The 108,245-nt window shown below is 42.6% G+C and overlaps 2 protein-coding genes and 1 long non-coding RNA gene across 3 annotated transcripts; 2 read left to right on the forward strand and 1 right to left on the reverse strand.

Moving 5' to 3' along the window:
- Nucleotides 1-6,034: 6,034 nt before the first annotated feature.
- On the forward strand, nucleotides 6,035-38,308 carry clptm1l (CLPTM1 like). The gene is given in 18 exon segments (XM_055658010.1): nucleotides 6,035-6,363; nucleotides 11,281-11,381; nucleotides 12,585-12,774; nucleotides 17,409-17,545; nucleotides 20,110-20,188; nucleotides 20,707-20,824; nucleotides 21,745-21,839; nucleotides 25,007-25,091; nucleotides 26,497-26,549; nucleotides 26,551-26,601; nucleotides 26,737-26,802; nucleotides 32,757-32,807; nucleotides 33,168-33,250; nucleotides 33,339-33,373; nucleotides 33,490-33,545; nucleotides 35,275-35,319; nucleotides 36,999-37,114; nucleotides 37,989-38,308. Coding segments are annotated over 18 exon segments (1,620 nt in total). The 5' UTR covers nucleotides 6,035-6,192; the 3' UTR covers nucleotides 38,077-38,308.
- LOC129710778 (uncharacterized) lies at nucleotides 36,746-44,039 on the reverse strand. Its single transcript, XR_008725729.1, has 2 exons — nucleotides 43,905-44,039; nucleotides 36,746-37,100 (listed from the first exon to the last, which is right to left on the reverse strand). It is a non-coding gene; the product is annotated as an uncharacterized LOC129710778 (long non-coding RNA).
- On the forward strand, nucleotides 41,107-103,367 carry tert (telomerase reverse transcriptase). Its single transcript, XM_055657997.1, has 17 exons — nucleotides 41,107-43,959; nucleotides 56,643-58,899; nucleotides 61,510-61,705; nucleotides 70,372-70,561; nucleotides 70,904-71,077; nucleotides 73,818-73,979; nucleotides 76,043-76,138; nucleotides 76,445-76,530; nucleotides 78,463-78,576; nucleotides 78,731-78,802; nucleotides 80,189-80,377; nucleotides 83,993-84,119; nucleotides 88,010-88,071; nucleotides 90,294-90,418; nucleotides 91,041-91,178; nucleotides 99,512-99,625; nucleotides 101,979-103,367. The coding sequence occupies exons 1-16, from the start codon at nucleotides 43,681-43,683 to the stop codon at nucleotides 99,613-99,615; spliced, it is 4,371 nt and encodes a 1,456-aa protein (XP_055513972.1). The 5' UTR covers nucleotides 41,107-43,680; the 3' UTR covers nucleotides 99,616-99,625; nucleotides 101,979-103,367.
- The last annotated feature ends 4,878 nt before the right edge of the window (nucleotides 103,368-108,245 follow it).

A 108,245-nucleotide genomic window follows, 5' to 3' on the forward strand; every position in this document is an offset into this window, starting at 1 on the left:
TCACAGTGAGTGGTGAGTCTGTGGAATTCTCTGCCTCAGAGGGCGGTGAAGGCGGGTTCTCTGGATGCCTCCCCAGGCCGCGGAGCTGAACCGGCCCGTTCGCAGAGCTCGGATTCAGCCGCGGGACTGACATTACTTACCATCGCCCGGTGGGGTCACAACATCTGAAGCCTGGATCGCCTTGGCGCAGAGGGAGAATAAGAAGGGACGAGACAAAGACTTAAGACTTTTGCCTTCCATCACAGTGAGGAGGTGCCTGGTGAACTCACTGTGGTGGATGTTAATTTGTGTTTATTGTGTGTTTTTTGTCATTTTGTACTATATGTAGGACTGCAAGGCAACAACATTTTGTTCAGACCTGATTGACAATAAAGGCTACTTTGACTTTGACTTTGAGAGAGCTAGATAATTCTTAAAAATAGCGGCGTCAGGGGATATGGGGAGAAGGCAGGAACGGGGTACTGATTGGTGATGATCAGCCATGATCACATTGAATGGCGGTGCTGGCTCGAAGGGCCGAATGGTCTACTCCTGCACCTATTGTCTATTGTCTATTGTTACCTAATCATTTTCTCCAGAGATACTGCCTAACCCGCTAAGTTACTCCAGCTTCTTGTGTCTATCTTTGGATTGAGGAGGGGAGGGGATAAGGGGGCGTGGTTGGACCCCCATTTACAGGTGCCCTCCCCTCAATTCTTTTTATAGGTGCCCTCCCCTAAACCCCTATATTTACAGGTGCCCTCCTCTAAATACCATTTATAGGTGCCCTCCTCTAATTCACCATTTGCAGGTGCCCTCCTCTAAATCCCATTTACAGGTGCCCTCCCCTCAATTCTTTTTATAGGTGCCCTCCCCTAAACCCCTATATTTACAGGTGCCCTCCTCTAAATACCATTTATAGGTGCCCTCCTCTAAATCCCATTTACAGGTGCCCTTCCCTAATTCAACATTTAAAAGATGATCACAAAATATAAACTAGATAATATTACTTTATTGTGCTGATAATAATAATCTGATTAATAGAGATTCGGGTCGAGATCCTTCTTTAGACTGAAAGTCACGGGAGAGATATCGGTGATGATGTAAAGAACAATGAATAAAAGATATGCAAAAAAGTAACAATGATAAAGGAAACAGGTCATTGTTGGGTGAGAACGAGCTGGTTCAAGAGAGAGAATTCCCTCGCTCCCATAGATCAGGCCAAGTTGTGCCGAATAGAAACATAGAAATTAGGTGCAGGGGTAGGCCATTCGGCCCTTCGAGCCTGCACCGCCATTCAATATGATCATGGCTGATCATCCAACTCAGTATCCCGTACCTGCCTTCTCTCCATACCCCCTGATCCCCTTAGCCACAAGGGCCACATCTAACTCCCTCTTAAATATAGCCAATGAACTGGCCTCAACTACCCTCTGTGGCAGAGAGTTCCAGAGATTCACCACTCTCTGTGTGAAAAAAGTTCTTCTCATCTCAGTTTTAAAGGATTTCCCCCTTATCCTTAAGCTGTGACCCCTTGTCCTGGACTTCCCTAACATCGGGAACAATCTTCCTGCATCTAGCCTGTCCAACCCCTTAAGAATTTTGTAAGTTTCTATAAGATCCCCTCTCAATCTTCTAAATTCTAGAGTATAAACCAAGTCTATCCAGTCTTTCTTCATAAGACAGTCCTGACATCCCAGGAATCAGTCTGGTGAACCGTCTCTGCACTCCCTCTATGGCAATAATGTCCTTCCTCAGATTTGGAGACCAAAACTGTACGCAATACTCCAGGTGTGGTCTCACCAAGACCCTGTACAACTGCAGTAGAACCTCCCTGCTCCTATACTCAAATCCTTTTGCAATGAAAGCTAACATACCATTCGCTTTCTTTACTGCCTGCTGCACCTGCATGCCTACCTTCAATGACTGGTGTACCATGACACCCAGGTCTCGCTGCATCTCCCCCTTTCCCAATCGGCCACCATTTAGATAATAGTCTGCTTTCCCGTTTTTGACACCAAAATGGATAACCTCACATTTATCCACATTATACTGCATCTGCCAAACATTTGCCCACTCACCCAGCCTATCCAAGTCACCTTGCAGTCTCCTAGCATCCTCCTCACAGCTAACACTGCCCCCCAGCTTAGTGTGATCCGCAAACTTGGAGATATTGCTTTCAATTCCCTCATCCAGATCATTAATATATATTGTAAATAGCTGGGGTCCCAGCACTGAGCCTTGCGGTACCTCACTAGTCACTGCCTGCCATTGTGAAAAGGACCCGTTTACTCCTACTCTTTGCTTCCTGTTTGCCAGCCAGTTCTCTATCCACATTAATACTGAACCCCCAATGCCTTGTGCTTTACGTTTGTATACTAATCTCTTATGTGGGACCTTGTCGAAAGCCTTCTGGAAGTCCAGATACACCACATCCACTGGTTCTCCCCTATCCACGCTACTAGTTACATCCTCGAAAAATTCTATAAGATTCGTCAGGCATGATTTACCTTTCGTAAATCCATGCTGACTTTGTCCAATGATTTCACCACTTTCCAAATGTGCTGCTATCCCATCTTTAATAACTGACTCTAGCAGTTTCCCCACTACCGATGTTAGACTAACTGGTCTGTAATTCCCCATTTTCTCTCTCCCTCCCTTCTTAAAAAGTGGGGTTACGTTTGCTACCCGCCAATCTTCAGGAACTACTCCAGAATCTAAAGAGTTTTGAAAGATTATTACTAATGCATCCACTATTTCTGGAGCTACTTCCTTAAGTACTCTGGGATGCAGCCTATCTGGCCCTGGGGATTTATCGGCCTTTAATCCATTCAATTTACCCAACACCACTTCCCGGCTAACCTGGATTTCACTCAATTCCTCCAACTCCTTTGACCCGCGGTCCCCTGCTATTTCCGGCAAATTATTTATGTCTTCCTTAGTGAAGACGGAACCAAAGTAGTTATTCAATTGGTCCGCCATATCCTTGTTCCCCATGATCAACTCACCTGTTTCTGACTGCAAGGGACCTACATTTGTTTTAACTAATCGCTTTCTTTTCACATATCTATAAAAACTTTTGCAGTCAGTTTTTATGTTCCCTGCCAGTTTTCTTTCATAATCTATTTTTCCTTTCCTAATTAAGCCCTTTGTCCTCCTCTGCTGGTCTTTGAATTTCTCCCAGTCCTCTGGTATGCTGCTTTTTCTGGCTAATTTGTACGCATCATCCTTCGCTTTGATACTATCCCTGATTTCCCTTGTTATCCATGGATGTACTACCTTCCCCGATTTATTCTTTTGCCAAACTGGGATGAACAATTTTTGTAGTTCATCCATGCAGTCTTTAAATGTCTTCCATTGCATATCCACCGTCAACCCTTTTAGAATTAATTGCCAGTCAATCTTGGCCAATTCACGTCTCATACCCTCAAAGTTACCTTTCTTTAAGTTCAGAACCATTGTTTCTGAATTAACAATGTCACTCTCCATCCTAATGAAGAACTCAACCATATTATGGTCACTCTTGCCCAAGGGGGCAGGTACAACAAGATTGCTAACTAACCCTTCCTCATTACTCAATACCCAGTCTAAAATAGCCTGCTCTCTCGTTGGTTCCTCTACATGTTGATTTAGATAACTATCCCGCATACATTCCAAGAAATCCTCTTCCTCAGCACCCCTGCCAATTTGATTCACCCAATCTATATGTAGATTGAAGTCACCCATTATAACTGTTTTGCCTGTCGCACGCATTCCTAATTTCCTGTTTGATACCATCTCCAACTTCACTACTACTGTTAGGTGGCCTGTACACAACACCCACCAGCATTTTCTGCCCCTTAGTGTTTTAAATACTTAATGAATAAAACTGGCCGAAGATGTAGTCAATCCGTCAGCTGAAAAACCCCCCCGTAAAGTGCGTTCAGTTCAGTTTAGTTTATTGTCATGTGTACTGTGGTACAGTGATAAGCTTTTATTGCATGCTAACCCGCCAGCGGAAAGACAATACACGATTGCAATCTAGCCATTTAAAGTGTATTGATACAAGTTAAGGGAATAACGTTTAGTGCAAAGTGAAGCCAGCAAAGTTCGATCAAAGATAGTCCGAAGGTCACCAATGAGTTTGATAGTAGTTCAGCACTGCACTCTGGTTGTGGTAGGATGGTTCAGTTGCCTGATAACTGCACTGAAGAAACTGTCCCTGAATCTAGAAACATGCATTTTCACACTTCTATACCTTTTGCCTTGATGGGAGAGGGAGAAGAGGGAGTGGTCAGGGTAACTTGTGGTAAACTGTGGTAGAATTTAGAACATAGAACAGGCCCTTCGGCCCACCACGTCCGTGCTGATCATGATGCCAAGTTAAACTAATCTCCTCCCCCTGCACGTGATCCAGATCGCTCCATTTCCTGCATATCCATTAAACCCATGATTGAATGGCAGAGCAGAATCAATGGGCTGAATGGTCTAACTAACCTTTACATCCCCTCTCTCTCTGTCCCTCCACGCACCCTAGTCGTCTGACTAGTTTCACTGTCGTATCCACTCATTAGTTGCCCTGCTTAGTTTCACTGATTGCAAAATTAACATAATTAATTCACTCATTAACATCTTCCCCACGGCCATCAAAGGACCATTGTGGGCTCCACCTTTCCTTGATCATCCTTGCTGGCTTTAGAGTTATAGTCATAGTCATACAGTGTGGAAACACAGGGCTACCAACTCTCACGCATTGAGCAAAATTCTCACGCTGATCACAGAATTTCTCATGCTCAAAAATATGTAATATTTTTTGTAAATAAATACATAGTCACAAACCAATGAGAATAGTTTTCTGTCGGCGGGTTTCCCGTAAAGAACGAGCAATTTGATTGCCTTAAGCTCATCGCACACAATTTAAAATGGCAATGTAACTGCAGTTCTAATGATTCCATTTGACATTCATGGAACCAAAATCTGCAGGTGCTGGAAATTCAAACTAATGCAAGAATTGTTTTGGAGGTGAATAAAAGCCATGAGGGGAATATATAAGGTGAATGCATACTCTTTTTCATTGGATATGTGATTCAAGAACTAGAAGGCATTGGTTTAAAGCAGGGGTGTCTACCAGCCTGCGAAGGGGTCCAATTCGGCCCGCGGGATGATTTGGGGAAAAAAAAAGTAGTTTAGTTTAGAGCAAAGATCATAGATCTTTGGTTTAGTCTAAACTAAACTACACATTCCCGTGCAGATGGTGTGACAGGTGAGATACAGCGGTGGTCCCAGCACCGACCGCTGACGCACCGCTCACACCTCCCACCCTACCTCCGGTGGGTCTGTGTCCGTCGGCCGCTCTGTCCACACCCCATGGAGTTTTAACCCCGGCCTGGAGCCAGGAGCGGAGCGCGTGAGTGGGGGCGTCTATGCCGCCTCCGGAGCCGCGGGAATGAATCTGGGGCTAAGGCTCCGATGCCCAACCCCCGGGTCACTGTCCCTCAACTCACCCGTACCTCAGCTGGCCCTCATTCCCGGGGGGCGGTGGGGAAGTCATTCAATTAATTCATGTGCAATGTCATTCATGTGCTGCACCTGTTGATCAGAGCCTGGCTCTACTGTGAAATGTAATTAGGAATGTATTTTAGCCTCCTTATTTATACCTAATCCAATTTAAAGCATAAACGTTGCATTCAAGTATGTTAAAAGACTCGCTACAGTATGCACCAGATTGCACAATTTCAAGCTGAAAAATGCAAAAGCTCCATACCGTAAGAGGGGGGGTAACCTCTACGGTCCCCCTCCCCCTCCTCCTCCCCCCCTCCTCCCTCTCCTCCCCCCTCAGTCGCTATGCACCCTAGCAATTTTTCACTCTCAACTCTCACCCAATGTGGGCAGCCCTGGGATGATAGAGGAGGGAGGTGATTGACAGGATGACTTGAGGGGGAGGGAGGAGTAAAGCCACGTGACCAACAATGGTGTGATGAGGAGGAAGGCGGAACTACATTTCCCACAATACATTGCGGAGGGCTGGGCCACGTGGTGATTTTTGAACTGTTTCCGGCGGCTGGGTGACGTCACATCCAGGCGGAAGCGGTCCCCCCGGCACAGCTCCGGCCCCGGGCAGCGATGGACGTGGACGCTGATGGTCGCCGGGCTACACCGAGCCCCCGCTGCCTGCTCGTCTCTCTGCTGCTCTAATATGTTGCTGCGGTTGCCGCGGGCCTGAGTTGTGGCACAATGTTTGGGTTCAAGTCGAGCAACTTCACCACCTTAATCGTGGGCTTGTTCGTTGCCTACGTGTTGCACACATGTTGGGTGATGTACGGCATCGTTTACACCAAGCCCTGTGTCAGCCCCAAGACCCACAACTGCATCAAACCCTATCTAGCCGGCAACCCGAGAATCCAGGTCAGTGTCTTCGCTGCTTTCCCCTGCTACATCATTGATTATCTTATAATATTGATCAGTTCATAGTCATGGGAGCAGAATTAGGCCAATCGGCCCATCAAGTCTGCTCTGCCATTCTATCTTTCCCTCTCAACCCCATTCTCCTGCCTTCTCCCCCTATCCTTTGACACCTTACTAATCAATAACCTGTCAATCTCTGCTTTAAAAATACCCAAAGACTCGGCCTCCACAGTTGTCTATGGCAATCAATTCTACAGATTCGCCACCGTATGGCTGAAGCAATTCCTCCTCATCCCCTTTCTAAAGGTACATCCTTTTATTCTGAGGCTGTGCCCTCTAGTCCTGGATTCCCACTAGTGGAAACATCCTCTACATATCCACTCTATCCAGGCCTTTCAATATGTGGTAAGTTTCAATGAGATCCTTATTCTTCTAAACTCTAGCGAGTATAGGCCAGAGCCACCAAGTGCTCATTATATGTTAACTCATTCATCTCTGGGATCATTCTTGTAAACCTCCTCTGGACCTGCTCCAACGCCAGCACCCCTTTCCTCAGATATGGGCCCAAAACTGCTCACAATACTTTAAATCCAGTACCTTATATTCTAGTCCTCTTGAAATAAATGCCAATATTGTATTTTTTCCTTCCTTACCATTCAACACACAAGTTAACCTTTTGGGGATCCTGTACCAGTATTCCCAAGTCCCCTTGTACTGCAGATTTTTAAATCCTCCCCCCATTTAGAAAAATATTCTATGCCTTTATTCTACTACCAAAGTGCATGACCACACACTTTACTATGTTATATTCTTCTTGCTGCTTCTTTTCCCATTCTCCAAACCTATCCAAGACCTTCTGCAGACTCCCTGCTTCCTCTACACTACCTGCCCCTCCACCTTTATTCGTATCATCCGCAAAATTGGCCACAAAGCCATGAACTCCCTAGCTATCACTTGTTGCTATAGATACTGGTCTGCAATATTGTGAGAAGGAAACCTAGCCTGGAGCATATTTTCAATTTAATGAAATACTTCCCCAAGCTCCTATTTGTTCTTTTAAGTTTTCTGGCTATTTTCATGTTGCTAGTGTTTTCGAATGTTGAGGAAACATTGGATCCATGAGAAGAATGAGACCGAACGGTTGAGATTCTGGTTAAATGCAATTTGAAGCTACAAAATGCCTTTTAGTGAAAAGGAATACTAGGCCATTTACTAAGGAAGATTCTTCAGTTATTATGAGTTTAAGAAGTATTTCAAATGTGTGAGAACAGCTGCAGCTTTGTGGTGGGAAGCAGTAAACCAGTTTTGCCAAAACAAGAGGCTTCAAACAAACCAGTGCAAATTACTCCTTCCAAGCCAGTTACATTTCTTTCAAAAAATAAGCATCTGTTCCAAACCAAGAGTGTTAGAAATTATCCTTTCCAAACACCCAGGACTGCAAAATGCAATGATCACAATCAAGAAATGTGTTCTATTTTGGATGTGCCGTGAGAACATGATACAAGTAGGTAGACACAAAATACTGGAGTAACTCTTCAGAGCCTTCTCTCCAGAGATGCTGCCTGTCCCGCTGAGTTGCTCGAGCATTTTGTGTCTACCTTCTACTTGAATTGAATTGAATTGAATAACCTTTAATAATCCTTTACAGGAAATTACAGTGCCACAACAGCTTCAAGACAGACATACCACCACACATTTCCACAGATAGCTTCAATACTTAATAAGTTAAAATACAATGAATGAATACTAAAAAAAATCCAAAATTATTTTTGTGCATTATAAAACCTTATAGCAGCAGGTATACAAGACTTCCTATATCTCTCCGTTTTGCTGATACTTGTATCATGTTCTCACAGCACATCCAAAATAGAACACATTTCTAAGTGTTCGTTGTCTATTCCTTCTCTCCATAGATGCTGCCTCACCCGCTGACTTCCTCCAGCATTTTTTTCTACCATCTGCTCACTTAATTCAATCTTGAAATAGTGACTAAGCAGCGACCTTCTTTCGCTTAATTTCTGACAAGGCAAATTCCTCACCCTTGTATTTTGGTTCCTGGTTCTAATCTCTGATCATTTCCTAGTTGGCGGCATGGTGGTGCTGCTAAGAGAGCTGCTGCCTCACAGAGCAAGAGAACTGGGCTTGATCCTGACTCTGGGTACTCTCTGTGTGGAGTTTGCATATTTTCCCTGTGACCACGTGGGTTTCCTCCGGTTTCCCTTCTCATCCCAAAGACATGCGGGTTTAGAGGTTAATTGGAATCTGTCCAAAATTGCCCTGAATGTGAAGAGAGTGGATGAGAAAGTGGGTAACGGCACTAATTTGAACGGTTGATTGATGGTCTGTGTGGACTCGGAGGGCCAAAGGACCCGTTTCCATACTGATCAGAATCTTGTAGTTTTCAATGGGACAATCTCTTCAAATAAATTCCAGTTTAGTGTAAGTTTTTTCCCAATGTCTTTTCATCGGATAAAACCCACCCAGTGGATCAGTCTACTAACAGAGATCAATACTCTCTTCAGAGATCAATACTCTCTTTCAATACACTCAAGAGTAAACGCATTGCAGCCCTGTGCATTTGTGGAAAGACTTAAATACCTTTGTACTCCAAAATGTTTAAAAATAGAGGCCATTCACCTGCTGAATTCTTTGCCATGCACTCAGATCAACATCATTTTGTGAGTCGCGTTTTTTCTCCCAATCAATTTTTTTTTAATGAAAGTCAAGAAATTGTTCTGTTATTTTTCTTTCTTTAGTGTGAATCTTACTTCCCCCATGTTTTACTCCTTGCCCTCTCTCGTACTCCGTTCCAGTTCTTTTCTTGTAAGCATTCTCTTTTCCATCTGGCATTCTTACTGTCAGCAAACTGCAATACTGTTCTGTTTTTCATCAAAGGCATTAGTCTCTATTACAGAGACGAGTAATCGCAGAAGCTGGAATCTTGAGTAAGACACAAAATAGTGGAGTAACTCAGCAGGTCAGGCAGCATGTGTGAGGAGAGTGGATAGGTGATGTGTTGGTTTGTTCCTCTACAGACTGATTGTAGAGAGGAGAAAGCGGTGTGGGTAGGACAATGTCTAGCAGATAATAGGTAGATACATGAGAGAGGAGTTTAAATCTCCTCAAAATGATCTTATTTTGAAGAATTTCTCTTCCTCTCTCTGGGATATCTAAGAAATAAGACCCTTTCACTGCTTCCCCTCTGATTCCTGCCGATCAATAAACTCAGCTGACCTGTATACACTTGTTTGTTTTTTTGACCCACGCCAACCTCTTTTCCAGTTTCCCCCCCCCCCCTCCCCCGCCACGCCTACAATCAGGCCAAAGAAGGCTCCTGGCCCGAAACGTCACCATCTCTGTCCTCCAGGAATGTGGCCGGACTCACTGAGTTGCTTCAGCGCCTTGTGTTTTACTAAATATTAATGCTAGATCTGGCTGAGGCTGCAGTTGATCCATATCATGTTACCAACCGATCATGTTACCGAGTAATAACATGTAGCATAAAAATAGTCACCACTATCTCTTTCATTTTTTTCTTTTAGCTGGTCCTTTTTTATGTTGCCTCCATCCTTGTGGTCCCTTAGCTTTTGTAACAATATTTTCAATGTAACCCTATCTAATTCCTTTTGAAAATTCAAATAGACAGTACCCATTCAATTTATCTCCCCAGGCTGAAAGATCCTTAACGTTTTCCAGGGAACAAGATGTGTTTGTAAACAATTTCTCTGTCATCATCATGATTTGTGATACTAGTTTTTGTTCCAAGTTGCTTTATTAACATATTAATTTCCCTTGACGCCTGTGACCAGTGGAATTCCGCAGGGATAGACACAAAAAGCTGGAGTAACGCAGCGGGTCAGGCAGCATCTCTGGAGAAAAGGAATAGGTGACATTTCAGGTCGAGACCCATCTTCAGACAGCTTCATTTTCTCCAGAGATGCTGCCTGACCCGCTGAGTAACTCCAGCTTTTTGTGTCTATTTTCGGTGGAAACCAGCATCACCAGTTCCTTCCTACACAAGGTCCACAGGGATCAATACTGTGACCTCTGCTGTTGGTGATATATCAAAATGGCTTGGATGGAAACGTAGATGGATTGCTTATTCAGTTTGTAGCGTATGAACGCTGTCAAAGTACACAGCATCATGTACACAGCAGTCAAAACACACAGCAGGGTATAAATCAGCTACAAAAATCGGGATAGAAAAGGCAGATGAAGTATAATCCAAGCAATTGTGGAGTGTTGTACTTTGGGAGGTCAAATACGGTACGATAGCACTTTATGTAAGGGGAAAATATAATGGCATGATCCTTAACAGCATTGATATACAGCAGGATCTTGGTATCCAATTGCAAGCAGGTGGACTACCGTTGATTGGGCTTCTTGGTCAGCGTGAGCTAGTTGGGCTGAAAGGGCCTATTTCCATGCTGTATGACTCGATAATGATATGCAGCAAATGGGGGGATGTGGATTATGTGCTGATAAATAAGGGTTGGTCTTGGCATCGTGTTTGCCACAGACACAGTCAGGGCCTGTTCTTGTGTTGTACACTTTTATGTTTGAAGTTCATGTCCCTGGATTGAGGGGCCAGGGTGTCTCCAGAGTTTAATCCCCATCACTGCTACTTACACCAAATCCCAATCGATGTACAGTGTGAATGCAAATAACTAATTCCACCACCAAATGTTAAAGTTCTGATTTGTATCATCTGCAGTTGTACTGTGGATTTAAACGTGTTGCAGTGCTATGTTTTCACTCTAAAATGGCATGTAAACTGATACATTTCATCTGAAATTGATAACATTGAAATTCCATTCAAGGATTTTTTTTCAAATGCATTTGTCCTGCATTGCAGCCTTAAAGGTGCAAAGGTATATTTTTGTAAATTGTGCTAATGATCTTGATACTGTATTTCAGCTGAGCATTTATACTTCAACAAAAAGCAGTGTTACCGATGGGGCCAATCTAAACCTTATGCTTACTATCGACCACTTTGACGTCAACTTTAAATTTGAGAGGTAACCTTTTCGAGTTCTATCATTCATTTTTGGATATTTAGTATATGTTCAAAACCTGTAAATCCCATCTTACCAGCTGAGAGTACTTCACACTTGGCTTTGGTTAACAAAGTATAAAACACATTTTGCTCCAACTCACTTGGTCTTTCCTGTAAGTTATTGCAAATCAGAAATTAGATTTCAGTTGCTTTGGTAATTATTTCACAGAATTATGTTTATATGTTTACCTAAAGAGACTATGTTTACATATTCTGTTGTGCTGCTGGAAGTAAGAATTTCATTGTTCTATCTGGGACCAATGACAATAAAACACTTGTAATATATTTGTAAGGTTAAATGGAACAGTTTAAAAAAAATCTATATATGAAATCAGTATGAATATGGTGGGGCTGCAGAACGGATTCCGACCCAAATCTTTGTCCATTTTCCTCCACAAATGCTGCATGACCTACTGAGTTCTTCCAGGACTTTTTTGATTCTTCAGCAACTGCAGTCTCTTGTGTCTCCAGGAGTAGGTGGATGTTTAGTTCTGGTGAGGACAAGTGAATCAGGAGAAAAATTATCTTTGAATATATGTTTCTTTAAACACCCATTCTTAATTTTCATCTTTTTGTTATTTTTAGTCTGTTTAAAATGTACGTTTTGGAGGTTTCTTAGTCTTTTTATGTGGGGGAGGTGGGGAGGGTAAGGGGGAAACCATTTCTCAGTCACTTCCTGGCGAGGATGCGACTATTCTCCGAGTCTCCGACATGTCTTCGAGCTCTAGATTAACTGGGAATTAGCTAAAAAATCTTCCGCTCTTTGAGAAAGTGTTAATAATGAGACAGGTTCAGGAAAACATTTTGAGCATCTTGTACACTGCTTTAAAATTTGTTTTTGCACAGATATCAATGTCTGCTAGTGTAAGATGATCCAATAAATGTAATCACTTTTTCAACTTTAACAACAACTGTTGATATCATTATAGTTAATTAAGTGGAATGAATTGTCATTCAGATTGAATTATATTTTAGCAATATCCTGTGTTTATTTTGAATTCTATATTTGAAAGGGATGGTTGCAATTGTTTATTAATGTTCTTACAACATAGGTAATGTGCATTAAAATATGCAGACCACATGCATGCTATATAAACATATGCATATATGAACTGTTATTTCTTAAATTACTCATTCTAACATGTTGATATTTATATTTTTAAAGGGATGTCAATGTTTCATTACCAAAGAAAACCCGTAGTAATGGGACACTGTATACTCATATGTTTCTCCACCATGTTGGTATGCTACCTTGGCATGACAGCAAACACGTGTATGCCATTGGACACCTTACAACATACATGATTCCTAAGCCTGAGGAAATTAACTTAATTACAGGAGAGACCAGCAGCCAAGTAAGTGTTGTTTTAAGTAAGATAGAATGGAATTATTATGGTTGCTTTTTATAAAGTTAAATTCAAATTTGGCAGCTATTGTTTCGGAAACTGGTAACAACCTGACTTTTATCTAACACCAACAGGCAATATACCTTATGAATTTAGAACTGGTGTTTGTTGAGAAAATTGAAGGAAAGGTGGTTATTTTTTGAGGTTGATGGGTCGAGCAACTGAATTGATTAAAACTGTGTAATGCCATTCATCACAGTAGTTGTAATCGCTTATTCCCAATTGGAGATGCTAGCTGCCCTGTCATTGGCAAACGAGTGCTGTTCCTAACCTTTTTATAGTGACCTGAATAATTTTTCAACATACTTAAGCACATTTGGTCATTTGAACCAAAACTGGCTCAGATGCACAATATATGATTAAATTAAATCAGTGGAATCAAATTTTAAAAGTGAGACGCTTCACATAGATTGTACTGCATCATATTTTCAGTAGCATGATTCCAATGACATGTTTTCTCCCACATACTTTTTTTAGTTAACTGCCAAAGCTAATGTTATTTCTTTCTGTTTTTTGAGAAGGTTTTAAAATCCTGTTATAATAAAAGTAATGTATGTGCATCGGTAAGGTTTAGAGGGATACTAGACTAAGTGGGACCCGTTGGGTCCCATGTTCACACGGGAGGGCTGGTCCCCCGACGCAATATTCCACCTCTCCACCAATTCCAATATTAATGGTCAGTGGGGGGGCTTTCTGAAGCGCTGGTATGGGTTCTTGGGGTGGCAGCTCAGTCCCTCAAGCCTGATCTGCTGGCAGCTCACTCATGGCTGGTGGGCTGGCAGTTGACTCATGGCTATTCCTTGAAATTCCATTTCAAGCAGGGTGCAAGGCCACCAAATTCAAATCCATTTTCCTACCATTTCAAACAGGGTGCAAGGCCACCAAATTCAAGTGCAGTTTTTTTACCACTTTGAGCAAGGTGCAAGGCCACCAAATTCGTGTAGTTTCCTACCACTTCAAGCAGGGTGCAAGGCCACCGAATTCAAGTGCAGTTTCCAACCACTTCAAGTAGGGTGCAAGGCCACCAAATTCAAGTGTAGTTTCATTCCATTTCAAGCAGGGTGCAAGGCCACCAAATTCAAATGCAGCTTCATACCATTTCATGCAGGGTGAAACCACCATAAAACCACACAAAACACCAAACTCACAGTTCAGTAGACATTCAGTGTGTTCAGTTGATTCACAGCTCAGACAGAGTCGTGACCTCTCCCTCCCCCATCATGCAGAGACTGAGCCTCACCCACACTTCCGGGTCCTATTACCCCTCCCCCTGGAAATGGTGTGGCCTTCATGGCGTGATTGACAGGAGAGAGATTCTCACCATTTTTTAAACACTAATAACACTTTTATTTTTCATTGATGGGAAGAATTCTCTGCACCTGCTGAGCAGAGGGGGACTGAGTAAGATGGCCAAAGTTCACAGCCGTAAGTGCTGTGATTATCTAAAGTGCGTTTTATCTAAAATCAATATACAGCACAAACAGGAAGTAAGTGCATTTGCAGTAATGCCTTTTAACTTCAAGCCAAAGTACCCAAGCCACCATTTGCAGTAAGTAGTGCCTTTCAACTTCAAGCCAATGCACCCAAGCCGCCATTTGCAGTAAGTAGTGCCTTTGAACTTCAAGCCAAAGCACCCAAACAACCATTTGAAGGCAGTGCCTTTTTTACTTCAAACAAACCATGTTTTCATTTTCAAACCACATTAAGGGGACTCACAGTTGAGTAGACATGTGTTCAGTGTTATTCAGAGCTCAGATAGACGTGACCCTTTGGCTTCATCCATCTTGCAGAGACTGAGTGAGGCACACCACTTCCTGGTTTTATAATCCCTCTCCCTCCCTCCAGCAGGGGCAGCAGAGAGAATAGTAATTATTTTTTTAAACATTAATATCTCTCTGATTTGTCATCGATGGGAAAAATCCTCCGGTCCAGGAAGACGGAGGGGGGCTCTGAGCGAGGTGGCCAAAAATAACGGCCGTAGGTTGCGGCGTTCTCTCGGAAATCACCGCACAGTGGGCCAAAAGCGATCAAGATCAGACTTTTAGTAATATACTAGACCAAGTGCAGACCGGTTGGGTCTGTTCCCCCAACATGCGGTGGGGGTGGGGGGGGGGGGGGGCGGCATGCAGCATCACACGCACTAACTATCCCCCCCCCCGCTGCACTCACGCTAATTACCCCCCTTGATATTATATTAATATTATTAATTTGCTCCTTTTACCCCGTAACCACCCTATCTACTGACGCATAGCCCCCAACTTGCAGTCACATCTAGAGAGGGGGGGGGGGTAGAGAGTGAGGGCAGAGAGAGAAGGGGCAGAGAGAGAAGGGGCAGAGACACAGAGAGAGGGGGGGGCGGGGAGGAGGAGAAGAGGGAGGGTGGGTGAGAGGGGAAAGGTGGGGGGGAGAGGGGGGGGGGAGAAGAGAGAGGGGGGAGAAGAGAGAGGGGGGAGAAGAGAGGGGGGGGGAGGGGGGGAGGGGGAGAGAGGGGGAGAGGGAGAGAGAGGGAGAGAGAGAGAGGGAGAGAGAGAGACAGAGCGCGTTTGTGTAGGGAGAAAGGAGGGGGAGAGAGAGAAGGGGGAGTGGAGAGGAGAAGGGGAGAGAGGAGAGGGGGGAGAGAGTGGAGAGACTTGGGGGGTGAGGTGAGGGGAGGTGGGGAGCAGGGAAGGGGGTTTAGGGGAGGGACGGTGGGGAGGGGAGGAGGGGGGAGAGAGAGAGAGGTGGCGAGTGGAGAGGGGGGGTGAGGAGGGGGGGGGAGAGGAGAGGAGGGGAGGGGAGGGGAGAGGAGAGGAGGGGGAGAGGAGAGGGGGGGAGGGAGAGGGAGGGGGGAGGAGTGGGGGGGGTGTGGGGGGGGGGGGGGGGGGGGAGAGAGGAGAGAGAGTGCCTTTTATTTCAACCCAAACCCCCCAAACAACCATTTGCAGGCAGTGCTTTTTTACTTTAACCATATTTTCATTTTCAAACCACATTAAGGGTACTTACTCACAGTTGTGTGGACATGTGTTCAGTGTTATTCACAGCTCAGATAAATGTGACCCTCTGCCTTCCTCCAGCTTGCAGACTAGTTGAGGCACACCACTTCCTGGTTTTATAGTCCATCCCCCCCTGCCGCCAGCAGGGGCAGCAGAGAGAATGGGGAATTTTGTAAAATCATTAATATCTCTGTCATTTTTCGTCGACGAAAAATCCTCGGCACACATGCGGCGGAGGGGGGCTCTGAGCGAGGTGGCCAAAAATGACGGCCGTAGTTGGCGGCGTTCTCTCGGAAATCGCAGCACAGATCGCCAAAACCGGTCAAGAACAGACTTTTAGTAATATAGATAGATGGGCCGAACGCAAGCAAATGGGACTAGATTAGACAGGGCATCTTGGTTGGCATGGATGGGTTCTGTCGAAGGGCCTGTTTCCGTGCACTGTGACTCTGACTATCCTTGCCATTAAATTTCTCCATTAATCTACAGCAACAGCAACCTTTAGATTTTTCCTTTTTTCTCCCCCAACCCACCCTCCAAGGAAACTTCTCATTTCCAACTTTTGCCTGTGTTTCATGTCCTAAATTTAAAGGCAGTATCTTCACCTATCTTGAGCTCACAGTCTGAAACTTGGTTTATCAAACCCCATGTTGAATTTGCAATGTTAAAAATTCTACACAAGCCTTAAGCAATCATTTGGTTATATGCTGGAAGTACTCAGCAGATCAAGAAATGTCTATGGAGAATTCTGCTTCCCTTTCCACTGATGCTGCTCGATGTCAACATTTTAGTTTCATCAATTTTATTTTGTATTTTAAATATTTCTTAATGGTTCATTGGGTGACTTTTGAGCCAGCAGTAATTGACTTCAGGCCAGAACGTAATTTTGGCAAGAATGAAAGGTCATTATTTTTAATGGGTTTATCTAATTGTATTAAAAATTGCAGGTTTGGCTTAAGAGCTATTGGGATGTTCCAATCATCAATTTCGGAGAACTAGTAATACTAGCTACATCTTGGCAATCATAGATCAATAACGGGAGAAATGAAAAAACTTGTATTTTTGCACAGATTAATAAATGTCCAGTGGACTGAAAGTATAATCGTTTTATAGTGGTTCATCTTCATAAGCATTTGGGACTGCTATCAGGTCCATTAACCAGTATGTTGATATTTGTGTTAAATATTGTGCATTAATCTTATTTTAGTGTTTGTATTAAGTAATGTTAAGGCTTTCAATTTATTATAGTTCTTAGCTTTAGTTTTAGAAATACAACTTGGAACCAGGTCCTTCAGCCCACCGAGACCGCACTGATCAATGATTTCCCCGTACACTAGTTCTATCTTACATACTAGGGGCAATTTACAGAAGCCAATTCGCCTACAAACCTGCAAGTCTTTGGAATGCGGGAGGAAACCAGAGCACCCGGCGAAAGCCCACACGGTCACGGGGAGAACGTACAAACTCTGTACAGACAACACCCAAAGTCAGGATTGAACATGGGTCTCTGGGGCTGTAAGGCAGCAATGCTACTGTAGCCTATAGTCTGATTATTATCGTGGGATTCAATGACCAAGACTAACAATGTTTTTGTTTTCTTCATTAAACCAGGAAGCAGTGACTGAAACTAAAGGTCCTGAGCAGCCTGTAGCACACTGGAGATCTCGACTCACCATCAATATCATGGCAGACAACTTCACTTTTGATGGCTCAGCACTTCCTGCAGATGTGCACAGATATTTAAAACTGTAAGTTTAAATTGGAAAACAAAACTTTGCAATCATTGCAGAGTATTGCTAATTTTATACTTATCCATTTGGTGTCGAGTAAAATTTAAGTGTCGGAGTAACTCAGCAGCTCAGGCAACATCCCTGCACAAGATGTCATGTCAAGACCCTTCCTCAGACAGATTTTAGACAGCTCTTTAAGTATGGCATAGCTCCGGTATCCTTTGTTTGATAATACTCCTGTGAAGTAACTTGGAATAGATTGTAGTGTAAAAGAGTTTGTCTAATTGGAAGTAGGCAGTTTCAAGTAATGCCTGGCAGCATTGACCTTCAGATAAACGACAACTTCATGGATAGTGTAACCATCCGGCTGTTCTTGTTTACGGAGATTGGTAAGTGCTCCCATTCGATACAAGTTTTGCACCAATGCTGTTCTAAGTTGTTCTTCTGCACAATTTCCAGTATGCAATGTTGTATCATCATCGTAGAGTTATAAAGCTATGCAGAATGGAAACAGGCTTTATGGCAATTTCTTTCTATGCCGACCAAGTTGACGTATTGGGCTAGACCCATTTGCCTGCAATTGTCGTATAATCTAAGCCCTTCTATCCATATCTGTACGTTGGAAAGGGTGCAGAAGGGGTACAGCAAGATCTTACTGGAGTTTAATGCAGATAAACGTGATGCGTTATATTTTGGGGTCGAACCAAGGCAGGGCTTTCACAGTAAATGGCAGGTCCCTGAGGTGTGTTGCAGAGCAGAATTTAGTTATGCAGCGAGACCACATCCCCTTCGGCTCACCATGTCCCCGGCGACCAGCAATCACCCATACACTCCTTCTCTCCTATACTCGAAGGGCAATTTTTACAAAAGGCCGTTAATTTGCAAACCTGCTCATCTTCTGAATGTGGGAGAAAACCGGAGCAGTTGGAGTAAACCCACGGGGAGTATGTACAAACTCCGTACAGACAGTACTCTGAGTCATGATCGAACCTGGGCATCTGGCGCTGTGAGGCAGCAACTCTACTGCTGTGCCATTGTGCTGCCCTAGTTTTCTAGTTTTTGAATCCTCTACTGTGGGGAAAGATTGTGAGCATTCACTTTATCCCTGTTCCTCGTGATCTTGTACACCTCCATCAGCCTCCTACGTTCTAAAGTAAACAGTCCTAGTTTATCCAACTTCTCCCTAGAATGCAAACCTGCAAGCTCAGATAACATCCTGAATCTCTTTTCCAACAATGACAACTTTCCTATAGCTGGGCAACCAGTACTACGCACAATACTACAAGTGTGTTCTTGCCAACAGCTTGTGCAGTTGCATCATGTATTCAATACCATTCCCAACCAAGCAAGCATGCCAAATGCCACTTTCACCACACAATTCAACTGACTCGCCAATTTTTGGGAACTATGCACCCAAACTCCCAGATCTCTGTACTGCAACACACTCCATGGCAAAATCATTTATTGTCTAAGTTTTGTCCTGGGTTGAAATACCAAAGTGCAACACTTCACACTTCTCAAAGTTCAATTCCAATTGCCACTCCTAGTACCCACCTTCCCAACTGATCTAGATCCTATAGTGAATTTAGATTTTTCCTGTAGTAATCTTCGATATCCTTCCTCACTGTCCACTATCCCACCAATTTTGGTATAACCTGGTAATTTACCAATAGTGTCAACTGCATTAGTCATCCAAGTTGTAAATGTATATAACAACAGTGGGTCTCAGCACCGACCTTTCCGGCAGTTCACTGATCAAAGGCCAGCTGAGGAAGGCTGACAGGTGATAAATCTTTGTCTTGAGATATCATGCACAAGGACTCTGATGATTTTAGACCCTACTTAATGATATTTAATAATAAATTACTGTGCAACCACAAGTGGATCTGCCCTGCTGGTCGAATAGTATACAACCGATGGCGGTGATTAAGAAGTGATGCACTTGGATGATTGCGTTTGACAATAAGGTCTCAGTTTTGGCATTGTCCTGCATGTGAGTTTGCTGGTTTGACCAAGCTTGGTCAGCCACAAGATAGATGAAATTGTTAGGTGATGTACAGGTCCGCCACTGATTTTCCAGCATCGTTGGTCTTGGATCCTTTCTGGATTATCTGTTTTGCCGGACCCACAGACCTCTCGGCCTCTGAGAGGCAGCCGAGGAGCAGAGATATGGGCCTGCAAAGTCTACCGTGGAAGTCGGCTGTGGGAGGGGATCTGCCATTCCAGCTGGGCTGGTGTTCCAGAGCTCCAGTCGCAGGAGGAAAATTCCACCGTCTGATTGGGCGCGGTACTCCCGATGCGGTTGAGATCGACCGCCTCACCCGGCCTAGGCGTCACGTTTTCGGGGGGGGGGCTACTTCTGGTTGGGGGGGGGGGGGGGGAATTCATGTGCGCTCTTGTAATTTTGTCCAGATTTAAGAAGGTGCTGGACCACCAGATGCGGGAAAATCACTGGTAGACCTGTATTACATAAAGAAGAATTGGGAGAAGAAATGTGCTGAGTAGTACTGTTTTAAAAACAGATCAAATTTATATCATCAATGTGCTGCTTTATAATGCTTCATTTGCGATTGATATTTTAGGATGCAGCATGAAAAGACTGTGCAGTACCTTCCTATACTGTTTGTTGACGAGCTAAGCAATCGAGTGAGAGATTTAAAAGTGAGTCACTTTTTTGCTACCTTAAAGTCCAAAGTTATAGCAATTCATTTTCTGTCTGCTTTACGTCATCTTCATTGACTGGCCGATATAATGTATTTGTGTATTAGTGAAGATAAGTTTGCCAATTTGGTGCCAAACTCTTATGTTCCCCATTACTGCTCAAAATATTTCCAAGAATTAACCCACATCTATTTAATTCACTCTTTATGCACATGAATGCCAAACCTCATGGTAAATGAGTTATAACCACCTATATTATTTGGCTGTCGAGAAGCCCAGTGAATTATAACTAATAATCATAATGAGTGAATCGAATGAAGTGATAATTGGATTCATCTCGAATCTGCTGTATTTTGTACAGTCCATTTTGTGAAATTTTCCTGAATTGAATGGCTGTACATTTTAATTTAAGTACAAAATTCCAGGCTTGTTGAACCAGGTCCTGTAATAATTGCAACAGCTTTGTAACAACCAGTTCAATATTCTAAAATCTAATATTTAGAAACTTTTCCTTGCAGATTATAAATGGCACATCAGGGACATTACCTCTTACTATCTGCTATGATGCTATATCACTCGGAAAGCTGCGGTTTTGGACACACATGCAAGAGGCTGTCTATTCATTGCAACAGTTTGGTAAGCTGTGCGCACTTGAAAATGATTATATTTTCCATTTCTTAATCTAGTCATGTGAGAGTTGCAGGTCGCAGAAAATTGAACTCTTCCATTTTGGTTGGTTGTGTAAATATTTGTAAATTTTGCATAACCTATTTCTCAGAGTTAAATTATATCTAATGTTAAGATAGATTGTTGCATCTTTACTTATTAGTATTACATTTCCATATTGCAACATTGTTTTGTTTTTTTGCTGTAAGCTCTACAATTTAGGACCTGGGTTGAAATTATCCCACTATTTAAGTCTTTACTGTATAATAATATGATAAATGCTTTGCACTTGACAATATATATTTCTGTGTTTGAGGTGCTTTTGCAGCTCTGTGGATTGCAATATATACTATTTCAATTTTAATGTGTTCCTGGTGAAAAATTGGTATCCTGAGATCAGCAGTTTTCGGAGGTGATCTTAGTTTACTCATGATTAATAGTAAGTTAATGCAATGCTTAATTGGGTATGAATGACAACCAAACGTAAACATAGAATATAATAGAAAATGCTGGGTATCAATCAGCAGATCAGACAGCATCAATGGAAAAAGAAAGCTAATGTATTCAGATTTTCAATCATTGTAAATATGGAATATTAAAATGACAAATTCACTTCTAGTTTTGATGTATTGGGAAATAATTCTAGTAATTTAACTGAGAGGCACATCCTCATCTGATACAGCAAATCCCTGTGCATAATCATGTAAAGATGATCTAGCTATTCAATTATTCTATTTGTGCTGTAATTATGCTAAATTTTTGAATTTTGTATTATTTGCCTGTAATTATTTTATTGTTGTCAGCAGTATCTTTATAGAAAGGAACCTCACTCAAAGTTGGTTTATCTGCATTTTAAATTTTCTTTACCTTTCTAATTTTGCACATTGTAGGTTTCACTGAAAAAGATGTAGATGAAGTAAAAGGGATCTTTGTGGATACTAATCTCTACTTCTTAGCTTTAACATTCTTTGTTGCAGCATTCCATGTAAGTTATCGATAGTATACAATCTTTAGTCTATTGGGGACGGTTTTGGACCGGACTTTAATATGTTTAGATTTAAGGACACTTCCTATTCAGAGAAAGATAAATGCCTTGTTGCTTTTAAAAAAAACAACATAATATCATGTATCTAATTTAATCTATTACTTAATTGGCATAGAATATTAGAGCTGGCATGTCATGTTACAGTTTTATAAATCATTGGTCAAGAGTGTTAATTGTCATACGTATCAACAGTGGAACAATTAAATTATTTCTTGCTGCAGCTTAATAAGCCCATTAACGCAGCAACACACAAATAAATATATTAGTAAGAGTGCAATAAATTAATAACAGTAATGGGAAGTAGCCACAGTAATGCAAAATTGAAGTCCGTAGTGGAACCAGAAACACTGTCCACAGAAGATGATAGTTGCTGAGCTAGTGGTGTGCAGTGTTCAAGAGTTTGATTGATGCTGGGTAGAAGCTGTTCCCTATAACTCAGCCCCTCCAGTCCTGGCAACATCCACTCTTCTCTGGACTCTTTCCAGATTGATTGATATCCTTCATATAGCAGGGTGACCAAACCTGAATGCGGTACTCAAATGTGGCCTCACTAACGTTTTTCACATACAATCCCAATTCCATAAATAACCAGATGTGTTGAAAGCCAGTGTACCCTATCTGCAACACCATTTTCAGGGAACTATGTACACGTGCTGCTAGATCCCTCTGCTTTACAACAACTTCCAGACCTTTACTATTCACCGTGAAGATCCTGCCTTGTTTTGGTCATAAAATGCAACATCTTGCACATCTGCATTCGCCATTCCTCAGCCCATTTGCCCAGTGGATCATGAGCCTGCTGTTATTGTGTAATCTGACAGAGTGTATAAAATATGAAATGGATAAATAGGATAAGAATAAAAAATATTTTTCCTATTTGGGAGGTGTCTGAGGCAAGAGGGCATAGACTTAAGGTGAGAGGTTGGAGGTCTAGAGGGTATCTCAGGGCTCTTCCCCTCACACACAGTAGTTGGAATCATGAATGCGCTGTTGGAGGAGCCGCTGGAAATTACATTTAAGAAGCATCGAGACAAACGCTTGAATCACTAAAGCATTGAAGGCTGAAAACCTGATACGGGTGAACGGAATGAAAATAGATAGATACAAAAGTTAGCTTGGAGCTGGTCCTTGCTGTGTGTTTCCATCTAACTTGTGATATATATTAACATCTAGGATGTAAATATGGAGGGGGGGGGGCATGACTAGCAAGTTTTCAGATGACAGGAAAGGTAGTGGTTTTGCAGATAGCAAGAACATTTCTGTAAGGTTACGGGAGGCTATAGATCAGATGGAGTGCTGGCAGAATGAATTTAATCCTGACAAGTATAATGTGGTTGATTATGGGAAGTCAATCAGGGGTGGGTATTTACAATAAATGGTAGGGTGTTAAGGAATGTTAATGAACAGAGGACCTTAGGATTCATTACAGAGATCCCTAAAAATGGCAGCACCATGTGAAGAAATCATATGACAGGCTTCCCTTCATAGTTCAGAGCATAGAAATAGAAATGTTGACATGTCATGTTGCAACTTTATAAAATCTGGTTAAAATATCATGTGCAGTTTTGGTTGCTGGATTATAGAAAGGGAAAAGTTGGGACTGGAGAGAGTGTGGGGGAGATTTCCCAGGGCGTTGTTGGATTGGATGGCTTTAATTCTAGGAAGAGATTGGACAGGCTGGATTTTCTTTTGTTGGTGATAACCTGATAGACATATATAAGATTATCAGAGACAGATTGACAATGTATTTTCCAAATCCAAGGCGCATGGGCCCCGGTTATGCCTGGCTCTTTGTAGGGTACGTCGAACAATCCTTGTTCGAGGTGTACTGTGGCCCTATCCCCGAACCAGGGCATCGGAGATGTCCTCATTCTTTAGAGAACGGGGGTTCCGCTCTTCGAATATAGATGAGGCTCTCACCAGGGTCTCTTCTATATCCCGCAGCTCCGCTCTCACTCCCCATTCCCCCACTCGTAACAAGGGCAGAGTCCCCCTTGTCCTCGCCTTCCACCCTACCAGCCATCACATACAACAGATAATCCTCTGACATTTTCACCACCTCCAACGGGGCCCCAACACTGGCCACATCTTCCCATCTCCTCCCCTTTTGGCTTTCCGCAGAGACCGCTCCCTTCGTAACTCCCTGGTCAATTCGTCCCTTCCCACCCAAACCACCCCCTCCCCTGGTACTGTTCCTTGCAACCGCAGGAAATACTACACTTGTCGCTTTACCTCCCCCCTTGACTCTATCCAAGGACCTAAGCAGTTTTTCCAGGTGAGGCAGAGGTTCACCTGCATCTATTGCATCCGCTGCTCTAGGTGTCAACTGCTTTACATCGGTGGGCCCAAGTGCAGGCTTGGCGATCGTTTCGCCCAACACCTCCACACAGTTTGCATTAACCAACCTGATCTCCCGGTGGCTCAGCACTTCAACTCCCCCTCCCATTCCGAATCCGACCTTTCTGTACCGGGCCTCCTCCATGGCCAGAGTGAGGCCCACTGCAAATTGGGGGAGCAGCACCTCATATTTTGCTTGGGTAGTTTACATCCCAGCGGTATGAACATCGACTTCTATTTCAGGTAGTCCTTGCTTTCTCCCTCCTTCCCCTCCCCTTCCCAGCTCTCCCATAGCCCATTGTCTCCGCCTCTTCTTTTCTTTTACCGCCCCCCCCCCCCCCCCCCACATCAGTCTGAAGAAGGGTCCTGACCCGAAACGTCACTTATTCCTTCGCTCCATTGATGCTGCCTCACACGCTGATTTTCTCCATCATTTTTGTCTACTTTCGACTAGGTAATCAAAAGGTGAGCGGACAGTTTTAAAGGGGATTTGAAGGAAAAGTTTTGTTTAAAGTGCAAAGTTGATACCTGGAAGTCTGTCAAAGGAAGTGGTGGAGTCCAATGCAATCACTACACTTGACATATTTGGGCGGGTGCTTAAATAGCAAGGCACAGAATTATATGGAACTAATCCAAGCAAATGGGGCTAGTGTGGATGGGTAAAAAGGTAATGATAGTAGACCACATGGCTCATTCTGTGCTGTACAATTCTGACTACATGACTAAATTATTGTATTGGTTACATGAATATTTGATTTTTTTGTTTGCAGCTCCTATTTGATTTCTTGGCTTTTAAAAATGATATTACCTTTTGGAGGCGAAAGAAAAACATGGTTGGCATGTCAACAAAAGCAGGTAGGCATTAAGGGTAATTCAATGACCTTCGACAAATACTCTGATATCAACAACTCATTATGACCTCAGGAAGGATTATCAACTGTATTCTAAAGTGCCTGTTTTTCTTTAAAGCCAACTATTTTTAAACATAACTTCTGACTACAATGTTAAAAAGAATTATGTATAAGCAGGTACATTCCTTATGCCTGACCCATATTCCTCAATTCCTTGCACTTTCATGTTCCTATCAAAAAGCCTCTCAAGTGCCATTATCCTATCTGCCTCTCGCACCGGCCCTGGCAATGCATTCCAGGCCCCCACTACCCTGTGTGTAAAATTAAACTTTGTGTAGGAAGGAAATGCAGATGCTGCTGTACACCGAAGATAGACACAAAAAGTGGAGTAACTCAGCGGGGCAGGCAGCATCTCTGGATAGAAGGAATGGGTGACGTTTCGGGTCTGATGAAGGGTCCCTATCTTCCATTGAACTTTACCCGTACTTTCCTCCTCTCACTTTATGGCGATGCCCACTATTGTTGGATATTTCCACCCTTGGAAAAAGGTTCTGACTATCTGCTGTTTCTATTGCCCCTCATAATTTCATATACTTCTATCAAGTCTTCCCTCAACCTCAAACGTTCCAGAGAAAACAATCCAAGTTTACCCAACCTCTCCTTGTAGCTGACATCCTCTAATCTGGACAGTATTCTGGTAAACCTCCTATGCACCGTCTCGAAAAGCACCGCAGCCTTCCTGTAATGGGACAAGCAGAATTGCATGCAATATTCCAAATGCGGCCTAACCAAAGTCTCTTATGGCTTCCTGGCTCTTATACTCAATTCCTCCAGCAATCAATGCAAACATAGCATATGCTTTATTAACTACCCTCTCTACTTGTGCTGACACCTTCAGTGATCAATGAACTTGGACAGCAAGTTCCCTCTGCACATCAATGCTGTTATGGGTCTTGCCGTTAACTGTATACTTATAGTATAACTGTATACTATATATTGGCGTCGCCAGCAAATGTACTTACAAGACTTGCCAGATTATCTTCCTTCTACTATAAAGGGCCTGTCCCACGAGCATGCGACTCCATGCGGCAAGCGCGACCTAAAGGGCCTGACCCACGAGCGCGACATAACGTGGTCGCTTGAGTCGTACGGCCTCGTGGGGCCAGTCCCACTTCGATCGCCGGAGCGGTATGGAGTTGTGCGGAGCTGGTCCCGACATCGCGCGGGGCTCCGAAAATCTGACCGTGTTCAAAAATTCCGCGCGGCATGCTGTCCAAATAGATCAGATAACACTATACATAAATACAATCAATAGAGAGAGCAAAGGGGAAGATACAAAGTGCAGCATTTGACCTGTTCATGATGGCAAGGGACTTAATTTGAAGTAATAACCTTTTCTTTCATTGCAGTGCTTTGGCGATGCTTTAGTACTCTAGTGGTATTTCTTTTCCTTTTGGATGAAAAAGACCAGTTTATTAGTACTAATTCCAGCTGGAGTAGGTGCTATCATTGAGGTAATGTAAAAATCTGCAATTACAGACAGGATCCCTGTCAACCTTAAATGACACAAAATATTTTAATTTCATTTTGCGCTGATACCTTTCTCTGTTTGCATATAAATTAAATGAATCTGTTTGTCTGAACTGCAGGTCTGGAAAGTTAAGAAAGCCTTAAAAATCACTGTGAAGTGTCATGGTTTAAAGCCAGTATTTCAGGTGAAGTATAGTAATAAATTGGAATGCATATTTAATTATGCAATGAACAATGCTTTAATTATAGCCATTAACATTGAAACAGTTACGATTAGCAAGTGCTTAAATTGTGAGGTTCGCTAAGTCCTTTAAATGTTATAGTTAATTCATGTTATAATTTATTCAACCTGAATGTTATAATTCATTCATCCTTAATGAATCCATGGAGAAGGACATGGTTCTTGATATTTTTCTTGATTTGCAGCCAACTGATTTTGTATCTTAATCACATATACACAATTTTTTTTTTTTTTTTTTTTTTTTTTTTTTTTTTTTTTTTATTAGAAGTTAATACAGCATAAAACAGTACAGTGGCGCCTAATTTTAGGTGCCAACTATGTAATACCGTAATCCATTCTATGTACAACCTCTAGTTTTATGTTATAAGAAAAAAGTAAGCAGATCAAGAAAAAGAAAGCAATAGAAAGGGGAAAAAGTGGAAAAATAGATGGCAGAGAGTAGAAAAACGTGAAGTGTGTATATAAAAAATAAAAAAAGGAAGAGAGAAAGAGGAGAGTAGCAATAGAAGAGAAGGCCCCTTAAAAGAGAATTTTTCAAATCTGTATTCGGAGATGTAGATCTATCCGCGTCATGAACTGAAATCGGCAATCCTTACGGCACCGCTGCATCACATGATTCCAAAAAGTCGATGAAAGGAGACCAACTCTTTAAGAATTGGTCATATTTATCTATTAGTCGGAGTCTCATTTCTTCAAGGCGTGCTATGTCCATCATATTCCTAATCCACATTTTAACAGTTGGTGTGGTTGTACTTTTCCAAAATTTAAGTATCAATTTCTTTCCAATTATTAACCCATAATTAAAAAAAACATTTTGATCTTTATTTAAATTGGTATCTTCTCCTATTATTCCAAATATAATCCATTCCGTTTTGGGTTCTATTCTTGACTTGAAAATCTTTGTAAATATATCAAATATATCACTCCAAAATTTATTCAACTTTGTACATCCAACAAATGAGTGTGTTATATTAGCGTTTTGAAACAAACATTTATCGCATCTGGGAGAGACGTTTGGATAAAATTTGTTCAACCTCGTTTTTGAATAATATAGTCTATGTAATAATTTGAATTGAATTAAATTGTGTCTTGCATTAATAGAACAGTTATGTGTGTTCATCAAATATTTTTCCCATCTATCCTTCGAGATCTTTGTCATTAGCTCTTGTTCCCAATCTTCCCTTAATGCTTCTGTTGAGGGTGATTCTCTATTTAATATATTATTATAAAAGTATGATATTAATTTTTGTGAATCAGCCTTAATATTCATTGCTTCTTCTAAAGGATCTAAAAATATAGTTTGAAATCTATGTGTATGTTTCTTCATAAAGTCACATACCTGTATATATTTAAAATATTGATTATCCTTCAATTTAAATTTTAATTTTAATTGTTGAAATGATAACAGTTTGCCCACTTCATACATGTCCCCTACTTTCCTAATCCCCAGTCTATCCCATTGCTGATATGTGTTGTCGATGAGAGAAGGTTTGAATGCGGGGTTGTTCAGTAGTGGGGTTAGTAGTGATAAATTATTTAATTTCAAGGATGCTTTTATTTGTTTCCAAATTCTTATTATATTGTGAATAATTGGGTTCTTCTTATATATTATACACAATTGATAGATAGATAGATAGATAGATAGATAGCCTTTTATTGTCATTCAGACCGAAGTCTGAACGAAATTGCAGCAGTCATACATATAATACAATACAATAAAACAACAATAAACACATATTAACATCCACCACAGTGAGTCCACCCAGCATCTCCTCACTGTGATGGAGGCAAAAGTCTTAGGTCTGCAGTCTCTTCCCTCCTCTTCTCCCTCTGCGCTGGGGCGATACCCCCCGGGCGATGTTAAAAACAGTCCCGCGGCTCAAACACCGCGGCCCGGGGTGGTTGAAGCTGCCGCCCACCAGTTCTGCAGACGCAGCCGCTGGCCCGCGGCCGAACCCCGGACTCAGGCCACCACCGCCAGAACACCGTCCCAGCCACCCTCACGTGAGTACTGCGCCGTCTTCAGCCTCGGGCTGGGCCGCCCCGGACATGGGCGTCGCTTCTCCCCCGGACCGGGCCGCCCCGACTTGGGCGTCGCTTCTTCCCCGGGCTGGGCTGCCCCGACTTGGGCGCCGAACCTCCCTCGGGCTGCCAGCGCCGCACCTCCCCGAGCTCGGCCGCTCCGACGGGAGCCTCGTTCCACCCTCGGGCTGGCCGCCCTCACGGGAGCGTCCCAACCTCTTCCAGCCCTGAGCCGGACCACCCTCACGGGAGCGAGCTCAGAGCGAGTCCTGGCGGGCTCTGCCTCCGGAGCCTCGAGGTCGTCAGCTCCATTAGGCCTCAGCGCAGACGGAGGCAGAGAAGGGGAATACGACAAAAAGGTCGTATTCCCCCGCAGGGAGAGACTGCAAACCCCGTTTCAACCCCCCCCCCCCCCAAAAAACACAAACTAAAACCAAAAAACTAGACTAACCAAAACAAAATAAACAACATAAAAAACACAAAAACAACGGGACTGCCGGTAAGCCGCTGCAGCCAGAGCCGCGCCGCCACTCCAGTAATTAGTTGTGGAATTGGGTTAAAACAACAAAGCCATGTGTTCAATGCCTGGTTATCTTGTAGCAATTTGTTAAAAATGTTTAAAGTTTGCAAATTGTTCCGTGCGCCTAATGAAGCGCAGACCTACTGCCCTCCATAATGTTTGGGACAAAAACCCATAAATTATTTATTTGCCTCGGTTCTCCACAATTTGAGATTAGTAATAGAAAAAAAAATCACAAGTGGTTAAAATGCATATTGTCAGATTTTAATAAAGGTCATTTTTATACATTTTGGTTTCACCATGTAGAAATTACAGCAGTATTTATACATAGTCCCTCAATTTCAGGGATAAGTGAGCCAGTACCTTTAGCAGCCATACATGCCCAGGCCTTAACACCCCCACAAATGTGTTTCACAGCATGAGGTGGTATGCTTTAGATCTTGGGCTGCTCCATACCTTCTCTCCTCCATACTTTGCTCTTGCCATCACTCTGATATAAGTTAATCTTCATCTCATCTGTCCACAAGAACTTTTTCCTGAACTGTGGTTGCTCTTTTAAGCACTTATTGGCAAACTGTAACCTGGCCATCCTATTTTTGCGGCTAACCAGTAGTTTGCATCTTGATGTGTAGCCTCTGTATTTCTGTTCATGAAAGCTTCTGCGAACAGTGGTCATTGACAAATCCGCACCTGACTCCTGAAGAGTGTTTCTGATCTGTCAGAGAGGTGTTTGGGGATTTTTCTTTATTATAAAGAGAATTCTTCTGTCATCAGCTGTGGACGTCTTCCTTGGCCTACCAGTCCCTTTGCGATTAGTAAGCTCACCTGTACTCTCTTTCTTCTTAATGTTGTGCCAGACAGTTGATTTTGGTAAGTCTAAGATTTGGCTGATGTCTCTAACAGTTTTATTTTTGTTTCTCAGTCTCATAATGGCCTCTTTGACTTTCATTGGCATAACTTTGGTCCTCATGTTGATAAACAGCAATAAAAGTTTCCAATGGTGATGGAAAGACTGGAGGAAAGACTATGTGCTGAGAGCTCTCTTATACCTGCATTAAGGAGGCAATTAAACACACCTGAGTAATTACAAACACCTATGAAGCCATGTGTTCCAAACATTATGGTGCCCTGAAAATGGGGGGGGGGACTATGTATAAACACAGCTGTAGTTTCTACATGATGAAACCAAAGTGTATAAAAATGATCTTTAATGAAATCTGACAACGTGCACTTGAACTACATGTGATTTTTATTTTACAAATCTCAAATTGTGGAGTACAGAGGCAAATAAATAAATGATGGGTTTTTGTCCCAAACATTATTGAGGGCACTGTAAATGTCCATGATAGCAGGGATTTGAATGGTAGTCTGGTCCTACACTCCTGATTTTTCCCTTTGGACCATCAAATTGCTTTCCCTCACTTTTATTCAGTTGCCTTTTGAAAATCCTGTAATTCCCTGTAACTCACCTCAGGTGAGTTCAAATCCTGTAACTCACCACAGGTGAGTTCAGATCATAAACCATTCTCTGCATTAAAAAAAACCTTGCTCTCGATTCTCCTTTCACACTATTCTGTATTTACCGTCGTCTATTTACATAGAATTTAGAAAACTACAGCACAGGAACTGACCCATCACCCTGCAATGTCTGTGCTGTACATGTGCCTATCTCAAAGCAGAGATAGATAGATTCGTGATTAATACAGGTGTCAAAGGTTATGGGGATAAGGCAGGAGAATGGGGTTAGGAGGGAGAGATAGATCAGCCATGATTGAATGACAGAGTAGACACGATAGGCCAAATGGCCTAATTCTACTCCTATTCCCTATAACTTTATAAAGCCTCTTAAATGCCACTGTTATCTGCCTCCACCGCCATCTCTGTCAGCGCATTCCAGGCACTTAAAATTTGCCCTGTGCATTTCCTTTAGACTGTTCCCCTTTCACGATAAAGCTATGTCTTTTAATTTAGTTTAATTTAGTTTAGAGATGCAGCACGGAAATAGGCCCTTTTGCGCGCTGAGTCCACGCCGACCAACGATCCCTGCACATTAACACTATCCTACACCCACCAGGGACAATTTTTAAAGTTGTTTTTAACAGCTAATAAACTATTTTTGTTACTGCAAGCTGTGTTAAGGGCTGTGTGCTACATTATTTAATAGTGAAGTGTCGATGGAAGCAATAGCTTGTCAATTTATATGGCCTCCACAGTGTCACTAGCAGCCTGTGTTCTTAAAGTGACATTCCGCTATAACCAAAATCAGTTGCAAAGAGGTTTGTGATAATGCGGATTTACTGTATAGGGAACTGGGGGAAAGTTACTCTCATATCTATGATGTGATTAGATGTCAATGAAGAAAGATAGATTGTCAAGTGGTAATTTTCAAAGAAAGGTGACCAGGGAGGTTTTATCTGCAGAGGTGATGTTGATGGCTTCAGTAAATCAAGATATCATGTGAGTAGAGGGAACCAGTGGTTCAATGGTTCTTTATTGTCACACATGCAAACGCACAGTGAAATTATTTTCTTCTCCCGCGCACCCTACTGGGGGCTTCTGCCGTGCAGCGTACAGGAGGCCATATCGGGAACTCGGGTGTTGTAGATTAGGTTAGATGAGGTGCATGTGAACCTCAGTCTCACCTGAAAGATTGCTGGGGTCCCTGGATGGAGGCGAGGGAGGAGGTATAGGGACAGGTGTTGCATCTCTTGCCTCTCGCAGTTGCAGGGAAAGGTACCTGCAGTGGGAGTGGTATTGGTGGGATGGGGTAAATGAATGTGGAGGGAGGAGATTGGAAGATGAGATTAGTGGTGGGATCGCTTTGGAAGTGACTGAAATGTCGGAGGACGGTATGTTGGGTGCGGAAGCTTGTTGGGTGAAAGGTGAGGACCAGTGGAACACCCAACCTGCTCTGGGGAGAGCGAGAGCAGAACTATGGGACATTGAGGAGATAAGTGTGCGAGACACATCTATGACAAAAGGGGGTAAACCGTGAACAAAAGAAGACATCTCAGAAGTAAAGATGGGATATATTAGAAATTGAGGGGTGGTTAGAGCTGGAATGAGGTGTGGATGGTATGCAGATTGAAAATAGGAAAGAGGGTGAAGGTATGCCAGAATATTTTTTTCCTAACTTTCTAATTCTTATTCTAACCAATTCTGGTTGGTTTCTTCTGGAAAAAGATAATCTTTGATGGATTTTCTCCTGAACCTTTAGTCCCTAAGGGAAGATTTTGTTGCAGACCATCCTAAATTAATTTGGACTCTTGAGACTAAAGTAGACTAGGCTTCAAGTTGCCTAAATAAAGATATATTTATATGAAGCAATATAGATTACTGTTTATTTTTTCCTGCAGTTTGGAACATTTGATGAGTCTGAAAAAAAGACTGAAGAATATGATACTCAGGTATTTGGCTTGTTTTATTTGCTCTTCTACCGTGCTTCACATGGTTATTCGGGAAATAAATCTGAACTTGTTTGGGCCTCACAGATTATATTTGGTCACATTTAAGATGCATTACTAGTGTGAGACGTTGCTTCATTGAGAGAAGAGTAATTTTAAATAAAATCAGAATAGAGCAAATATCGTTGAGCAACATTTATGGGGGCGGGTAAATTGTTCATGTTTGTGGTCAACACTATAAGGTCCAAACATTTTAAGAGGCTGGCGCAATTTTTAAGAAATGTATGCTCGTCTTCATAATTTATTATAGATATGGTTATCTGTTAAAATTGTTTGTTCATCAAATGTAATTTGTGTCTTTAGGCAATGAAATATTTGTCGTACATACTTTATCCACTTTGTTTTGGTGGAGCTGTATATTCCTTATTAAATATGAAGTACAAAAGGTAATTATTATTGCCCCTTAAGTCAAATTTAAATTTGAATCTTCAAGGAATAATTATTACATTAGATTTACAATGTATTTATTTTCAGCTGGTATTCATGGTTGATCAACAGTTTAGTTAATGGTAAGTGCTAACAATGTTTTTTGGCTTTAAACAAGTTTATAAAAAAATCATTGATATCTTTGCTGAAATGCTTTTGTTGTATTGAAGTCATTAAAATTCATGTGTGGTTATTGCAGGTGTCTATGCTTTTGGATTCCTGTTTATGCTGCCTCAACTATTTGTTAATTATAAGGTTGGTGAAAAGATCATTATTCTGATTTGTGATTAAACTATTTTAGTGGAGATTAACAGGTCTTAATTGGAAACATAATTATCCAGATGCTATTTTGTGGATTATTCTCCTGTTGAACTATGTTGATACCCATTTGTGTGTGTATTATATCCTGTGTGAGTGTGTGTCTTTCAATTGATAAAAAATGTGTGCTATTTAATTCTAAACTGACAGGGTGATAGAAGTGTGAGATGTAACCTTTAGTCCACTACTTTCAATTTATCTTGTTTTTTGTTTTTCATAACTGATTTGTATAAGTCTGAACCTGACATCATACTTTTCAATATACATTAAAGTTTCTCTGAAGAGCAAATGATAAATTTGCCTTTTGGTGGTAGCCTAAGTGAATATTCATCACTATTTCCACCCTGCCTCCATCCATTTACCCCCTTCTGCCCAAAAACAATCTGACCTGCTGAGTAAGAGACTCAATGGCATCACATTATAGTCCTGGCAACAGTGGGCTGGAGTGGTGGGGGGTGAAAATTGAAGTGGCTAGAGAAATACCATCCAGTGTTCATGCAAATATGGTGGAAAATACACGAGTTGATGCTAATTTGGAAAGGTTTTATCTTTGCTATGATTGCTTTACATAATCTCTCAGATCAAACAGAGGGAATGATTTGAAATGAGCAAGACTAGGTTGGCATATTGAAGCCCCAATAGGCCAAGAATTCAGGAGACTAGATTTTGAAACACCATGTTTATTTAAAAAAAAAACCCTCCTTGCCCATGAGCACCTCAAAAAACAAAAACACAAAAAAAAAACCTCTCTTGATTGGAATACTAAAACAATAATGTCCCGATCCCCTGAATGGATCAAAGCCAATGAAATCGGTGCATATTGAGCTTGTTCTGAAATGAAATTTGTGGTAAACATACAAATACTAAACATGTTTCGTTAGTACAATTTCAAGTAATAAGTGTATCCATGAAATAAGAGGCTCCATGATCTAACATTACACGATAAATCTAATTCTGGTGTTTTTACATCGTATAATTACTTCCACAACTATGTAACACACTTTATAACCATATAACAATTACAGCACGGAAACAGGCCATCTCGACCCTTCTAATCCGTGCCGAACACATAATCTCCCCTAGTCCCATATACCTGCGCTCAGACCATAACCCTCCATTCCCTTCCCATCCATATAACTATCCAATTTATTTCTAAATGATAAAAAGTGAATACTTTAAAGTTCTGGAAATAAATTGTATAAAAAATAATATTTTATCATAAAGTTTAAAAGCCCAATTGAATCTTTGTGAAATAGCTACATTGGTTTTCAATAGTGAACTTTACTAGGTAATTAATTTGCTAGGTTCACCTGTCATTGAAGTGACTGGGCTTGATAGTCTTGCCACTCCTAATGACGTTTTCTACCATATACTAAATGCTTATTAAACAAAGCTGTTACAGCATATGCTATTTGCTCCATTTTGCTTTTCATTTCAACATATTTCTCAAAGAATGTATTTTGTTAGAATAGTTATGTTCTCGGTCAAACTCTTCATTAGCAAACTGGGTGACAAATATTCAGAATTTGGTCTGAGTTCATAAAATGTACTGGGTTGATGTACGGATGCTCTTCTCATCACACTAAAGTGGATTCCACATGTAAGCTTATAAATGTGATATTAATAATGAGAATTTTTAGAATTAATAATTTTAATTTATTTACAGTTGAAGTCTGTGGCACACTTACCATGGAAGGCTTTTACGTATAAAGTAAGCTATTTTTATAATTATATTTGCATGTCTAAACTGAAACCTAATTCATATCACACTGCAGTTGCATGTTCTCTTTTGGCATATTTATTTGCAATTCAGAATCTTGTAAAACACCTTTGCTTGCATTGAGCATAACTGAACGAAAGCTATTATTGCTGCTATGTCAAGTGGCATTATTGTCTGTCAGTCAGATGATGGTTTACATTTAATAAAAAGTACTTCTCTCAATGATTGCCGTTCCAATCTGAGAGATTGGAATTTTGTTGTTCCCTTACAGAAAAGTGCACATAATTTAGTTATTGAGATTTTACTGGATTAACTTCGATAATTTAACTTCAAAGCACTTTTTAAACAAAAAGTATGAATGATTGTGTTCCACTCGCTGTTTGAGAGACTAGCGTCCTCCCAGAGCCAATCTGGTGACTAAGGTTGCCTCTTCTTGGCGATAGAAGCAAATCATGAAGAAAGATAGAGGTTAGAAGTCAGTATGGAGGATGATGAAAGCAAGTTCAGTTGACAGGAGCATGGCAGGATTGTTGGTTTAAGTTGCATTTATTTCAATGTGAGAGGCCTGATGGGTAAGGTGAATCAACTGCATTGATAGGTACCTGCAACTGAGAGGTTATAGCCATGACACAAACATGGCTAAGGGAGGGACAGGACTGGCAGGTGCTTAATTCCAGAGTACAGGTTCTACCAGTTAGACAGAGATTGGAGTTCCTGGCTCTTGTACTCAATGTCCTGACCTATGAAAGTAAGCATACTATATGCTGCCTTTACCACTCTATTTACTTGTGTCACCATTAAGTTGCTATTTAGCCGGCTTGAAATGCAGCCAAGATTTATTATATTGGGATTGGGATCAGGGTAGTATTACCCATGGATTCTGTATCCCACCACTTTCTAAAACAATGGCTTGTATAAACTAGAGCGTTTGTAGTTTTATGATATTAGCATAAGGATTAAGATGTTTATTACTACAGAAAAGAGCAATTTATTTATAACCATTACGGAGGCAGTATCAAAGTTTAGCTTCTTTGCTACCTTTCATAATTTATTAAAATGCCCAGTATTTAAATTCAGTTCTTGCTTTTTATTCCTGGAATTTTTACATTGAAAATTATTGAGTGTGGAGCTAGTGAAAATACTATGGTGTTTCTATTATGTTGTGGTTTCATTTTTGTTTTCTCATCTCAGTAGTTTGTTCTACCCTGCTCATTAATTTAAGTGTTAGTTCATGTGCTGCCAAAACACATTCCTATTGCAGAATTGATGGATAGTTCCAATTTCAATTGAATACCGTGGAAAATCCTTGGAGTATATCAGAGTTATACACGTTTAGAGGAATGAGGTTGTTGATAAATTGCATTAGTACATAGATATTGTATGAATGTAGTAAAATAAACTATTTCAATAAGACCAGGCAGGTCATTTGTTTTATTACCATTTGTGCCTAAAGCAAAAATCGCATCATTGTTACATCTTCAACCACTCCTCTCAGTGCAAACAAACACACATCTGAATATGGAATATTGCAAACATTGACTTCATTGTATAGTTATATCCATTCTCTCCACATTACATATACATAGTAATATGATGTAGTGTTATTTTTCAAAGTTCTGACTTGAAAATATTATTTATCTTCTACTATCACAATCTATCTTCCATTGCAGGCATTCAACACCTTTATAGATGATGTATTTGCCTTCATCATCACCATGCCAACATCACATAGACTAGCTTGCTTCAGAGATGACGTGGTGTTCCTTGTTTACCTGTATCAGAGATGGTAAGATTACTCAAAATATTATTTTGAAATGAAAACTTGTATACATACTATGTTCTGCACATCAATCAACAGTTTCATTAGAAACATGAATCCTTTCACTTATGGAATTGGAATTTACTCCCAAACCTATTTTGTTGGGTTGGAATGTCTTGTTAAAAAACATGTATTGTGCCTCTGCAAAACACATATTGTCTTTAAGTTAGTTCCTTCTGTAAACTCCAGCTGGGTACAAATTCTGTGGATACCACTTTTACCCACAGTTTTTGTTTTCAGGAAAATGGAACATCAGGCAGAGAAGTAAAATAGGAAAGCTAACACTAAAAATAACATGTCGGAGGCTTCAGAATTATAGTTATACAAAACGGCCTTACTTCTTACCGACCAAGATGCCCCATTATGCTAGTCCCACCTGCCTCTAAACCTTTCCTATCAATATACCTGTCAAAATGTATTTTAAATGTTATTGTACCTGCAGGAACTTCTTCCTCAATCAGCTTATTCCATATACCCACCAAAACATTTTCCCTCAGGTTCATAGGACTATGTACAGGCACTCCTAGATCTCTCTGCTCCACGTGCCTGAAGGCCCTGCCATTCACTGTGAAGGTCCTACCCTAGCTTAACTTCCAAAAAATGCACCACCTAGCATTTATCTGCACCAAATTTCATTTGTCATTCCTCAGCACCACGTGCCTCGCTGATCAAGATGGTTTTGTTCACCACTGTGCACAGAAAGCTTCAAAACATTGTTTAAAAATGTAGAGAAATTTGGCCCTTGATTTTCCCTTTGTGACTACATTTGTGCCATTTTGTTGTATCATGATAAACAGATATATGACTTAATTCTGAAATTCTGTATTATTTTTCATTGCAGGCTTTACCCAGTGGATAAAACAAGAATAAATGAGTTTGGTGAATCATATGATGAAAAAGACACAAAGAAAAAGCTGCATAAGGAATGACTTCAGACTGAACTTACTCTGCAATTAGTGTCTGTTCTGTTGCAAGCAATCTTTATGCGCTGCTGCCTGCAGCACAGTGACTTAATTGACCTTTCCTACTGTGACTGCAGTATCTCCAGCAGTGCCAATCTCCTTGGATTTATAATTCCAGGTCATACTTCTGAGTTAAACAGTATTACACGTACAAAGATAGAAATTATAAACAATAAAGTTGCTGTTTGACAGCACAGTTTAGATTTGTAAATTGTCGTTTGTTCCAAGAGTCCATTCAACTGAGAGATGTTTTGGGGCAGTAACCAGTCAGAACGCCTGCCACAGTTGATCTACTTCATTAAGGACTGAAGTATTCACGCATCCACGCACTACTGTTCCCAGTTTGGTTTCTGTTTATTTCTTTCCAATTTTTCTTTCTTTGTGTACATTACCTAAAATGTGAATGATTTATGTGTCAACCAGTCAAAGTTTTTGGTTTTGTGCAACTGTAGTTATTAGAATCATTAAGCTGTATGGCACGCAAACAGGCCCTTCAGCCCATCTTGTCTATGCCGACAAAGTTGACATACGTGGCTTGTCCCATTTGCCTGCATTTGGTTGATAACCCTCTAAACCCTTCCCATCCATATATCTGTCCAAAAGTATTTTAAAAGCCATCATTGTATCCACTTCCATAGCTTCCTCTGGCAGCTCATTCTAAATATATAACAGCATATTGAGGGAAAAGATTGCCCCCATGTTCCTTCTTGTATCTCTTCCCTCATCTCTAGTTTTAAAATCCGTTGCCCTGGGGGGAAAAGTGGAAAAACTAATGAATGTTAAATTTTGCCTAGTTCCATCTATTTTGCAAGAAAAAGCTTTTTATTAATTTTCAAGTCACTTATTAAACACATACAGGTAATTGATTTGTATAAGGGGCGAAAACTTAACCGTTCGAAAGAGAAAATATTTTTTCTATTATTTTAAATTAATTTAAATTCTTAGGATTCAGGTTTATTTTTGACTTAAGGATGGTAATTTTAAAAGTAAAGATCATTTCTTAGTTTTTTTCATTGGCTCATCTTAAAATAGTACTTTCTCATTTTTATTAACCTGTAAAATTTGATTTGCTGAACAGGTGTAGCGAGTGAGATAAAGTTATTTTGAACACTCAGATAATGTCTTTTTCTGAAAATTTATTTCAGGTTTTATGAAATCTTAGATGTGATGTAGAAAAAGGCACCAGCCCATTCAGTCCACTTTGATCATCAACCACCTATTTTCCACTAATCCTCCATTAATCATTAATCCCCTTTTTAATTTTTTCATATTCTCATCAACTTACATATTTTACTATTCATCTACACACTCGTGGTAATTTATAGTAACCAATTAATCTACCAACCTATACTACTTGGGATGTGGGATGAAATATGGATCACCGTGAAAATCCATGCAATCGCAGGGAGAAGGTGCAAACTCCACACAGACAGCACCCAAGGTCAGGTTTCAAAACAGGTCTCTGACACCATGAGGCTGCAGCTTTGCTGGTTGAGCTGCTATGCTGCCTTTACATTTACCTTGGTGAAGGTTGGTGCATCATTTTCAAGTATAATGCTTATGCTGCTGAACATTGAGATGTTAATCTTTTCATATGGATGGCATCGATAATTGATCCTCATGTTGCAGATAGTAATTCTTAAAGGTTACTGTGTTACAGCCTCTTGGTCTTGGTGTAACTCATAGAAAGTCAATTGCAGGAACTGACAGACTTTCCTCACTCAATGTATTATGTTATGGTTGAATCTGCTAAAACTACAATGTAACTACATAAATGCAACATCACTGTTATTTGTAGTGATGTACAATAAAGTATGCGTGGAAAGTACCAATCCAAAGGGTTTAAAAAAAAGAGCAAAATAAACATGATGGAACCCGGCACAATTTGCACAAATGGCTAATAGTAAGGTTAATAATAGCAACAATATTTTAGCTATAAGCACCTTGGCTCTTGGGTCCAGGACTTTGGACAGGATAGTGCCAGAGCAGTAGAGATGCTATCTTAATGCCAGTGTCGATCTGACTACGAGTCCTTGTCTGTACGGAGTTTGCTCTGGTAAACCTTTTCTGTACCCTTTTCAAAGCCTCCACTTCCGTCCTAATAATTGGAGAACCACAACTGTTTACAATACTCCTGTGGTCTTGCACAGAGAGGAGCTTTCTAACTGCACTGGAAAAATAAGGTTGGAACTTCAGATAGGAGAGATTCGTTGCAAAAAGATGGCTTTTACGAATAATAATAATACATTTTATTTATTGGGCGCCTTTCAGACATCTCAAGGACACCTTACATAGGTTAACAGGAAATATAAACATATAATCAGAATAAAATAAATAATAAAGACATCACAGAAACACAAATTAAAAACAGAATTCAGTCCAAAAACACAATGTGAAGAGAGAGCAGCGGCAGCTAAAGCGCGCCAGCGTCCACTCTCCCTTCACGGCAGCCATCTTGGACAAAGACTAACAGGATTACCTTGCAGACAAAAAAATCAGTCCAAAGTCAGGCCTATTGAGGCCACCGCAATTGCCTCTACGGAGGCCCGATGTTCCTGGCCATTCTCACCGGGTGGTCTTGCACCGGCATCGGGAGAGTCCTCTCAGCGGCTGGGCCACCTGGAACGGCCGCTATCTAGCTCGAGACCGCGGCTTCTGAAGCCGACAAGGCCGCGCCGGTTTGGAGCTGCCAGGCTCCCGATGTTGAAAATGACGCCACCCACCGCTCCGCAGCCCGGAGGTGTTGAACACGGCGGTCTCAGCTCACCCGAGCTCCAGCGCGTCGATCCAGCGCGGCGACCCAGGCAAGGCATCGTCCGCTCCGTGATAGCTCTCCAGCGCTGTGCCACCACCAAGGCCGAGGTGCTGGGTGGTCCCCGCCAGGAAACGGCGCTCCAAGCCCGCTGGTAGGCCACGAGGACGGGTTGACGGGCAGCCCGTAGTAAAAGCTGCCTCACCGACCAGGTAGGGACCTAGAAGTAAAATTAACCCCTACCCCCCACAATTAAAAAGTCCATATCCCCTACGGACAAAAAACAAGACTCACTAAAAACTTTAAAACAAGCGAATTAAAACGGACGGCTGCTGGCTAGCAGCCGTTCCCCAAGATGGCTCCTCCTTGATGAATGGGCATTAAAGTGCAGTGCCCATTTCATCAGTAGATTAGTTAGTCATACAGTGTGGGGAAAATGTCCTTCGCCCAACTTGCCCATGCCGAATAACATGTCAACACTAGTCCCACTTGCCTGCCTTTTAGCCCATATTACTCTAAACCCGTCCTATCCATGTGCCTATCTCATTGTTTCTTAAATGTTGCGATAGTCCCTAACTCAACTACCTCCTCTGGCAGCTTGTTCCATACACCCACCACCCTCTGTGCCGCTTTCTCAAGGGCCTTGAGTGCTTCACAGATGGAAGTTACGGTTTGATACTTATAATAATCCTCATTTTAGATCATGTCTCCTTAGAGTAGTGATTGCACTATCATTGTGTACCTGTAAATTAACTAGTTTAGAGATACAGCACAAAAACAGGCCCTTCAGTCCACCGAGTCTGCAACAACGCGATACCAGTACTCTAAGGGCAATTTACAATCTAGCGAAGCCAATTAACCTCTAAACCAGGTCTTTGGAGTGTGGGTGGAAACCGGAGCACCCAGAGAAAACACACGCGGTTACGGGGAGAACGTGCAAATTCCATACAGACAGCACCCGTTGTCAGGATTGAACCGGGTTCTGGCGCTGTAAAGCAGCAACTCTGCCACTGGGCCGCGCCCTAGAAATCTTGGAGAAATCGCACTTTGTGAACAATTTATGCTATCCTGCAATTTGACTAGCCGACTTTTAAAATCAAGAACTGGCGCTGCTGTATCGGCCAACTATTTTGATCAATGTATTACTGCTAACAGATTATAATATTCTTGCTGGCATGGAAGCTTTTAGTTTTTGCCTGTTATATTTGGGATTATACCACTGTAAGTAGGTATGTTACAAAACCTACCTGAATCGTGGCTGAGCATCTGCCCTACCCCGTGTGTGTGATTTTGGCGCTGTTTAGAGGGGGCGGGTTTAAAACACGATTTTTACTAGGCTGTTCCAATCGAAAATGTTCAGCCTAGTAAATCATTAACAGAAAATCGCTGAAAGACCCCGTCGCAAAAGGTATTATTAGTTTTTATGGCCTTGTATAATAGTTATAGTAGTTTAAAAATCACTCTCTCAACCCGCAACCTCTCGCAGCCCCAGGGTTTTATAAAGCAAACAATTAAAGGTATGTACCTTATTTTTACATTAAATGGGGCTTGTATATAACCCTGTTATTAAAGATTTCTATAGCGAGTAGTTCATTTTGGGCTCTTTATATCCCGCAGTATTTTTCTGGGCACTTGAGGGCACAAATCCAGCGCAATGTGAACGTTCTAAACCAGCGCATTCACAGGAACCCACTAGAAAGCCGATTTTAATTGACTTTAATTTACAGCAAATGAACACTAAATTCCTTCTATTTGGCCTATAAATTGATGTAAATGAGATTTAAAAATCATGTTTTATTGTGAATTATTTGTGAATATTATTTGGACACTTGGGCTATTTAAAAATGTTAATCATTTATTAAGAAATGGATAGATGTTTAGATCTAGTTATTGAAGTTTGAAATTAGCTACAATTGGGTAACTAACTAATTATATGCTTTAATTTCAGGTCATCCAAGTAAGATTATTTATATTTGTTTCAGAATGCTTCAATCTATGATAACTGAAAATTTCATTCAGTTCTCTTAATTTTTAAGAAGCTTATGGGTTTTTGACTGTCCACGATCACAGCTTTTTTGTTATGTCCATAGAAAATCAATAGGGAACAAGGTGCTAATTTCCGAGGCTGAAAATAGCCATAACTTTTTTATTACTTGAGATATGAAAGTGAATTAGGTGTCAAATTATACTTATTGTTATGCTTTATCTGATGGGATAAATTGCAGACTTGATTTTTTAAATCTCAAAATTTTGTAACATTGCTACTGTAAGGCAGCAACTCTACCCCTGCGTCACCGTGCTGCACACATTTTGCACAAAAAAATTGCAGCCTCACCAAAGTTTAAAAACCGATATGACTTCCTGATTGTTTAAGAAGGAACTGCAGATACTGGAAAATCGAAGGTAGACAAAAATGCTGGAGAAACTCAATGGGTGAGGAAGCATTTATGGAGCGATTGAAATAGGCAACGCTTCGGGCCGAAACCCTTCTTCAGAAGTCATTCCTGATTCTTGCATTCAATGCCCCGTTGTTATGTTTCTGTACTGTGAATTCCATGCAATCCAAAGCAAAGATCCTATAGCGGAGCCGCTATAGGATCTTTGATCTAAAGATGCAATCTGCACGCGTTTGGAAGAGAGGGAGAGTCAGTTTGATTGGTGGGAGGGAGAAGATCCGCTCCGTCTATGATCTTTGGCAGCGACAGCGAGCTCCGGGACTGCATGTAACCACTCCTCCCTCCACCAAAGATCTTATAGCAGAGCTGCTCTAAGATCTTTGCTCTCCACTGTCTCCAGCCCAGCGTGCTCTGTGATCGCCGATGATGGTTGAAGACGGGTTGCAAACAGAACGGACTACGAGTGCCCCGCTGTTGCCGGAGAAGCGGATAATGAATGATAGCGGATTGTACCGGTTGCTGGGGGCTCTCTATCCCCGCGTAACTTCCATAGAGACGTTCATTTCCCAGATCGACCATGTTGCACCACCAGTTTTAGTGGAGGCGGCTGATACCGACAACTATAAACGTTTTATCTCCCAACTCACCGTGTGCGTCCCCGGGGAAGCAAAGCCTCTGTGGCAGCCGGTCACATTTCAGCAGGTAGGAAGCAAGGCTGTTGGACCCGAAAGCAAATGTATTATCACATTCTTGCAGCGTGTAAGGAATGAGTGTTTGGCGCCTTCTACAGTCGAAGTAACATTTTGTTGATTGGTGGAAACTTTCTAAAAGGTTATTTGGAATCAATCTAATTGGTTGACTAACTTCCCGCTTGACAAAGCATGAAAGGTTAGGCTTTTTAAAAGTTAATTGTCACAAAGTTGATGTCGCAAACTTTCAATCCAGGCCAGATGATCGACACCAGATTTGTCTGAAGATTTGTACCATGTGATATTGCAGCCAAGTGTATTTCAAAGATCCTATAGCAGAGCAAGATAGGCTACTCCTGCTAAATGCAATGGACTGACGTGTAGTACGCTATGGAGGGGATCATGGGCATTTTTCCACGCCCATTTTTAGCAACCTGAGCCTACCTGACCCGACCCGACTCGCACTTAATCAATGTTGCGGGGCAACAGTTTGTGTCGGTTAGATTCATAAATCTGTCAGTTCAAACTTCTTGTCAAGAATAAAATTTGATTCCGGTAATTGTCTTTTTTAATGTTTTTTAGGATGTTTTGTGTTGCGTTGTAATCCCTCCCCTAAACCAGCTCATGGCGCAGCCCTCATAAGGTCATGAAAGCCCTGTCCCACTGTACGTGTTCATTCAAGAGCTCCCCCGAGTTTTAAAAAAATCACTCGTGGAAGCACGTAGAATTAACGTAGCGGGTACGTCGGAGCTCGGGGATGTCTCTTACGGGCTCGTAACGCTAATGGCAGGTACTCGGGAAACGCGGTAAGCTCGGGAAGACTCGTGAAGATTTTTCAACATGTTGATAAATGTCCACGAGAGCCCCGAATACCTACAAGCGGCCATTACCGTAAATCTCCGAGTTCGAATCAGGGCAAACTCGGAGAGCTCTTGAATGAACCCGTACAATGGGACAGGGCTTTAAGTGATAGAAGCAGAATTAAGCCATTCTCATCTCTCCCTCCTAACCCCATTCTCCTGCCTTCTCCCCATAACGCCTGACGCCCATACTAATCAAGAATCTATTGATGTCTGCAAAGAATTCCACAGATTTACCACCGTCTAACTAAAGAAATTCTTCCTCATCTTTTTAAAGCAACATCTTTTAATTCTGTTATAACATCTAGTCCTAGACTTTCCCACCAGTGGAAAAAAGGCCAAAAGGGATTTCTGCTGGAGGATGCGGGGGATGTTCAGCAACTGTGGCAGGGCTTGAATGCCATCACGTCCTACAAGGCGAAACCAGGAGGCCGCTCAACCGACAGCGAAGCATCACTCCCTGACAAGCTCAATGTGTTCTTTGCACCGTTCGATAGGGAGAACACTGATGTGCCTTCGCGAGCCCCCATTTGCCCTGACGGCATCACAGTCACAGAGACTGACATCAGAAGATCCTTCAGGGGGGTGAACCCTCGGAAAGCGCCTTGATCTGATGGTATACCTAGCCGAGTTCTCAAGACCTGTAGAGACCAACTGGTGGGAGTTTTTGCAGACATTTTCAACCTCTCAATTCTGAGATGTGAGGTTCCCACCTGCTTTAAGAGGGCCCAAGAAAAGTAAGATGACGTGCATCAATGACTGTCAACCATTGGCACAAACGTCAGCGGTGATGAAGTGCTTTGAGAGGTTGGTTATGGTGCACATCAACTCCTACCTCGACAAGAACCTCGACCAACTACAGTACGCATACCGCCACAACAGATCAACGGTAGATGCAATTTCACTGGTCCCCACTCCGCATTGGACCACTTGGACAATAAAAACACTTACGTCAGGCTATTGTTTATAGACTACAGCTCGGCACACAATACCATCATCTGTTCCAAGCTGGTTACCAAACTCATGGAACTGGGCCTCTGCGCATCCCTCTACAATTGGATCCTCGACTTCTTCATTCACAGACCACAGTCTGTTTGAATTGGTGGAACCACTTCATCCTCAGTAACAATTAGTACGGGAGCACCTCAAGTCTGCGTGCTCAGCCCCCTGCTGAACTCTCTCTATATCCATAACTGCGTAGCCGGTCATAGTGAGAACTCCACCATCAAGTTCGCCGACGACATCACTGTGGTTGGACGAATCACAGATGGGGACGAGTCAGAGTATAGAAGTGAGATCGACCAACTGACCAAATGGTGCCAGCACAACAACCTGGCTCTCAACATCAGTAAGACCAAGGAACTGATTGTGGACTTTAGTAGGGGAAGGATGAGGACCCACAATCCTGTTCATATCAATGGGACGATGGTGGAGAGGGTCAAAAACTTCAAATTTCTGGGAGTGCATATTTCAGAAGATCTTTCCTGGACCCAGCACACTGATGCAATTATGAAGAAGGCACATCAGTGACTACTTCCTGAGAAGATGACGGAGATTCGGCATATCGAAGAGGATTCTCCTAAACTTCTACAGGTGCACAGTAGAGAGCATTCTGACTGGTTGTATCGTGGCCTGGTTCGGCAACTTGAACGTCCAGGAGTGAAAAAGACTATAAAAAGTTGTGACCACTGCCCAGTCCATCACTGACTTTGACTTCCCCACCATCGAAGGGATGATCGTAGTCGCTGCCTCAAAAAGGCAGCCAAAATCATCAAGGACCCACACCATCCTGGCCACACACTTATCTCACCATTGCCATCGGGAGGAAGGTACAGGAGCCTGAAAACTAATGTCCAGGTTCAGGAACAGCTTCTTTCCTACAGCCATCAGGCTATTAAACGCTACAACGAATAAGCTCTGAACTCTCAACCGCAAAAGACTATATTATTATTGCACGACATTTGTTTATTGAACTTTTTTTTTTTTTCTCTTCCCCCGTAATGTACTATGTTTACATATTCACATATTCTGTTGTGCTGCAGCAAGTAAGAATTTCATTGTCCCGTCCGGGACACATGACAATAAAACACTCTTGACACATTAACTCTATCCAAGCCTTTTGGTAAGTTTCAATGAGGGACCCCCTCATCCTTCTAAACTCCAGCGAGTACAGGCCCAGTGCTGTCAAACGCTCATTATATGTTTACCCCCTCATTCCTGGGATCATTCTTGTGAACCTTCTCTGGACACTCTCCAGAGCCAGTGCATCCTTCCCCAGATATGGTGAGCAAAATTGCTCACAATACTCCAAATGTGGTCTGACCAGCACCTTATAGAGCCTCAACATTACATCCCTGGTTTTGTATTCTAGCCCTCTCGAAATAAATGCTAGCATTGCATTTGCCTTCCTTACTACCGATTCGACTTACAAATTAACTTTTTCAGAATCCTTTATTGCCACTGCCTTCTGTCATCCAGCCAACCTGCTATCAATGCTAGTATCTGCCCATTGTTACCATGAACTCTCATCTTCCTCAGCAGCCTCACATGTGGCACCTTATCAAAGGCTTTCTAAAAATCTAGGTAAACAGCATCCACTGACTCTTCTTTGACTGTCCTGCTATTTACTTGCTTAATGAATTCCAGCAGATGCGTCAGGCAAGATCTACCCTTCACAAAACCATGCTGACTTTGGCCTAATTATCTTCAACTTCTAAGTACTTTGTAACCTCATCCTTCATAATCTTACCAACCACTGAAGTCAGACTAACTGGCCTATAGCTTCCACTATTCTGCTTTGCTCCCTTCTTGAACAGTGGGGTAATATTGGCAATTTTCCAATCATCTAGCATCACTCTGGACTCTAGTGATTCCTGAAATATCACTACCAATGCCTCCACAATCTCTCAAGCAACCTCTTTCAGAAACCTAGGGTGTAATCTGTCCAGTCCAGGTGACTTATCCACCTTGACACCTTTCAGCTTCCTAGGCACCTTCTCCTTAGTAATAGCCACTCCACCCCTTGACTTCCTTGAATTTTGGGCATTTCTGGTGTCTTCCACTGTGAAGGCTGATGCAAGACTGACGACTGATCCCTCCTATGAAAATCTCTGGTTCCATGGAATTAATGCAACATAAGTTGCTGCAGCAAGTAATTTTGTGCTGTGAGTTGCACTTCTTTACCCTGCTGCAGACCCTTTGACTGCAATTTTTTCTGGGGGTGTCTACAAAGATGTGGAGGGTTCCTTGCATCTCGACCAACATTCTACTCCCAGTCTGAAGATGGGTCTCAACCCTCGAAATGTCACCCATTCCTTCTCTCCAGAGACGCTGCCTGTCCCACTGAATTATTCCAGCATATTTGTGTCTATCTTCGGTGTAAACCAGCATCTAGGTTCCTACTTACACAAGTACTAGAATGACACTGCTTAGAAAGCAGTAATTTGCTGTTAGCTGCACAGATCAGCTGCTTGAAAGGTTGCAATTAGTCCAGCTCCTGTGCCCATATCCGAAAACCCTCTAAATTGTTCCCTTTCGAGTAATTAAACACATCACTTTTGGCAGTCATTATTGAATCGACATACACAATTCCAAAAGTATATCCCAGATTAAAACAACACTTTCCTTAAAAATGTAACCTCATATCAACTCTGGAATTTTCATTAATAATCTTAAGTTTAAATTATTTGGTTACAAATACCCCATGCCTTTGGAAACCAATTCTCCTTTAATAATTATAAATTATTATTAAAATATATATATATATTTTAAATAATACTTAAATTTTTTGAAATTCTTGTGAAATCTTAAATTTCCTTTGCTCCTTGAAAGGTGAACCACCTTGGAGTTTTCCAGACTCTTTCCATGACAGAGGAGTTCAATCCTGGCACAACGATCCGGTATAAATCTACAGCAAAATTGCTCAACAAACTCAGAATTGATACTGAAATTGGGATTTTAGAAAGGCTTGTAGAAATAACGAGCTGCTTATCGTTATCGTGCAAATCAGGAAAGGCTTATCATTTTTCCTAAGTATAATTTGGTGTTTGTTAAGCAAATGGAAATTATATTAAAACTTCATGCCGTATCAGCAAAAAGATGTTCAGTTATAAACTTAACCATCATTAATAATGTGAAAGCTATCATGATACCAAATTTGGAGGTGAGAATGATGGCATTTCCTGCATTTATACTGCTGATCACTTTTTTAAATGGGGAGGTTGAGGTTGAACATAGCTAAGGAATCTGGATATTTTGAAATTACTATTTCTAAAAGTCTTGTTTAAGAAGGAATTGCAGATGCTGACAAAATCGAAGGTAGAGAAAAATGCTGGAGAAACTCAGCGGGTGAAGCAGCATCTGTGGAGCGAAGGAATAGGTGACGTTTCGGGTGGAGACCCTTCTCGACCCGAAACATCACCTATTTCCTTCGCTCCATAGATGATGCCTCACCCGCTGAGTTTCTCCAGCATTTTTGTCTGCCATTTATAAAAGTCTGATTTGTATAGACATTGGCATTGCTGCATCTTATATGATGCTTGTCATGTATTCGAGTGAGTTTGGCACCCACCAAATGTTACCACTGGAGAATTGGGGCGAACTGAGGCCAGGTTGAAAGTACTTGTGGACAGATACTCCATTCCAGATGTAAATAGCCAAAGAATACAATCTGAAGTTAAAGATCATTCTTAATCAGTATTCATATTATAACTGTACAGCAAGTTGTTAGTTGTTAGAACATCGTGACCGCTTCCAAGACTGATTCACATTCAGATTCGGATTTAAAAAAAAATGTTATTGTCATTGTGCAGTGTACAGTACAGAGACAACGAAATGCAGTTAGCATCTCCCTAGAAGAGCGACGTAGAATATGAGCAATAAATAAATATATTTACGTGCATACAGTCATAGTAGTGCAATTATTTTTTTCCTGGTGGGAGGAGTGTCCGGGGGGGGGGGTGATTGGCAATCACCGAGATACATTGTTGAGTAGTGTGACAGCCGCAGGGAAGAAGCTGTTCCTGGACCTGCTGGCCCGGCAACAGAGAAACCTGTAGCGCCTCCTGGATGGGAGGAGGGTAAACAGTCCATGGTTGGGGTGAGAGCAGTCTTTGACGATGCTGAGCGCCCTTCGCAGACATCGCTTGCTTTGGACAGACTCAATGGAGGGGAGCGAGGAACCGGTGATGCGTTGGGCAGTTTTCACCACCCTCTGCAGTGCTTTCCGGTCGGAGACAGAGCAGTTGCCATACCATAATGTGATACAGTTGGTAAGGATACTGTCGATGGTGCAGCGGTAGTTGTTCACCAGGATCTGAGGAGACAGATGGACCTTCTTTAGTCTCCTCAGGAAGAAAAGACGCTGGTGAGCCTTCTTGACCAGAGTTGAGGTATTGTGGGTCCAAGAGAGGACATCGGAGATGTTGACCCCCAGAAACCTGAAGCTGGAAACACGTTCCACCTCCGCCCCGTTAATGTGGATGGGGGTGTGCGTGCCGCCCCTAGACTTTCTGAAGTCTACAATGTTGGTGGGTCTATAGTCCATGATGGCCTGGATGCCTTGCCACATGCGTCGGGGGTCGGAGTTGTTGTTGAAGTGCTCCTCAATCCTTAGCTTATGGCAGTGCTTGGCCTTCTTGATGCCCCTCTTCAGGTTAGCCCTCGATGAACTGTAGGCTCAAGCATCGCCTGACCTGAAAGCGGTGTCCCGTGCTTTCAGCAGTAGCCTGACCTCGCTGTTCATCCATGGCTTCTGATTCGGGAATATGGTCACCCGTTTGAGGGAGGTGACACTGTTGATGGTGGAGTTTATATAGTCCAGAACAGAGGATGTATAGGAGTCACACAAAAATGCTGGAGAAACTCAGCGGGTGCAGCAGCATCTATGGAGCGAAGAAGATAGGTAACGTTTCGGGCTGAAACCCTTCTTCAGAGGTATAGGAGTATAGGATGTATTGGAGTCAATGTCCGTGTGGGAGTCAAGGGTGGCCTGGGCTGCAAACGCCTTCCAGTCAGTGTTTCCAAAACACTGGTGAAGTGTGGAGTCCGCCTCCTCTGACCAGACTTTAACTGTCCTCACAGTTGGTTTAACCCGTCTGATGAGTGGGGAGTACTTTGGGAGCAGGAACAATGAGAGGTGATCAGACTGACCAAGGTGGGGGAGGGGGAAGGCTTTGTAAGCTTCAGCCATGTTAGTGTAGACTTTGTATTATGAGTCCAGTCCAGTGTCTTGTCTACTCTAGTGGCGAAGGAGACATGTTGGTGGAATTTGGGGAGTACAGTCTTCAGGTTGGAGTGATTGAAGTCACCCGCAACAATGAAGGCTGCCTCGGGGTTGTGAGTCTGTTGTTTGCTAATGGCAGTATGCAGCTCTTTCATTGCAAGCTTAGCATTAGCATCAGGAGGAATATAGGTTGCAGTCACAACAGTGGAGGTGAACTCTCTGGGCAGAGGAACTCTAGGTTAGCTGAGCAGTGACTCTCGATGATGGTGGAGTCCGTGCACCATGCTTTATTTACATAGATGCACAGACCCCCACCTCTGGTCTTACCAGAGTCTGTTGTTCTGTCTGCTCGGAGTAAATGACGCCCCGTTAGCAGGATGGCGCTATCAGGAACGTCGATGTTGAGCCAAGTTTCCGTGAAGATCAGGATGTTGCAGTCTTTGATCCAATTGTGGGAGGTGATCCTTAGCCGGAGTTCATCCATTTTGTTTGCCAGTGAGCGCACGTTGGCGAGGAAAAAGCTAGGAATTGCTACCCTGTGTGGGGCTAGCTCTAACCTGGCCTTTAACCCACCTCTGCGTCCCCGGCGGTGCTTTCGTTCTCGTCGCCGTCTGTTGGTGCTTCCGGTCGGCCGAGCTGACTTGGTGCGCGCTGGTGTTCTGCCGCTCCACTGGCGTTCCGCTGCTCCGCGGGCCTTCTGCCGCTCCGCTGTTCTGACTAGTTCAGGAGCGAGACGGAGATCGACCAAAAAGTTGTTGCAGCCGCAGGAACCGAAGTCCAGAAGTTCCTGTCGGTTGTACGAAAGGAACGCAAGACTGCTCCATGTGAGCAGACTTGAAACGGGTAGGGGAGTTGCTAGTTCACAGATTCTTGGGAGACACGGGGCGTCGCTATGTTCCCGCGCCGCCGCCACCAGTGTAGGAAGTGGGTGTTAGTATAAATTGTACAGTAGGGTGGGGTTAGTGATGCTATTCTATTATGATTGGTTCTCATGCATAAACCAATCTACATCCTTCCCTGTAAAGAGTGAGTATGGTAAGCACACACGTCGTAAGAATTTAAACATAGTTGCCATATCTATCAGGCGGTCTACTAATACGGCCTGAACGCGTACGGACCAAGCCCTCTCCCCCTTCGCCAGAAAGATTAAAGGGAGGTGGTGAATCCGGAAGAGAGAAAGCAGCAGGGGACACCCGTGGTGACCGACAGGGGGAGCGTGCAGGAGAAGTATTATTGTGGTTGGTCATAGCCGCCGGTCGTGGTGGGGTACGGGACATGCTGGAACTGGTGGTGTGCGCGGCTGCAGACGGCTGGAACTGTAGTGGTGGAGCGCAAGGACCAGCTGGTGGTGGACGTGGCTCCTTCACAGCAGCAAATGTTGGCAGCTCCGATGGTATAGGGTGCCGTCATAGTCCACAAGGTAAGATCGTGGTTCTTCAGCCAGGCCAACAACACTACCCAAACGGGAATGTCCCATGGAAGTTTGTAAATGAACGACTTGGCCTGGTAGTAGAGGTTTGAGTGGTTTGCTGGCCTTGTCATGCGACCGTTTCTGTATGTCGTGCTTCTCCTGGATACTCTTTTGGATCGTAGCTGGCCAGCACCTGTGAATTAGAGGATTAGAGGTCTCGTTGTTCTGGACATCAAGATACAAGATACAATTTATTTATCATTTGGACCCCTTCAGGTCCAAACGAAATGACGTTTCTGCAGCCATACATTACAAACAAATAGACCCAAGACGCAACATAATTTACATAAACATCCATCACATTGCTGTGATGGAAGGCCAAAAAAACTTATCTCTCCACTGCACCCCCCCGATGTCAGAGTCAAAGTCAAAGCCCCCGGCTGGCGATGGCGATTGTCCCGCGGCCATTAAAGCCACGCCGGGTGATGCAAGGTCGCACACCGGGTCTTGGTGTTAGAGCCCCCGGCGTGCGCTCGCAGAGTCCCGCGGTCATTCCAAGCCGCGCGGGGCGGTGATGTAAGGCCCCGCTCCAGGAGCTCTTCGACCCCGCAACTCGGGCGGGAGAAGTCGCCGTTGCGGGAGCCCTGAAAAGCGGTCTCCCTCCAGGGACCCGCGGGCTCCCGGTGCCGCCGTCCGGCAGACCCGCAGTTGCAGCCTCCGAATCTCCGGAGGTCGGGCCGCAGCAGCGCTCCACCCGCTCTGGACTCGGCCAGCTCCGCGACGGTGAAGTGAGTCATCGGCATCAGAGCCACCGGTCTTCCTGTTGGAGGCCGCTCCTCGTTGCAGCCCCAACGACAACGGAGACCCGACAAAGAAAAGGTCGGGTCTCCCGTGCAGGGAGAGATTAAAAGTTACCCCACTCCCTCCTACCTCACCCACCCCCCCCCCCCCCCCCCCCCCCCCCCCCCCCCCCCCCACACACATACCCCAACAAAAAATAACAAAAACTACATAAAAACATAGACAAAAAAATAATAAAAACGCAGACGGGCTGCAGAGGCCGCTGCCTACGAGAGTTGCGCTGCCTACCTGTCGCTGCGCCAGCGAGCCCAGGGTTCCGCCTCTAGCAATGTTCCTGAGGTTTAAAAGGTCGAGATACACGTCTGAATTGGCAAGGTGTGCGCGTTCCATTAGATGTTTAGCACTTCTGACAGCTCGTTCAGCGAGCCCGTTACTTTGTGGGTATTCAGGGCTGCTCGTGACGTGGTGGAAATCCCATCGGTTGGCAAAGAGCTTGAAAGCGTGGCAGTTAAACTGTCTTCTGTTGTCGGTCTGCAAACGGACAGGTGCGCCGAATAAAAATTCCAGACTAAGTAAAAAACACTTACTGGAAAAAAAAAAAATGGTGGTTTGGCATTGCCGAACCTTAGATTCTACTATTGGGCAGTCAATGTTCGTTATTTAACATTTTGGACAAAAGATTTAGAAGATACCCAATGGCCAGGATGCATACACCTTGAGTGCGATTCCTTACAAGGGCTATCGTTGGGTTTCTATTCTAGGGGCCTTGTTACCTTTTACAATTACGAGATTGAATAAATATATGACTAACCCAATAATAAGACATACTTACCGAATATGATTTCAATTTCGTAAGTTTTTTGGACTAAATGATTGTATCTTATCAAGTCCTATCATATCCAATTTTCTCTTCCAACCTTCTAGTACTGATCAAGTTTTTTTGTTATGGAAGAGGAAGGGATTAGCAGCTTTTCGGCATTTGATTTTGGAGGGTTGTTTTATGTCTTTTGAACAACTCTCCAATAAATATAATTTACCTAACTCACATTTTTTTAGATATTTACAAATTAGACATTTTTTGAAGGCTACTCTACCCCTTTTTCCGCTACCACATCAAACAGAAATTTTGAACCCTTATCAGAAAGGATTAATAACGACTATTTATGAGTTGATTTTGAAATTACAAATAGATATATTTGATAAAATTAAGAATGACTGGGAAAGAGAACTCCAAATTTCTTTATCTATAGAGAAATGGGAGAGGATTCTTCAATTAGTCAATACCTCTTCAATGTGTGCAAGACACGCTCTGATACAATTCAAGGTGGTTCACAGAGTTCATATGTCAAAAGATAAGTTAGCTCGTTTTTATGGTCATATAAATCCTACCTGTGACAGATGTAATTCTGAAGTGGCCTCACTGACCCATATGTTTTGGTCCTGCCCACTTTTGGAAAAATATTGGAAATACATTTTTGATACTATTTCTGTAGTTTTAGGTATTGATTTACAACCTCATCCTATTACTGCAATTTTTGGGCTACCAATGTTAGATTCTATTCATCTGTCCCGCTCCGCCCATCGGCTGATTGCTTTTACCATATTAATCGCCAGAAGATCTATTTTATTTAAATGGAATGACTCTAACCCTCCGACCACACTCCAGTGGTATTCTACAACGATATAATGTTTAATTTTAGAAAAAAATCAGGAGTGACATTGTTGAACCCTTGATTAAATTTGATAAGACTTGGGGAAAATGTATTCAACATTTTCATGCAACATAAATTGCTCCCTTTTTAATCGTTATATAAAAACTATTTTACCTTTATATGGTGGAACCGACATGACGACAAACAGACTTAAATTGTTTAAATTCTCAGTACAGATTCTGTTTTGCTTTGCTTTGTTTTGTTTATTTTGTTTTTATTTATTTTATTTTCTTTTTCTTTTTTTTCTTTAGTTTAGGGGGGGCTTGCTTTTTCCTTTTTTCCTTTTCCATTTGTCTTTTTATCTTGGTGTTTTTTTTCCACATTTATAAGTTTTCTTTTAACGTTTAACTATATTTACATAGAGGTCTTTATTCAATGTGTATTTTGACACTGATCTCATATTAGGATATATAGCAATGTTACAAAATTGAGATTTTTAAAATCAAGTCTGTAATTTATCCCATCAGATAAAGCGTAAAAATAAGTTTAATTTGACACCTAATTCACTTTCATATCTTCAGTATTAAAAACGTTATGGCCATTTTCATACTCGGAAATTAGCATCTTGTTCCCCATTGCTTTTCCATTGACTTAACTCAAAAGATGTGATCGAGGACAGTCAAAAGCCCATAAGTTTCTTAAAAATTAAGAGAACTGAACGAAATTTTCAGTTATTATAGATTGAAGCATTCTGAAACAAATATGAACCAATCTTACTTAGATTACTTGCAATTAAAGCATATCATTAGTTAGTTACCTAATTGTAGCTAATTACATAATTCAATTACTTGATCTAAACTTCTATCAATTTCTTAAGAATAGATTAACATTTTTAAATAGCCTAAGTGTCCAAATAACATTCACACAAGAATTCACAATATAACATAATTTTTAAATCTCATTGTCATGGATTTATAGACCAAATGGAAGGAATTTAATGTTTAATACCTGCAAATTAATGGTCATTTAAATCATCTTAAGAGTTGGTTTTTCTGGAACGCGATCATTTGGAACGTTGCGGTTGCGGTGAATTTAAACCCCATGTCAGCAGGAAAAATACTGCCGGTTCATATGAGGAAAAAAATCACCGTTTCGCAACATAAAATGTGAATTAAAGGCATCTTAAGGAGCACTTTTATACATAAAATAAACGGCTTTCGTTTACCTGTCCCGTACGTGAAATCCGTCCCCGTTGTCGGCGTTGACGGCTTTAGAAGCCGATTTTAAAATTATTCCAGCGCTGAACTTGTCGGGCATTTATAAAAAAACAAAAAAAAACACATAACGGCCGTCAGAACAATTCTTCAGCAAAAGCTTGTACTCCCAACAAAATATAGTCCAGGACAAGGTAGGAAAAAAAACGCGTTTTAACCCCGCCTCCCCCTCAAAGGCTACAAAATCGTGCACACGGCCAGTGGCAGAACTGCAGCGCCGCTGAAGGTAAGTATTGTAACATACTTAGGTTATACCTGTTATTAATGTAATCCTGACCCCTATGTATCAATATCATTGTTATGTTTATCATTATTCTTTTTTGCTCTGATTTTTATGTTTTGTCTCTGTTTTTTGGAAAAAAATCCGATAAAAAGATTTTAAAAGGAAAGCAAGAAAGAATATATACTAGACTATATATGAAAATAAAACATTCTTGACCACAGAGTAAACAAGATTTCTCTCATTTCTTTTCAGTTATCTGCACAAAGTGATGTGGTAATGAGAGTTATCCAACGGATTTGTGAAAAAAGGAAAAGAAATGTGCTAAGTTTTGGCTACAGCAATGCAACTGAAGCAAGTTTCATCCCTGTGAGATCTACTCCGAATGTACGTAGTTACCAAATAAACACCACCACGTCTATTATCAAGACCAGTGTGCTGTGGAAAACACTGGTGAGCAGGATTGGGGATGATGTCATGATGTATCTGCTGGAGCACTGCTCCCTCTTTAGGCTAGTCCCACCAAGCTGCTGCTTTCAGCTATGTGGAGTGCCCATTTATACTCTCTTTCCAGGTGGTAGTCAACTCCAGTCTACCTGGCTTAGGCAGAGGCCAGTTCAATATCGGCCCTGCCTCGCACTAAGGAATGCTCAAATGAAACTCGGCTTTTACAAGGAATTTCTTTCAAAGAGGAGGAAATGGAAGGAAAGATTATCAAGAGCTGGAAATCTATTAGCAAAAGGACCACTCGGTGCAGAGCCCACTAAGCATAAAGTTAGAAAAGCACCTCATGTTCCTCGATGCAAGTCTGTAAAAAGGGCCAGACTTGAAGTTGATATTGGAAGATGGACATTAAAGGATGTAGGCATGAAAGATGGTCGGTCGCGAAAACGATTTTTGGATGATGACAGAGTGGAGGCTTCTGCAAAGAGATTAAAAGTAAGACAGCTGGTGGAAAATAAAGTAACAGAACATGAAGGATTGCTTGTGGAAGGTAAACCACGCGAGTCTCCACAAGCAAGTGGGCAATCTGGTGGTATAATTGATCAGTCATTCGAAGGAGTCATTGAATGGAATGGAGATTATAGTAATAATGAATGTACAGCAAAGGATCACAAATTCACTTCACTGAAGAGCAGAGTGGAGGGAAATATCAGTGCAGCCTGGAAAAGGCAGGATCTAGGGAATGATGCCAAGAGGCAGGAGCTGACTGAAAGCGAAACAAATCAATATTTCATGTGTGGTGCAGGAATTCTGTCGACTCTAGATTCAGCATTCGCAGGGCTGCAGGATACAAATACATCGACGTATCACAAATGCGGAAAGAGTTGTGATCATGTCACAGTTGAAATTGGAGAATGGGCTGAATGTAAGGAAATAGATTGCGTAAGAAGAAAAAAGTCTAAGCAAAATGGCAGAGAAACAAGCAGAACTCTGAGCACAAACAACAACAGCAGAGAGAACACTTATTGGAAAAATGCCAGGAAAACTGGACAGTGCCACACAGAGTTTGGTGGTTTCGTAAAGCCCATGTCATCACTACATTCATTTAAACATGCTCCGGCAATCAAGAAAAGACCATGGAGTGAAATGTATATAGAAAGAGGGAGTATAATGTATTGCAATAATAAAGCAGAATGTTTACCAAAGACATTTATATTGAATCAATTGCAAGACTTCAGCACAGGTGGTCAGAGGCTTGTTGAAGCCATATTCTTGAATAGAAATGTTTTAGGAACTAAGCAGCTTAGTAATCACTGGAGAAGGAAAAAGTTTCCAAAGCGCTACTGGCAAATGAGAAATATTTTCCTTCGATTGTTGAGGAATCATAAACGCTGTCCATATCTGCAAATATTGATCAGAAATTGTTATGTAAACATTCAGAAAGGAAGAAAGGTCAATGGTGCTTCAAGTGTTGAACTAACTAATGCACCAATTTCTGTTACAAAGATGGCTTTTAGGGCTTTCAGCAGCTGTGTTGCAGGGTTGGAACTTCGTACCCCTGATGGGGCCTGTGGCCACCCAATTGAAAAACAGCAACCGATATTAAACAACAGCTTAAGGGATAATTTATCAGTGAGCACTGACCTTCATGGCCACGATTTGACAATAGGAACACGTTTAGAAGAGCATGCGCATTCTGGGAGAGCGTTGGAATGCCCTGGTGCCTGTCCTGAGCAGAGTCGTCTTCCTGAAGGTCCAGCAGGTGAAGAGAAAGCAAATGAAGAGACCAGAACGTCTGTAGACTTCAACAGTAGTGAAGGATCAAGTAACTCGGACATGCTGTGTTTGCTTAAGCAGTACAGCAGTCCACTTCAGGTCTATCGATTTGTGAGGGAGTGTTTGCTCAGGGTTGTATCAGATGAGCTCTGGGGTTCAAATCACAATAAATTCCGATTCCTGAAGAACGTAAAGAAGTTCATTTCCTTGGGGAAGTTTGATAAATTCTCATGCAGTGAAATGATGTGGAAAATGAGAGTGAATGACTGTGCGTGGCTTCAACTCAACAAAGGTGAAAGACCATTTATTTTCCGTTATTTATTTATAATAACAACATATAAAAGGTATTTACACTGGCACATGGATAGGAAAGGTTTAGAAGGATATTGGCCAAGCCGAGGCAAGTAGGACTTGATTGGCATGGACAAGTTGGGCCGAAGGGCCTGTTACATGGTGCATGTCCATGTTTCCATCCATCTGGCTGTGGGTCTGAAGGTACATTTGGATCAGACATGTGAGACAGGCAGATTTGATTCCTTAAAAACATATCAATAAACTAGAATGTGTTACTATGACAACTTGTTGGTGTTGTGGTCAATGTTGAAGTGACTTGCTTTCTATTTTAACATGTTTAGGTGAACAAGTATAACTTTCACAGCTCCTGCAATCGAATTTGAAGTCATATCTCCAAATTATTAGTCCAGACCTCTGGAATACTCATCAAATAACATAATCTACTCTCTCTCTCTATTAAGCTACGACGTTCTACTGTTCAAAAACCCACTGAGGTATAAGCTTACTAAAATAATCAGTTCTTTACAATGATTCCTACTTCCTATTTACTTATTGTGTTTTGTGAAATGTCTGATCTGCTGATACAACTTAAATAAGAATGTGCTGATTATTATACTGCTTGCTGTAAAAGAAGTGTGTGATAAAAATTAAATCAAGGAGGCAATCAAGATGATTTCCAACAGAATCAAATAAATTTAAATTGAGAAGTCTTCTGATACAAAACCTGCAATTGTATCTCAAAACTGTAATCTTCCAGGTGATAAAATGCATTAATAATTATCAGATTATACTGGCATGGTTGAAGATTCTACTAACACATCAATTTGCAGCAAATAGACCTACAGATGATGGTGCTAAAGGTTCAGTATAAAAGCACATAGTTCGCAAGAGCACCTTCCAATTTGTTCAGACCCCTTCTGCTTTCCTGCTGCCAGTGAGAGACAGCTTGTCTCAAAACCATAATGCCAAGGTTCAAATTCCCAAAACTCGTTCTGCCGAATCCCGGCTTGGATGATAGAATTCCTTCCTATGAAGAGCATGAGAGGAGAGAAATTGAAGAGGTGGATGATCGACCCAAATGGGACAACAAAGCTCAGTACTTGCTGACTTGTGTTGGTTTTTGTGTGGGATTAGGAAACGTGTGGCGTTTCCCCTATCTCTGTCAAAGCCATGGAGGAGGTATGTAGTTCAATAGCAATCAGATAATAATTATATAAAGAAATATGATTTACTATTATTTATTCTGCAATAGTTTCTGTAAATGTGTATTTCTTCGATGGTAATTAGAGTACAGTGTGATATTTATCTCAATGAACAGAAAGAATATGATAACAAATGTAAACTAGAGCAAATGTTGTAAGAAATATGAAGAACAATAACTTGTCTGAGAAAAAACATGCTTCTTAATTGGAGTTTATTAATAATAGCATTAAAACCTGGTAGCTTGTGGAATTTAAAAATATATTTAGAATTCAATGGAAATTCAATTAGGTAGAAGGAAAATATCCTTTTGGATTACAATGGTTACAATGGTTGAAATAATTTTAAGGAGTTCCACATAATCTGATTATTTCAAATTAAAAATGTCACTTACTCTACTTCAGTGTTTAAATATTGCCACAGCCAGCCTGATACATTGTAAAGGGCAATGTGTTTACACATAGAGAATTTATCTGTTAGCATTTTTGCATTCTGCTTTCTGATTCTTAAAGATATTTAATTTGCTTGTTTTGTAATTTGGAATAATCTTATTACTCTAGCCGATAGTATTCTATTGACTTTATATTTCAATAAAGTTATCTTATTATGATGAGAGGATGAGAGGGGTTCTTATAGAAACATATAACATTCTTAAGGGATTGGACAGGCTAGTTGCAGGAAAAATGTTCCCCATGTTGGGGGAGTAAAAAAACAGGGGTCACGGACTGAGATGAGGAAAAAACATCTTTACCCAGAGAGTTGTGAATCTGCGGAATTCTCTGCCACAGAAGGCAGTGAAGGCGAATTCACTGGATGTTTTCACGAGAGAGTTAGATTTAGCTCTTAGGGCTAAAGGAATCAAGGGATATGGTGAAAAGGCAGGAATGGGGTACTGATTTTAGATGATCAGCTTTATATTGAATGGATGTGCTGGCTCAAATGGCCGAATGGCTGCATGGCCTACTCCTGCACCTATTTTTCCATGTTTCTATGTTCACCAGAGTCAATGGGAATGGTGATATATTTATACAGGTATATGTATAATCTAGTTATTTTCAATAGTGTGTGTCAAGTCATCAGTTAATTTGAGGTTAGTATTTCTGTTTGAACAAAATATCTTTCAAAAAGCTCCAAATTGAAAGCTTTAAACTTAAAAAAGACACATAAATCTTGTTCATTACTATACATGGAAAGGAAAACCAAGCATTTATGAAAATGTCACCGTTTTTTTCAATCCTTTCTTCATATTCTATTGGTGATGGTTAATTTAACTCACCAATTGCACTGACACCCAAGCAAATGAAATAGTCTTTCCCTAGTCAAACGCCGCTAAAAGTTTTTTCTAATCTCTTTTCCTAATTATAAATATCTGGGAACTAGATATAAAGAAATGTTTTTTATTTTCCAGCCCAGCACTTTGTCCCAGCATCGGAACACCAGTTACGTGAAGATATTCTGTCCCGGTTCCTATTTTGGTTAATGGAGGTTTATGTGGTGCATCTGCTCAAGTCTTTTTTTTACATAACGGAGACAACATTCATGAAAAACACGCTTTTCTACTACAGGAAATGTGTTTGGACAGAAGTGCAGAGGATTGCTGTCCGGTAAGGAAAAGTTTTCATGCTTGGTAATGTTTCACAAAAGTGAACCCCAATGAAATTGGAAGAACGCTCTCCCCTATAGTACCAGATGGAACCATATGTGTGTATACCTCTCCGGGTGCTCTGGTTTCCTCCCACATTCCTAAAATGAGAAGGTTTGAAAGTTAATTGGTTCTGTAAATTGCCCCTAGTGTGAAGGATGTGAGACAACATGTAGCTAGTGTATGGGTGATCAGTGGTCAGTGTGGTCATTGGGCTGAAGGGTCTGTTTCCATGCTATATCTCTAAAATAATCTCCTTCAAATACCTGTCAATCTTGTTCTCAAGGATGCAGTGATACCTTCTCATTTAAACATTCTTCATGCTCCTGACTTGCACCTTGTGCCATGGAAACAGGCCCTTTGACCCACTGAGTCCATGCCAACCAGCAGTCACCCATACACTGGTTATCTACTGCACACTATTGGAAATCACCTCTGCCTGGCCCTTGTGTGGTTCAATTGTGACATGGCACTAATCATTCCATGCCTGATTACATGGTCTTATTACATGGTCTGCTTCTATTGCTGGGGATTTCCAGCAGAATTGAACATTGTGCAAGCATTAACAAACTGATGGACAGATAGTTATTGATGAAGCAGCTGAAGGTGGATCAGTCAGGGACTGAATGGAAGATGCAGGTGGGACTTTGGAGAGCTGAACACATAATTTCCCCAAATGTGCAGGTCCAGGTTTTTTTTTAAGCCAGTGCTATTCCTTGTTTTATAAAAGAAAGCATGTTGATAAAATAAATTAACTTAGTCGTATTTGGAATATTCGTGGCAGATTTGGGTTTTGCATTAGCAAGAATAGTAAACTTATGAAAACCATACAAAGTAGTAATTTTGCTGATACTGGTCGGGAAAGTCATCATGAGGACTTTTAAAAACTGGTTTCACTGGAACACTTGCATGTGAAGAGTAAATCAATGCAGGCTTACAAGATTATGAAGGCTTTTTGCTTGGTAAATCTGGAGTTTAAAGGTACATGGCCATTTATTTTAAAGTGAGGAAATCATTTGGACAAATAAAAACATGCAAATATATTGGTGCATGAATTTGCATAGTTGAAGCAGAGGCCGGAAGAATACATGAGGCACAAGAAAAATTATTGGGGAGGGAGATCGGTACATTGGTATCAGATTTCGCACAAGCATCTCTTCCATTAACTGAATCTCTGCACTTATAACCATATAACCATATAACAATTACAGCACGGAAACAGGCCATCTCAGCCCTACGAGTCCGTGCCGAACAACTTTTTTTCCCTTAGTCCCACCTGCCTGCACTCATACCATAAATTCTGTGGTCATGTAGTTCCAACTTCTACCACAAGGTGTCTTCATTGAGCTGCAAAGCTTCTATTAATGTCTAAAGTTCCTGCAGAAATTGCACATAATATATCCTGTTTTAAACCTGATAATTCAACATTGCATGATACTTGATTTATCTTTTATTGTCCACTTGCGTATGTTTTAGTTAATTAACTTTTTTGTCCCAAGAAACGTGGTAATCAAAAATTAAGGTAATATCTGTGGTAGGTCTGCTCGCCACCGGTTAGAATATTCTCGGGTTGTACATCTCCTGCACCAGTAGCAACCAATCCACACTGTATTGCCCTCCCCACCCTACCCCATAATAAACACGAGGAAGGGTTTTGGTTTCATTTGCAGTTTCTGCTAATTATGAATGAATGCTGAGTTAATTTCCAAAACAGCCGTCACCTCAGATATGCCTTGAGGTTTGAGGGACAATTCTATTCTTTCTTTCTTTTTAACTGCCTTTAACGCTCGTGTTCATTCTTCCAGGATGGAAATTTCAAATACGAGAGGGCATAGCTTTAAGATGAGAGGGGAATAGATTTACGAGGCATTTTTATTTTACACACAGAGGGGTTGGTGCTTGGAATGTGTTATTAGGTAAGGTGGAAACAGATATGATAGCAATATTTAAGAGGCATCTAAAGAAACAGGATCATGAACATGAAGGAAATGAAGGACCATAGTCTATGTGCAGGCAGATGGGATTAGTTTAAATTGGGCCTCATGGTTGACACAGACATTGTGGGCTGGAGGGCATGTTCCTGTGCTATACTGTTCAACATTCTATGCAAGATAACGTGTTCTTTGTACAGGGAGGTTGATAGTCCTTTATAGTTGGATTTTGAGGCTTCATATGAAGAGAACAATAAAAAAAAAAAAAAAAGAAATCTGAGCTTTGATAACACAATTTGAATGTTTTTGATTCACTTCAACAGGCTGTTGGGACATTATGTTCTAGTTTGATTTCCAAAGCAGCACATCATATCTGGCCAAGAGATGTTCAGTTTAATTATTATTGTAGAGGTAGGGTATGTGGGTGCTTAGTCTGTGATTGGACAAAAACAGCTGGCATGACTGTATTTTCTTAGGTTAGCCTATGATGAGCGTTTGTCGGCACAGGAATTGTGAAAATCACTGGAATTTAGAAAAATGAGAGGGGGACCTCATTGAAACATACAGAATAGTGAAAGGCTTGGATAGAGAGGATGTGGAGAGGATGTTTCCACTAGTGGGAGAGTCTAGGACTGGACTCAGAATTAAAGGATGTTCTCTTTAGGAAGTAAATGAGGAGAAATTTCTTTAGTCAGAGAGCGGTGAATCTGGAATTCTTTGCCGCATAAGGCTGTAGAGGCCAAGTCAATGGATACTTTTAGAGCAGTGACAGATAGATTCCTGATTAGTACAGGTGTCAGAGGTTTGGGGTAGGAGAATGGGGTTAGGAGGGAGATATAGATCAGCCATGATTGAATGGCGGAGTAGACTCGATGGAACAAATGGCTTGATTCTACTCCTATTCAATAGTCAATAGTCAATGGTCTATTTAATTGTCATTTGGACCCCTGGAGGTCCAAATGAAATGCCGTTTCTGCAGCCATACATTACACACAAATAGACCCCAGACACAACATAATTACATTTTACATAAACATCCATCACATAGCTGTGATGGAAGGCCAAATAAACGTATCTCTCCACTGCACTCTCTCCCCCCCGATGTCAGAGTCAAAGTCAAAGCCCCCGGCCGGCGATGGCGATTGTCCCGCGGCCATCAAAGCCACGCCGGGTGGTGCGAGGTCGCACACCGGGCCTTGGTGTTAAAGACCCCGGTGTGCGCTCGCAGAGTCCCGCGGCCGTTCCAAGCTGCGCGGGGCAGTGGTGCTAGGCCCCGCTCCAGGAGCTCTTCGACCCCACAACTCGGGCGGGAGATGTCGCCGCTGCAGGAGCCCCGAAAAGCGGTCTCCCTCCAGGGATCCGCGGGCTCCTGATGACCTTAGCCTTTACTGTTGATCCTCAGTGTTTCACTATTTATATTCTGATATAGTAACTACCTGCTTGCCTCACTGTGTTTGACTGGTTGAGATAGATTCTGGTCTGATTAATCCTTCTGTCATCTTGAGGTATCGTAATCAAGGCTTTGCATTCTTGTACAGTGGGTAAATTCTGTGGTTGGGTAAAATATAATAATGGTGGCTCCGTACAACTATTGCTGATTACTTGGCTGTTTCTTGAAAGAATGAGATATTTCCATGGGCCATCTATAAATATTAACAACCCTTCCTGAAAACCAATGACTAAAGTCATTCAGCTATGCAACAGTACACAGAAATTATTGATTGTTCAACAATTGCTTCCATCTGATTAGAAACTTGGTCCCCTAATTTGTGGAGGGACATTCTTGCTATTGAGGGAGTGCAGTGTAGGTTCACCAGGTTAATTCCTGAGATTGTGGGACTGTCATACGATGAAATAATGGATCGACTTGGCTTATATTCATTGGGATTTAGAAGGATGAGGGAGGAGATTAATGCAATGGTAAGTAGAGACATTAGCTTGGATGCTGTAGAATCGGTATGGGTAGAACTGCAAAAAAGCCAAGGGCAGGAAATGCTTGTTGGAGTTGTGTACAGACCAACAAACAACAGTAGGGAGGTTGAGGATACATCAAAAAGGAAATTAGGGATGTATGTCGCAAAGATACAGCAGTTATCATGGGTGACTTTAATCTATGTATAGATTGGGCTAACCAAATTGGTAACAACATTGAGGAGTTGGATTTACTGGAGTGTATACATGAAGGTTTTCTAAGTCAATATGTAGAGGAACCAACTAGAAGGCAGGCCATCCTAGACTGGGTATTGTGTAATGAGGAAGGATTAGTTCACAATCTTGTTGTGCAAAGCCCCTTGGGCAACAGTGACCATAATATTGTGTGGAATGTTGTATTGAATTCTGTATTAAGATGGAGGGTGACACAGAGTCTAGGGTCCTGAACTGAAAGAAAGGTAACTTTGATGGTGTGATGGGAATTCGCTAGGATAGACTGGCAAATGATACTTGAAGAGTTGACAGTGGAATGGCAAAGATTTAAAGATCGCATGGATGAATCACAACAATTGTTCATCCCTGTCTGGTGTAAAAATAAAACAGTGGCGGCGGTTCAATCTTGGCTAACGAGGGAAATGAGGGATAGTTTTAAATCCAAAGAAGGGGCATATAAATTGGCCAGAGGAAGCAACAAACCGGAGGACTGGGAGAAATTTAGAATTCAACTAGACTAAACGTAGGTATGTTACAATACTTATCTTCAGCGGCGCTGCAATTCCGATTTAGTTTCTTTAATTCGCCCGATGAAGCAGTCAACGCCGACAACGGGGAAGGATTTTATGTAGGGGACAGGTAAAAGCAAGTAGTTTATTTTTATGTATAAAAATGTTTCTTAAGATGCATTTAATTCACATTTTAAGTAGCGAAACGGTGATTTTTCCCCCAAATGAACCGGCAGTGTATTTGCTGCCGATACGGGTTTAAATCCACTGCAACCGCAACATTCCAATTGATAGCGTTCCAGAAAAACCCACTCGCAAGCTGATTTAAATGGCCATTTAAATCTGGCCATTTAAAACAGGTATAAAACATTCAATTCCTTCCATTTGGCCTATAAACCCATGACCATGAGATTTAAAAATTATGTTATATTGTGAATTCTTGTGTGAATGTTATTTAGACACTTAGGCTATTTAAAAATGTTAATATATTCTTAAGAAATTGATAGATGTTTAGATCTAGTAATTGAATTTTGTAATTAGCTACAATTAGGTAACTAACTAATTATATGCTTTAATTTCAAGTCATCTAAGTAAGATTGTTTCATATTTGTTTCAGAATGCTTCAATCTAAATAATTGAAATTTTCTTTCAGTTCTCTTAATTTTTAAGAAAGTTATGGGCTTTTGACTGTCCTCGATCACAGCTTTTGTGTTAAGTCAATGGAAAAGCAATAGGGAACAAGATGCTAATTTCCGAGTAATAAAATGGCCATAACATTTTTAATACTGAAGATATGAAAGTGAATTAGGTGTCAAATTAAACTTCTTTTGATGCTTTATCTGATGGGATAAATTACAGACTTGATTTTTTTTTAATCTCAAAATTTTGTAACATTGATACTAAGTGGGAGCCGTTGGGTCTCAGCATCATATGGGAGGGCTGGTCCCTCAACGCAATATTCCACCTCTCCACCAATTCCAATGTTGGTGGCCAGTGGGGGGGCTTTCTGGAGCGCTAGTATGGGTGTTGTGGACTGAAGGGACTGGTTTCCAGAGGACTAGTGGGCCGAATGGATTCTTGGGCTGGCGGCTCAGTTACTCAAGCTTATTGTGCTGGCAGCTCACTCACGGCTGGTGGGCTGGCAGTTGACTCACGGCTACTCCTTGAAATTCCATTTCAAGCGCATGCAAGTCCACCAAATTCAAGTGCAGTTTCTTACCATTGCAAGGCCACGAAAGACAGCAAGTCGTGACATCTCCCTCCTCCATCTTGCAATGACTGAGCCACGCCCACCCCCCCAACTTCAATTAGGCAAGGCAATTTTAATTAGGCAACACAGCTTTAGCATTTCCAAACTATATTTTCAAACCACATTAAAGGCACTGGCAGGTCAGTAACACCACTCACAGTTTAGTAGACATGTGTTATTCACAACTCAGACTGAGAGATGTGATCCTCTCACTCCCCATCTTGCATAAAACACCTCCGGGTTTTATAGTCCCTCTGGAAGGGGCGTGGCCTTCAGGAGAGAGAATCTCAACATTTTTTAAACACTAATAACTTTTATTTTTCATCGATGGGAAAAATCTTCTTGTCCTGTGCAGTGGAGGGGGACTCTGAGTAAGATGGCCAAAATTCACAGCCGTAAGTGACAGCGTTTTTTCTAAAGTCAATATACAGAACAACAGGAAGTGGTCAAGATCAGACTTTTAGTACGATAGATAGATAGATAGATAGATAGATAGATAGATAGATATATAGAGGAGGACAAAGGGGTTAATTAATAGGGGGGGAAAAGAGCATGAAAGAAAGCTTGCGTGGAATATAAAAACTGACTAAAAGCTTCTATAGATGTGAAGAGGAAAGGATTAGTGAAGACGATGCTAGGTCCCTTATGGTGACTTTTTAGGCAACTGCATTAGACTATGCAGTCGCCGGGGTGCCACCTGTATGGTCGTGAATAGTATCCTCAGTTGCCCAAAGAGTTGTGGTGCCTTTCTGGTCGCCTAAAAATGTTCGACATGTTGAAACACTTTCGGCGACAGTGGCGACCATGGGTTTGACGCCAAATAAACATAGCTCGACGTAGGTGCTGTCGTAGGTTGTCGCCAGGTTAATGTAGGCAGTCGCCAGGATGTCATAGGGTGTCACCAGGATGTCGTCGGTTGTCGACAGGATGTCGTAGGTTGTCGCCGATGCTGACTTTGGTGAATTTCAGTCGTATCCACCGGCAGTCGCCTAAAAAATTGCCTGAGTGGGACAGGCCCATTAGTCCATTTGCCAGCTTTTCGGTGACCCGTTAGACTATGACAGTTGCCGGCAGTCGCCGAGAAATCGCCTAAATGGGACAGGCCCATTACAGTCAGAAACAGGTGAATTTATAATGGAAAACAAGAAAATGGCTGTCCAGTTAAACAAGTACTTTGGTTCTGCCTTCACTAAGGAAGACACAAACAATCTCCCGGAAATACAAGGGGACTGATGATCTAGTGGGTTGGAGGAACTGAAGGAAATTCTCATTAGTCAGGAAATGGTGTTAGGTAAACTGTTGGGACTGAAGGCAGATAAATCCCCAGGGCCTGATGGTCTGTATCCCAGAGTACTCAAGGAGGTGGCCCTAGAAATCTTGGATGCATTGGTGATCATTTTCCAATGTTCTATAGACACTGGATCAGTTCCTGTGGACTGGAGGACAGCTAATGTAACTCCACTTTTTAAGAAAGGAGGGAGAGAGAAAACGGCATTATAGACCAGTTAGCCTGACATGTTGGTGGGAAAGATGCTTGAGTCGATTATTAAAGTTGTTATAGCACCGCATTAGGAAAGCAGTGACAGGATCGGTCAAAATCAGCATGGATTTATGAAGGGGAAATCATGCTTGACTAACCTTCTGGAATTTTTTGAGGATGTAACAAGTAGAATGGTAAGAGAGAGCCAATGGATGTGGCGTATCTGGACTTTCGAAAAGCCTTTGACAATGTCCCACACAAGAGATTAGTGTGCAAAATTGTGAGCACATGGTATTGGAGAAGGGCATTGACATGAACAGAGAACTGGTTGGCAGACAGGAAGCAAAGAGTAGGGATTAACTGGTCCTTTTCAGAATGGCAGACAGTGACTAGTGGGGTGCCACAAGGCTCGGTGCTGGGATCCCAGTTATTTATAATATATATTTACGATTTAGACAAAGGAATTAAATAAACATCTCCAAGTTTGCGAATGACACAAACCTGGGTGGTAGTGTAAGCTGTGAGAAGGATGCTATGAGGCTGCAGGGTGATTGGATAGGTTGGATGAGAGGGCAATGCATGGCAGGTGCAGTATAATGTGGATAAATGTGAGGTTAAATGTGGCAGGAACAAGAAGGCAGATTATTATCTGAATGGTGTCAGATTCGGAAAAGGGGAGGTGCAACATAAACATGTAGGTACAGCAGGCAGTGAAGAAAGTTAATGGAATGTTGGCCTTCATAGCGAGAGGATTTGAGTATAGGAGCAAGGAAGTCCTACTACACTTGTATAGGGCCCTGTATACAGTTGTATAGAGACCGCACCTGGAGTAATTGTGTGCAGTTTTGGTCCCCTAATTTGAGAAAGGACATTCCTGCTATTGAGGAAGTGCAGCGTAGGTTCACCAGGTTAATTCCCGGGATGGTGGGACTGACATCTGATGAAAGAATGGATTGATTGGGCTTATATTCACTGGAATTTAGAAGGATGAGGGGTTCTTATAAAATCATATAAAATTCTTAAGGGATTGGACAGGCTAGATGCAAGAAACATGTTCCCGATGTTGGTAGAGTCCAGAACCAGGGGTCACAGTTTAAGAGTAAGGGGTAGGCCATTTAGGACTGAGATGAGGAAAATCTTCTTCACCCGGAGAGTTGTGAATCTGTGGAATTCTCTGCCACAGAAGGCAGTGGTGGCCAATTCACGTTACCTCTGGTGAGCCTGGTGAGCGTCAATGCAGTAGTTTTAAATGTCATATCTTGTACTAATGATAATGTATAAGAAATAATATCTTTGTTTTCCCTGCAACTACAGAAATCATCTAGCGAAAGTGCAGCTACAACCAATTTCGGAAAAGGATGTGGAACAGAAACTTCAACAGAAGACCACAGCACCCCCTTCCAGTTTACGGTTTATTCCGAAGAAAAATGGCCTGCGACCAATTGTGAAAATGCGAAATATAGCAGGACTAAAAACCTCTGGGAAAAGGCAAAACTATAACAGGGTTAGCAAATCCTTTTCTCTTTTGTATGTTGTCTGTGTTGAAAATGAGTCGAGAATGCATCATGGCTGACAAGCCTGGCATCAGAATTGGTTTATTGTTACTCGTCAGAATGTTTTGTTCATAGTCCAAGTTAACATTTCAGTGCAGTACTGAAGAGGTGCTGAGTGGGTCAAACTGTCACTGCCTATAGCAACATTTCTGCTGTTGCAGAGGATTTCATTTCTGGGGAAGTTATTGCACCACAGTTAACAAAGAATAAATGAATAAAAGAATAAATAATGCAAGCCAGTTCAGTTTTATGGTTATAAAAAGTTTTGAAATAATATATATTTTTTCTATCAGACTCAGATGAAGATCCTTTTTGATGTACTGAATTATGAGCATCAACGGAATCCAGCCCTAAAGAGCTCCTCTGTGTATGGACTTGATGACATTTACAAAGCATGGAGGGAGTTTGTGTTACAGAATTTGAAAGGTGGAAAAGTGAGCAAGGGATGCCCTTATTATTTTGTCAAAGTGAGTTCAGTGACCTGCCATTAAGCCAGATTAAATTATGTTTATTTCATAAAGGGCCTGTCCCACGAGCATGCGACTGCATGCGGCAAGCGCGACCTAACGTGGTCGCTTGAGCCGTACGGCCTCGCGGGGCCGGTCCCGCTTCGATCGCCGTAGCCATATAGAGTTGTGCGGAGCTGGTCCCAACATCGCGCGCGGCTCCGAAAAACTGACACTGTTCAAGAATTCCGCGTGGCAACAGCCCGCCGGCCCGCGGCCGCATTGAGGCCGTACGCACCACCTCGACGGGCGTACGCACCATCTCGACACCGTACGCAGCGTCTTGATGGCGTACGCCTAGCGCGAACTTCCCGCGGACTTCGCTCGAACTTCACGTCAACTCTAAGGGATCACTCGACCTCCGCGCGGCCCCCGCTTCCGGTTTGGTCACGCTCGCCGCATGCAGTCGCATGCTCGTGGGACAGGCCCTGTACGGGGATCACTCATCCTCCGCGTGGCCCCCGCTTCCGTTTTGGTCAAGCTTGCCGCATGCAGTCGCATGCTCGTGGGACAGGCCCTTTAGTCTCAACCAATTCCAGAAGTGACTTGGTGACAAAGTGGGTAATGGTCTCTGCATCCTTAAAGTAGATTAGCCTGTCTCATCGATTGTGTTCCACATTGCCCAGAATTTACCTTCTCCAGAAGGCTGGCCTTGTTTGGCCAGATGGCCCTCGAGCTAAACATTGCAGCTCATTTTCGAAGTGCCTCGAACCAAACAACCAAGTCACATGGATGGGCATTTTTATACTTATCAAAGATAATAACAGTTACGAATAAATAAAAACATTTTCTCAGTAATTAAAACATTAAACTAAACACTAATAATTAAAATTGTAACTTATTCTTGCTTTTCTCCCTTGCATCCATATAGAATGAGCAGCTGTGGAACTCAGCTGAAAAATTGGGAGACTTCTGCGTTTTCATGATATTCTTGAAAAGCATCAGCAAATGTTCTGAGGAATAGTCAGAGAGTCATTCAGAACGGAAACGGGCCCTTCGGCCCAACTTGCCCATGCCTACCAACATACGTCCCACCAACCTGTGTTTGGCCAATATCCCTCTGAACCTTTCCTATCCATGCACGTGACCAAATATCTTTTAAATGTTGTTATCGTACATGCCTCAACTACCTCCTCTGGCAGTTCATTCATATACTTTCCATCCTCTGTTGGCAAAAGATCCCCCTAGGTTCTTATTAAATTGTTCCCCTCTCATCCTAAACCTATGTCCTCTGATTCTAGATTCCCCTACTATGGGTAAATGAAACTCTGTACATCTACCTTATCTATGCCCCTCGTGAACCTATGCACCTCTAGAGGATCACCCCCGATATACACCACAAACAGCAAAGAGCCTAACACCAATCTCTCAGGGACACCATTCGACACAGACCAGCAGTCCAATGAACACCTTCCCACTACCACCCTCTGCTTCCTTCCATGAAGCCAAATCTGCGGGGATCATTGGTCAGTGCGGACTCGGTGGGGCGGACTGTTTCTGCGCTGTATCACTAAACTAAACTAAATTGTATCCAGTTGAAATGTAGTGACAATTCAGACAAGGAACTGCAGATGCTGATGTACAAATAAGTGCACAATTGCTGAATGACTCAGTGGGTCAGGCAGCATCTCTGGAGAACATGGATATCTGTTGTGAAAGGTTCAGCCCCAGAACATCACCTGTCCATGTTCTCCAGAGTTGCTGTCTGATCTGCTGATTCACCCCAGCACTTTGTGTCTTTTTCTGTATCCAGTTAGCTACCTCTCCCTGGATCCAATGCGATCTAACGTCCCAGAACTGTCTACCATGCAGATCCTTACCAACTGAGTTTCACTTCGGGCTGACAACAAATTCCAGCTCATTATTTCTTAATAATGAATACAGAATGCGTATTCCATTTGAAGACAAGTTAATTACCAATTAGCAATCCATTTCTGACATAATGTGTACTTTCATCGATGTTCTAACTTTGAAGTAAGATACTGAAATAGTATATTTGAAGATTGCGAGATTATATTGTGCTGAAGACTTTGGTATCTCTAGGCAGTCGTGTTCCCAGTGATATTTCACTTTACTGTAATGATTTATAATACATGTCTGTTAAGATGTAGACACAAGGAAATGCAGGTGCTGGATGACAAAAAAAAAGACACAAAGTGCTGGGATAACTCAGCAGGTCAGGCAGCATCTCTGGATTAGTCTGAAGAAAGGTCCCGATCTGAAATGTCATCTATCCTTTTCTCTCCAGAGATGTTGCCTGACACACTGAGTTATTAGACCGTATTGTGTCTTGTGTCTGTTTGTTAGATATCTTATACTGAAACAGAGTGGAGGCTATTTATAGAGCTTCCTTGATGTTCCTGACATATCCCATCCCATTTTCAAAACAGGCCAATAGGTTGGCTTCACTGCTCAGTTATATTTTCTAATCATTCAGGGATTAATAACCGAGACAACTGAGTGCACACATTGTGATAACTCATCATTTAGCCCAGTTTGCTGTAAGTCGAGTGAGGAATATTGGCCAAGACATCAGAAGCATTCACATGAACAGACAGATATAGCCTTGGGTGGTGTTCATCAAATGAGATACGTTTGACTAGCACTGAATTGACAGCCTAGATGACATGTTTTTAAACCTGCAACTTTCTCACTGTGCAAGGGTGCTGGAGAATGAAGTTTTTATCTATTCCTCTCACAGGCAGATGTTACTGGTGCTTTTGATGCCATTCCTCATGCCAAGTTAATAGAAGTCATTTCAGGCATACTGAATCTTGAAGTACCAGAGAACTATTGTATCCGAAGCTATGCAAAAATCTGGGTGGATGCTGTTGGACAAGTTAGAAAGGCATTTAAAAGACAGGTAAAGACGTTTTGTTTTCTGTGCTTGAGTCTTAGTTAGGGGAGGTGATCTAACGTCCTAAAACAGCTGCTTGAAAATGCATGCTATATAGTTAAATTGGCCTCCTCTAAATACTGAAGATTGGCAAAAAATTATGGAGTAACTCAGCGGGACAGGCAACATCCCTGGAGCGAAGGAATGCGTGATGTTTCGGGCCGAGACCCTTCGTAAATATTATTTTATCACCTGTCTCTAGAACCTAGGTTCAGGTCACTTAGAGGGATTTAGCCTAAGGGCAGCGCGTTATTTTATCCAATCTTATTTGCATTTGCAGTGAATTAAAATGAAGTTTTATAAGTCCTATGTGTACAGCTTCAAATGACTAGCTGCCGTATTTTTGCTGGTTTCCCTGTCCCTGTGAGTAAAGTGACGAGACAGGTGGTCAGGAATCACTCAAGTCAGGCCATTTGATCAAGGTTACACAAAAAATCGACAAAGTCTGTATGCATTGTTTTCTCCAAGTGTCACAATTTAATCCCATTCATATTACTCTTTTCCAGAAAGTAATTTCTTTGCTTTAAAAGGTACCTACTTAAAGCAGCTGACTTGTACCCATACTGCAAATGTGATAACTGATGATTGTTGAAAATTGAGTGAGGAGTATCGGCCAGGAGAGGTTCATTCAAAGCCATGGGAATCCTTGCATTCATTTGAACAGAATGATATAGACTTGGTTGTTTCCATAAAATCTGTGCCTCTTACTGTTCAGAGTTATGAAGCTTTGCACATTATCTGTGCCAAGGATTCTTCTCTTCATTTGTTTTATTTTGTATCACTGTTGTCGATTCTATTGTGTTTTCAGAAGTGAACTCTGCTGCCTCCTTCTCCTTATGCACTAAAAGGATACTTAATCCCTTATATTAAAAAAATAATGCTGGAAATACTCTGCGTGTAATGCATTGCCAGCGGAAAAAGTATTAGAGTTCAGTGACTCTCACCTCAACCAGGAAAAATCAGCCTTACAACCCAGTGGTGTGAACATTGGTTTCTCTAACTTCAAGTACCTACTGCATTTCTTCTCTCCCCTGCCCCCTCCATCCCAGTTGTCCTACCTATTCCACTGATTGCATCCTTGTTATAGCACTTTCTCCAGCCAACAATGGGCCTTTATGGGCTCCACCGCTCCTGACGTCACCTGTTGCGGGCTCAGAATTGTTCTGGCCTTTTCTCACCTCTAGTTTATCTCTCCCCCCCTCCCATCCCAACTATACTTTCAGTCTGAAGAAAGGTTCCCACCAAAACATTACCTACTCCTTATCTCCAGAGATGCTTCCTGACCTGCTGAGTTGCTCCAGCATTTTGTGTCTATCTTCAGGAAAGATTAATGATGTTTTATTAACTTCCTTCCAACTTTTTGTGGTCAAAGGTCATTGACTGAAAAATTCTCTCTGAAGAACAGGATCGTTGCCTATCCATTCCTTCCACAGATGCTGCCTGACCCGCTGATTTACTCCAGCACTTTGTTTCATGCAAGATTCCAGCATTTACAGTTACTTGTGTCAGCATCTTCTCCCTTCAATTTTCCACTTGCAATTCTCATTCTGCTTTTTTAAATTAATCAGAAGAATGTATAACATTTGGTGCTATGTTGAAAGTGATACGTTTTCATGAGTATTTTGACCTTTACGCTTTCTGATCCAGAATTCTTCGGCAAAGTTTATCACAGTCACAGTTTGTCAAAATATTTAATTCTGATTGGTGAACTCGTTAATATCTTATCAATATGCACTGAACCATTCCATTGATTTCATGTCCTTCCAACAGTTCAATAATTCTGTAGTGATACCTCTTTTTTTCACTTGTGTGAACTAAGAGTTAAAAAAATGTGAGAAACTGCCTTTTAAAACCGGATTTTAAAGTTACCTCATCATGACATTGATTTCCACGTCTTTTCACCTATTGGTATCTGACCAACCTGGTGTCCTTTATCAGAACATTGGTCCATTACAATGATCTCACATTGATTTTTCTCTGCATTAAATGAATAATAATGAAACTGTTGCTCTTCTGCCTAATATATTCAGGTTTCCACTTTGATGGATCTAATGCCAACCATGAAGGAATTTGTATCGCATCTACAGCAGCAAGGCTCATTGCAAAATACTATACTGGTCAACCAGGTAAAGAAGCAAGTCATGGTTAGGTCCATCTTTTCAATGTACATGTGTTGCACTTTGTTTTTACCCAGGAAGGGAAAGGTAATTTACCTTTCATGCCTTTATTTGTTCAAAACCACTCATGGAGATTCAGTCCTATTGTTTCCATGAGTGCACATTGATTCTAACGATGTTGAATGACCACCTTAATTTTTTTTTTTAATCTACTCTGACAAATCTGGTGTTATTTCACACACCTGTTGAATGTGACGTGTACGTATACCCGAATAGTTGCCTCAACCCGTATCTCATAGTTGTTCTTTAATCCAGGGCTTAACGTTGAATTCGAACTCTCAAGACGTGTTCACTTACTTCAAGCAAATGATCAAAAGCAACATTATCAACATAGGAGGCAAGTAAGTGAAATATTCTGGGAAAATTTGATTGACTGATGACTACATTTCGTTGTCTCTGTACTGTACACTGCACAATGACAATAAAGTTTGAATCTGAATCTGAATCTGATTTCATGAGCGACATGCATTCAGAATGATCGATTTATAGTGAGTGCACTTAATCTGCAGGCAAGGTGGTATCTGTGCCTTGCCGCTTGAAGGTCAAGATAATACAATGTTCCATTATCCGAAACTTCAGTATTGAGTGTTACTCTATATGCATTGTTACCAAGATAATCCAATCCAGGTTATTCCATTTGTAAAAATAAATGATTGCAAGTACCTACGCATGCGGGAGCTGTGGCACTCACAATGGCAATTTGCACTTTAAAAGTGCTAACCGAGTTTGTTGAATTTATGCTAATATAGCAATTCCACTACACCATAAGACATTTGTATCAACGAGACTGGATGCTGCCACCTCATTTTCATGCTTGGGGACCTTTGCATCCTGATTAAAATAACTCGCATTACTGCCAAGAGATGTACACAAATGTGGGAAAAAGCAGAACACATAGGAAAACCCGTTTCTAGTTAGCTCAGAGTAAGGATCTTAAGAAGCATTCAATATAGCCTGATACCAGATTGCACAAAAGAATAGGGCAGATGATACTAATTTTGCCATTTTCATCTACTGCAAAAGAGGTAAGGTCAAGCTCAAATAAAATGTAGCCTTTGTGTTGAAGCAGAGAACTGTGAAATCTATTGAGGGAGTGCAGCGTAGGTTTACAAGGTTAATTCCCGGAATGGCGAGACTGTCATATGCTGAGAGAATGGAACGGCTGGGCTTGTGTACTCTGGAATTTAGAAGGATGAGAGGGCATCTTATTGAAACATATAAGATTATTAAGGGTTTCGACACGCTAGAGGCAGGAAACATGTTCCTGATATTGGGGGAGTCCAGAACCAGGGGCCACAGTTTAAGAATAAGGGGTAAGCCATTTAGAACAGAGATGAGGAAACACTTTTTTTCACAGAGAGTTGTGAGTTTGTGGAATTCTCTGCCTCAGAGGGCGGTGGAGGCTGGTTCTCTGGATCCTTTCAAAAGAGAGCTGGATAGGGCTCTTAAAGATAGCAAAGTCAGTGGATATGGGGAGAAGGCAGGAATGGAGTACTGATTGGGGATGATCAGCCATGATCACATTGAATGGCAGTGCTTGAAGGGCCAAATGGCCTACTCTTGCACCTATTGTCTATTAATTGGATAATTTGCCATTGGTGAGGTACTGCACACTCAACCTGCTCAGTTAGCAATATTAAATAGTTTTGTTCCATAGGGGCAGGTAAAATAGTTAGTTTCTTCCATTCCCACAATTAATCTGTCATTGTTCCAAGTACCTTCAAACAGTGGGAAAGGTCTTTGGTCCTCTATTGAATTTTTTTGTTTTCATGAAATGATTCCACAAATATTCCTTCAAAAACTGCAAAAGCATTTAGCTTAGCTTAGCTTCGAGATACAGTGTGGAAACAGGCCCCTTCAGCCAATCGCGTCCATGCCAACCATCGATCACCCATACACTATGTCCTACATATTAGGGGCAATTTACAGAAGCCAATTAACCTAGAACCCTGCACATCTTTGGAATGTAGGAGGAAACCAGAGCACGCAGAGAAAACCCACGTGGTCACAGGGAGAACGTACAAACTCCGCACAGACAGTACCCAAAGTCAGGATCGAATCCGGGTCTGGCGCTGTGAGACAGCAGCTCTACCACTGTGCCACTGTGCCGCCCTAATTTCCTCATCTTGAAAATCAAAACTACAATATTCCAAAATTTATGAATGAAAATAATTCGAGTGTTTTATATAAATTAATTTTGTGCATATTTAAAATATCTGCCAAGTGAACGAGAATGCAATTCAACCTCAAAAAGGCTCCTTTTGTTGTACCAGGTATTATGTCCAGGGCTGTGGAATACCACAAGGTTCTCTGGTCTCAGCCTTGCTTTGTAGCTTGTGTTACGGGGATATGGAGAAAAAGTTCTTCAGTGGAATTCAGCAGGATGGGTAAGTACTTTGTTCCTGATCCCTAAATTTGGATTTTTAAAAAAAAATGTGCTTAATATTTCTGACTACATAACCAAAGATCTAATGTGGAAAAAAATTACTTTTATGTTTTTGAACATGGCTTTCATTTTCAGCTTTCCTTTATTTTCCATAGGTTGATGCTGCGATTGATTGATGACTTTTTGCTGGTTACGCCACATTTGTCACTTGCCAAACAGTTTCTAAGGTACGTCAGACAGAGCAGTAATTGGAAGCTGCAAGAAGGATATTTGTTGATTCTGTGTACAGCAGAAGTGTGGAGTGGAATTTTAATTCCATCTTGCATGTTTTCTGACTTTAGAGAGTGATGCATCAATCCTGAAGAGACCAGGGACAGTCAAGTGGTTGATTGAACATCCCAGCATAACATCCACTGTGAATGTTCATTAGTTGCTATGTTGCAGATGACAACTTACTTGAAACAGTAACCTGGTGTAGTCCGGCCAAGTTCTAAATTGCAGAGATATTACTGGAATTGGAAGGAAAATGTTCATGTCCCAAGTGGGTAATTGGTAATGTGTGATCTTCAGATCAAAATGGTGATGCCATGGGCTTTATGGTGATATGGGGAAAAAGCAGGAACGGGGTACTGATTTTAGATGATCAGCCGTGATCATATTGAATGGCGGCGCTGGCTCGAAGGGCCGAATGACCTACTCCTGCACCTATTTTTCTTTTTAAAGGAGGGTGCTTTGCATTTGGGAGAGTTGATGTTGCACCAGTTATCGCATTAGTTAGTAGATGCTGATTAACACCTCTGGAGCTTATAGTTTGGCTGGATAGATCAGTGGAGATTATAGTGGACTCTATGGACAGTAAATGACCTTAACTACCTAATGATACAGCTCCCCCAATAACGTCAGTACCTGTTAGATGTTACGTTGACTGTGCTGTATGGCCAAGCCAGTTGAATGGGAAATTTATCACAAGGATTATGGGGCCTGATTCCTACCTCGATAAAAATAAAATGCTTGAATGTACTTTGTGTGCAGGAAGGAAGAAGATGGTTCCATATCAATGCAAACAATGGGGAGGAAAAAATAGAAAATTAATTCACCAAGTCAATCACTTAGCATGTGGGCATGAAACGTACTTGTCTATTGCTGATGGTTCTGTAGAGAACTGGCAGTGAGCCATTATTGAGGAGTCACTCTTCCACTCAAATCTCTCCCTATAGCTTTACGGCTCTACTGAATTCACTCCCCTTCTTTCATCTTCTGATACTCCTTTTGTATCATTTTCTCCTTTAGTTATTGTCACTATCTCCATCCATCTGCCAATCAGCCCCCTCCTCCTCCATCACCTGCATCCACCTATCATTTGCCAGGCTTTGCCCTTCCTCCACTCTTTTTCAGCTTTCTTCCCCTTATTCCATCAGTCCAAAGAAAGGTCTATATACTTCATAGATCCTGCCTGACCTGCTGAGTTCTTTCACCACTTTGTAGTCTCTTGTGTCTCCATAGTTTATGACATAGTGACGGATTTTTCTTTTTCATTGATATGAATTAATGATTTAAGATGACTGAGAACATTGTACTGAATCATTGTGTGTTGATGTTCCTTCTTTATCAAGGATTCTGGCCACAGGCATTCCAGAGTATGGTTGCTTCATAAACCCAAATAAAACAGTTGTCAACTTTCCACTTGATGTGGACCTTCCAGCCTGCAGTGGGGCCAGATCATTGCCAGAACACTGTCTCTTTGCATGGTGCGGTCTGCTATTTGACACACAGACACTGGAAATCTACTGCGACTATTCCAGGTGGGAGCTTTATCATACCAGACTTGTTCACAAAGGGCCAGATTCTGAAGCTGCAAGTTAACAGTCATGAGCTGAATTATAACTCTAGTTACATAAGTTACAGGGTTGAACTCAATAGAAAATTAAGTTGACATCTTTAAATGGCTGCTTTTATTTTGTGTAGTGGCAGTGGGGAAATGTAGGGAGGTACTGTGTGTAAATGTTTCCATATATTGAATTAATCCTTATTTATAAGTTCATATGTTCGTGAGTCAGAGGAGCAGAATTAGGCCATTTGGTCCATTGAGTCTTCTCCACCAGTCAATCTTGGCTGATCTATCTTTTCCTCCCAACCTCATTCTCCTGCCTTCTCCCCATTTCCTTTAACACCCATATTAATCAAGTACCTGTTCATTCTGCTTAAAAAAATACCCAAAGACCTGGTCACCACAACTTTCTGTAGCAATGAATTACCCAGATTCACCATCCTTTGACTAAAGAAATTCCTCCACATCTCCTTTCTAAAGGCATGTCCTTTTATTCTGGGGCTTATTCTGCCCTCTGGTCTGAGACTCTCCCTCTAGTGGAAACATTCCCTCACATTCACTTTATTCAGGCCTTTCATTATACAATGGTTCAATGAGATCACTCCCTCATCCTTCTAAACTCCAGCGAGTACAGTGCTGTCAAATTCTATACGTTAACTCAGTCATCCCCAGGAACATTCTCGTAAACCTTCCCTGGACCCTCTCCAACGCCCGCACATCTCTCCTGTATGGTGCCCAAAACTGTTCACTACAGTCCAAATGCAGCCTCACCAGCGCCTCATAGAAACTCAGCATTACATTCCTGTTTTCTATTCTAGTCCTATCAAAATAAATGCTAGCATTGCATTTGCCTACCTTACTACCGATTCAACTTGCAAAATAACGTTTTGGGAATCTTGCACCAGCACCCCCAACTCCGATTTCGGAATCCACTCCCCAATTAGAAAATAGACTACGGCTTAATTCTTACTATCAAAGTGCATGACTGCACACTTTGCTTCGTTGTATTCCATCTGCCACTTCTGTGCCCACTCTCCCAACCTGTCTTGAGTCGTTCAGCTGACTCCCTGCTTCCTGTACAGTCTCCCTCTACACCAATTTGACCAAAAAGCCATTAATTCCATCATCCAAATCATTAATACACAACGTAAAAAGTAGCGGACCCAACACTGACCCCCTGCAGAACATCACTAGTCATCAACAGCCAACCAGGAAAGGCCCACTTTATTTCCATTATTTGCCTTCTGCCATTCAGTCAATCTTCTATCCACGCTAGTATCTACCCAATAATACCATGGGCTCCCATCTTGTTTAGCAGCCTCATGTGCTGCACCCTATCAAAGGCCTTCTGAAAATCCAAGTCAACAACATCCACTGATTCCCCTTTTTTTATCCTGCTATTTACTTCCTTAAAGAATTCCAACAAATTTGTCAGGCAACATCTCCCCTTCACAAAATCATGCTGACTTAACCATATTTTATCGTGTGCTCCCAAGTGCTCGGAAACCTCATCCTTAATAATGGACTCTAAAATCTTACCAACCATTGAAGTCAGGCTAACTAACCTATAGTTATCCATCTGTTGCATACTCCCTTCTTGAACAGTGGAGTAACGTTTGCAATTTTCCAATCCTCTGGGACCACTCTTGACTTGTACTTCTTGATAAATCATTTCTAATGGTTCAATGGTTTCCTCACCAAGGTACAGTGAAATACTTTTTTTACATAGCGATCAGCAAGACTATCACCATACATAGGTACAACCCCCCGTGAGTACAGAATGTACAGAGCAGCTCAGTCATAATGCAAGACGTGCCATTTTGGGGCCATTTTACAGTCCCAGCTACAGCTGGCCACAAAGGCCCGTTGCAGTTGTCTCCTCCATGCCCACTGTCTCTCAAACCAACGCCCCTCTTTGTGCATGGACCTCTTCAGCCCTTGTTCCCATTTTCATTTCAGAAGTATTCATTGAAATTTTTGCATTGGTGTTAAATAGTAATTTCACAGGATCCATCACCCTTACTAATTGTTATTTAAATTGAACATAATTAGTATACTCGGGGCTCTCGCTTAACTTTTTTTCCCTGTTGCCAGCCGGGCAACCTTGGCAGCTTTTTAGGTTGCCAAATGACAGTTTAGGTGGTCATTTAATATGGCTTGCATGACGCGTGCGATAATGCACTCGGACGAAGTGCGTAGTTACTTTCCACTTCCAAACAAAATTATGGTTGGATTATTCAGCGTATGATCAACCTGTGTCAATAAATCCTGGACCATGGTAACATATATGCGTTATAGTTGTGAATGTTGCTCATTAAATAACTACAGTACTGATACTCCATATTAAGAGCATTGATTTGCCGTAAAAATGAATTCTGTAATAACGTGTCAACGGCAGCAGTGACAATCGAACACTGCGGTTTTGATGTTTCACGTGTTCACAATATAATTAATCCATCTTTATATATTAAAACAAATATTAACAAATATTAACATTGGGAATTAAAACACGTTTGATTGCATTCCGTTATCAAACATAGTCAATGTTCGCTCTGAAGACATTTCCAGGACAATAGGGTCAGGGAGGGGTGTGTGTGTGTGAATCAGTGCGGGGTGACTAGATGGTGGGGGTGGGAGGGTGTTAGAAGGCAGTCGGTGCAGAATGGATGGATTGAGGCAGGTTAATTATTACGTGTTGGTTGGAGTAGGTAAAATTGTGAGGGGAGAGCACGGGGGAAGTCAGTGGTGTTGAATGGGGGGGTTCAGTACGGGATGGATGGGGGTAGACAAAAGTGCTGGAGAAACTCAGCGGGTGAGGCAGCATCTATGGAGCGAAGGAAATAGGCAACGTTTTGGGTCGAGCTGCTTCTTCAGACTGTTCCCCCCCATCCTTCTTGAAAGGGAGGATCAGTACAGGATGGATGGGGGAGGGGGAGATCAGTGCAGGATGAATGGGGGGGGGGGGGGGTCAGTACAGGGTGGATCGGAGGGTCTGTGCAGGATGAACGGGGATTTACTACAGGATGAATGAGGGAAAGGTGCAGGATAAATGGAGGGTAGGTCAGTACTGGATGAATGCGTGGATTAGGATGGATGGGGGATCAGTACAGGATGGATAGAGGAGAAGTGCAGGATGGATGGGAGAGGGGTAAGTACAGGGTGAATTGGGGAACCAGTGCAGGATGGATGGATGGGGGGGGGGGGGGGGGTGGCAGGAGAATTAATACAAGGTGGATAGGGTGATCAGCGCAGGATGAATAGATTGGGGGGGGGGGGTGTAGATGGGGAGGGGAGCACAGGGGATGTCTGTGAGGACTGAATAGAGGCGGGAATGGGGATCAGTGCAGGATGGAGAGGAGGGGTCCCAGGATAAGGGGGAGGGGGCGTACAAGAGAGAGAGAAGTGGGCGAGGTGGGGAGGAAGGAGGGTCGGCGCTCCTCGGACAACATCCCCCGCTGCCTTGGCCGTTGGGATTTCCTCGCCTCCGCCTCCCTCCTCCGCCATGTGGTTGTTATAGTTTTCTGGATGAGGAAAATTCTTTAACCATTCAATGATGCTCACTATAACTTAATTATTTTCTTTAATTTAGTTATGCAAATAGTTCCATCAGATCAAGTCTTACTTTCAACTGTAGTTCGAAACCTGGACAAAATATGAAAAAAAAGCTATTGGCTGTTCTGAAGCTGAAATGTCACCATATCTTCCTGGATCTGGAGGTGAGGTGTGATGTGCCTATAAAAATGGTACAGTTTTATATCAACTACTTTTTCTCATTGGGCTTTCTTGCTGTTCAACCTGCTTTCTATAAGATGTAGAAACAAAGAACTGCAGATGCTGGTTTATACAAAAAACAGCATTTGACCCGCTGAGTTAACCAGCACTTTTTATCCTTACTATATGATTTATTTTTTCCATTAAATACATCCAGTGCCTTTGATACCAATTGTTTTACCCCTCAAAGTAGGTGCTGTGTCGTGGTAGGCAAGTGCCTTCTGATGTACATTAAGACAGGGGATTAAGACTGAAAATTGTGTCAGGGTTTTGCTGCCTATCATTTGCTGACACCATTTTGGATCAAGTGCTTGTTAATCATCCTGTCCAGCACTTGAAGTTGGCTCAACTATTAAACATGAACTGCAGTCTTGGGAGTTTTTAAATTAATTGGTAACTTTACTTGCTTACAATGTGCCTTACTGGGTGGCCTTGCAAATTGTTTTCAGTAAATTGCGTATTTAGATAGCTTGTATCCGGAGGTGACTCCTAACTGCTGGTATAATATATTTAAACAAGCAATTCACTTGCAAATTATTTTGAGTACATGTTAAGGCCTGAGACGTAGCTAAAGTACAAAATGAGAACACTGGTCTCCAAAATTCCCTCAGCTGTGCTTGGTATCTATCCATATTACTAAATCTCTGATCTTGACCACTTTTGGCCTACTATGCTGCGATTTCCGACAGAACGCCGCCACCTAATGCCAACATTTTTGGCCACCTTGCATAGACCCTCCCTCCACCTTACGAGTGCGGAGGGTTTTTCCCATTGATGACAAATCAGAGAGATATTAATGTTTAAAAAAAAATACCATTCTCTCTGTTGCACCTGCTGGAGGGAGGGGGAGGGACTATAAAATCAGGAAGTGGTGTGCCTCACTCACTCTCTGCAAGATAGATGAAGCCAAGGGTCACGTCACATGCCTGCAAATGGTTGTTTGGATGCTTTGGCTTGAAGTTGAAAGGCACTACTTACTGCAAATGGTGACGGGTGCTTTGCTTGAAGTTGAAAGGCACTACTTACTGCAAATGGTGGCTTGGGCGATTTGGCTTGAAGTTGAAAGGCACTACTTACTGCAAATGGTGGCTTGGGTGCTTTGGCTTGAAGTTGAAAAAACTACCATTCTCTCTGCTGCAAATGGTGGAGGGGGTGCTTTGGCTTGAAGTGGTGAAAGTCACTACTACTGCAAATGGTGAGCCAAGGGTCATGTCTCTCTGAGCTCTGAATGACACTGAACAAATGTCTACAAAACTGTGAGTACTACTTACTGCAAATGGTAGCATGAAGTTGAAAGGCTCTACTTACTGCAAATGGTGACGGGTGCTTTGCTTGAAGTTGAAAGGCACTACTTACTGCAAATGGTGGCTTGGGAGCTTTGGCTTGAAGTTGAAAGGCACTACTTACTGCAAATGGTGGCTTGGGTGCTTTGGCTTGAAGTTGAAAGTCACTACTTACTGCAAATGGTGACGGGTGCTTTGCTTGAAGTTGAAAGGCACTACTTACTGCAAATAGTGGCTTGGGAGCTTTGGCTTGAAGTTTAGAAAATCACCATTCTCTCTGCTGCACCTGCTGGAGGGAGGGGGAGGGACTATAAAACCAGGAAGTGGTGTGCTTCACTCACTCTGCAAGATGGATGAAGCCAAGGGTCATGTCTCTCTGAGCTCTGAATGACACTGAACAAATGTCTACAAAACTGTGAGTACCCTTAATGTGGTTTGAAAATGCAAAATTTTTTTTTTTTTAAAGTAAAAAGGCACTGCCTACAAATGGTTGTTTTGGGAGCTTTGGCTTGAAGTTGAAAGGCACTGCAAATGGTGGCTTGGGAGTTTTGGTTTAAAGTTGAAAGGCACTACTTACTGCAAATGGTGGCTTGGGTGTTTTCCTTGAAGTTGAAAGGCACTACTTACTGCACATGGTGGCTTGGGTGCTTTGGCATGAAGTTGAAAGGCACTACTTGCTGCAAATGGTGGCTTGGGTGCTTTGGCTTGAAGTTGAAAGGCACTACTTACTGCCAATGGTGGCTTGGGTGTTTTGGTTGAAGTTGGTAGGCACTTACTTTGCACATGGTGGCTTGGGTGCTTTGGCTTGAAGTTGAAAGGCACTACTTGCTGCAAATGGTGGCTTGGGTGCTTTGGCTTGAAATTGAAAGGCACTACTTACTGCAAATGGCTTGGCTTGACTGCAACTTACTGCAAATGGTGGCTTGGGTGCTTTGGCTTGAGGTTGAAAGGCACTACTTACTGCAAATGGTGGCGGTGGATTTGATTGAAGTTGAAAGGCGCTACTTACTGCAAATGGTGGCTTGGGTGCTTTGCTTGAAGTTGAAAGGCCCTACTTACTGCAAATGGTGTCATGAAGTTGAAAGGCACTAACTGCAAATGGTGGCTTGGGTGCTTTGCTTGAAGTTGAAAGGCACTACTTACTGCAAATGGTGGCTTGAGTGCTTTGCTTGAAGTTGAAAGGCACTACTTACTGCAAATGGTGGCTTGGGTGCTTTGGCTTGAAGTTGAAATGCATTATTTACAGCAAATGGTGGCTTGGGAGCTTTGGTTTAAAGTCGAAAGGCACTGCAAATGGTGGCTTGGGTGCTTTGGCTTGAGGTTGAAAGGCACTACTTACTGCAAATGGCTGCTTGGGTGATTTGGCTTGAAGTTGTTAAAAGGCACTACTACAAATGCACTTACTTCCTGTTTGCACTGTATATTGATTTTAGATAAAACGCTACACTTACGGCTGTGATTTTTGGCCATCTTATTCAGTCCCCCCTCCGCTGAGCAGGTGCAGAGAATTCTTCCCATCAATGAAAAATAAAAGTATTATTAGTGTTTAAAAAATGTTGAGAATCTCTCTCCTGTCAATCACTCCCTGAAAGCCCCATCTTTTCCGGTGGGAGGGGGAGGGGTTATAAAACCCGGAAGTGTGGGTGTGGCTTAGTCTCTGCATGATGGGGGAGGGAGAGGTCACGGCTCTGTCTGAGCTGTGAATCAACTGAACACTGAATGTCTACTGAACTGTGAGTTTGGTGTTATGTGTGGTTTTATGGTGGTTTCACCCTGCATGAAATGGTATGAAGCTGCATTTGAATTTGGTGGCCTTGGACCCTGCTTGAAGTGGAATAAAACTGCACTGAATTTGGTGACTTGCACCCTGCCCCCTTGCACCCTGCTGAAAGTGGTATGAAACAGCACTTGAATTCGGTGGCCTTGCACCCTGCTTGAAGTGGTAAGAAACTGCACTTGACTTGGTGGCCTTGAACCCTGCTTGAAATGGTAGGAACATGGAGTTGAATTTGGTGGACTTGCACCCTGCTTGAAATGGAATTTCAAGGAATAGTCATGAGTCAACTGCCAGCCCACCAGCCGTGAGTGAGCTGCAGCAGATCAGGCTTGAGGGACTGAGCTGCCACCCCAAGAACCCACACCAGCACTCCAGAAAGCCCCCCCCCCCCCACTGGCCACCAATATTGGAATTGGTGGAGAGGTGGAATATTGCGTCGGGGGACCAGCCCTCCCGTGTGAACATGGGACCCAACGGGTCCCACTTAGTGTAGTAGTTAATACAATTCCACTTCTGTTTCAAAACTTAGTGTACTTGCCCAGATAAGCAAAGTCTGAAGAAGGGTCTCGACCTGAAACATCACCTATTCCTTTTCTCCAGAGATGCTGCCTGACCAGCTGAACAGCATTTTGTATCTAACTTGAGTGTAAACCAGCATCTGTAGTTCCTTCATACACAAGAAAATTGCAATATGCTTTGCATTGTTCCTGCCAGCAAATATCTAGATACGTAGACCCATTTGAAATTGCTCACCATGTGTTTTAAATTTATGCAGGTCAATACACTGAGAACAGTTGCCATCAATGTCTATAAGATATTTCTTCTCCAGGCCTACAGGTACTCTTAAAAGTGGGATAACTTTTGGTTAATTTTATTGCTTTAAACTGAAATGCACTGTTAACATATATAGTTTGGAGCCATATATAGGAATAAATGAAAGTTGTTGAGATGTTGTTGAGTTTCAGTATGAAATTTGCTAACTGGTCATTGTCTTGAATTTGCATCAGTTATGTTTGTGCACTCCACTTCCAGCAATGTGCCCATTTGTATTTGGAACATTTTGGATAATCTGAGATAGAATACCTGAGGGACTTCTGTTAAGCCTGTAATTGTAGGGACTGCACTAAAACCTTGTTATGATTAGCCAGCTCGTAGAACATGGAACACAGAACAGTAGAACACAAGGAAGGGCCCTTCAGTCCACCGAGTTTGTGCCGAACATGATGCCAAGTTAAACTGTTGTCATTTGCCTGTTTATGATCCATATCCCTCTCTTCCCTGCACTTCCAGGTGCCTATCTAAAAGCCTCATAAATGCCACTCTCGTATTTGCCTTTACCACCATCCCTGGCAATACATTCCAGGCCCCCACTACACCCAGCCCCGCACATATCCATTAAACTTTCCCCTTCTCAACTTACAGCTATGGCCTCTAGTGTTGGACATGTCCACCCTGGGGAAAAGTCATGACTATATTCCCTAACTATAGCCATCTTCATTGTATATACTTTATTATATCAAGCCACTCCACAACCTCTGACATTCCAGAGGAAACACTCCCAAGTCTATCCAACCTCTCCCTGTATCTGAAAGCCTCTAATCCAGACAGCATTCAGGTAAACCTCCTCTTTACCCGCTCCGAAGCCTCCACAACTTTCCTGTAATGGAACGACCAGAACTAAATGCAATATTCCAAATGCAGCCTAACCAAAGTCATGTCCAAAGTCCTGTACAATGACTTCCTGACTCTTATGTTCAATGCCCCTAGCAATGAAGGCAAGCATACCGCACACTTTCTTCACTACTCTTTCTACCTGTGCTGCCACCATCAGTGAGCTATGACCTTATTCTCCCAGAATCCTTTACACATCAATGCTTGCCGTCAACTATATACTTTCCCCTTGAGTTCAGCCTCCCAAAGTGCATCACCTCACACTTGCTCGGGTTAGACCTCATCTGCCATTTCTCTGCCCATTTCTGCTGCTGATCTATATCCCATTGTAACTTCATGTTGCTGGAGCAGAATTAGGCCACTCGGCCCATCAAGTCTACTCCGCCATTCAATCATGGCTGATCTATCTTTCCCTCTCAACCCCATTCTCCTGTCTCCCCATAACCCCTGACACCCTTATTAATCAAGAACCTATCAATCTCCATCTTAAAAATATCCATTGACATGGCCTCTCCACAGATTCACCACCCTCTGACTAAAGATCATCCTCTGATCTTCTGACAGCCTTCAACACTGCAACTCCTCCAATGTTGGTGCCATCAGCAAATTTACTCACAAACCCATCTACAATTAAAGGGTCTCGACCCGAAACGTTGCCTATTCCTTCGCTCCATAGATGCTACCTCACCTGCTGAGTTTCTCCAGCTTTGTCTACCTCACATTTATGTCTAGGTCATTTAAGTCTGACCACCTTCTCTCGACCTGAAAATGTCTTTGGGTATCCCTCTTTCCTAGTTCTGACGAAGGATCTTCAACCTGAAAGTGTCTCTCTGTTCATGGATACCACATTACCCACTGCATATTGCCAGCACATTTTGTTTCCAGTTTGCACATTACAAGGTTCCATAAATAGAAAAAACATTCTGAAATGTAATGTTTTATGTAAACTTGTTGTAATGTACCATGTTAACTGTACCTTAAGACTTTGCATGGTTTTTAAACACCAGAAAAATAAATGGATTTTGTTTTCTTTCACTAGCATGAATCCTAATTATTGGCAACTGTCCATATCGGGCAACTACTATCACCAACTTGCCATTCTGTAACCTAATGAGAAGGAGCAGCTCCTTGTGTATTTTTGCTTTTATGTTTTACTATCCCGCAAATGGTACATAAATAATTTGATAATGAGTGATCATTTTTACTGATGCGGTGATAAACTTTGCTCTTTGAAGAGTGCCCATAGGATATTTTCATCCACCTGGGAAGAGAGAGGGCCACGGTTTAGTTGTTTGCGTTTTGACAGATAATTTATACACCATCACTGTGAGATGATTGAGGGACATTTGCTGCTCCATTGATTTGACTTTTCTCTCTCACATGGCCAGATTCCATGCTTGTGTTTTGCGGCTCCCCTTTGGACAAAAAATAAAAGACAACCCTTCGTTTTACCTTGATGTCATCTCAGACATTGCTGCTTATTGCTACACCATCCTTAAAGCTAAAAACCGAGGTGAGAGTTTTAAACTTATTTAAAGTGGAGGGTAGCTTGTGAATCAGGGTTATCAGGAATGCAGGGTTAATATGTTAACCTGCTTATCTTTGCAGCATTTATACAGCTGTTCTCCTGTAGCTGGCCATTTTTCATGAAATGGGATGGGGTTTTAACTCCTCCAGAAAGGTTGCCTTGGTGAAAATATAAGGGTGAAATATGTCTCAGACCACTTAACTTTGCTGAAGCCTCCACATTCTTAAAAATAGACTGTTTTAACACCTGGTAGAAGGTAAATCATGTCAATGTACTTCATCAACTTTAATTTATATGCATGATGGGAACAGGAACTAAATTAACCAAATTTATTCAAAGATATTACTCTGAGAACAAAAATAATTGAATCAGTATTTTTGCACATTTTATTCAATGTTTACCTTGCACAAGTCTGGGACTTTGTATAATGATCTCAAGATTAATAAAATTATTTATTCAAATCATTGAAAACACAAGGAATAACATGGATGCAAGCACAGTCATTAATTTTGTTTCATATACTATTGCATGTACTATATTGCAAAGCCCCATCTGTTTCCTGCTTTCTTAAAGAATAGTTTAAAAAAAAATCTTATTTTCTTTCCAGGGATTTCTTTAGGTTACAAAGATGCTTCAGGCCCTTTTCCTTTTGAAGCTTCCCAATGGCTCTGCTTTGGTGCATTCGCCATCAAACTGTCCAATCACAAGTCTGTTTACAAGTGCCTACTGGGACCTTTGAAAACCTGTAAGTAAATATTGGTGAAGATATATCGCACCATCATTTGAACAGTGTCTTAATTTTGCATTGCTTTCTCCACTATCATTTGAAAAATATGGTGGATGGAAATTAAAAGATCGAGTTACATATTAAATTAAACAATCTGCTAAGTAAAGGCTGAGTATGTCTGTTCAGTATTATTCACAAATTGCCTCCCAGATATTGATAATCTATTATTTTTACTCTAGACATCATAGAATTATACAGTGTGGAAACAGGAGCTTTGGCCCAACTTGCCCACACCAGCCAACATGTCCCAGCTACATTAGTCCCACCTGCCCACGCTTGATCCATATCGCTCCAAACCTGTCCTATCCTTGTACCTGCCTAACTGTTTCTTAAATGTTGGGATAGTCCCAGCCTATACTACCTCCTCTGGCAGCTTGTTCCATACACCCAGCCCTCTTTGTGTGAAAAAATATCCCTAAGATTTCTTCCTGCCGCTGAGTTTAATCTGACTGATTTGACCTTCCTCTTAACAGAATCTGGTCAATGCGGGGTCCTGGGTTTGGGATTTTCAAGCATTCCTTCCATCCCTGATGAATTTTGAGGCCACGAGTTGATGTTACTTTAGTCCAGCCACACCTACAGGTCTGAAGAACGTGTCCAGCTGCTTGTTTTGCAAGAGTTTTGCCACTTACTGATTCCATGTTGTGCCCGTTCCAAGGTTTGTTACCGGGTAGTCAGTCAATGAGTCATCTTGCGCCCCCACTCTCGCAGACTCTGGGGGTATTTCTACTCTTTTAACTTTTTGTAGCCAAGTGAGGGTGGCTCTTGCGCCCTAACAAGGTGACGGAGCCAGCTGCCATGGGTAGCTAGCCCATAACAGCCCCGTTGGGGTCTATTTCCTCCTGTCAGCTGTTTCTCCAAGCTGTCACTTGGTCTTTCCCTTGTCGTCAGCTGCACTTTCACAGTAGTCACTGGTTTTCCCTCCAGAAGATCAGTAGAGCTAATAGGACTTGATGTTTCAATCCCTGGAATAAGTCGGCACTCTTGCTCTTTGCAGTGGGATTGTAGTGGTGAAAGGTAGGGTAGGTACGTCATCAGGCTCATCAGATGGGCACCCTCCTTCTTTGAAATGAATTTGTTCATTTCTTGCTTTCGTCCATGCACTTGAAAGTTCATAATATATTATTGTTTTTTAATTACTTTCACATTGTGTTTATTTAAGTCGGTGGAAGTGAAGTTGAATTGTTGGGATACGATTTTGTGTCAACAATTGAATTGTTGGTATACCATTTGTGATAAAGAATGGTTAGTAGCTGTATTCATGGCTGTAGCTGTATTCACATTCACTGGGAAGTACATTTTCAATTCAATTCAATTCAATTCAACTTTATTGTCATTGCACAAATACAAGTATAGGTACAACAAAATGCTGTTTAGTGTCTGGTCATAGTCATAGTGCAAGATAGTAGAAGTAAAAATAAAAATACAAAGTTGGCATACAATAAAAGTTAAAAAAAAAAAAAATACTGGTTAACAATGTGTGGATTGTGGGTGAATTAAAACTGATACATAGGCAGATAACTGTACACAAGTGGGAAAGTCTAAGGATGTCTAGCGTCGGGACTCCGAGTTCAGCAGTGTAATGGTGTTGCTGAAAAAGCTGTTCCTCAGCCTGCTTGTGCGAGACCTGAGGCTCCTGTACCACCTCCCTGATGGGAGGAGGGCAAACAGTCCATGGTTAGGGTGAGAGGGGTCTTTGATGAATTTCCCAGCCCCTCAGACACCGTTTTCGGTGGAGGGCATCCATGGCAGGGAGCGGGGCACCGATGATGTGCTGAGCCGTTTTCTGAGCTGAGCTGAGCTAAAATGGAAGTATTATCACCGACTTCCATTTTTCACCACTTGATTTCTAATATCCTCAAAAAAACCTCCAACAATCTTGCCAAATATGATTTCATTTCATTTTGAGTGTACTTGATTGTGTTACGATTTTCCAAATGTCTCCCAACATTCCCTTAATGATGGATTATAGCATTATCCAAAAAGACCTAAATGCTTAGGCCCCACCCCTTGTGTGTGGCCTGTAGGGGGCGGGTTTAAAACTATGGCATTTTACTAGGCTGTTGTCTCTCTTTCACGAAAAATAGTGATTGTTACATAATAGTTAGAGTAATTTTTTTCAAACTCGCAACCTCTCGCAGCCCCAGGGGCAAACAATAGACAATATGGTGCAGTGAGTTTTCTATAGCGAGGCTCATTTTGGCCCTTCGAGTACTGGGCAGGGCACCGCCATTCTAAACGGGTGATACATGAACCCCCCAATCAGTACCCCGTTCATTTGGCCTATAAATTGATGTAAATGAGATTTAAAAATCATGTTTTATTGTGAATTATTTGTGAATATTATTTCTTGGGCCCATTTATGACCCCTGACTACCACTTTCTAATTATAGAGCCCTATCTAGTTCTCTCTCCTGAAAAAGTATCCTTAGAGAACCGGCCTCCACGATCCGCTTTTTTGTTATGTCCTCTGAGGGCAGAGAATTCCACAGACTCGGAACTCTGTGTGAAGAAGTTGTCTCCTCTTTGTTCTAAATGGCTTACCCCTTATTCTTAAGCCTTTTCACAATCAAAAGGATTTTGGTAAATTTACAACTGACCTGTAGTTTCCGGCATTTTGTCTCTCTTTCACGAATAGTGATGTTACATTATGTAATTTTTCAATTCTCTGGGGCAATAGACAATAGGTGCAGGAGTAGGTCATTCGGCCCTTCGAACCAGCACCGCCATTCAACGGGTGATCATCCCCAATCAGTACCCCGTTCCTGCCTTCTCCCCATGCCCCTGACTCCGCTTTCTTTAAGAGCCCTATCTAGCTCTCTCCTGAAAGTATCCAGAGAACCAGCCTCCACCACCCTCTGAGGCAGAGAATTCCACAGACTCGGAACTTTGTGTGAAGAAGTTGTCTCCTCTTTGTTCTAAATGGCTTACCCCTTATTCTTAAGCCTTTTCACAATCAAAAGGATTTTGGTAATTTACAACCAACAACTCACAGCAGCAATTACCTTTAAGGCCTAAGGGCACGTGCAATCATTGCCAGGTGCTTGATGCCCTATCAGTTTGCATAGTAGTGATGGAGAAATTTTTTGCAGAGATAGAAATTGTTATATGTTTCTCCTGGTAACCCCTTGATTATCTGTTATCAGAATGAGTTTAGAGGAGAACTTGCCATTTTGTGTCGTCTATAAAAAAAATTGGACAGATGCAGGATATTGAAAGTGAAAACAGACAGTGCTAGGAAACGCCAAGCAGCATGTAAAGGGGGAACCTCCGCTAATTTGATCAGTTACTGCAATGATACTCATGAATATTTTTAGCACCTTCTGTATTTTCATTTTTTTTTTTCAGATTTTAAGTTAATATTAACTCCCAAATAACTGCTCTTGTAATGATAATGTAAATGATCATTATTTAGAGATTTATATGCAGGCCATACACAATAATCATCCTATCATACTTGTCGGCAAATTGGTATATTAATTCTTCCTGTAATCGGACATACTCGTGCAGAGCTCGGACTGATATTTACCTCCCTGCTGCGATAAGTGCCATTTAGATCTATTTTGGATCATTTAATTCAGAAAAAAATGTTTGCTTTTTATAAAGGTGAGATGGCACCTAATTGCCATCTCTGAGACCATTTTAGTTAACCATTCCCCTTTGTACATGATGGATTTCCTGTTATAATGAAAGATGCACAGTTAACTGAGAGCTGGGAATTTCCATTGATCAGTTTGCTGAAAAACAAAAGGAAAGCTCTCTCCAGGGTTGGTGGAATGAAGCTTGTGTTTTACGCAATCTCTTTTCTCACTTCACTGTCTGCTTTGTTTAACCTCCCCATCTGGAAAGTATATTGGTTTTATGTTTTGACGTGCATTTAATTTCTTATTTACGATTAATGATAGTTTCCAAAGGTATCTGCTCTTAGCCCAGGTTAGAAAATGTGTTGCAGCAGCTCCCTTCAGCATTTGCTCTTGGTGAAATAGATTTCACTGATTACTTCAGTGAATATTTAGCACCAGTGATGGTGTTAGCATTCATTCTCTAATTCCATATCCAGCTCTCAGTACCCTGTCTGTTTCTTCCCAATGTGACCCAATCTCCTTTTCAAACATGTGGCATTTCTTGATCAGCTCTGTAACTTGGCATCCAAGCATTACCCTGTCATCTGGGGGATGAGGAATGGGTGTCCCTTGGAGTCCCTTGGATGTCTAGGTCTTCTACCATACATCTAGTTTCTCATGTGTTTGAATGTGACCTGTATAGCATCCAACTCTTGTCGTGGGGTATTGTGACATAAAACAGGTTAATCCTTCATTTCTGTCCCCCTTGTGGACAATGCGTCATTTATACCTCAGGCAGCCTACTCCCACTAGTCCATTTGGACCTTGCCCTATCAGGGAGTCTCTTATGATACTATCGTCCTTGACAGCATTGGGATCCAGAGTTGTATAATGATCTCCTCTCGATATACACACTTTGATTGCTTTATACTGTGGCAACAGGGAGAAAACCTTAGTTGATGCTAAAACCACCAAAATCTTTATATAATACTATTACCAGCATCATGCGGGAGGGCCCCCAACGCAATGTTCCACCTCTCCACCAATTCCAATATTGGTGGGGAGGGGGGGGAGGTTTCTGGAGCGCTAGTATGGGTTGTGCACGCTGGCGGCTCAGTCACTCAAGTCTGTTGTGCTGGCAGCTCACTCGCTCACGGCTGGTGGGCTGGCAGTTGATTCACGGCTATTCCTTGAAATTCCATTTCAAGCAGGGTGCAAGGCCAAACTCAAGTGCAGTTTCATACCATTTCAAGCAGGATCGTGACCTCTCCCTCTCCCATCTTGCAGAGTGAGCCACGCCTACACTTCCGGATATTATAGTCCCCCCCCCCCCCCCCCCCCCCACCAGAAGGGGCGTGGCCTTCATGGCGTGATTGACAGGAGGGAGAATCTCAATATTTGCGCACGTCTCAAGTCGCCATAGCGCCACCGGAATATTAAACATATTGATCACTAATAACTCTTTTATTTTTCATCGATGGGAAAAATCCTCGGCACCTGATGAGCGGAGGTGGACTCTTAGTAAGATTGCCAAAAATCACAGCCGTACGTGGCAGCGTTTTTTCTAAAATCAATATAAAATGCAAACAGGAAGTGGTCAAGATTAAACTTTTAATTATATATAGACGGCAAGGCAGCTTTAATTAGGCGAGGCAGCTTTAATTAGGCAAGGCAGCTTTAGCACTTTTAAACCAAAGGCAACACAGCTTTAGCACTTTCAAACCAAAGGCAACACAGCTTTAGCACTTTCAAACCAAAGGCAACACGGCTTTAGCACTTTCAAACTACATTTTCTAACCACATTAAGGGCACTGACAGGTCAAGTAAACACTCACAGTTTAGTAGACATGTGTTTAGTGTTATTCACAGCACAGACTGAGAATTGCGACCTCTCGCTCCCCCATCTTGCAGAGAACTGAGGCACCTCCACACTTTTGGGTTTTATAGTCCCTCCAGAAGGGGCGTGGCTTTCAGGAGAGAGAATCTCAACATTTTTTAAACGCTAACAACTCTTTTATTTTTCATTGATGGGAAAATTCCTCTTGTCCTGCGCAATGGAGGGGGAACTCTGAGTAAGATGGCCAAAAATCACAGCCGTAAGTGGCAGCGTTTTTTCTAAAATCAATATACAGAACAGGAAATGGTCAAGATGAGACTTTTAGTAATATAGACAACTAAACAGGAAATGCTTGAAATACTCATCAGGTCAGGCAGCATCGGTGAAAAGCGAAACAGAATTAATGTTTCAGTTTGTAGACCCCTCGTCAGAACTGGGGAGAGAGAAAAAAAAGTTAAGTTTTAATTTACAAAGGAGTGAGATGAGATGAACAGGGACAAAAAAATAATCTTTCTCATTGGATAAGGGCAGGATTGCCTTTCTGAAAAATCTACCTCACACAGCAATGTTTGAATGGGTGAAGCAGAGTTGGATCTGCAGCACGTGAGTTGACACCCAGTGCATGCAATTGTTTACATATTCACTTACACACAAACTCAGCCTCTCCTCAGGTTTTGATCGTGCCTGCTTCTGTTAGGGCAATCATCCAAGTCCAATTGGCAGACCTGGTGTAAAATTATCCCTGTATTACCTTAACCAACTGATCATTTGGAACCCTGAAACCGCCTTCCTCACAGCTTTGCTCCTTCCTGGTTTAGTTCTATTCCTCATTCTAGCAACAATGAATTCTAGCAACCTGACGGTCCAGGATACCTTGCAGTTTGCCATGTTAATTAGGGGCGACCTGGTTTTTACTCCAGTCACCGTACCATTTATCTATGCTTTAGTCACTGGTCACCCACAGGGCAGCCGCTACCCACTGCACGACTACACCTGCCAGCGTTTGGTAGATTGCAGCCACCAATTCATGGCATCATTGGGTCATCCTATATATGTTGGAGCCAAAATTGCTGGTCCAGTTTCACATCACATAATTGGACCTCACCATCTCCTCATTCACTGGACGATAAATGACCATGTGAATAAAATCTTTTGCCTAAACTTCTGACGAATAAAACTTGACTTGACTTGAGTGTGTTTTTGAAGGAAAAATAAAAGGGCAAAGTGTGTATTGGTTAGTTATTAACAGTAGATTGGATAAGGAGAATAGATTAGAGTCTGATGGCTGTAGTCAAGATGATTGCGACAGGGTGCAATGAAAGCTTATTTTAGATTAGAGATACAGCATGGAAACAGGCCCTTCGACCCACTGAGTCCAGGCTGACCATTGATCTCCCACTCACACTAGTTCTGTGTTATCCCACTTCTGCATTCATTCCTTACACATTACAGACAATTTACAATGGCTAATGATGCTACAAGCCCATCCATCTTTGGGATGTGGAATGAACACTAGGGGCGCTGCATTGAAGGCGCCTCTGCCTACAGCCTGTTCATTTTTTCCCATCTCTTTTAATTTTAGTTTGTCTAACCAGTATATCTTTAACCTTTCTATGTAGGGGAGGGGGGGAGGGCAAGGGGAAACTGCTTCCTAGTCGCTTCCTGGCGAGGATGCGACTATTTCTCCAAGCCCTGTCCTCGCCCCCCCCCCCCCCCCCCCCCCCCCCCTCTTCGCCGCCTACCACTGGATCGGAGCGGCCTTTCCTGCCTGAGACCGGGGACCGGACCAGAGCTTCGGCAGCGGCGGCGTGGCGCTGGATTCACCGCTGAGCAGTCGATGCCTTCCTGAATCGCCGTTTGAAGCTCCGGAGCATTGGGCTTGCCGCTCCAACATCGTGGGGCTGTGATTCGCGGGGCCCCCAGCGCGGGCAGCGCTGACCGACATCGCGGAGTCCCTGGGGCCCTTTGCCAAGGGCCGCCAGCGTAAATCTCCACCTGGCGCGGCCAGGGGACGTCGGGTGCTGCGGACTCCGGTGGGACACGGCTGACATCGGAGTGCCAACATCCCGGCGAGCGGGCCTGAGCGGCGGGTTGCTCGTAGCGGCGACTACGGAGGGCTCCAGAGGCCCCAACCACGGGTGAACATCGAGGAAGAGACTGACTTTGGTGCCGTCCCTCACAGTGGGAAACTTTTGATTCTGCTGTGTGGGGATGTTTTATGTTGAACTCTATCGTGTGTTGTGTTCTTTATTTTAAGTGTATGGCTGTATGGTGATCACATTTCACTGTGCCAACTGGCACATGTGACAAATAAATGTATCTTGAAACCGGAGCACCCCCAGGAAACCCATGTGATCACAGGGAGAACGTGCAAACTCCGCACAGAGCGTACCGGAGGCCAGGGTCGAACTGTGAGGCAGCAATACCATCAGCTGTGCCACTGTGCCGCCCATGTTGTAGAAAGCAGAGTTATATAGCGTAACGCTAGTTGGAGGACTGAGAATATTGTCTGAAATGGACAGCGATGAAGGCACAGGCTGTGATGTGTATGTAATTAGGTTTCTGATCAATTGAATCCAGCTGAGACAGAATTTGAGAGTTGAAATTTGGAGCTGTACAATGGGGATTAGGATATTGGGTGGGAGACGGGTTAAAATGAACTCTTGTGACCTGTTCAAGAGTCGAGAATGTTTTATTGTCATATGTCCCTGATAGGACAATGAAATTCTAACTGGCTGCAGCACAACAGAACCTGTCACGCACTATAACTTCCTTAGATGTTACTGTACTTCCTGTGTTGTTTTTGTGAGATGCTGTCTTTTCACCATGATTTTACTGCATCTCTATAAAACGTTGAGATAAAATTTTGATTGCCTTGCTTCTGTTCAAAGACAGGGCCAAAGTGCAAAAGATTCTACCATGCTCCACAGTGCAGATGCTGCAGAATATAACCCAGCCATCTCTTCATCGAGATTTTGCTGCCATCTTGGACTAAAGCAGAAATGGTATGTATTAAAAGGGAATAATAAGCGAGTTTGGTATTACAACTGCGCATGCCCAGGTCATGGGTCATTCGGGATAAACATTCTCGCCGAGCAGAACAATATGTCAGCAGTAGGCCACAGCGTACTGCAGGCTGCACAAATCCACAATTGTATCTATTTAAATTATTGACTCAACACAGCACCAGCCTGGGAAACGCAAGAATGCATGGAATGAACCTGTCAATTATCAAATCCCTGGCATTAGATTGGCTCACAACCATTCAAATTCGATATTGATTAACACGAATTACAAGTTGTGGGGTCAACCAATTTGAGACAGTCCTTATATTCCTATCTAAACAACATTCCTGGATTGAAGGAGATTGTGCTGTGTGGGGGTAGGTTGGAAAGTTCAGATTGGATTCGAACAGGCTGGTTAAACTTTTGAGGAGGGTTGGCTTAAATAAAGTTGCTGTCGCTTTAACCTCTGGGGTTGGTTCCAGTCTGTCAGGGCACACAGTTGGGAGCCGGGTCTGGGCTTTTGCAGCCATTTGCAGCCATTTGAACTGCAGCCAAATAGTGGCTTCACTCAGGAGTGGTTCTGAGCTCCACAGCTAACGGGACCTGTTTTCGCTCACTTGAAGGAGGCGCTGCCCACCCCAGTGAGTGTCAAATGCGGAGCCAAACCATAATATGAGTGCGAGCATTTTCTCAGTCAGACTTTGTCAACAGTTGGGGTGGGGGATCTGAGAAAGAGCTGGCGATGCCGCACAGATGGAACAGTTTAATAACGACCCATTAAAATCCGACCTTCGGCCACTCGGTAACCTGGGCTGATCTGATCTGACAGCCCTCTCGCTAGCTCGCTGCGTGCCCAATCCTAACGCAGAACCTGCTCCAAACCATTGGGCTTTGGGTAACACCTGCACAAAGAGCCTCTATTAACAAGGGCTGGCGAACTGTGTTGGTCAACGTGCACTGGGCGAGATGGCTGGGGAAACGCACCACAACCACCGCAAACTTGGAACAGCACAGATCCTCCACTCAATCTATCCTATACTAAAGGGCAGGCATTTTGCAGTTAAATGTCTTCGATTGGATTGGCGGCTCCTTCACAGGGCCAACCGTGTACTCAGTTTTCCTTGGAGATGAATCTTCCGCCTTAACGGTACATTCAACCGCCTGTAGGTAAAGCATCAGCCCACATCACACTGATACAGTCGCTCATCCAAATGTCCTCAAGGAAACAGATTATCTGATCATTATTGTGGCGTTACTTCCGGATTCCCATGGATGCTAATTGGTTGCTGAATTTCCTACCTTTAAAGTTACTTCATTAAATGCAGTGTTTCACAATAATAGATAGCCTTTTATTGTCATTCAGACCGAAGTCTGAACGAAATTGCAGCAGTCATACATATAATACCATACAATAAAACAACAATAAACACATATTAACATCATTAATGTTAACATCATTAACATTAATTTAAGGACTTCGGGATGTTTTACGATCATAGGTGAATAATAAATAATAAATCATAGGTGTTTATTTCTACAAGGCAAACTCTTTGAATTTTCAAATATATATTTTTTTTAGTTGATGAAGGCAACCACTGTCCCACACCCTACCACACACAATGCATTCACATCCCAGCTTCCCAGAAGAACAAACACTCTCCCCGGCGCTTTATTTTTAGTGTCTCTGCCATTCCTATGTTAGTTTAACCCGCTGAGAATGATACTTTGTTCTCTGTATCTTTCCCTTTGCCCCTAGCTATCTACTTGAGTTTGGCTTGATTGTATTTATTTTTAGTATTATCTTATTATTATTGGCTAGCATACAAAACCAAACTTTTCACTGTACATGTGACAATAATAAGCCTAAAACTAATATCCATCCCTTATAATATTCGTTAATCTTTCAACAAATCTTCATTCCATTGAGCTGAAGCCCATTCATTCTATACAGTTTGTTTCAGCCCCAGAAATTATCCTTTGGTGCCAAGGATCTGGAGACTTTCATTTGTATCATTAACCCTGTCATGTATATGCCTGCCTTGTCTTATCACAAATTTGTGAATGTGCAAATAATCAAGAAATTATTCCTTTTGTGGTTGCTCCTCTCATTTCTGAAAGATTGGCTACAGAAACTCCACCCTTTCCTGTATTATTAGCCCTAATATAGGCCACAAATTAGGGTTGTTCAAGTGACTACTTTGTTCTGAGGTGCATTTTTTTAATGTTGTTTATTAAAATAGATTTGCTTGGATCACATGATCATAAAGAGATTGAAGTATTATTTCATCAAAGCCACAGTTCAGCAGACTTCGATTTTTTTTTTTTACAAATTTAATCCCTCTTTCTGTTCCAGGAAATACTTGGAACTCAAGAATTTTGCCACACAATTGAATTAACATCATTATTACCTTGGTGTTAAGATTTCACCGCATAAGAACTTTTAATTGGAGTCCGATATTTTCATCATTACTCCTGCCATCGACAGCATTTATGATGTATCTTCTGCCTGGTTGTTGTTGTTTTTTTCCATGCCTTTGATAAATGAAAAAGTGGAAACATATTATCAAGCAAGTTTAATGTAAAAACAATTTACTGCTATTTTATGCCAAGCTGAAGAGTTGTGCTCACAAACATTAAGGCTGGACATCACTTTCCCTCAATATTGAGTTGGTCCATTTAGATGGATGTCAGTATATCTGCTTTGGACAATAATCGGTTAATCATTGTAATGAAAAGATAATTGCACATAAACTTGGGAGATGCCCTCTGGATGTCTGGGTGTCAGCAGAACTGATAAACATTTGTGTTTTGGTGTTTCAGTGAGTGATTGGTCAACTGATGGTAAATATGATGACAGCCTGCACTTATAAAGGCTTTCCACTCTGGGTAGAGAGAGACTTTAGTTGTACCGTTAATGCCTGTGGGAGTAATATTTCCTTTCAATATATCCTACTTGGTCACAAAAGCTACAGTGGAAGAGTCCCAAATACCTAGGAAAATAGGAATCTCCATTCAGAAAAGTTTAGCAGGATTGGGAGTGAACTCAAAATGGATTCCTCTGTTTGACCACTGCCCAATTTTATGGATGAAATAATCACACCTTGGATAATTAATGGGATATTTCCTAACTTTTTAATTGTGTCACACTTAATTAAGTAGATTAATTTCTTGAGGTGTATTACTCACATGGAGTATTAACTGCTGATATCAAAGATTAGGAACAATATCATTGAAGGAGTGAAGCTGCAATTAGTTGTTAATATTTTTTTCGATGATTTGATTTGATTGTGTTCCATGTAAGAGTATGTCACGTAATGCTTCAACCACAGAGTGTTTATTTTCCATTTTTGAACTTTTATTATGTATCATATACTGCTAGAAATTAATCTAAAACTGCAATTAATAATGTTTTTTTTCCCTCAATTTTGTATGGCTGTAAGCACTGTTTGCATTTTTTGGAACCGATTCTGGTATTACATTTTTCAGCATGAACACAGCACAATTTTTTTTTTTTAATTAAAAAAATTCAGTTTCATCTTTGTTGCTAACAGGTTGGTGCAAGATTTGATTATTTGCCACAATCAGCTTCTTTTTCCAAAATGGGTGATACATCTTTAAATAACTTAATGAAATTATTGTGCTTTCATGTCACTGAATTAAAAAAAAAATGAAATGCAATTATAGCAAAGGGCGTTGCTTTGCACTGATTTGGACATTCATGATTTGACTTTAAATAGCATCCATACATACAAAATGTCACAAGGCTTTCAACAGAACATTAAACAGTACAGCACAAAAACAGGGTCTTTAGCCCAGTGTGTGCTGAATATGACGTCAAGACCAACTCTTATTTGCCTGTACATAATCCATATGCATACCTGCATATCCATACGCCCATCCAAAAGTCTCTTAAATGCCACTTTCAACCTCACCACCACACCCGGCAGCGAGTTCTGGGCACTCACCACCCTCCATGTAATAAAATTATCCTGTATATCTCCTTTAAACTTTGCCCCACCACACCTCAAAGCTTTTGTCCTCCAATATTTGATTTTTCCACCATGGAAAAAGGTTCTGATTATCTGCCCTATCCCTGCCGCTCATAATTTTATAAAGTTCTATCAGGTCTCCCCTCAATCTTAAGCATTCCAGAGAAAACAATCCAAATCTGTCCAACATCTTGCAGCTCATGTTGTCTAATCCTGGCATTATTCTGGTCAACCTCCTCTGCACCCTCGCCACATGCTTTATGTATTGGGGCGCCCAAAAATGCATGCAATACTCCACGTGCAGCCCGACCAAAAACCTATAAAGCTACATCATGATTTCCTTGCTCTACATTATACTCAATGCCCTGGCCTGTGAAGGCAAGCAGAGCATGTGCCTTCTTTACCACTCGTGAACCTGTGAATAATTTAGACATTATTCTTTTCACGGTTGCTCTTGTTCTTATGTTGCCACTTTCAGGGAGTTATGGACTTGGACCCCAATATTCATCAGTTTTGAGGGAGTGTTGAAGGCTTTGAGGGGCGTGAGAGGAGGGGGAGGAGGGAGAGGAGGGAGGTGTTGAGGAGAGAGTTGAAGGATGTGAAGTGGGTGTTGAGGGGGGAATATTGTAGGAGGTTTTGAGGGGAGTCGGTGGTGGGGGGGGGGGGGGTTGAGGGAGGGGGTGTGAGTTTTGAGGGGAAGGGGGGAGAAGTTTTGAGGGCAAGATAGAGGGTGGGGGGGGTTTGTGGGAAGGTGAGTTTTGAGCGTAGTATTGAGGGAAGGTTTTGAGTGAGAGTGAGGGGATATTGAGGAAGTCCCTCTCCACCCTCTCCCTCCCCCCTCTCCCTCCCCCCCCCCCCCCCCCCCGTACTTTGGCGATCTCAGGTCGCGATGAATGATCCTGTGTAGGTGAAGATAATTCATCCCACAAGCGATGCCCATGCACCAGTCGACCAGCAACAAGGGGGCGATCTTCCTTCCAGCTCAAAGCACCTCGTATAATTGTCCTGGTGCATAGTACAACATGGGCACTGGGTACATACTCCCCTCCAGAGAGAGAGAGAGAGAGAGAGAGAGAGAGAGGGGGGGGGGTGGGGGGGGGGGGGGGGGGGGGGGGGGGAGAGATAGAGAGAGATTATATGTGTAGTCTTTCTGCTGACTGGATCTCGGTACATGTGACAATTAACTCAACTAGTGAAGGGGGGGGGGGGGCGGAGAGACACATAATTGAATGATATTGGGGTGCCGGAGTTTCTGGAGGTGTCTGAACTCGATCTCCTTGCGATTTCAGACTTTCTTCACCGCCACTACCTCCCCATGAAGTCTCCCCAGGAAGACGGCATCCTCCGCTCCCAGCACTGCATGGGGGGGGAGAGACAGAGGGGACAGAGGGGTTATTGGGAAGAAAGCGAGAGAGAGGAAGGGGGAGGAATGGGAAGAGAGAGCAGAGAGGGATTACTGGGGAAGAGAGAGAGGGAGGTGGAGAGAGAAAGATTACTGGGGGAGAGGGGTATTGTCTGTATGTTGTGCTTGGTACTATAGGCCTTGCTGATGATGGATTAGACCCAGGATTGGGTTGCGGAAGGAGGGAGCGTGAGGGGGAGATGGTTTTAGAGGGGTATTGTCTCACCTGCAACCTGTATTTTGTGCTCAGTACTATAGATTTTGCCGAGGATTGTCCACATTGGTCTCAGGCAGCGGAAGAGGCTGTGGAAGAACCCAGGGGCCGTTCTGTGAGCAGGCGCTGCGGGGTCACGGGTTGTGGTAGGAGTCAAAGGTGGCCCCATAGCCCTCGGGGAGTGGGTTGGGTCGAAGATCCTAGGGTCACATGGGTGAGAGGTCACAGTTCGGGGGTTACAGGTCGAGGGCAGGGGTATAGAGGGTAGAGGTTCAGTGGTCACAGGTCAGGGTTCACCCATGGAGTCCAGGGGTCAGAGGTTGGGGAGAGGGGGGAAGAGGTCACCCCCGTTCCTAGGGGTCACAAGGTATCCAGTATGCCAGGGGCCTAACATCTACGGGGGTCACATCATTGCCAGGCAGGTAGGTCAGAGTTCAGGGGTCATGCTCTTGCGCGAGAGAGTTCAGCCAGCACCTAAGGGTCGGAGGTTGCAGTTGAAAGTTCTGGAAAGTGAAAGAGAGGGTCAGGTAAACGAGGGTTAAAGGTCACGCCCTCCATCACGACCCCGCTGCCAGGGCGAGATAGAGAGAGAGAGAGAGGTGGTGGCTCTCTGCTCCGACGGCTGAGAAGTGTCGAAGCAAACTTTTAAAGGCTTTTGTCGAACGAAGAGGGACAAAGGCAGTTGGATTTCAAAGTTTGACTTCACGACGGATTGCAGAAACTTTCCTTTGTTAAAGGATTTCTCCATTTAGTGAGGAATTCAGAGCGGCAGTGGCTGGCGGATTGCCAATCGTGCTCGGAGACCGGGAGTAGGAAAGTGTGTGGTCATGTTGTCCCTGCTCCCATACCGTTTTGCCCAGAGCAGGCGCCTGGGCTTAAACGAAGAGAAGGTACTTTTCGCATCCGGCAGTTTACAGAGGCTCGGAAGGCCTGTGAAAAGCCTCCCAAGAGTTGCTCTCGGCAGTGAAGTTGAGCGCAGGTATTTCCTTGCTTGGCTGGAAAGAACTGCTTCTGTTGCTTTTTTTGGGGGGTGGGGGGGGGCTGAGACTGACTCTGAGATCGCTCTTTGAGCTGAGACTGCAGGTGTCTCTGGTGCTGGTTTGCGCCCCTGTCAGGATGGCGGCGACTCAGCCTCGGAGCTATGAAGCTGCGGTTTCGGCTGCGGCTTTGGGGTCAATCGAGGATCTTCCTTATGTTGACTTGGATGGGAACAGACATGGGATCTCAGTCCAAACCGGGTACCGGTGGACTAGGGATGCAATAACAAAGGGTCTGCATGATCTTTTTCAGAAGGATGTGATTGCCTCTGCCGAGGTTGCAGGGGGGAAGTGTGGGATTATATTAAAGTCTCAGGAGGATGTTGCTCTGGCTTTGGAGAAGGGGCTCACAGTGGGGGGGGGGGAGGGGGGGGGGGGGGGGGGGGGGGGGGGGGGGGGGATCTTTGTACCGGTGGAACCGTGGGTGTCCACCGTGAGACCGGTTCTCCTGCGCGGTGTTCCCACATTCATCCGGGAAGCAATCCTTCCACACCTGGCAAAGATTGGGGAGGTGCAGTCTAGGCTGACTAGGCTTATGCAGCCCTGGAGTAACCCGTGTCTTAAAGGGATCCTGAGTTTCAAGAGGTGGGAATGGGGTCGGGCGCGGAGGGGAGCTTTGTCGTGGAGTATAGAGGTTCCCCCCACAGCATGCGTTGGGAGTGTCACGCGTGCAAGGAGTTTGGAAATTTCCGCAGGGATTGTCCCAATTGCCGAGCTGCAGCAAGATATGGTAAAGCAGCAGCCCAGGAATGCACTGTGCTCCTCATTAGAGTCACAAGAGTTGCTGAGGGGTGTGCTGCCCCACCGGCTGAGGTAGTAGGGGAGACACCAGAAACACTGGCTCCTTCAGTGGGCCTTAGTGTGGTTACTCTCCTGATGGTGGAGGTTGGAGACTCTCTGGGTGATGCTGTTGGATTGGGTACCCTGGTTGCGGAGGGGGACGGGGCAGTTTCAGGTTGTGACCCTCCGTCGGATTCCGAGGGTGCCTGTCCTATCCATGTACCTGTCCAAGTGTCTCTTAAACTTTCTATCGCAACGGCAGCAGACTGTCAGGGTGGGCAGTAGGACATCAAAAACCATAGCCGTGAGCACTGGCTCACCCCAAGGCTGTGTCCTAAGCCCCCTTCTGTTTAGTCTGCTGACACATGACTGTACTGCTAGACTCAACAACAACTTCATCAACAAGTTCGCTGATGACACAACAGTGGTGGGTCTCATCAGTGACAATGATGAATCGGCGTACAGGATGGAGGTGGAGCTGCTCACAGGTTGGTGCAAATCCCACAACCTCATTCTCAACGTGGTAAAAACTAAGGAGATGGTGGTTGACTTCAGGAGGGCGGGGAAACAACACCATACACCTCTGCACATCAATGGAGCTGATGTGGAAAGGGTCAGCAGCGTGAAGTTCCTAGGACTACACCTGTCAGATGACCTGACGTCCACGGCCAACACCACAGCACTGGTCAAGAGAGCCCAGCAGCGACTACACCCTCTCCGAAGACTACGTAAAGCAGGTCTCCCCACTACACACCTACGGACTTTTTATAGGGGGACAATCGAGAGCACATTGACCTACGGCATCACTTCCTGGTTCGGGAGCTGCAAGGCGTACGAACGGCACCAACTAGACAGAATAGTGAAGACCGCCAGCAGGATTATTGGTGCTCCACTCCCTTTCCTGCTGGACATATACAGGAAGAGATGTATCAGTAGAGCCATCTCCATCATCAAAGACCCTTACCACCCATCGCATCACATATTCTCCATCCTGCCATCTGGGAAGAGGTACAGGAGCATTAGCTGCAAAACCAGCAGGATGCTCCTCAGCTTCTTCCCGCAGGCTATAAGACTGCTAAACGGACTTTGCCCCCTGCCAAAGTATCGCGCACCAACCACCAACCTGGACACACTGCAGCAGAGCCACTGTCGTGCCGCTGCCGATCGGAACGCCTGTTGAATGTTTAGTAGAGTGTTA

The sequence above is a fragment of the Leucoraja erinacea genome, chromosome 2, assembly GCF_028641065.1.
Source record: "Leucoraja erinacea ecotype New England chromosome 2, Leri_hhj_1, whole genome shotgun sequence".
Lineage (NCBI taxonomy): Eukaryota > Metazoa > Chordata > Chondrichthyes > Rajiformes > Rajidae > Leucoraja > Leucoraja erinaceus.

Excerpts from the sequence above, each read along its gene's own strand:
- tert (XM_055657997.1), top strand. The coding sequence starts at position 43,681 with ATGATGGTTGAAGACGGGTTGCAAACAGAACGGACTACGAGTGCCCCG. Across the intron at positions 71,078-73,817 it reads GCCCTTATTATTTTGTCAAA|GCAGATGTTACTGGTGCTTT; the intron begins GTGAGTTCAGTG and ends TTCCTCTCACAG. Across the intron at positions 91,179-99,511 it reads ACTGGGACCTTTGAAAACCT|ACAGGGCCAAAGTGCAAAAG; the intron begins GTAAGTAAATAT and ends TTCTGTTCAAAG.